General features: G+C 39.6%; 3 protein-coding genes across 8 annotated transcripts; 1 reads left to right on the forward strand and 2 right to left on the reverse strand.

Annotated features, from left to right (window-relative positions):
* The first annotated feature begins 5,026 nt into the window (after positions 1 to 5,026).
* TMEM252 (transmembrane protein 252) lies at positions 5,027 to 7,335 on the forward strand. The gene is made up of 2 exons (XM_040539902.1): positions 5,027 to 5,412; positions 6,515 to 7,335. The coding sequence occupies exons 1-2, from the start codon at positions 5,063 to 5,065 to the stop codon at positions 6,768 to 6,770; spliced, it is 606 nt and encodes a 201-aa protein (XP_040395836.1). The 5' UTR covers positions 5,027 to 5,062; the 3' UTR covers positions 6,771 to 7,335.
* Positions 7,336 to 12,359: 5,024 nt separating this feature from the next.
* PGM5 (phosphoglucomutase 5) lies at positions 12,360 to 103,253 on the reverse strand. 2 transcript variants are annotated; one of them, XM_040539904.1, is made up of 14 exons: positions 102,743 to 103,253; positions 99,778 to 99,916; positions 96,775 to 96,906; positions 95,877 to 96,017; positions 87,747 to 87,909; positions 85,028 to 85,174; positions 82,477 to 82,602; positions 79,891 to 80,081; positions 78,831 to 78,985; positions 46,328 to 46,443; positions 36,260 to 36,395; positions 35,168 to 35,351; positions 29,284 to 29,418; positions 12,360 to 13,866 (listed from the first exon to the last, which is right to left on the reverse strand). In XM_040539904.1, exons 3-14 carry the CDS (start codon positions 96,838 to 96,840, stop codon positions 13,777 to 13,779), a joined length of 1,650 nt encoding a protein of 549 aa, XP_040395838.1. In that variant the 5' UTR covers positions 96,841 to 96,906; positions 99,778 to 99,916; positions 102,743 to 103,253; the 3' UTR covers positions 12,360 to 13,776. The 2 variants fall into 2 exon arrangements, with proteins under 2 accessions (XP_040395838.1, XP_040395837.1); XM_040539903.1 differs by lacking the exons at positions 96,775 to 96,906; positions 99,778 to 99,916; positions 102,743 to 103,253 and having other exon boundaries at positions 95,877 to 96,231.
* Positions 103,254 to 112,880: 9,627 nt separating this feature from the next.
* On the reverse strand, positions 112,881 to 139,524 carry LOC121061295 (COBW domain-containing protein 1-like). 5 transcript variants are annotated; one of them, XM_040539905.1, is made up of 15 exons: positions 139,310 to 139,524; positions 138,395 to 138,481; positions 137,450 to 137,546; positions 136,215 to 136,306; positions 133,136 to 133,195; positions 132,076 to 132,113; positions 128,749 to 128,795; positions 127,949 to 128,035; positions 127,098 to 127,142; positions 123,525 to 123,581; positions 121,363 to 121,414; positions 116,197 to 116,265; positions 116,034 to 116,099; positions 114,109 to 114,238; positions 112,881 to 113,425 (listed from the first exon to the last, which is right to left on the reverse strand). In XM_040539905.1, exons 1-15 carry the CDS (start codon positions 139,413 to 139,415, stop codon positions 113,352 to 113,354), a joined length of 1,107 nt encoding a protein of 368 aa, XP_040395839.1. In that variant the 5' UTR covers positions 139,416 to 139,524; the 3' UTR covers positions 112,881 to 113,351. The 5 variants fall into 5 exon arrangements, with proteins under 5 accessions (XP_040395839.1, XP_040395841.1, XP_040395840.1 ...); XM_040539907.1 differs by lacking the exon at positions 127,949 to 128,035 and having other exon boundaries at positions 139,310 to 139,504; XM_040539906.1 differs by lacking the exon at positions 127,098 to 127,142 and having other exon boundaries at positions 139,310 to 139,504.
* Between the last annotated feature and the right edge of the window lie 4,655 nt (positions 139,525 to 144,179).

Below are 144,179 nucleotides of genomic sequence, written 5' to 3' on the forward strand. Positions count from 1 at the left end.
CAGCAAGCAGGGTGATAGCTTCTCTCTGTGCAACTCTGCAGACAGAACAGAGTGCAGCAGGTGTTGTCTCTGAATGTCCATTTCGTCTCATGTCAAAGTCTGTATAAATATGGCATGAGTATGTCTAGATATGGATCTGTCACACACACTCTGTATCATAGAATCATAGAATGGCTTGGACTGGAAGGGTTCTTAAAGATCATTTAGTTCCAACCCCCCTGCCATAGGCAGGGACACCTCACTAGGCCAGGTTACCCAGGGCCTTGTCCAACCTAGTCTTGAATACCCCCAGGGATGGGGCATCCACAGCTTCTCTGGCAACGTGTTCCAGTGCCTCACCACCCTCTGAGTGAAGAATTTCCTCCTAACATCTAATCTAAATCTCCCCTCTTTTAGTTTAAAGCCATTCCCATGTGTCCTATCACTGTCTGCCTGAGCAAAAAGTTGCTCGCCATCTTTTTTGTAAGCTCACTTTAAGTACTGAAAAGCTGCAGTGAGGTCACGTCAGAGCCTTCACTTCTTTAGGGTGAACATCCCCAGCTCTCTCAGCCTTTCTTCACAGGAGAGGTGCTCCAGCCATCTGATCATCTTTGTGGCCCTCCTCTGGACCCATTCAAACACTCCACATCCTTCTTGTGCTGGGGACCCCATACCTGGGTGCAGCACTCTGGGTGGGTCCTCACAAGGGCAGAGCAGAGGGGCACAATCCCCTCCCTCGACCTGCTGGTCACTCCTCTTTTGATGCAGCCCAGGACGCAGTTGGCCTTCTGGGCTGCAAGCACACACTGCTGGTTCATGTCAAGATTTTCATCCACCAGAACCCCACGTCCTTCTCCGCAGGGCTGCTCTCACTGAGTTCTTCTCCCAGTCTGTCCTCATGTCTGGGACTGACCTGACCCAGGTGCAGCACCTTGCACTTGGCCTTGTTGAACTTCATTAGGTTCACGTGGGCCCATTTATGTAGCTCGTCCAGGTCCCTTTGGATGGCATCCCTTCCTTCTGTTGTACCAGCTGCACCACTCAGCTTGGTGTCATCTGCAAACTTGCTGAGGGTGCACATGATCCCACTGTCTATATTGTTGATAAAGATATTAAACAGTAACAGTCCCAGGACAGAACCCTGAGGGACACCACTTGTCACCAGCCTCCACCTGGACAGAGTCATTGACCACTACCCTTTGGGTGTGACCCCCAAGCCAATTCCTTATCCAGTTAATGGCCCACCCATCAAATCCATATCTCCCCAATTTGGAGATCAGGATGTCATGTGGGACCGCATCAAAAGCCTTGCAGAAGTCCAGGTAGATGACATTGGTTGGTCTTACCTTGACAACTGATGCAGTCACTCCATCACAGAAGGCCACCAGTTTGGTCGGGCACTGTTTACCCATGGTGAAGCCATGCTGGCTGTCTTGGATCACCTCCTTGTCCTGCATGTGCCTTGACATTGCTTCCAGAAGGATTCATTCCATGCTCTTGCCAGGCACAGAGGTGAGGCTCACTGGGTCCTCCTTTCTACACTTTTTAAAAATGGGAGTGATGTTTCCCTTTTCCCAGTGTACTCCATGTCTGTCATTACCAGTTCACCCTTCTCGTCCATCAGAGGGGGGACACTCTCCTTGGTCTTTCTTTTCTGAGCAATGTACCTACAGAAACCCTTCTTGTTATTCTTTGCATCCCTTGCCAAGCTCAGTTCTATCTGCGTATGCCTATCCTAGCTTTGAGAAAACTTTAAGATCAGGCTTGTGAGTTCATCTTCAAGGGCTGCTGGAACACAGCTTCCAGAAACTGTGCAGGTTCACAGCATGGATGGTGAGGGGCTGGGGGGAATCCCCACAGAGGTGCAGGCAGATGAACTGAGAGTATGTGGAGAATGGAATTACTATTATTATTATTATTATTACAGAAGGAATAGCTCAGCAAGGGCTAGCACACAGTGCAGAACCCCTTAGATGAATGCACAGGCACAGATCCCCTGTGTATCTATCAGCATTCTGCTAAAATGCTGCCCCAGCATGATGAAGGGCCTTGCTGTGAGCTGGAGGGTGGATCTCTGTCCTTACAGTGTTCCCAGGAACTTAGGATAAGATAGGAAAAGGACAGAATAAGATAAGGGATACGAAAAGATGCAGCTTCTACACCCAGAGGCGGGGATTTTAGCCGTGGTGGGTGCGGATCGCTAAGGGCAGGTGGAGGCTGGAGCAAGCTGGCGGTTTTGTAGCAGGATCAGAGCTCCTGACCAGCACGGTGACACAGGCTTCAATCCGGGACAGCTGGGTGAGGACAAGTGCATACCTGGAGAGGCAACAGGATCTCGGTTCGACCTTTCAGGGACATGCCAAGCATGCAGCACTGAGAATCAGGTTGCTATTGCTATCCAAAATCTGCTAACCACTTCTCCAGCTGAAAGGAATGACTAGAAACCTGCAGCAGTGGCAATGAACAAAGCACAGACATCAGAGAGGGAGCTTTACTGAGCAGTTATCATTTCTATTCATCCATGAGCAGGCAAGACAATGCATTTCCCAAAATACCAGAAGGTTTCCTGCAAGATAGCCCAAGCCAGAGAGGTAAGCAGATAAACAATATCTGATTCCCGAGTTGCATTATATGAAAATATAAGAAGGAAAGATTTGACATTGTACAGATAGAGATCAGAGGCTCAAGATACCTAGGTGGAACTGTACAACAGTTTTGTGCATCCAAGGCACTCTGGAGATTTGGTGCATTTGGGCACGTCTGTGAATTGCTACTGTATAAGCTGATCCTGAGATATTAGTCTGTGATGTCCTCACACAAGAGATTCAAAAGAGTATTATTAGCCTAATAAATCACTGGGGAAATGATTTCCTTGTCAGCATAATTAAACAGAGAAAACACAATACAAGAAACTATGTGTGACCATGAGTTTCGGGAAACTACATGCAAACGTGAGTTTTGGACATCCAGATCATAAAAAATCGATGGGCGACAGAATATGGCCAGAAGAACTTGTGAGAAGGCACTGGAGAGCGGGAAGCACTTGGCTTGCTTCGCCTGGTTTATCATATCAGCCGCAGGTTTTGTTGGCACTTGCTCGTGCCCTTATCGGCTCTTGAGGCCACACTGCTCTTCTCTGGTGCTGTGCAGGTGGCTGCAGCAGGCTGCCCAGAGGATGGGATTATTTCAGCTTTGGCACAGCGGTGCTCTGAAAGGAAGGCTGCCCCGAGTGACTTTTCATTTTTATTGTGATTTAAGAGTGGCCCACCTCAGAAAAATCCTGTCTAGTGATGATGTTTTTACAGGGTTTGTTCTTGGTGTTGACCTTTCGATAGACCCTCAAGCTAAAAAGTCTTCACAGACCCTCTGAAAACTAAATAAGCACTGATGGTAGTTGGAGCTTGAATTAATTGCACCTTATCAGAATGCATGGCAGCTTTGCACCAGCTGCTGTTCCTTGTGGTTTGTTGTAAATGACATTTGGACAAAGCTGGGGTAGAAAATTGCAGCGCTAGTAGAGCAGACACGAAATGCCACGAGATACCATAGAGCTTTTATGAGAGGTAGAGTGAGGCTGCGTGCCATGGTGAGACAAAGATGACCGGGTACTTCCAGGACTCCTGGATGGACAGAAATGTCCTCAGTGGCCGGTCTCCTCCTGGCCAGTGGAAGACAGGCGTCTTGAGTCTCCCCTGGAAGAGGCTGTGAAGAGCTCCCCCACCAGAGCTACGGGCAGTCTCGCCAGCAGCAGGAGCTGGAGCCTTTCTTGTCCTGCCAAAATTCTTGTTGTCATTTGTCATCACCCATACATAACCCACTGCATGGATTATCATGCAGCAGCTCTTGCATTAAAGTCAGTAATACCATAAAGATTTGAGTCTGAGACCATGTTTTGGAACGGTCCCCTGCTCTGATTTGCTCACTGTCTGCAATGGAGATTTTACTACACAGCTGGGCATGGTTGGAGTAATTTCTCCACTGATGAAAATATTTAAAAATATAATTGATAATGTTACAAATAAGGTAGAATTAATAGACAAGTGAAGTTCTGATTATGATGTTTGCTACCTCCTGTCAAAAATTAATGAGTATACTCTCCAGGGGAGAATCCATGGATTTGGCTAATTCCAAAAAATAATTTTTGCATTGGAGGTAGAAGTATTTAGGCCTAAAATCTGTGTTGGCATTTCTGATATATATATGTATATATACACACACATATATGTATATGTGTGTATAAATATACATATATATGTATATACACATATGTATATTTATACACACATATACATATATGTGTATATATATATCAGTAAGCATCTCTTTGAATTTTAGATGTTTAATTATAATCAGAAAATAAGTCCAGGTGTTTCTGCATAGGTTTAAGAACTGAACCTTTTGAAAATCAGTTGGAAAGTCAATGAAAATTGCTGGAAGAAAGAAGAGAATAGCAAAAAAAAAAAAAAAAAAAGGAATCATGATTTAAGTTGCATACAACGTATGAGATTTTCTGTATGCCTGTCATTTTTTTTTACATTATATAGTTTTCATTTTTGTTTTCATTTTATATGATAAATTCATTGATGATATCATGTTGCAAGCTAGAAATCTATCCTTTATTCAAAGGACTGATAAAAATATCCAGGCAGTTGAATAATCTGTCAAAGACAGAATAAGATCAAAACCCACTGAGATATGAAAATGCATGATTATGAAAGAAGTATGTTTTCCCATCAAACTTTTAAGGTGAAGTTATGAGCAGTGTTTTCTGTTGCTTTCTTTTTTATTAGGATGGACAGATATGGAGGTTGTCCTTCATGAACCAGCAAAGTGTATAAACCACTGCAAATTGTAGCATGTAATGAACGCAGCAGTCCAGTAAGCGCTCCAGAGATAACAGTGGCAAAGAACTGGTGCAGGAAGTTTCTGTTTCTTTCCTGTTAGTAGGTTTCTGATAACAAATTAATCTCAAAAGAGATTATGACTATCTTGAAGAGTTAATGAGTATCTTAAAATTGTCTGCTTCTTGTAATTGTCCAAAGGCCAATTGATCATGCATTATATAAAACACTGATGCGTGAAGATGAGAAGCAGATCTGAGACAGACAGCAAACAAACAACACACGGGAGCTCAGTGCTGTGTCTGTGTGGAAAGATGAAGAAGTTTGTTTTTTGCTTCATTCGTGTTTCTGTGCTTTTGCTCAGTTTCTCCATCATTTGTCTGGGAGTCCTTTGCATTTACACCAGTTCCTCTGTGTGCAGATGCGGGAACAACAAGCTGGTTGTTTATTTCCTGTTAGCTGTGGGGCTCTTGCTCCTTGTGGCTGGCATTTTCTGGAGCACAGTCCATGAAGCCATGAAATATAGGGGCTTCAGCAGCATCTTCATGAGAAATCTCAGCCTTAGAGAGCTCCGTGTCAGCACCATAGACAGGTATGTGTTACAGTACTGGTACCAATGAATGGGGGGGAGAGATGCTGTTTTTTAAATGTACTCTGAGAAGAAAAAAGCAATACAAGGTTTTCATCAAAAAAAAAAATCCATCTTAGTATATTGCGATGGAGGGAAATTTTACTTTTTTTTTTTTTTTTTTTTTTTTAGAACAGACATCAATCTGTGTAATACACACCGGTGCATAATGTAAGGCTTATTCTTGAAAACAGGACAGGTTGCGCAGAATGGTGCAAATCCATTCATGGGGAGAGCAGGTGCAACTGCGCTGACATCAGTGGCGATCCCAGGGGAACCTCTCTAGTTTCACCCCACCAGACAGCTCAGGATGTGCTGCTGCAGGCTGTGTTCTCATAGCGCTTGTTCTAGCCACATTGCTCAATGGTGTGTGTAACGAGCTGCAGCTTCCCATATGGCCCTAGCCAACGTTTTCTTGCATAATTGTCCCTGTTATTTCTGAGCGGTCTGGTGCTCTGAGAGGGAGAGTTTCTTAAACTGATTGGTGCAAGGCCTGACAAAGTTTTTAACAGGGTCACTGCATACAGATTACTTTCCCCAGACCGTTGAGGAAATGCTATCAGAAACACTGGCAATGGGTGCTCTGAAAGCACTCCAGGTATAACATTTAGCACATTTTGGTGAGATAAGCAGGAACATGCAATGCGTATTTTAAAAGTGTGGAAAACAATGATTATTGTAATAATAAATAAGTTACTAATTTAACGTACTTCAGACAATGACCACTCTTTTTTTTTTTTTCCAAATCAAGCTTTTCTCTGGCACTTGCTGAAATACTTACATGTATAAGAGTCTGTATGCCAGGGGTGGGAACTCCCATGGTGAAGGCTCTTGTTTCTCTGAATTTTGTGTTTTAATAAAAGATTTTGGAGACAGACACAGGTAATGACCCCAGCTATGCTGGCTCTTTTGTACTTACATATTGCACTGACCCAGCCCTGCTTAGGTTTCCACTTTCAGCTTAAGCCTCAGCTAAACTCTGGAAACACAGCAGACATCACCAAGCTCCGTGAGACAAATCATGTTTCACCTCCACATGCTTCATGTTGGCTTGCTGTGTTTTCAGGCCAGACTTCTACCCGCCATCCTACGAGGACAGCACAGATCCTGAAAAGCAGACCTTCCCATTGCCAGCAGTCTCCACACTGAAGGAGCAAGAAGTCATTGACATCCCCCCGCCGCTGTACAGCAAGCGCAGCACGGAGCCCGGCGGCGAAAATACCGAGGGAGAGCAGCCCCCACCCTATGAATTAGCTGCTGGCCAGGACTCGAGCCCAGGGGGGGAGCCAAATACTGGTGCACCCACTCAAGATGTTTGCTGACAGCATGGAGGCTGCCAAGGGACCTCCAAGAGAGTAGGGGAGACATGGACAGAGGTGTGTGTCGGTGCTGCCTGACGCTGCACCACAAGGCCGCCCCAGAAAAGCACTGACTGTCCTGGTGTTTGGGTGAAGTTGGAAGGGTGTATGTAAAAAGTTGCTCTGTGTTTCAAAGCAGCAGGAGGGTCTCCATCCTGCAGGGGTTTGCTGAGCGAGGAGGTACCTCCCATTGTGGTCACCGTGCTCGTTCAGCTGGGAACAGACACCCTAGCACCATGCTCTGTGTGGCCATTCAGCCTGCAGGGCTCGGAGCTGCCACAATGCTTACAAGAGAGCAAACGAGCTGTCCACAGCATTCAGAAAACCAGGAGGTAAGGTGCATATCAGAGGAGATGTGCTTCATTGTTACTGCACAGCCTGAGGGAAGCACCCACTGGGGATTGCTGCTCCCCTGGTGCATCAAGGACAGACCCCATCCCTCCCCCCAGGCGTGAGGGTTTGCTGCTCTGATGGTCTGTGCCTCTAAATGCTGTGTGAAATTGCAGATTCTTCGGGGAAAAATGTAACACTAAATGGGTCTGAGAGCCAGAGTCAGTCGCTGTCAAGGTCAATCAGAAATCATCTATCGGTTTAATTGGAACTATAATAATAGTGCAGTTTTAAAGCTTGATACCAAATCTATTCTACCCAAAAGGCACAATGGGCTTCGCTGGTGTCTGAGATTTTCAGCCGGATACAGAAATATGCCTGCAAGACTGCCATTCTTACAGAATCAAAGGATATACTGTGAGAATCATACTCAACAGAAAAAAAAAGATACCACTGCTTAATATTTTGTTTTTTGAAATGGCCATAAATGAAAAGCCCAACTAGCTACTTTCATTTTCATAAAACGTCTTATTGCTTTTCTGCCTCTCATACAACAGAGGTACTATTGAGATAGGAACTGACGTACTGTATCTTAGAAAAGTCAATGTCACAGGCAATAGGAGTAATTTTCTATGCTGCTAGGTGGATGCTAGTCATGGAGCTTTGTGCTGCTATCAATCTTAAAATGTCTTCTGCCTTACAAGGATTTTTGGCTGTAAATCCTCATTTGTGTTCTTTTAACATTATCTGACTTGCAAAACCTATTAATTCATGAGCTTTTGTCTGGAATTTTTAACATTTACAGTAATTGAATATTTTTGTAATATATGTCTTTGAAGCTACTTGTTTTATTTTGGGGTAATAATAGCAGGTATTTTACTATGGATTTCATTAATAAATTTTGTATTTAAAACCAATACCATGTCATGTATTTACTTACATGATACAAGATGTTCATGATTCAAGAAAAGCATACAGTAGGAAACTTTAGTACACATCCTAACTGCTAAAGGACAACCCTCTTTATGCCCACAGCTCCTCAAAGGGAATGGACAACTGTGGCAGGAAGACCTGCTCAGGCTCATTCTTCGAGCTGTCTTTAAACACAGTTGCTTCCGCTGCTACTTATTCAAGAGCTGTGAGAACTAAAAGGTGGGTCCTGTATCCTGTTTCTGATACAAGTGGCCCCATGGTTAGGGAAAGAGTACCGGAAAGAGGACAGGCTTGGACTCATCCTTCCTCTGTAACATGGTTCCTTCCTTCCGCAAAATCACAGACAAAAGTTTGCATCCAGTCCACTGTAGTCTGTAATTCCAAATAACAAGAAAATGTTATGGAGGTTCACCCATTTGGACCTTCAACAGTGACTATAACTGGAGCCTTGCTTCTGGTTGCAAAAGCAGCTAATCAGAAGAGCTTCCAGATGCCCATATGCCACAAGAGAAAAAGTTTAACATTAAGTTTGCATTTACACTAGAAATGCAAAGCATATTGTTGGTGGTGATAATGGTTAAGTCCAGAGAAGTGAGGAATTTTTTCTTCCAAAGAACTTAATCTGTTATAGGAAGGACCTTTAAACCTTCAGTTGATGTAAGGACAAAATAATGTGGAGAAACTGCAGGGAAAGGAAAATCCATGCAAGGCAAGTGGAGGAAGAGGAACGTGTTAAAAAAATCAGATATTTTTAAAAAGTCTCTGAGAAAGATAAAAACAGACAAAAGATTCTATCATTATGTAGAGATTTTCCTAAGTTACTGAGAAGCTGCACAGCACAGTAAAAGCCAGAGCACTGCACATTATTTCCAAAACATCTGGAGTGAGGATGTCATGTGTCAAGTGACCTTGATACAGTCAGTACTACATTCAGCTTACATCCTGACAAAACTCAGACACAAAAAGGAAGTGCATAAGAGGTGGAGGCAGGGACAGGTAACCCACAAGGAATAAGAGATGCTGTCTGATCATGCAGGGGTGGGATTAGGAAGGTCAAAGCCTACAAGGTGTTGAATCTGGTGAGGAACAAAAAGGACAAGAAACGTTTCTACAACTACAGTTGGTGACAAAGAAAAGGCCGAGGTACTCAGTGACTCCTTTGCCTTTCTTCACTGGTAAGACTGGCCTTCAGGAACCACAGGCCCTCCAAGACAAGAGGGAAAGCCTGGAGCAAGGAGGACTTACCCTGGGTGGAGCAAGATCAGGTTAAGGAGCACTTAAACAAAACAGACACACACACATCCATGGGATGAGATGGGATGTGTGTACTGAGCTGAAGAAGCTGGGCCATGCCTTTACAAGGCCAGTCTTTGTTATCTTTTGGAAGGTTGTGGTGGCTGGGAGAGGTTCCTGAGGACTGGAAGTGATCAAAGGTCACTCCTGCCTTCAAAAAGGGACAGGCTGGAGAACTGGGCTGACAGGAATCTCATGAACTTCCGTGAAGGGAAATTCAAAGTCCTGCCTTTAGGGAAGAATGATCCCTGGCACCAATACACACTGAGGCCAGTGGACTGCAAAGCAGCTTTACAGACAAGTACCTGTGGGTCATGATGGACAACAAGTTGACCACTCATCAGTAATTCACCCTCATAGCAAGGATGACCAATGGCACTCTGAGCAGCATTAGGAAAAGCATCACCAGCAGGTCAAGGGTGGTGATCTTCCACTCTGCTCAGCACTGATGAGACATCCTGGAGCACTAGGTCCAGATGGACTCCCCAGTGCGATAGAGACATGGGCGTACCGGAGTACATCCAGCAAAAAGGCCACAAATATCATTAAGGGATTGGAGCATTTGTCTTATGAGGAGAGGCTGAGGGAGCTGGGAGTGTTCAGCCTGGAGAAAGTTTAGGGGGATCTTGTCAATTTTTATAAGTACCTGATAGGAGACAAAGAAGAAAATGGAGCTCTTCTGAGTGGTGACCGGTGACAGCATGAAGCAATAGTCACAAATTAAAACACACAGAACTCTATCACAACAGTCAAGAAAGTTTCTGTTGGCCTGTTTTTTTTGTGGCAGTGGTCAAACACTTGAACAGGTCACCCAGAGAGGCTGTGGTGTCTCCTTCTTTGGAGACAGTCCACGCCAGACTGGACACAGCTCTGGGCAATCTGCTCTTCCTGGCCCTGCACTGAGCCAAGGGGTGGACTAGTTGATCCTAGTCCTGATGGACTGGATAGACCCTTCCACCCTCAACAGTTCTGTGATTCTAGTGAGCACTGCTGCCATCCAAGTTGTCTCTGAACACAAAGTGCTTTTCATCCTGCCACTAACTCTTTGACAGGAGGCCACCGCTCCCAAGGGAAAATGCAATAACCATTCAGCTGTGCTAGGTGGTAAATTTGCTTGTATTTTATGACTTAGCTCAAACCACATGATGCTGAAGAGCAGATGCTAGTAGTCTGTACAGTAAAAAGCTATAACCATGCTCCTCCCTTGAGACTGCTCAAAACAATTTGTTGCTTCCAGTCACATGTGCACTACAGTCTCCTATTGTTTTCAGTAATTCAGTCTTAGCTATTGTGATTTGTAAACTGATAAAGTTATGTCAGTCACCATTTTATACTGTTCCAAAGTTGGCTTTATTTCCCCCCAGTGAAGACTATTTATCTTAGATCATGACAGTAATTACTACAATCCACTGTCAATAAATAGATGAGATTACAGACAATTTTCTTTAATATTGCATATTATTATATCATTCTTAAATTATGCTCCCTTGTATCTATTTCCTTTCTCTCTCTTTCCATCTCTCAAACCCATTGTCGTGCTATTAGCATTTTTTATCATTTCTCTCTGTTTTCAGTGGAATCCAGCAATCTGTGCTTTCCTAGTCCTCTCCTCTACCTGCTGCCTCTTTCTTTATTCATGGGACCCACCCAAGCCCCATCTTGGTTAGCCCTTCTGCTAATATAACTTGAAATAGTTTTTCTCACTGGTGTCTGTGAACACCTCCCTTTTCTCCATTGTGTTGCCAGTATATCTTTCTATCAACGGGTACAGAAAAAATCGTGTTTTTGAAGACAGAATTAATGTACATGTCAATGCTAGCACAATCACAATCAAACAACGTGGGAACCTTGCAATTTCCAGACCTAATAAAACTGCTAATTCAATAATAGCAGCAGAGGGATCTAGGTCTCCATCAAAAACCTCAGACACTGTGATAAGCCAGATATTATTAATAATAGTTTTCTCTCTGCTAGATTTATATGCTGTTTTAGGAGCCTTGCATCTTTGTGTAAGCACATGTATGATGCTCCTTTCCCTCATATAAACATCCAACTATTCATCTCTTACATGAATAAGTAAAAGACCTGAGCAAACACAGCACACCTTGAGATAATGGCTACAGTCCTTCCCCAACGACATTATATTTAAAGATATACACTGTACTTCAGTCTTACAAAGGTCTATGCATCTTCTTGCCCAGAAAAGCAATTTGTTACATTTTATCAACATTGCCATTCATCATTAAAAAGGGACGGTGAGTGGATTTGGGGTTAGGCTGGTTTTGTTTGACAGTTATTCCAAGTCACGCACAGTCTTTTTCTCCATTTCAGTACTGAGGCAAAACTATTGTTTCTGAACAGTCAGTACAGAACTTTTGAAACATACCCTTTGTTTACAAAGGCTGCCTTCATGAAAGCAGACTGCCATCTACTGCAGCTAGTGCTCCGGTAACTTTCTGATAAAAGCATGAGTATGATCAGATCACCATGTGATCAAAAATGATTACATTTTCAGAGAACATGTAAGAGATTTTAGAAGTTCTTGGACTGTCCCTGTCAAAATATCCATCCATGCAGCAAAGTAATTTGAATTTGTGTCATTATCTGGAGTAAGTCTATGCTTGACCACCTGTAATACATTACAGTTAGGAACTCACTAGCCTGCACCTAGAGGAGTTTGATTTATAGGAAAACTGAAAGAATAGTTAAACAATTCTTCTCTAAAGATGATGATTCTTACATTCAAAATATGTCCAAAGTATGTGAGAACGCCATGGTCTTCCCCAAAAAAAACGTCTGTAGAAAAGAACTGAAGCCTTACAATTTCTTTTGGCTTACAGGAACGCTTAATAGTAAGGTGAGATGCTTTGTGAAAACATGAGTGCCTCATCTGTTTAGAGTCAATTAAGTAGATAGTGTATTTGTATTAAAGACAGTTTTATTAGGATGCTTGAAAGTGCAGTGTGTCTTGTTAACAATTGCATATGAAGACAGAAATACAGCATACCTCTTTATTGTGTACTCAGTGTTATAGAATTTTTTTGACAGAAGTGTTGAAAGAAATCAAAACAATTTCCTTTGCTGCAACGTTATATAAATTGCACTAAAATTTGACAACCACAATGAATTGGAACGCACTGCAAAGAGGCAAGTTGCACAAAGCCACCTTGACAAATGATACAAGTGACCACACTGTTCCCAAGGAAGCAAAGCTTTCAAACAAGTCACATGCATAAAGTGTTTGTGTTCTTATTCAGAGCACAGTACTGTAGCTAGAACCGCCATATCACTTCACAAGCAGAAAAATGCTGATGTCTGTATCCCCAATGTCCTTCTCAGATTTATGCCAGGTCATATCTTCTCTCTTTGCACTCCCCAACTTTTTATTTCATAATCTACTGTAACATAGAATCTAACAAAAGCTGAGTCCAGCTGGTGTATCAAACAAGTTACTTCTATTTAATTCATTAGTGTTTGTTTTCAGTTCCTCTTCACTACACAACTGACTTGCCACTTTGTGGTAAGCAGAACGTCACTGCTCCAAAGACTTAAAAAACTTCCATAATAACTTCTTCATGAAAAACTGCTGAACTTGCAACTTTCAAACACAGTAAGTACTAATATCATCTGCTGACATGAGGAATACTGCAAAAGACAGCCAAGATTCCACACCCAACATATTGCTGGAAGGACACAATCAGCTTCTATAGCACAAATGCCTCCCTCTGGAGGTAAAAAAAGAGTCTCAAAATTCAGGAAGATGTAAAGGCACAGGTCACACTGATATGCTTTAAAAGCAGGGGTAAAAAAAATATAGGATGACCCTTTCTTTAGGAGCATGTGCAAGTGCGTACACAACACTGCTGCCAGCGTGTATTTGTGAGCAATGGGAGAGACTGGTGAGGAGAAGTGGTGTCAGGTTACGAAACACACCCTTTGCAAAGTTTAGTATAAAGCTTTAAGCCCCAGACTTGCTTTGTATGTCTCCATAAACCAACAATAAGATAAGAATCACAAACAATATTCACCAAACATGTCTGTGTTTTGCAACCTCTCCTCCTCTCTCCTTAACTGAAATTCCCCCAACCTTTATAATAGCATTCAAAAATAAGCAGTTTGCCTTTTCTGTAACATTGCTGGCAACATTTGAGAGTTAAGGCCTTTTCTGTGGTTATATTGCTATCTGAAATAAAGATATTGCAGGTAAAACAAAGAAGTCAATACACGACTGTCTTTGGAGATTGATGCAACTGAATATGCACAATATCATATTGAATTTTTCTTCCCACCTCCCTCTATCCCCACAAAAAGTTTTAAAATCATACAAGGCACAAACAGCTAAAATGTTTCAGCAAGGTCCCGTCTCTTCCTTGCTGTTCCTCCTTTGGCCCTGGTTTAACAATCCTCTGTGGCTTCAGGTGATGACAGTGGGTCCCTTTCGCCCTGTTCTCTCATGAATCTGAGATATTTTCAGTGCGATTGCTATAAGAGGACTCAGCACAGCCTGAAGAGGAAGAAATGCAATGGATTACATAGAGCAGAAATATCAAGAGACAGCTTATATTTATCTATTCCCCTCTTTACTGTAGCATTATATAATAGTCAATTATTAAATGCAATTATAACAAAAAACCTTATGCATTTACACTGTGTTGTTGTACTTGATACACCACAATATCATGTCATTTTGTGAAGTTTTACATTATAAATACCTAAGATGCACATAAAAGAGAAACCAGTAAACACACCAAAATTGCAATGTCTCAGTGTAACAGGAATTGTGGAGCTCTTCTGAAATCTGCTGTACAAAACAGTTCAGAAATAACATATGTAGAATTATTTCTGTTCTGACGAGTGATGTATTAAACAGGATAAAGGCCACAGAAGCAGCATGAACTCTCAAGTTTCAGGCTACTGACCTTACTAAATGGTTTTATGTATGAAACCGCCCATATGGGTAAGTGCAGATAACAGCTGTGATAGTACAATACGAAAATCAAGTAAAATACGATTTTTCAAATGACAACTAAATCTTCTCTCAGTTAATTATATGATACAGAAAGTTAAACTGGCAGAGCTGAGTTTTGTACAAAAACATATTTTAAGAGAATTATATATTTTATTGCTGAACTAGGATTTTAATTTTCTGACCCTCAAAAATTATTTTTCCCCTATCTCAAATAAACTACATTCTGTCTTTAAACCTGTCAGGTTTAAAAATCAAATCAAATCTGTGACTCTGAAGAGCTTAACAGATATCTTTTTACAAGCTTAATATAATTAATTATTTAAATCAGTTTCTCACCTAACAGTTTCTGATAGTATGATTTGCTTTATTGATGTAAATGGTCAGACGGTTAAATGGTAGAGCAGGGAGACAAATTAACTGTGCAGGCAGAGTCATGATACAACACCAAGCATGCCATTATCAAGAGGGTTGATGATCAAACGTAGCTGTGTACAAGTGTGAGCGGTCTGACATTATTATTCAACAACCTCCACATTTGTAGATATCTATCAACTGAATAATAATTAAACAGAATACAAGCCCATTAAAGTCAAACTTGCTCAGAGAGATTAACACATGGAGCATGGACTCGCCTCGTGGACAAATCATGCAGAAATAAATAGTAAAATGTGCCAATTTATAGGGTCTGGACCATGTCGTTCCTTCTTTCCTGCACCATGGATTAAGGAAAACTGAAAGAAGCATCTGAACACTGTCTGGCACTCTCCTGAGAACCTTCTTCCATATCTAAGCTAAAAAGAAAATTTAACAAAAAACCCTACTGAACTAGCTTTACTTTACCCTCATTTCTCAATCAACTAATTTACTCTGAAGAAACAAGAAGAAAAACAAAGCTCTACCCAGTGCTTTGAACAAAAAACCAAAATCAAATCAGTTTATGTGACACCCATTTACATAAACATTTTAGCTGCTGTTGTTTTGCCAAGTGGTTCCAATTACCATTAAAATATTCTGCTTCTTATAATCACACTTGTCAAAAGAGAAAAGCCTATTTTAGTTCTGTCCTCTCATACTTCAATTTAACTACACTTTCTTCATCCTGCAGATGTTAAAAAAGCGCATTCTTTTTGGAATAGCAAAAGCAGAGCAGAACAAGGAACAAGAGCTGCATATGCCTTTTAAAAACTCCTTCTCTCTGCAACGAACAGTTTACATTTCAGTTGCAAAATATAAATCCCAGACAGCAGGCATTTATAGTTAACATAAACCTATAAAGACTTCTTAAAGATACTATCTTAAAGAGATATTGATTTAAAAATATTTTCCAAATGCTCATTTTACTTGAGAAGTTCTAAAACCTTTCTATTGTCAGGTCAACTTGCAATTGCAATCACTCTCTAAGTTTATAACGTATTTATTCCTTATAAACTATTTGTAAGATATAAAATGTTATCCTCTATGTAATATTTAAGAATAGAATTGTAAATTAGCAGAACTAGTGACTTTAATCAGAAAAAAAAAACAAGTTTTTTGTTTTGTAAGAACAAATAGAAGCTATACCGCTAAAAAAAAGTAACTAGGATAATTAAGGATAATTATTCACATGAGGAAATGCTTCAAACATGCAGCTATCTAATGTAAGGCAAAAAATTATTCAAAGCACTTTGCATGGGAATAATCAGTACCAGAATGGTCTGAGGTGTGTTATTCCTGGTTGGTTGATGCAGTATTTTAGTTCTCTGTGACCTTGTAAGAAAATTCTGTTCAACTACCTTTCTTCTAGTCAAGCTCTAGATAAGATTTGTCCCATGATGCAGCCAGTTTATTAAAAGCTCGGGCAGGGCTGAAGTGTACCTAATTGCATGTTAAAAGGTCAGCAGGTGCCTGGACTTTGGCTTTAGACAAACATTTTTCTCAATACAGGTGGTCAAGCATCAAGAAATACCTTGTTAAAACCTGTGTAGCACAAGCTACAACTTGCCAACTTTCATCAAAAAATCATGCAATTCTGATGCCAAAATCATAACCTGTTCAGACTTTGCCTAGAAAGCTCACGAATCTTTTCTCTCAAGTCTCTTGCCTAGTCTGTGTTGAATTTCAGTCTTGCTAGGGAAAACCAAATATAGATGAGTTTTACATAGTCTAAGCATGGACATTTTCCGTAAGGTCTTAAAATCACTTTTCTCAGTCCACTGCAAGTCTCAAAAACAAGTTGCCTGACCAGTTGCATCAGTGAAAAGAATTCTGCAGATCTTATCTGGGAGAAATAAAGCAGAAAAAGCTCAGAGAATGGTAATAACCTCAACGGGACCCAAAGCATTTTAGTGAACACAAGTAACTACAACTCTCTTTTATGGTTCTCAAATTTTTGCTCTGTCTTCTCTTCCTGTATTGATCTGCATTTTGCACACAGCATCATGTCCACCAGCATTATTTTGGGCTCTCTCAGCTTTAAATGTACCCAAGCAAATAAGCAGGGTGTAATAATAAAAACATGGGGTCAAGTTATTTGTATACATACTGGCATTTGTAAAACATGAAGCACTACCCCATTTGTTCCCTGAATTCTGGGACCACAGAGAGAGATAATGGAAAGCCATTTGAATTAGCCAGTCATTAAAAGAATGCGCTGCTGGAGGCAAAGATCCAGCATCAATAAGCTAAGCCTTGTGTGACTGTTACATGGTGTATAAGTATTTAGGCACCTGAATTACTAATAACCAAAAGGACACTCTGGACAGTAATTATTTCAGAGCAAATGCTCATGCCTTGCTACAGATTTCTAAGCAGAGCTGGCATAGTATTACATGTTCCAGAAGAATTCACTTTCCTGGAACAATTTTTAATGCCTCAAAATTAAAGAGAGATAAACAAGTCAGTTAGTACAGCATGAAGTCATCAAAGAAGGACTATAGTTTAACATTTGGAGCTCTGCCAAGATAGCAGATGTGTCAAGTGTTTTCCATCTTTGCATCCTCCCGTTCTAAAAACTGCTATCAAATCCAAAATTCTACCTCTTCAGCTGCTTGTCTATCAGATTTAATATCAATTAAAGTAGTTTTCTAATTCCTCAAAGTAGCCTTCAGAAAAACATGCTTGCAGATTGTTTTGAAGTCACCAAAAGCTGTTCTTGCTAGGTGTTGTTGTTATTGTTTTATAAATTATGATAAGCCTTGAAGCTTCATAGGAATCCTTTTCACTCATAACACTTAAATTCGTTCTAAGTCCTTCTCATCATTTACACATTATAAAGAAGGCAGCTCAGAGATCAGGGTAACTGTAATAGCTCTAAGTCCAAGAACAAGGACACAGAGGAGTTATGAAATAACTCCTTCCTTTCTTACCTGTCCCTGCTCCCATGTCATTTTCCCTTGTTTCATGTGCCTGCTTACAGCTGCTGTTACCCCTTCTTAACCTGGGGCAGCAGAATCGGTTTTACTTTAACTTAGGGAAGAGAAAAAGAAAGGCAGAAGAGAGTGGGGAATCCCCCAAACATGTTTTGATGGCCTTACTTACCAGAAGGATCTTTTCCTTTGGCTGTAATGTATTTTGAAAATCAAACGAATACGCTTACAAAGCAACACTTAAGTGATGGAAGAGACATATAGAATGGACTAAAGCAACTGCAAAGTGAGCTCAGCATTAGCAAGCACTCAGCACTAAACACACAGCCTGGCACCATATTGTATATCCTGCATATGGGGTAAACGCACAGCTCATCTCAGAGTGCCCACCTGGTGGACAGATAGCTGTTGGGTCTTGTATTCCAAAAAAGCAGAATTATTTGGAAAAGTTTATGCTACAGCCACCAGTCCTAAAAGATCTAAGCAATGTGGATAACCTGGTTAATCATGGAACAAACTGACTGGGTCTCTAACATCCACAGCACTGGTGGTGGTCACCTCATTACAATGAAGCTACACGTGATATGGGGAAAAGGGAACTGCCATCTCTATTTAACTAACTACTTCTACTGACTACTAACTACTGCTTGCTAACTCAAATGAAGCAATAAAAAGGGCCAAAAGGCCAGCTGTTCTGCCCCGAGCAGTAGAGAAGGGCATGCATGAGGCATAAAAAAGACAGGAGGAAAATGTATCCTGAGTGGTGCTTGGAAATATATATGTTTGCAACAGATCAGTTCTTTTCTAGCACATCCAAAGAGCTCAGATTGAAGCTTAGGTTTAATGAACCTGTTTCCTTGATTCAGGAAATATTTTGTAATTACTATCACATGATATATTTTTCCAAGATAACATGAAAACAAACTACCCCTTCCAGTTCCAACTTAGAGTGAAAGTTGTTCACTATAAAGCTTCAGGCAGAATTTGAGGTTAAATTATTTAAATAGCATACACACAGAAGTTTGATCAAACAGATGGAAATCTCCATGTCCCACATCCCTTCAAAGAAAATCTATGAATAGTAAAGGCAAAACTTTATATGAACTCTGTGACCCATACTGTACATTTAATAGCCAACCAGAGGCACGCTAAAAGACCCAATGCTTCAAAAATAAATGAAGAGGCAGTAACTCACTAGTAAACTGCACTTGTGCATAGATGTTGTTAAGAACATTTTGATAGAACCCTATAGAAACTTTTCATTTTATCTCTGTTAAATAATATTGGGCAAAAGGAATTCTAGGTTATTGATTCCAGTTCCGTGCTCTGAGACAAACTTATGTTTGTGAGTGATAAACAATCCCTTTATACAATCACCACATATATATAATCATATATAATCCCAATTTTTTATAGAAGTCCTTACAAAGGTCCACCTGAAAATGAGTTTCTTTTTTCCTCTGCTATTTGTTATTCAAAAATTGTTTCAGAAATTCAGTTTTTGATGGTGAAGACACTTTTTATGTCAATGACTTTTTTAGTTGGCATGTCTTTTTGGACAAAGCACAATGAAACAACTCTTGCTCCAAAATCACTGTGCGGTTGCTGTTAATCTACTGATTCTTTAGATACCTAGTACCTAATTCAACAGACTTTGGCTACAGTAATTGTAGCATTTGTGATTCACTGTATCCCAGTTAAGGAGTACTTCATATGAACTGAATGGGTCTATGACAACACCTATTTATTTCTATTGCAATTCAAGTAATGAATAATAACATATTGTAAACAGAGCTGGTTAGTTAATATGTAGAACAATCCAGATTATTCACTACACTGCTTCCAGGGTGTTTAGTCTGCAACAGCAGCAAAATCGTGTTGTTGGAGGGAACACTGCTTTCATGAATAAAACAATTCAAAACAATTCTGCATAATGAGTCATTTCATTTTTGGTGTTTGTATATGAACGTTGCTGTTTGGATCTTATCCAAGTTCGATAATGTATCCAGGTGGCTAGAAAAAGGACAAGCAGATATTAACCATCTGTTGGGATTCATAAATCGGGAACAAGTTGATCTGTAAAACAAAGCTATAAATGAATTTAAAGGTCAAAAAACTCATATTTTAGTTCTTTGTGCCCATTCATCTACTCATCTCTAGATCTTCATTTGCATTTGATTTAGCATAGCTACTAACCTTATTAAATTTATACAAAGAACTATTCCAATGCATAAAGGCCCAAGACTTTACATAGAAGTTTGTTGTTTATTATAAAGCAATAAAACTCCAGAAATTGCTAGTTGGATGCCTATTTGACTGATGAAAGCCAAAGAAATCATCTTTTTTAAGAATATGTTCAAAGGTAGCTAGAAAGCAGCCTTCTCAGTAATATACAGTGATGAGGTACATCCCAGTGATAAGAAGCAGCAACAGACTGTTATTCCATTTTAAGGTGAACATTCACATTTTAGAAAAGTGTTGGGCATTGTTTTAAATACTTTGTTTTAGCCTGCATAGAACCAGATGCCATCATAATTATAAACTGTGATTTTAAAATGCTGACAGCAAATTGTTTTTAATGTACTTTTGCACAGAACTTGACAGTCATTTACCATTAATCACTCCTGATTTTTATTCCTGTTGATACTGGCTTATAGGAGGAACTGAACTAGTCATGGAAATGGAGTAACCATTCCTTAATTCCCAGGTGATCATGACGCTGCTTCTGCCAATTTCCTTGAACTGATCATAGAGCAGGCTGTGACCACAGATATTCACATTTACCTGTGACCTTGGACTTCTAATCATTAGCATGTTTTACTACTTTCCCTTGGACTTTTCTGTTGTTGATCAAGCAGTTGGCTATGCTTTATTTGTTCCAAGGTGGAAAGTATTAACCAATTAATTGTATGAAGATGCTACTAAAATAACATTTGGGTGACCCTTACATTCATTAATAGCTACTGTTTGGCCCACATATGAATCGGAACAAAAGGCCCTTATGAGCCTTGCTTCTCTCTAGTTACAAGAATGCTCTTATAGAAGCTCTGAAGGTGGAAAGTAAACACTTACAGGCCATGAGACCTGAAAATCAGCTCTTCCTCTGAGAGTCATGGAGACATAGATAGAACTGAAGCACAATGAGGTATGAAGAAAGCCTCACTTGAGCACAACTCATTTAAGTGGCCCCATGGTGCCAAAATTGTGCCAAACAAAAGTCACAAGTTCAAGCATCCTAAACAGCACTTCAGAGTATCTCAGGTTTTCTGTTGGCTGTCAAAACAAACGCGCTGTAGCACTCTCCAAGTAGTTGAAACTTGATGATATCGAGCATAGTTATATATCTTTTTTCAAATTGTATTCTGGACAAGTGTTGCTCATACAGCACCCTTGCTTCTTATGCAGTAATGGCTGCTCCACAAGCAAATGTTAGGTACTGCAAATGAGGGAGAAAGAGTCACAGTGGAAAGAGAACAAAGACACTCAAGCAATGATAAGACTGGCTAGCTAGGTATCATGTATATATAGATACAAGGTAATGCTAAAACATCACAAGCATTTCTATTTACTGCTACTGGTTCTACACCTAGAACAGAATATTACAGTCTGTCCAAATTGCAAATTTGTCTATCCAAGAACTCAGATGAAATGGAAGGTAACAAGGTCTGGCCCTTGCCTTCATTCAGAACACATGAACAAACACACAGAGAAAAGCATATAAAACTTTTCATGCACAATCTTCTAACATTTCACACAAAGAATCATTACACTTGGCTGAATAAATAAGGCTACTGAGCTGTCCTAAAAGTTTAACAAGCTTGTTGATTTTATGTCATAAATCATATCCTACTTTCACAATAAGAAGTGACAAAAAGTTAACAGAAGAGGTTTCTTTTGGGGGGAAATTTTCCCAAATTCCCATTATTTGACTTTTAAAATTATAAAGAAAAATAAATTCAATTGGAATTGCAGCTGTACTAAATATGGGTGATTTCATTCACATTTAGAGAAACAATTTATACTAAACATGGAATGGTTTCAATCACACCCTGTGGATAGCCACCTTGCTTATGAAGGGCATCTGTGAAAATCAACTTACAAAAAAACAAGAAAAGATTTCTGCTTGAGCTTTCCAGATTATTGACTAATAATGATAAAACCAGATATACATGGTAAATTAACACTCAAACATCAGAACCACACAAGGGCAAAACTCATCAATTTCACAGAGGTTTGGTTTTAGTTCAGAGAACCACGTAACTCCTCCATCACCTGGCCAGCAGAGCTGGTCCTAAGCACAGTTACTGTGGGCAGAGCCCAGACCAGTAAGGCAAACCTGAAATTGAGTAAAAACCCTGAATCAACACAAAGCTTGATCTGTTGCTAGATTTCTACCCCATTCTTTCATTTTAAGAATCCCCTCATTCTTTAATCAGTACAGTGTTATTATAACTAAAAACAATTAAAATAATTAATTGAGAAGTACTGCTGATACAGAAAACATTTTTATTTCTTCCCAGCTGATTCAGAATCAAGACCGAGCTTATGTTTGTATTCAACATGTTTAGATTCAGGTGGAAGAAACTCAGACTTGGTAGAAGAGGCCATAAAGTGGCACTGTTATTTGAGTCAATTGGTTGAAATGCATATGTGTTGCATAGCATGAAACAGAGATTCAAGTGTCACATACCCAAAGAACTGCAAACTGTCCTAAAATGGGTTATAGTTTTAATGCATGAGTTTATTATTTTGAGAGAAGTGAGATGATACTCTCCCTGGAACAAGAAAATAAAGGTGAGATTCATCTCTCCAAAAAGTATAGCATCTGTTTTGAGTTATCTCCTTCCACCCCCTCCTAGTGTCAGTGGAGATAAAACCACTTGAAGGGAGCAATTTATCTCAGACTAACACAGGTGGCTATGTAAGGTTAGATACTGCAGGATATGTAGAACTGTCTTCTAGAGATGCTTTCACTCACTGGGGACAGCGTACTAAAGACTAAATGAGATGAATACAGTTAAGTGAGATTAATCCCACTCTAACAATACAGTATAACAATTTCACAGGAAAGCCTGCTTTTCTTTTGACACTGTCAGTCACTAAAATGTGTTAAATTCCTGATTTTAAAAAAAGCAAATGCCAAGCTGAAGAGAAACTACTAATTGATACTTTACAAAAAAATAATTGAAATTATTTTTTGGATATAAAGATTTGTGTACCTTAATTCTTAGGCATTACAAATGTACTTGTAAATGTACTAGTACCTGTAAAAAAATATATTAAATACTTTTATGTTGCTCTACCTCCCACAGCAGATTTCACCAGTTCAGGTTTTGTCAAGTATGTAGTAAGTGTCCATGTTTGAACATCAGTTTTAGCAAGATCTGAGTACCCTCAGAACAGTTTCACCTTACAGACTCACTCTAAGGATAACACGTCAGTGAAGACGGAATAAGACTTTCACGGATACTTTTTCTTACAGAAAAATACCAGCACTTGGAAGTAGTACTTTTGTGTTTATCAGTAATAGCAACCAAAACTTGAGGGGGAGCGGGCATTAGCAAGCTGGTGTCGCAGTCCTATTTTTGAAAATTTTGATTAATTTGCTGGTTTGCTGTAGTAAAATGAAAACTGAATAGTATCTCAGGAGTTATGATTACCCAGAGAAGTAGAATCAACCGGAATTTTCAACAGGCAGAAACACAGGGCAATGAAAATCATTCATCTTCAAACTCTCTATAAAAATAATCCAAAAAAAAAAAAAAAAGGTACCGAAAGAAGGCGATCCAATAAGCAGAAGCAACAGTGTGTTTACTTAAGCATTTAAGCAACAAATATATATTTTTTTTGTTTTATAATATATAATGTATGGAACTAACAGTGTTATTCCTGATCAGCTGTTACAGGCACAGTGTAATTATACAGAATTTACATGTCATCACCTAGCCAATTACAAAGATCAGATATACTTAGACTAAAATAAGCATTTATCCCAAATGTAACAAAATCTTGCTACTCACTCTCTTCCACATACTCCACTGAAGATTATCAAATGCTCTTCTGAAAAAAAATATTGTTATTTTTGTACTACTATGAGAATCTCCTAAAATCAAATGTACGTATTCCCTCAAAACCTGTCATATGGGGCAACCTAGCGATCAGGCCCAGTCAGAATGATTTTATGAAAGGCAGGTCCTGCTTGATGAACCTGATCTCCTTCTGCAACAGCATGACACTCTCAGTGGATGAGGGAAAGGCTGTGGATGTTGTTTTTCTAGACTTCAGAAAGGCTTTTGACACCATTTCCCACAGCATTCTCCTGGAGAAACTGGCTGCTCTTGGCTTGGATGGGTGTACGCTTTGTGGGGTTAAAAGCTGGCTGGGTGGCCAGGCCCAAAGAGTCATGAATGGAGCTAAATCCAGTTGAAGGCTGGTCCCAAGCGGAGTCCCCCAGGGCTCAGTACTGGGGCCAGTTCTCTTCATTATCTTCATCAATGATCTGGATGAGGGGATCGAGCACACCCTCAGTAAGTTTGCAGATGACACCAAGTTAGGTGCATGTGTCGATCTGCTCGAGGGTAAGAGGGCTCTGCAGGAGGATCTGGATAGGCTGGACCGATGGGCTGAGGCCAACTGTATGAAGTTCAACAAGGCCAAGTGCCAGGTCCTGCACTTGAGGCACAAAAACCCCACACAACACTATAGGCTAGGGAAAGAGTCACAGAATCACAGAATCATCTAGGTTGGAAGAGACCTCCAAGATCACCAAGTCCAACCTCTGACCTAATACTAACAAGTCCTCCACTAAACCATATCACTAAGCTCAACATCTAAACGTCTTTTAAAGACCTCCAGGGATGGTGACTCAACCACTTCCCTGGGCAGCCCATTCCAATGCCTAACAACCCTTTCAGTAAAGAAGTTCTTCCTAATATCCAACCTAAACCTCCCCTGGCACTACTTTAGCCCATTCCCCCTTGTCCTGTCACCAGGCACATGGGAGAATAGACCAACCCCCACCTCGCTACAACCCCCTTTAAGGTACCCGTAGAGTGCGATAAGGTCGCCCCTGAGCCTCCTCTTCTCCAGGCTGAACAATCTCAGCTCCCTCAGCTGCTCCTCATAAGCCTTGCTCTCCAGACCCCTCACCAGCTTCGTTGCCCTTCTCTGGATTCACTCGAGCACCTCGATGTCCTTCTTGTAGTGAGGGGCCCAAAAGTGAACACAGTACTCAAGGAGAGCTGCCTGGCAGAAAGGGACACAGGGGTATTTGTTGATAGCCATCTGATCATGAGCCAGCTGTGTGCCCAGGTGGCAAAGAAGGCCAACAGCATCCTGGCTTGTATCAGAAATAGCATGGCTAGCAGGACTAGAGAAGTGATTGTCCCTCTGTACTTGGCTCTGGTGAGGCCACACCTTGAGCACTGTGCTCAGCGTTGCGCCCCTCACTACAAGAAGGACATCGAGGTGCTGGAGTATGTCCAAAGAAGAGCAACAAGGCTGGTAAGGCGTCTAGAGAACAAGTCTTATGAGGAGCAGCTGAGGAAGCTGGGATTGCTTAGCCTGAAGAAAAAGAGGCTCAGGGGAGACCTTATCATGCTCTACAATTATCTGAAAGGAGGCTATAGCAAGGTGGGGATCAGTCTCTTCTCCCAAGCACCAAATGATAAGACCAGAGGAAATGGCCTTAAGTTGCACCAGTGGAAGTTTAGGTTGGATATTAGGAAATACTTCTTCACTGAAAGGGTTGTGAAGTATTGGAACAGGCTGCTCAGAAAAGTATTTGAGTCACCAATCCTGGAAGTCTTCAAAAAACGTGTAGATGTAGTAGATGACTTTCAGAGGTCCCTTCCAACCTCAGCTGTTCTGTGATTCTGTGATAATTCCTTTTAATCTTATGACAGGATGAGATGTAGAGCTTAGTGACATGGTTTAATGATGGACTTGGCAGTGTTAGGTTAAAGGTTGGACTAGATCATCTTAGATGTCTTTTCCAACCTTAATGGTTCTACAGTTCTGTAATTCCATGATTCCATATGCCTGTGGGATACAATCTATGACCCTGAAGTTCATAATGCCCCATTGCTGGCGGCAATGTAACCAGCCAGGGCAAGGAAAGAGGAGCAGTGGGAACTGTGCTATATACAATGAGAAACTAGATGAAGAATTCATTGCATTAATCAAGCTGAAATGACTATTTGTCCCAGCGTTTTGCACATGGTAAGAGATAAGAAGGATGTCTACAAGACTAGGTATTTTCTAAGGCTGTCTGAATGTTAAAACATCTACCTGTCTTCACTGTGCAGTAAAGCTCCTGCAGCAAGTTTCAAGGTAATGCCATTTCTTCCCCTGGAATTACCAGTTCACTAGTGAGTATCTTGGATAAACAGACAGAAATGTAACAATCAGAAAAGCTCTGGCACATGTATAGAAAAAGATGTACAGGCTTTTTTTCTGTCTCTAGGAGTAACAGACGCTTTTGGTGTTTTGAAAAAAAGACCAGACTCTAAAATCCCTGAGGACACTGAGAAGGCTTACTAGTCCTGACCATCTCCCCTGAGGACTTCCCCTGTACCCTGTCCAAGGGCACACAGGGCCAATTTCAGCCCCCCTCAGTGGTGCTAGTTCCTGCCTGAGCAACTCCATGGGTGTGCCCATCTCCAGACCCACCTCTGGATCTGCAAAATTTCTGGAGAAATTGAAGCACTTTTACACTTCTGATAGACAATTGTTTAATAACATAAAAAGAAACTCACTAATTTTATGGTAGGAATCTGATAAAGAAACGATGGCAAACATTCCCCTAGGGTTCAAAAGGATTTCATAACACTTATCGTAGAATCACAGAATGGCTTGGGTTGGAAGGGACCTTAAAGATCATCTAACTCCAATCTCCCTGCCATTGGCAGGGGTGTACTTATGTTTGGGGAAATTTGCATTTGCATTCTAGTCATGAATACAAAACTACATGGGACTTCAAACACAGGGTTTTCATTTATTATGAGCTAAAACTTATCCATTCTTCCATAGCACATCCTTAGTCCTCTCTTGTTTTACTTCATAACATGTGGTTGAGATGGAAAAATCTGAGAGGTGGATATATAATTTATATTACTAATTGGTTTAGCTGTCTTCTGGATTGTAATGAAACTTACTCTCAACCTTCTGTCTTCCTAGGAAAGAGTCTGGTTGTGATGTAAGATAATTCTTGGACAGCTGCAAGTCTTTCCCTTACAAGGAATCACTGCACTGTTTAGACTCAGGCATCCATACTTCCTAAGTGTACTCTCCTTGCAAGGAATGCCTGGGATACCCTAAGTAAGTGATCCCCAGACAACCTGCCTGAAAATTAATTAAATTTTTAAAATATAATTACTCAGAATACAACACTTACTTACAAAAACTGAGTGAAAAAATAAAAAATCTCTTGAAGGACTAAAACTCATTCCTCAGCTCTTATCACTCAGACATCTCAGCCCTTGACATTCCTGTTGTGTTAGCTATTACATAAACGTACTAAAACTGCTAGTCCTGCCTCAGAATGTCGTCACACAATTAGGAAAATTATCCACAAGCACAGAAAACAGAGGTTGGAGTGTTGAGTGTTCCTTGTGATTCCGGATGAAAATCTGTGGTGATTGCTGTAACTGGGAAGTGTGTTACATATACACTCACTTCAAATGAATTAAATATAAAAAAACATTCTGTCAATGTGATGTGTGAAGAAGTTTCTTCTTCCCCATTCCAGCAGTTACGAGCAGAGGGGGACTGTCCTCTCCAAAAGTCTGTCAGAAAGTCATCAGTTTGCTCTGACAGCACCCATGATAAAACTAACCTTCAGCCCCTACTGCAAAGAAGTATCCCTAATGTCCCAATGGATTCAGAGAGCTGCACCTAGGGCAGAATCGGGCATAGATTAGTTACCTACATGGCAGGTCTGAAGGAAGACTTATGGAAGAGTCAAGCTGGGGGTGACAGAAGGAGATGGAAGCATCACGAACAAGACACATACTGTCAGGAGGCTGCAAAGGCTGGCTGCTTCCTCAGTGCCAGGGACAGCAACATAGGCTGGCAGGGCAGGGCTCAGGTCCACATTACCCAAGTCAGGCAAGCATGACAGACACAGAAATTGTGCCAAGGTTCAACTGACAGTCCAGATCAACAGACAAGCTGATGGCAATGAGACAAGTCCAAGGTCAAACTGGGAATTCAATCCACAAGTCAGGTCCACTGATTGCCAGCAGGACCACAGTGACAAGTTCTAGGTCAAGCCAAGAGACACTTGGATAGAAACTTTTCTTGGATAGAAAACCTGTAACTGCTGGATTAATGCTCCTTAATCTGGAAGATGGACCTCACGCCAGAGGAGCTACAAAGGAAGCAAGGCACATCTGATTCTACCGGCTGAGGTGATGCATGAAATTGTTTGGAATTGTATGAAAACAAGTAGCTGTCAAGGAAAAAGCTGAGATGTAGAACACATGCCCTCTCCTCTCCAAGAGCCCTGAAACCGTACTCAAGGCACCTAAAGCTTCACTACTATTCCCACCAGCATAAAATGGGTCCATCTAAACCAGTATCCTGTCTGAGAGTGGCACACTGGATACTTAGAGAAAGAGTACAAGAACAGAACAAGTATAAAGCAACCCTTCCACAGCACATATTCAAGTATCCAACAATCACTTGCTAGGAACTGACTTGGCAGTTACATCTGCAGCTCTGCTTCATGTCCCAGTAAATCAGTTTTAAGCAGCTCCGTTTTCATCACCCCAACCTGCTTATTCTTTTTCCAAACCATCTCCAGATGCGAGCAGCCTATCAGTGGTTGCAATGCAACTAAGCAGGTCTGCAAAACCTTTCAGAGCAAAAAGGACACCCTCTATGCTTCTTCCACAGGCCGTGAATGAGAGTCTAGTCATGCTAGCACAAGTGACAGTACATAGTAAAATCCAGGACTAATCCAGGACTTCTATGATTATGAGTTTAGTAAATTCCATAGATGTGAAAAGATAGCATTAAAAGACTTGAATAAAGCCAATATACCCTTCAAAGTTAAGTCAATATTTGGTGCTTTAGATGTCACTGTCTTTCCGGCATTCCACTTAAACCACTAACACATGCATTTTAAACAAAAAATGGGCTTTCTCTGGGTGTGATATTTTCTAGAGTTGTCTGGACTGACTGACTGAATGCATGAATATTCACATAGCACTTCTTTCCTTTTTACTCTTCGGCTCTCTGCTTCAATGATCCTCACTGAATTGATGATTTCCAAAATATCTTCTTTCCAAATTATCCTATTTTCAAAATATCCTTTTACACTTTCAATCTGTATCATTATAACTAATGTAAATTCTTCAGTCTCTCATTGTATCCCTGATATTTCTTTTCCAAGATCAAGAAGCAGCGTTCCCAAATGAAACACAGATCTAGTGATGCTTCCTGAGCAGTTTTAGCAGTTTTGGCACAATGCTCAGGTATTCTACATTTAGAACTTCACAAAACAATAGTGATAGTGTATTTCAGGCTCCTAAGGGCATCTGCTGGACTTCCAGACAATTACAAATGGCTGAGTTTTACAGGTCTTATTACAGTGTTATTACATTACCTGTGGTTCCTTATTGTGTTGGCTAGGATCCTTCTCATAACTCTCTGCATAGATCCGGAGAGTAGCTCTCACATGGCTAGAAGCACTCATTCTGAAGATGAGCCTGGAAGCATCTGAAAAAATAATCCGCAAGCCCTATGGGAGAAGAATAAGTGGCACATATGTAAGTTGGCAATACCTTTTACAGATGTACTGTGTTTACATGGCAAGGTTTCAGTAGTGGGGGACTTCTGTGAGAAGAGTCCAGAAGCTGCCCCATGTTAGATAAGGGCCAGTTTCATCCGGCTCCAAAGGGACCCACTGCTGGCCAGAACTGAGCCAATAAGTGATGTTGTTTATGCCTCTGTGAGAGCAGATTTAAGAAAGGAAAAAAAAAAAAAAAAAAAAGAAAACGCTGGGCAACAGCAGCTGGGAGAGAGAGAGGAGTGAGACCCAGCCCTGCAGCCCCCAAGGTGAGAGCAGAAGGAGGGCAGGAGGTGCTCCAGGCACGCAGCAGCAGTTCCCCTGCGGCCTGTGGAGAGGCCCCTGGTGGAGCAGGCTGTCCCCCTGCAGCCCATGGGCCCCACATGGAGCAGATCTCCACGCAGCAGCCCCTGGAGGAGCCCCCGGTGGAGCAGGTGGATGTGGCCACTGTGGAGCAGCGGAGACAAAGCATTAGGGACACAGCCACCATTCCCCTGCCATACTTGGCAGGAGGACATAGGAGAGGGTGGATGGGGGGAAGGTGTTTCAAGTTTTTCTTTGTTTCTCACTTCTCTAGCTTGTTAATAATAGGCAATACATTTCCCTAATCTCCCTGTGCTGAGTCTGTTTCGCCCGTGACGATAACTGTTGAGCGACCTACCCTTGAGCCCTTTGTATTGTATTTTCTCCCCCTTTCCCTTTGAGAAGGGAAAGTGAGAGAGTGGCTGTGGTGGAACTTGGCTGCCCACCTGAGTAAAACCACCACAACAAATCACAGTTTACTGCCCTAAAATAAAACATGAAAGGAAGAGTCATTTGGATGCAATTCCACTTTCTCTATAACTTTGGACAACTCATTTATTACTTTCTTCCCTTCTCAAGAGCAGAAATGATCTTGTCTTTTCCCTCCCACTCCTCGTAACAAGGTTTTTTTTACTGTTGTTTTTAATTTCTTTCAATGATTTGTTCTTGTTCTGTTTGCTAGAGCAAAAAATCAATGGTCTGAGAAATATTTATAAGATCAGCAAAGTGTTAGAAGCAGCTACAGGAGCAAAAAAACATTGGTAGTGAAAACAAAAGACAGCGTCAGTTCCCTTATAGACCACGCATCTAGATTTGATTACAAGGATTTCAACAAAAGTCTGTGAAACAATTCAGGAACTTAACCTATGGTGTTAATTTCAAGTATACTAATTAACACACAATAACTGCATGTAGAATAAAAATGATTTATTATCAATTAAACAGGAATTTGCTTTTTGCTTCCATCTTCATCTCTTTTTCTTTACTCCTTCCTGCTTTCATACTGTATGTATGAACACATTCTTCCACAGACTACAGACAATGTACCTGGTTCCACAGTCAACAGATTTTCTGTACAGGAAGGCCATAAAGTAAGCAAGAAGGTCAGACAGATAAACTTGCTCGCACTAAAACTAAAGGACTAAATTGAACAGTTAAATAGTTGCAGTGTTTTAATACTCTACTAATTCTGCACTAACACACATCCTAGTTCCCTTTCTGTAAATAGTACCCCTAGGCCAAATGCCACGTCTGTTCTACTACTGAACTTTATTTCCAGTTTTAGTCCTGCTGTTGGCAAATGCCTAGTGCATAAATTGAGATCCTTGATAATTTTAAGGGGCAGCAAACCACTCAAAAATGAGAGAAGAGAATTAAAGAGAGAAGTATTTTATTCTTCCATTTTTATCAGCAGCTTGAGAAGACTCTGATGTTATCAACACAGTGCTTCAGCATTCTAAAATACAGGTGGAAAACCTTTGTTTTCTCAGATATACATCAAAATATCTTCAGCCCTGTATAAAGTACTTTCTGGTTGATAGTACCCATTAACACTAGGGAATATGAAAATATCACACGTGGATAAAGGGTTGGCTCAGATGGCCTAAGAGATATTATCCATCTCTAAGTTTGGTGATAACATGAACCTCTTTTTCACTGGTAGGAGAGTAATATAAATTAATTTTAACATGCACCAGCACTTTGAATGGTAATTAAACATAGGACCAGCATCTCAAAGTATGTAACATTAATGTCAAATAGCTTTAAGAAGAAAGGGAGTGTAACGCATGCACAAACTGAAACCGTAACTATCACGAGCATGTGAACGTCTTCCTATTCAATTACTAAGTGGACTTTCTGTATGTTCCTGGCAGACCAAGCCACCCCCACAACGACATGACTAGCAACACCAACTTGAATACTCTTCCGCATACTCCCTGTTTATCTGTCAATAATAACAATAACACATTGTTACTTCTCTTAGAACATGAGATTCTGAAGTCTCACCACTCACTAACTTAAGGTCTTTTGGAACAAAAAAGGTTTATAAACACTCCCCATAACTCTGCCTTTAACTTTACGATGCCAAAATATTCCACCAAACTACAGCATCTGTAGCCACTTTGATGGTTTTATGGTACTTGGGATTTTTGTGTAACATACACACACACACACGACCAGCATTCAGACAGTTCATTGTACTATTTCTGAGCTTATTACTTTCTCCATTTCACATTTCTCAGGGAAACATGACCAACAGTACTGATTTTTACACAGGAGTGATGACAGCTGATATTTGTCTATAAGACTACAATTCCTGCCGTACAACTTAAAATAGTCTGGCAAAAGGGAATTATAGAAACACAGAGGCTGTGTTAAAAACAATAATCTCCTAAGTGCCAGGCAGAAATTATATGGTAGGGAAAAATGAAAGAGTAGCACACTGAAAAGTACACAGGACAGAAACTTGCACTTTTAATAAGATAGGGCACACTATTTGTCACAAACATATTTTCTTGTGGAAACTGATAAGTTTTTTTTTCCGGGAGAAAGCATGTGAAAATGTTCAGTACAGCTCCCACACTGGACATCTGCAGATATTTATTCTAGGCAAATTAGGCCTGCTAATGGATATTAATGAGCTGTGTGGAAACTCTGAAACAAAATTATGTTCCATGGTTAACTCACTGGCTTGGAAGGTAGTATGACAGACAGAGCTTTACAGGGATTTCTCCCTTCTGCATTATAATCTGGTTAAGCACCAAATTTATTAGGATCTGTGAAGCACCCATAAAACTAAACTTAATGCATATTGTACTATGTAAATTTGGTTTTTAGCAGTCTGGTTGTGCGCTTTTTATTGTGGGTTTTTTTTTTTTTTTTCAGTTAGCATTTTCACATTTAAGTAAGTATGAATTAACTAGGATAGTAAGTTAGGATGAACAAGACTAAGTAGCAAACTTAAAGCAAAATGGCTTAGGATTTTGAAAACCATTATTAAAGTATAACAGAAGAATATGCAACACCAGTGGAAAATATAGCATATCAGTAATATATTAAACAGAGACACGTACATAAATTAAGTGCATGTAAAATAGCTACATCTTTCCTCAAAATACTGTGGTTATCATAATTTCTATTCATCCCTCTATGGACCCTTGAGTGTTTCCAAGGCATAGCAGACCACTATTCTGACAGGAAATACCTTATTGCTGGTACAGGATTGAAATAATCATTCTGAACAGAAAAGAATTTTTGCTTTATCTGCAGAGTTACATGAAACAACTTTCTTCCAGCTTTTCCAATGCCTTTTTCCTGACTCTTGCTTAAACTAAAAAATAAATTAAAAAAAAAATAATAATAATAATAAAAAAAAAAACAGAAAGACCATATGCAGAGCCTTTTGAATCCTAAATCTAACAAAGGAGCAAGAAAACATTAAAATTTAAATGATAAAGCTCAGGAGTTTTATTATGTGAATCTCAGAATATGATAGGTCTCTAAAAAGAGCCCAAAGTTAATCATTATAATGGGCAACTTCTACTTCTGGTCCTTCTAATTCAAATTTCACAGACAAGTGCAACTGGTCCTGTTTCTGGATTGCAGGATCCTCAGGAGCATCGCTGTTATGTGCTAATGTTTGTGCAAAGGCTCGCACAATAAGACTTCAAAAATGAAAACAGTCTTCAAGAACAGCAGAATGTTTAGTTTTATACCTTATTGCATTGTGATAAACAATATTCATGGGTTTCAATAGTCAGAATAAATTAGAACTTACAGTCTGCGTGTATTGTTATCTGCCTATTTTGTTGTTGCTGTTTGTTTTCTGTTGCTGTGTCTGTTTTTGCTGTTTATTAACACTGATTTATTAGTATGAGGCCAGTTTCTCATTCATGAGAAGTTGCATAGTTACACTGAATATAGATGTCTCTTCACATACTGCTGGGGAACAAAATTTTGAACGGGCTCCTGAAGACATAGCTTGAAAATCTACATGAAACTCATAACAGTCACAATGAGGCATCTGTATTTACATAAGAGAAAGCTACCTGAGGAACATGGCAGCAGGAACTGTTGTTTCATTTGTACAGATTAATGGCGTTTCTTATTTTATTGTGCTTGGAGAATCCCACCAAGGCTGCAGACACACAGAGCTAGAAATGTAACCTTGTATGAAGATGATCTGGTTGAACTGTACTCTCAATAACTGAGTGCTTTTGCCTATGAAAACATATGCTTTCTGGTTTTATGGACTCAGAGTCCATCTAAAAACATGCCAAGTCATGCTTCTCTATTTGTGTTACATTGTGATTTGATTAGCAATTACATTCCAATTTAGGACAGGGCTTTGGATGCAAAGTAAGGGAAAGAAAAATATGCTAAACATTTACTAGCTATTTTTTTAAAAGAACAAGGGCCACAAGCCTGCTGTGCCCGTAATTTTCCCGTGGACTTGGATATGACAATATCCTCGTGTATTGTTTCAGCAGCAAAAAGCGCAAAGAGAATAGCTCACTGGCAGGTGGGCTGCTTATATTATCTGAATGCAATGATGAATGGAAACTATAAAGATGCTGAGCAGAATGGCATGACAATAGCTTTAATGGCTTGTAATATCATTTATAAGGGTCCAGTCAGGTCAAGTAATTTACAAACCACAGAAACTAGGACAATAAAAATAAACAGCATAAAGTCAGAACACATTTAAATATGAGCCACAGTTCATATTCAAGATGTTTTAATAAACATTTAACCAGGCAACAGTACATCGTTAGTTTTTAGTACGTCATGAAACACTGAAGGTTCAGTTTGAGTTGCAAAACTCGATAGCCAAGGAATCTTACAGATTACAGTCAGCCCAGAAAGACCAAAGAAGCAGTCATTTTGGCTAGAGAAGTCAAACATGCCCGCATATGGTACAATCTACTTAAGTCTTCTGCATGCTGTTGGCCACAAGAGAATAATGTGCCTTAATAATGCAAATACTGTGTGACACTGAGAGCAAGAAAATTTGACCTTTTTTTAAAAAAAATTATAGATTTCAGATAGAAAATAGAAAAAGCAAAGACTGTCTTTCTACAGGACACTTTCCATTGTTCAGGAAAGGGAACCCTCACTATACTTGCATTGCTGTCAACAGGGACTCAATGCCTTGCTACATTCCCAGCGACACTACAGCTGGCCTCCATCTATGCACAGCAAGGGCAAGCTAAACCAGAGGTATATTATCTTATCCTGTCTGAGCTAATCTTAAGTAGGGAATATGGTATCTATCAGAGCAAAGAAATCACCATCCTATAAATAAATGGTGAGGCTTGTCACCTGAATGCTAGAAACAACATTTTAAGAGACATGTTGAAAGCTCCAAAACTTTGCTATTCCATCACTACGGCCATACCTGTCTTTTGGTCACAGTGCCATCCACAGGATCTATGTACTCAAAGCTGTCTGTTCTTTCCACACTGTAGATACTGTTGCCCACAGCAAACTGCTGATGGCTGAATGATTTGTCAGTGATCAAAGCTTCGAGGTCTCTCATTATGAAATACGCTGTTCTGGGCTCCAATGCTTCATAATCAAACCTTTCATATATATAAGAAAAGTAGAAGTAAAAAGTAAGTCCTGAACAGCTTAGGGAAAAAAAAAGAAAAAAAAAAAAAAAAAAAAAAAAGCTCAGTATGTGCACAGTTAGCAATTTACTGCTTACTTCAAAAATTAGAGGTGGACCGTTGAAGTACTTCATTGCAAATCAAACTAGCACATGCATGCAGTTCTGTGCAACCTGCCCATGATGTGCGTGTACCACAGTTCTACACTGGCCACTTAACTCTGAGGCAAAAGAAACCATTTAGAAAATGCGTGGTCGCTAAAGTAACACAGAAAACATAATCAATACACAGACAGCCTTCTGAAATTAAGGACACAATCAGCCCAGTGTTCAAAAGAAACTGAAATAGATTAAATTTTGCTAAAATTTTTGAGGAACAGCTGTGGGCAGAAGATGTTACAGATATGTTAACTCCCCTGGATTAACTATATTCTGAAAAAAAAAAAAGAGGCAGAGACTAAGATAAAATAAGTATCACGTAAACACCAGTTAGAATTCGCCTTTCCAAGACCTTAATAAAAATGAGTAAACATCTGGATCTTTGGAAGAGTTCTCCTCTCTGGGACAACAGTCCAAGTTCTCACAAAAACATTTTCAAGTGGAAGCACAGACAGAAACAAATACATGAGCAAATTGTGCTGAGATTTTGATTTTTTTCAATACCATGTAGCAAACTACTCCCATGGATTCCACATGTAAGTAATTCGAATATTTCAGCATTTGATGTCAGAAAAATCAATTATCCATACACTGTAAGGGACATATACACACTGCTCCTCCAGTAAGTAATTAAGTTCTCCTTTCTCAACAGAAAAAAAACTGCATACAGAACAATGGCAATCTGTGGCAGATTTTCATCGTGCAGACATAGCAAACACCCACCTGCAGTAGTAGTGCCGGCCAAATTTTGCCCAATGATCCCTGACAATCTCCTCGACACTTTGCTTTCGAGCTGCTAGGATTGAAAGCCAGACTAGCACAGCCCATAGTCCATCTTTCTCTCGAAGGTGATCAGACCCTAAGGAGAGAGATGTAAAGCACATTATTTGCTATCACTGCATATCAGAAAACAAGGTAAGGAGGCTGGGCAAATGTCTCATTCAACTTGTACGTCACCTAACAGTAATCTGTAAGGTAGTAATCTCCACAACTATGGTAGCTCCCAGACGGACAAGCAGAACTAATGTTTAAAATGTGATCCATTTACATACAACAAAGTCTGTACTTCTAAGGTTAAATAAAAAAGATACTCAAGTACTTGGATAAAAGTAGTAGTAGCAGTAAAACATTTTTAATCATTGCTCCCGCTCACAGCCATGCAGGGTATTTTCACACCTCTAGTACCCTTTCCTAGAACTGGGCCAGATACGCAAACTCTTGGCCATGAAGCAGAATGTTCTGAGTTATATGAGTCAAGTTCAACTGCATCTCCTTATTTGCACAGACGTTCATCATCAAGCTGTGGAGAAAGAATTTTCCCATTTCATAAAAAATGAAGATTTCCAAAATGTTCATGACCTCCCATCAGGAAAAAAAAAAAAAAAGGATCATGATGAGCATGACAAAATAAGTCTGGGGAAAAAAAAAAAAAAAAGTAGAAAATAACACTTTTTCTCCTTTCTGCATTTCTCTATACCTCTCAGTGATAAAACTGTTTGAATGCTCAGACCTAACTCCTTTCCTAGCTTTTTATTTATGAAGACAGAAATTGATACAACAGTGGAGACTGAGAACAATTTTGGACTACCCCCAAAGGATTTAGCACATACTCTGAGACACGGGAGGCACAAGTTCAAGTCTACTGTCTGAATTCAAACAAGCATGGACTTGAACTTGCACTTCCCATGTCCAAAACCAAAATGCCAACTTGGAATAATGGCCTGCTCCGCAATAGACACGTAACATATCTCATACCTTGACTAGAAACATTTCTATGAAGCTAAACTCTACCTGTTAAAACGAGAATGCAAAAGGTTTCAATAATCAGCGCAATAATCAGCGTTTTCTAACAAAGGAGTATTTCATAGGAAAGGTCTTGGCCACTTCAGCTAGTGCCCTCTACTTTTGGATAATTTAAAGCAAATTTTTGAGGCAATCTGTACCTAATCCAGATTACAAAACTTCATAACAAAGCATGCATTACTGATAATTAATATAAAGTAAGATCTCAGACACCTGATGCTCAGTAGATGTGGAAGATGACGACTTAAGTTAATGAACTCAAAAAGCTTGACTAGACAGGTTAAATCTGTGGCCATTACTCTAGCATAATAATGCTAGGTTTGGCTGAAGTTTGTTAGCTGTACTGTTATCATTTTTTATCTAGTCACACAATACAGAAACCCTGGGTACAAAGTAAATACATTAAATCACAAGTTTTGTTTCCTCCATCAATTACTGACAAATCAGTGGCAACCAGTTGGACTATCCATGTCCCTTGAAATTACTTAGCAAAAATCCTTCACAGAGAAATCTAAACAGGTTTAGTTTCAAAACCTGCTGCATGACGTATCCTCCTTCATCAAACACAAAAACCTTGTTGCAAGACTGCTTTTCAGTTTTACAGAATAGCCTGAAAGTTCTGTACACTCATTTGTTAAAATGGCTGTGTTTTCCTACTGGCAGCAAACATGGATCCCATAATATAAATTGATACACTGAAGCTATTAATCCTGTGAAAAGTCAAGAGAAAATTAAAGACATATAAGGAAAACAGTAAGACCTGCATGGAGCCACCGTGATTCCTGAGCTTCACTCTTGACATCTATCTTCCAGTCACTGCTGCTGCCTTCAACTTGCAGTCCCTCTTCTTGAGAGACAGCAGCAGTCAGGCTAACAGAGGCTATTCATACGAATTTGCTAAGAGCCCACCATTCTGGGCTTGCCACAGCTCTGCCTGCCACTTAGGCTCATTTGCTTTCATTCACCCCTGGGGTGTAGACCCTCAGCCCCCCGAATCTAACAAAAAAAAAAAAAAAAAGAAAAAAAATGGCCACAAAGTTAACTACATGAAGATTATGCTTGTGTCTGTGAGTGTGGTAACACAGAAAACAGGGACATTGAATAGCACAGATGGATTTAAAAACTGAGACAGACAGTAATGTTCCTTCATGTTTGCAAAGTAGCTGTCACGATACTGAAAATACTTCTTTTCTCCTCTTTTTATCTGCCTTGGTCTGTAGCCTGTGAGCTCTCTGCAACAAGAACAGTCTCCTAATACAATGCCTAGAGCAATCGGCTAGTCCTCTAGCAGCTGCTATAAAAACAGCAAGAGCTTACTGTGTTCCCTGGTTCAGAGCCTCCGGGCGCTATCAAAGCATGGAGTGCCGACTAATCAGAAGAAAAAGGGCAGGGTTATTTATGAGCTCTCAGAGCTTTGCAAATAGCTTCAGATAAAAAAGGAAAACAAATGTCCCTCCACAGGAAGTCAGCCCTTCAGATAATCAGGTCCTCAGCTCTTCTACTCCCTTGTCATGATAACACGCTAGGTCAGCTGAAGGATGCCTTCCACAGAAACACCAACATTAAGACCTACAGATAATAAAGTCATCTTTGCTCATACGCAAAGCAGATGGCATGGTTATGATCAGTTTTACTTTAGCCAAGAGTCTGTCCCCGATAATGCTGCCAGTGCAGGTTTCTGCCACTAAGGGAGATCCCAAAAGGGAGATCTGGAAGAGAGCTGTCACTTCCCCCCATTGTCTGCATTCCTTGTCATGTCACCAGTTGTCGGGTCACCACAGGGTCTGGGGGCTCCATGGGGACCAGAAGCAGCTTGGCAGGGCCCATGTCTGGGCAGGACTGCAGCGTGGGGAGCTGGAGCCCAACTGTGGTGTTGCTGGGGCAGGGGCTGATATGGGGTCCTAGGCCCTGAACAGGGCCGGGGAGCCCTGAGAAGCTGGGCATGGCCCTGGTAACTGTGAGCCTGCCCCACCATGGCTGTTCCTTTCCTTCTTAACCTTCCTTGCTCTTCTTTTAGTCATTCATCCTTAGCACAGGAAAAGTCAATTTTGCCTAAAAAGTCATCTCTATTGCTGATATTACCAGTAACTTAAATTGCTTACGTATCTCCACAGATACTAGCAACAAGTGGAGACATGGTATTGAGCCAAACACCTGGACAATTTGTTCTAATGTAAGCAATCATTTATTCTCCTATTGTATAATGCCCTGCAGACTACAAGACTACAAGATCATGTAGTGAAAAATAGATTATGCAGTCAGCAAAATGATCAATATATCAAGACTTCTGTGCAAAGGTCTGAACTAAACGCCAAAGAAGAGATGCATTTTGATTTAACAAACAGTTTGAGCATGTTTCATTGAACCAAAATGGTCCAATGAAACATAGAGAGAAGAATTTTTGGAAGGGTCTCTGTCATGCTCCAAGCCTTGTTCTGGCATGGCTTAAGCTTATAAATCTCTACGACGAAGGATGAGTGTACACATGTATCATCCTTCTGATCCATTTAGCAGCTTTGGCATGTACTGTGTCCTTGTGTGTCCTTCAGGACAACAGACAGACTGATGTTTCTCTGGAAAGAGAAAGCATTGAACAAAAGCAATCCAGAGGCAAAAGTCTCGATGGAGAAACCTGGAAACCACACAACAGTTCCAGAATTAAAAATCACTGATTAAAAATGCTAGCCTAATGTGGATAGAGCAACAATAATCCTGTGTGCCCGAGAAATGTCTCAGTTCATTATTCTTACTAGAAGGAAAATTGGCAACTGGGATTTCTCAGAATTCTTTTATTCCACCTCTTTTATTGTACCAGTATATCCATCAGTTGAGTTACTATTTGCACCTATGTGTGAATGTATTGCCTTTATTTCTTTTAGCAGATTAAAATTCACTACCACAACTCAGACAACTCTGGTTTTCACCTGCTGCACCTTTGTTTGTAGATGTCTTTGGTTTTCTTCCTCTTTTATTCCTACCTCTCAACTTGTTAGAACATGTTAGAAAGATTAGGGAGGAAGCTAGTTCTGCCTCAGCTTAGATAAGTATTTCGTTTATATACCCAGTATCTCTTGTGGATTTGCAGAGGCAGAGCTGGTCTGTACAAAGTGATCAAGATGCCACACAACTATGTATTCCTGAAATTACAATACTAACAGCTGTCCTGTCTTGCTGAGGGAATTTATCAATCTCAGGATAATTCTGAGCTATACGTTTTATTGAAAAACCAACACATTAATGAATTCCAGGCCCTGTAAGGAGCTGTAAGTATTTTTCCAATTATCCCATTATATTTATTTTGACATTGGTAAGGAAAATTATAAGAACAAGTACTTTCACAACTTATTTTTGAGTTAATTTGTCACGTATTTCTCCATATAATAGTAGCAAAAGGTTTTTTTTACTACTGTAACAGTCAATTGCTAAGGCCAGACTCAGAGTAAACAATCTGGGAAAAACTGTCAGAGCATGTTCCCATTCAGAAATAAGTACTCAGCTTAGACAGGCTTAAACTGAAGTAAAGACTTGAGAGTCAGTAACCTGAGAAACAAAGTAAGATCATACAAAATATGTTCATATTATGATTTTTCTGATGCTGTAAAGCTGTTGGGCATGCAAGCTTTTATATGTCTCATTTGTTCTTTATCTGAAATGACTTGCAATTTTGATTGAGAGAGTGAGCCCTGAGGGTCATATGCATGAAGACAATACATTTGCTTTTCCCTAAACTAGCTAACTCTGTCTAGTGTATTGTATTCTGTAAATACAATTTTAAAGCAAAAATGAGATTGAAGCAAATACACAAACTCACAGTACAACATTTTTGTTTGCACGCAGTTCTTACAAATTTAGTCTTACAAATTTATCATTCAGGAATCTGAATCCTGGTGATATTTTAGGCAAATGGAGATTTAGGGACATTCTGATCTGTTCTTTTACTCAAGTTAACAGGATTATTTCAGATTTGTGTTACTGTAATAGATACCACCATATGGGTTTTTAAAGGCTTTCATTATTTTCAGCACCAGACCATCTTTATATTCTCCACTAGTTCTTCTTCCACATAATCTTGCAGGAGAAGACAGCTGATGTTAATGGCATCTGGAAATTTGGAGATGAAACATGCAAGTTTATGAAAGATGCAGCAATTACTGAAGAGGCTTAAATTGCAGAAAGATAAATCAACCACACAGCTCTCCTAATCCTGATTAATAGTTTGCTGATGAAATGTAGAAACTAATTGCTGCTGCTGACGCCCTTCTCTGAACTGTGTCCTGGGCATTAGTCACAGAACCAGAAAGCTACTAACCTCATCTGACAAGCTCCCCACACTGCTACAAAAATGGAAGAAGTTTTTAAAGCATTGGTTGAGCTCCAAGATCAGCTGCCAAAAAACAAGTCTGGGAAACACAGCCATATGGGATGTTTTCAAAATCTTTTTTCCTTTTATAGCAGAAATTTTGCTTTTATTTACTTGCCAGTGCAAAATCCCTTATATTATAAAACTAGGGCTCTGTATTGTTTGGAAATTCCAGCTGGGCTGGATTACCTGGGTACACAACCAATCAGTCTCCAATGCTGTTCAGTTAGTTTGACAATAGAACATGGATCTGTAAAACTCCATTCTCTTGCACAGAACAACAATGCTACCACTCTGTGGTGTAATGTGCTGTATGGCACATTTCTTGAAAAATCCCACACTGAAAGCTAAAAAAGTACTAAGTTTCAGTTCCCTAAATAGCTACAATGGAGGGGAAAGATGTAAAATTGATTCAAATGCCCAATAGTGGCAGAAACTTGTGAAGGTCATGCAGCTTAGGACATTACCAAAAGGTTCGCAATAAGGTAAATATTTATTGCTAAAAACAGCTCACATCGCTAACGTGTTGGTCATCTACAGACCAGCCTGTGTTTTACAAATAAACCTCCTGGCATATGAGATATTTTGAGACAGCTGCACTGAACTGAAAGATGATAAGAAAACTGAGGCAGGGAGAAAAACAAACTTTAGACATCACTGTAATTGCCCTGCAGGCACTGTCACAATCCATTTACACAGCAACTACCTACACACTGATCCAGTGCTCCAAGTTGTCTGAATGCCCATGGGCTTCAATCCTGATAATTTATACCATCATTTAGATGGAATTGTCAAAAATGGAAGGCCTTCCAACACTTCCAATGAAGTGCTGCAGGTACTAGGAAGCCCATCTGAGCAGAATGGACTGAGATGCACAGGTTAAGTGCTGCTGTAGAGCAGCTCTCCGTGCTGGCCAGCAATGTTTTGGTCAAGGAATCTTAAAACTCACAAGACACAGAATTTATTAGAAATGTGAAGAATTAATGACAGGATAGGAGAAAACAGATTCAGACAGGAACACAGAGAGTGCTAGGAATATAGAGACTGGTGTGAGGTCAGGAGATGCAAGCTTCAAAATTAGAAGAGAGGCTATTGTACAAAATACAATTGTTTTAGTGCCCTACAGCAAGATCCTAGTGAAGCAAAAAAAGTCAAGGGCAAGGAGAGAGAGGAATTGTAATTATGTTGCCCACCTTGAAGAACAGGCAAAACTCAAAAGCCCTTTACCTCTGTTAGACACCTGCCCCTGTTTCCCAACCCCAATAAGCATCTGCTACTCTCGGTAATAAAGAAGTTAGGCCAAAACAAAGCATAATGCCCTTAGCGTTTCAGTAGATCAAGCCCTGAAACCACTTCTTTTGATTTCTATAAAAGTGGTCTGCAGGCTTGAAGTCCACCAACGCTTGGGAGAACCTACTTAGGAAGACCTGAACATGGATATAGGTCATACCTTTTCAAGGTGCCAGGGAAATTTGGTGTTTGGTCTTTTTCATAACTGCATGTAGTGGGTTTACGTGGCAAGGTTTTGGTAGCGGGGGGCCACAGGGGTGTTTTCTGAGAGAAGAATCAAGAAGCTGCCCCATGTTAAGATAAGGGCCCCACCACTGGCAAGAGCGAGGCCAATAAGCGATGTTGTTTGCACCTCTGTGAGAGCATATTTAAGAAAGGAAGAAAAAACTTCTGGGGAACAGAAGCTGGGAGTGTGGAGTGAGAACCAGCCCAGCAGACACCAAGGTCAATGCAGAAGGAAGGCAGGAGGTGCTCCAGGCATGCAGCAGCAGTTCCCTTGCAGCCTGTGGAGAGGCAGAGCAGACTGTCCCCCTGCAGCCCATGGGTCCCACATGGAGCAGATCTCCACGCTGCAGCCCCTGGAGGAGCCCCCCATGGAGCAGGTGGATGTGGCCTGGAGGAGGCTGCGGCCCATGGAGAGCCCCCACAGGAGCAGGCCCTGGGCCGGAGCTACAGCCCGTGGAGAGGAGCCCTCGCAGGAGCAGGGGGTCTGAGGGGAGCTGCCGCCCGTGGGGGACCCGTGCTGGAGCAGTTTGCTCCTGGGGGATGGACCCCGTGGTATGGAGCCATGTGGGAGCAGTTCTTGGAGAGCTGCTGCCTGTAGGCAGCTCCCTCAGGCTCAGTTCGGGAAGGATGGCATCCCGTGAGAGGGACCCCATGTGGAGCAGGGGCAGAGAGGGACCATGAGGGAGCGGCAGGGACAAAGCGTCAGGGACTGACCGCAGCCCCGATTCCTCATCCCCCTGCTCCACTCTGGGGGAGGAGGTAGAAGAGGGTGGATGGGGGAAGGTGTTTTTGGTTTCTTTCCTTTGTTTCCCACTTCTCTAGATTATTAGTAATAGGCAATAAATTTCTCTAATCTCCCTATGCTGAGACTGTTTCGCCCATCATGATAATTGTTGAGCGATCTCCCCGTCCTTATCTCAGCCCCTGCGCCCTTTGCATTGTATTTTCTTCCCCTTTCCTTTTGAGGAGGGGCAGTGAGAGAGAGCATGTGGTGGAGCTCAGCTTCCCACCTGAGTAAAACCACCACACTGAACCATAAATTTTTCCTGACAATTGTCCTTTGAAGCCAGTCACTATTAAGCAAGCAAAGATTCCTCTCTTCTTCCTGAGAAAGGAAACATCTACAAGAATCATAATCAACACCACCAGATGAAGCTGGTCTAGGTGCCTTACTTCCCAACCAGAAACAGGCCTGAAGTAGCGGTTTGTCATGGCATATGGCCCGTACAGGCTACTACTGCTTGCTTTGCATTACCTCTGCAGACAAAACTGCATGCAGTAAGACATGATACACTTAGCTGGCTAGGGTGTGCAGACATACTTCAGTACCTGTACGGGAGCTCACCACCAAACTCCTACAGGTCACAATTCCTAGTCCTTCCAGTCACAATCCACATTTCTCTTCCTTCAGCATGACAATGAAAGTAGGTTGGCTTTGTTTCTGTTTTTGTTTTTTCCCAAAATAATTTGGGTGCTACTGAGGTCCTATTGATGTCTCAAGAGGCACCCAACTTTCATGATAATATCTGTCTTCAGATATGCAAGAGGGACTTTAATATTTAGAGAGAAGGGGTACAGAACTGGCCTGGTGAAAAAGCGTCAAAGCACAGTAAAAGGTGAAAGATGCCCATTAAAGACCTCTCATGGGCAAATGGAGATGTGGTCTAAAAGCATATGGCAGCAAAAGACAGTACATTCTGAAAAGAACAAGACCTTCCTACTTCTAGAAACACCCTTCTCTCCAAACTAGAACTGTCACTCAATGACCCTGCAAAAGACCATTAAAAATATCCATTCAAAAGATACACCCAAGGCAACACAAATCTCTGCTCCTCACAGCAGCTAAGGCAAGGCAACTAGGTTTCCTATCTTTGGACAGTCATTCACATTCAGAACAGAAAGCAAAATACACATTCATCATTCATTTAATTTCTTTTACTTCCTACAGACAGGCACCCAAAGAAATCTAACATATTTTTGTTTTTTCCATCATAATCCAGATACTTACAGGAAAGTATATGACAGGCTGCTGTATAAAGTGGCATGTGTACGGCTTAAAGAAGTCTTCATTTTTAAACAAGCAGCATTCTGCTCTAACCTCAACTAATACTAAATACTAGAGAAAGCAACATGAAATTTGTAAACCAAACTTCACTGCATGATACATAACTTTCTGTGAAAAGCTGTAGGCAATGAATTACACACCAAAAAATCAAACTCCATGGAACTCGCATCAAAATACAGAATAAATTAGCCAGGAAATAGGTCAAGTAATTCTGATATATGATTATTCAAAAACATTTATAACATAACACTACTAAAAAAAAAAAAGTAGAAATAATTTATGTGGCAGAATCTGGAAAAGGAAAACCAAACACTGTAAAATTTATTTGGTTTCTCTCATAATCCAAAACTATGTTCGTGTAGATTTACAGAGTAAAGTCTCTTCTGGTTTGCTCTGACTGAATAGCATCAGTACTGAATTCTTGAGGACTGCTCAGATTTGTCTTTAGTTCTGCACTCTGTTGTTGACTGGTCTTGGGACAGATGAGGGACAAATACTTAGTGAAAATAGGTGCTGACATGCAGCTGAATTTATTCTAGCGATGATTTTATCTTTATCTGACTGTCCAGTAATTGTGATGTTCTAAACATGGGATGTTTGGAACAGGTTTGACTAGACATGTCATTAGACATACCAGTCTTCATGCTTTGTAGACTCATCCACAAGTCCACAAGAACCATGTGTATGCAGGCAACATTCCTCAAAAGGCTGTTGCAGTCTGTGAAAAATACTATTATAGTGTGACCAGTGAGATCCTTCTGCATAATGTCCAAGTCAGAAGAGAGTGGCAGACATCTCTGAAAGCTGTCTGGGCAGTGATAGGATTGCCTATGGTTTCACAATGTCCATCTTTCACATTTTTTTTACTCCAAAAGTATATGAACAACAGAGATTGCAAGAAGATGTTCAAGATACAACCAACTGACAGTCCTCTGTTCAAGCACAAGATCAAGTTAATTTGATGATTTTTTTTGGCTTTGACTTGTTTAACTTTGAAAAAATATTGTCATTAAAAGTCTGTGGAAATCTGTGATTATGTATTACTTACCAGTGCCAAAGCTTTCCTCCCCACAGAGTGAACAACGTCCGGAATCCATGAGATTGGAAAAATATCTCCATCCTGTTGGTGTTTCATACACAGGAACCTTCATTACTTTTGCCACTCTACAGAAGACAGAATAAAACACCAACAAGTAAAACTGTGTTTTTATATATATATGGCTTGAGATCACAGTATCACAGAATGGTTTAGATTGGAATGGACCTCTGAAGACGATCTGGTTCAACCCCGCTGCCAAGCAGGATCACCCAGAGCACATTGCGCAGTATAGCATCGAGGTGGGTTTTGAATATCTCCAGAGAAGGAGACTCTACAACCTCTCTGGGCAGCCTGTGCCAGTGCTCTGTCACCCTTACAATAAAGAAGTGCCCTCTCATATTCAGCCGGAACCTCCTGTGCTTCAGTCTGTGCCCATTGCCTCTCGTCCTGTTGCTGGGCACAACTGAAAAGAAACTGGCTCCATCCTCTTGACACCCTCCCCTCAGATATTTACACACATTGATGAGGTCTCCCCTCATTCTTCTCTTTTCCAGGCTAAACAGGCACAGCTCTCTCAGCCTGTCCTCATATGACCGGTGCTCCAGTTCCCTAATCATCTTTGTAGCCCTCTGAACTCACTCCAGTAGCTCCATGTCCCTCTTTTACGGGGGAGCCCAGAACTGGACACAATATTCCAGGTGTGGCCTCACCAGGGCTGAGCAGAGCGGGGGGGATCACCTCCTTGACCTGCTGGCAACTTCTTCAGTTGAGGAATATTGTAGGTTTTGCTCTGTCTCCTGACAGCTAGACTATGAAGTAAAACACAACATGGCAGACCAACAGCACCATTCAAAACTGATCCTTGTCTCAGAAACCAATGTCAGTCAGAACCCAGGTATGTTTACACACTGTGGTATTTTCATATATTCTAGGAATAGGTGTTCATTTTTGTATCTATATGTTACACCTTAAAAAGGGTGTTTATAAATGAGATCAAGTAAGAGTTGCTAATACTTATTTGAAAAGAGCTAGAGAGGTACTTGGAGTAAAAAGAATTATCAGAATGTTTAATCTTAAACTCAGCTTTCATGTCTGTGTAGAGGTAGACGCAAGTGTACCTCTTGTGTTTATACAGCACTAGCTGTATTACTGACCCTTAGATATATCACTGCATAATAGATGTTATATAGTGCAGAGCTGAAAAGAGCTCTAGCAGACTCTGCAGAAAATAAAAAACATAAAAGTATTTAATCTCTGTGTGACAATAATTGCAGGCTGGGAACGGGACAATCCTGCCAAAAGGTAGAAAACAATCAAACAGAAAACAATGACTAACATGCTTGAAGAGCAAAACTAATTCTCTTGAGGTAGCCTAATAATACACCAGGAATCTCTCTGTTTGCAGAAATGTTCCAATATCCTGGTACTGTTAATAGAGAAGGAAATCTCTTCCCTTTCACTTTTCTGTATTCCTCTAGTTTGGGGACAAACAGCCTCAGATGGACCTATCTTGATGAGCATGAGAGTCTCCCAGAGACTGTTATACTTGTTGAAAGTTTTCTGTTTACTACGCCAGCTCTAAAAATACAGATAATGATTTGTTGGTATTGGGTTTAACTTAGACTATGTCTTTCAAACAAACGTAATATAAATATAAATACGTATGTATAAAGTTTATAGTGAAATACGAGAGCGTTTCTAGCAATTATTTTTTGTTTGTTCTTGATTCTCACAGACTTCAACAGAGTAAATAGTTAGACTTTAACAGAGTAAATAGTTAGAAGCAGCAAATTCAGGCCAACTTTAGCTACTACTGTTCAGCAGTGCTGGAGGGAAGATAGTTACATTATATTACACAACAAGCAAAAGATCTAGTAAATAAGGTACTCAACAATACACCATATTCTAAACCAGAACGATTTCTGCTATAATTTGCGTCCAGAGGAGATTCACTTTCCTCTCTCTGCCTGTTTTCCCCATTTACTGTCACTTTTTGAGCAAGGACTAGTACTGTTTTCAAAGCTCTGTAAAAACAAAAGGCTTCAGTCCCAGCTGAGTAACGCAAACCACAATAACCTTCATAATAATCTTTCTTTGCCTCAAAGCTACAGAAAAGCAATAGTATTAATAAACCAACAGTCTGTCTGAATTAACATGCAATTATTATAATATCTGACAAGACTGGCATCTCATCAAAGCAGCACTGCAAAGAGCCCCACCCTCAGTGTAGGGGTGTTACAATGACTAGGGGGTGCAAATTGGAAAAATATAAGGCTACTCTTACTGTCCCCAGCCCAAGATTATCCCTGCCTTGCCCATAAATCTGTGCCTATGGTCAGTAATCTGAGGAGAATGTACACTTTAAATATGACAACTTTAAAGAATCAGTATCTACCAGTCACAATTATTGGCAGCAGAGCATAAATATCAGTGAGCAAAGGATGGACAGATCAATTCAATAAAGTCTTCTGCATTTATAAATTCTACACAAAATGCTTAAATTTCCCATACTAAATTTGACATCACTAAACACTGAAGATGAGAGCTATTAAAAGCACACTAAAAAATAAGCACCATCTTTTTTATTGTCATTTTGCTGAAATAAAGTGGAAGGCCCAATAAATACAGCATGTGCCTTTGTGCAACTTGGAGACATTTACAGCCGATGACCACCCTGGAAAATATGGATTTCCACAGGAAGATGAACAAAATACTCAAAACTGCAGATTAAGAGCAATAATGTGTTGTGTCAGATCAAACTAATAATAACACAAGCTACAGGACAATAACTCTCAGAAGATGGAAACAAATATTTTGTAACTGGGAAATTACTAAATCTTCAAAGCCATGGAAAGTAGAGATTGAGCGGTGGTGGAGGAAGGGGGATTTTCAGTACATCTACGTCTTTTGAAACAAGAAGCAAGACAGGCATGACACCAATGTTAAAAAAAAAAAAAAAAAAAAAAAAAAAAGTATCTTCAGTTACCCAAACATTTTTTTTCAGCCAAACTGCTTTCTTGTAGACATGACAAAATCATAGCTTTCAGTCACTGAAAAGCCAGATACATAAAAAGAAGTGCCATCTGAAACATAAGCATTGCATTTCTTGTGGTCCAAAATTTGGTAGTTAGTTTCTATGTACTAATGAAGATTCCAGCACTCTTTCATGCAGCATAAGACTTCATGACAAGTTTAAAAAACACTAAGACATTTATTCCACTAGGCAAAGAAAAGCTTATGATGAGGATTCCTGGAACATGTAATTCTGCAAGAACAATTGGTCATGGTAACTGTACTCGATCACAGATCCAAAATAACAATCTATCTATGATGTTTTTAGCAATGTACTTTTACAGGATAGTTCAAACAAGTCTACGTATATGCAGCTTTTAAAGTTTTTCTTCTTCTTTCTGCATGTTTAAACTGGAGTCTGAGTTCTTGAATCCCTAAATTTTGGGGAGTTAGACAGGTGGTTACCATAAAGTTTTTGCTGTCTACATAAGATCTCATGGTCAGACAGGATACTATTTCTCTCAGAAAATGAGTTTTGGAACTGCTGCTGCAAAGAGATTATAACTTGTAGAAGTCACGGACACACTGTCCCATTCTTCTGAGGAAATTTTGTATGTTATTATATACATTTGAATGATGAATCATCACCGAGATACTGATGCAGCAGTGCTTCTGTAAGGACAGTACCTAACCCTCTGAGTTCTCTGTGTGTAAGTGTCAACTGTCAAGAGTTCTGACTCAATGGTTGGAATGTACCTCCAGAGCAATTCAAAAGAAAAACTGGAAGAAAACTTGCCATATGAATAGGTTTATTTTCCTAGTCTGTTTGAAGCAAAGGCATTCTATTTATGTCTAACCACACAGTTGATATACCTGTGTTTATATGTTCTGTGAGTATGAACTATGTGGAAGGAATACAGAAAACCCCGGGCATTCTGGTTCTTCTCACCTCAGACATTTAATGGGACTGACTTCAAACAGTATTCTTTCTTGCTTTCTCTCAGCATAAGTGCTCACTACATCAATGAGATTATGCAGTAAAGTTTCTTGTGTCTGTGTGTAGCACTAAGAAGCTCTTGCTAGACTGGGACATAGGGCATTTACACTTCCACCTAAACTGTAGGGCAGTCACTTCAGTTATTCTGTCCATATCAGAGCTAAAGGTATTTAGGTTCCCAGTATGCTGAAGTACAAAGAAAAAATAATCAAGAAATAGTAGACTGTACTTTCTACAGTTACACATATTATTTAAAACTATGTATGCTTTGTGAATTAAAAAAAAAAAAAAAAAAAAAAGCACATGTTTTTACAAGGGGAGATAATAAAGTAGTAAAAATAGGAACATAATTACTGTAAGGATATGTAGTAACATTTACCCTTCTACCGCACAACTCAATTCTCATTTTTATTTTCAGGATCTATTCCCACACTACCTATACTTGCTGTCCATTTTTTATTAAAACATAAAAACACACACAATGCAACTATGAGAAGTAGCTTGAGTTATTTCATCAATGAAAAGCAGAATTACTGGAGAGTTTAGTACCAACCAAGAATTGTTAAGCCAATTCTTGAGCTCTACAGTACAGCTCACCAAAGAATGAGCTGGCTAGTTCATAAAGAAGGTAATAATGAACATAGTAACAGGCTTCATAAGGAAGACTAGGACTTTTGAAAATTTCCTGTCAGGAGAAAAGAATTAATAGCTAATTCTGAAATTGCTTCTGAAAGCCTTGAGAAACAAATGTGGAAAATTTACCTGTTCTGCACCAGGCAAGTGGATAAATTATCTTACAGTTGAACATCTGAACATCCCAGATCTTCCTTGTACTTCATTAACCATATGCAGATCATCTAACTATGAAAACAGAGGATAGAGGACTCTCCATAGTCCAAATCATTTTCCTTGGCACAGCAGTAAAAATGTTATCCTGCTTAAACTGTGTAAAAAGGTAACTCTCCATTGTGAAGAAAAAAAAAAAAAAAAGAAAAGAAAAAAAAAAAAAAACACATTCTTTTATTTCAAAGAGTTAAAGGAATAACCTTGTGAGACTGTTCTTTCAGTTTTCCATCCAGTGAAAACAACGAACTACTTTTCACAAATGGCCAAACAAGGCAAAGTGATCCTTGAGGGTATCTCTCAGTCACTGTGGTTCTGCACTAACTAAACACCACTGGTTTAAGCAGAATTATCCATACGTTCACAAAAGTTAGAGGAGGGTTTACTCCAACCTATTCTCTACAATGCCACAGAAAAACCTGATGAATACACATCATTCAGATACAACAAATGGCCTGGGGCAAGCTGACTTTCTTGTGCGCAGTGAAACTTTTATAACTTCTGAGAATAGATCAGTCAATCAAACAAAATTATCCTTCCAGAGTCATAATGCCTGTTCACTGCAAAGATAAAGGTCACAACACTGAGGGAAGGGCTTTCTTTGACAGGCCTCATGAACTGGTCTAAATAACTGGCTAGAGTTTTGCATTGTAGATTTAATGCTTGCTAGGGTAAACTGCGGTGTTGCATTCATTCTGTAGTCTTAACCTGGAGGAAAAAAAAAATCAATAAAATAATTACTAAAGAAGTAACTATTACATGTCTTCCTCTCATCTTCCACCACCTACAGGTGTCAGCTGCACATCTGAAGCATGCTCACAGACACTTGGGTGAGCAGACGTGAAAATACAGACTTGCATTTCATGGACATATTTTCTTCAAGCCTACTCCACTCTGTGGAGCCAGTGCTGAGGTAGACAAGGTGCTGTAACTTAGGCAGCAAAGAGCCCCATTCCGCAGGAGGGTAAGCACCCTCAAAGCCCAAACAAAGTCAACAGCAATTGAAAGAATTTGAGAGGCAGACATATGGGTCATTGCAGGAAAGCATGTGGTAGTGGCATTTCTCAAAAGATACCTGTAAGATCTTCTTTCAGAGTTAATGGCTAAAAAAGAAAAAGGGTTCACGCTGGGTCTTCTAAACCTCTACTTTAGCCACTGAAATATACTCTGTGTTATCTGATCTCCAGCTCATTTTTTTAAGGCCTAAAGCGTATTTTATTTTGACGTAAAGACTATGGTTTAACTGAAGCTAAGAAAGCCAGTTTTTCTTCCCACTTCTGTAGTCTTTCTTCACACAAAGGACAGAAAATATCTCAAGTAAGGATCTGCATATGATTTATCAAGAAAATCATTTCTCTAGCTGCAATATAGTCTTCTGGCACAGTCAAACCTTGCTGCACAAATGCTGCGTTTTATTTGATATTTTATTTCCTCAGATGCTTCAAAATGTTTGTAACTCCCTGGACACTTCTGAGATCATAATAACTGACTTATGTTTGCCTACATCAATTTTTCTGATCCTTTATTAGAGATCCTGCTTTTACTGTTCTCTAGCCACATCGTACAGCTTTTGCCTTCACAGGCTTACTTAAGTTTCCTTCAACCAGACCTAAAATTTCATTCTTTCAGAGTACTGAGATAACATCCAGGATTGAACTCCTAACATGCTGCCACACTTTCTTCTTCATCCAGTGTTTGCTCACTCCGTCTCCAACTTTCTAAATCCCTTTGTTAAGGATTTTTTTTTTTAAACTTCCTTGAAAATTTAGACAAAATATTGTCTTTTCAGCCACAGAGTCCCTATCCCATTCTCACTGCATGATGTTTCCACTCCTGTGTTCTCTTCTCATTGATGCTGCAGAACTCCTTGCTACTTTGTTTCTCGACTCTGGAAGTCTAATTCTGCTCACCTCTGGTCAGTTTCCTCTTCATTATTATTTCTTAAGGTGCAGGAGCCACGAACTAAACAGTTTTAAATTTCTTCTGTGGTATCTTCTGCAACTTTCCCCTTTTTCTTTTCAGCTCTGAAACTCTTAACAGCCTGTGAGAAATTCACAGCAGTAGCAATGACAGCACTAGCACTGGCACCAAGTATAATGTGAAATAGATGTTCTGCTTCTGGATGTTTTCACTCTGTCTGCACCACCTTCCCTTAAAAGGCTTCAACTGCATATTGTGCAAGGAGCAGAACTAAAACAACAGTCACCTCCCTTATACGGTCAAGTATTACAGTGTAACTCCCTCCCAGTCTCTAATTTATTAAGCAAAAAGCAGTGGAATGCTAAGTGCTCGCACACAACACAGATAACCAGGACATGTCACTAAGATAAGATATAAACCGCTATGGTTGGCAGAGAGGCTGTCAGGAGCACAAGGCAGGAAAAAAAAAAAAAAAAAAAAAAAAAGTACTTACAAGACAGCAAGTTAATTTCCTTTCTGCTTTCAAGTATGCTGCATCTCACAGAGAAAGATTATGGTAACAGAAACTGATAAACAAAAAGCATCCGAAGACACTTTAGCTACAAAGGATCTAAAACTGTTTGGCTTTTTTTTGGTTTTGCCACCTCCCCACCCCCTTCAAAGTTTTAACTCTAAGGTACTTCTGTGGGTAGACTGAAAGTGCACTAAATCAATATCTGGTGTTCAAGGTAGTTTCTGTCTTGAAAATTGGTAACTTCAGGTGAATTTTTTCACCTGGCTACAGTTCTGGGTATGGTCACAAATTGCTAATAACTGCAGAAATCCTATTACTGCTAAATTATATTCAAGACAGTTTGAATTCCCTTTCCATCAATGGAGCCTCTTGGCACTCATGCAGCATTAAGCATGGTGCCAACTCAATGTTCCAATAATCTCTTCTGTTTCTTAGACTCACATTGGCCTTTCCCTGTGTTTAAATGCTTTCAATAACACAAACTAAAAATTATCCCAGCAGAAATGGAAAGTCATATAAACACTACCTACCTTTCATAGAATCATAGTATCATAGAATCATTAAGGTTGGAAAAGACCTCCAAGATCATCTGGTCCAACCATCATCCTACCACCAATGTCACCCGCTAAGCCATGTCCCTAAGCACCACATCCAACCTTTCCTTGAACACCCCCAGGGACGGTGACTCCACCACCTCCCTGGGCAACCCGTTCCAACGCCTGACTGCTCTTTCTGAGAAGAAATGTCTCCTCATTTCCAACCTGAACCTTCCCTGGTGCAACTTGGGGGCATTCCCTCTAGGCCTATCACTAGTTACCTGTGAGAAGAGGCCGACCCCCAGCTCCCCACAGCTTGCTTTCACATAGTTGTAGAGAGCAATAAAGTCTCCCCTGAGCCTCCTCTTCTCCAGACTAAACAACCCCAGTGCTCTCAGCCGCTCCTCACAGGATTTGTGTTCCAGGCCCTTCACCAGCTTCGTAGCCCTTCTGTGGACATGCTCCAGGGCCTCAATGGCCTTCTTGTAGTGGGGGGCGCAAAGCTGAACACAGTACTCGAGGTGTGGCTTCACCAGAGCTGAGTACAGGGGAACAATCACCTCCCTGGTCCTGCTGGTTACACTATTCCTGACACAAGCCAGGATGCTGCTGACCTACTTGGCCACCTGGGCACACTGCTGGCTCATGTTCAGGTGAGCATCAATCAGCACCGCCAGATCCTTTTCCTCTGCACAGCTTTCCAGACACTCTCCGCCAAGCCTGTATTGTTGCATGGGGTTGTTGTGACCAAAGTGCAGGACCCAGCACTTAGCCATGTTGAACCTCATCCCATTGGCCTCTGCCCATTGACCCAACCTGTCCCGGTCCCTCTGCAGGGCCTTCCTACCCTTTGGCAGATTGACACTTCCCCCCAGCTTGGTGTCATCTGCAGACTTACTGGGAGTGCACTCAATTCCCTCATCCAAGTCATCAATAAAGATATTAAACAGGATGGGCCCCAACATCGACCCCTGGGGAAGACCACTGGTGACCGGTCGCCAGCTGGATTTAACTACATTCACCACCACTCTTTGGGCCTGACCGTCCAGCCAGTTTTTAACCCAGTAAAGAGTGTACCTGTCCAAGCCATGGGCTGCCAGCTTCTCCAGGAGAATACTGTGGGAGACATGCCTTGTAACACACACCAACCGTACATACCAGAAACTTATTTGAGCTACATGGAACACTTTCATTTTCAGCACAATCACCACTATACCGCATGGACATGAAGTATTGCGTGGACGATAAGCATTAAATTCCTAAAACAAATGAATTAAAAATTTAGTATCTCCCTTGGGCCTTTGAAGTTCATTGGATTTTTTTTTATTATTATTATTTATTTTTTTTTGATAGGAGAAAGACTCTTTGTCAGGGAGCACAGTGACAGCACAAGGAGTAATGGCTTTAATCTAAAAAAAGGTAGATTTAGGATAGATATTAGGAAGAAATTCTTCGTTCAGAGGGTGGTGAGGCACTGGCACAGGTTGCCCAGAGAAGCTGTGGATTCCCCATTCCTGGAAGTGTTCAAGGCCAGGCTGGATAGGGCTTTGGGCAACTTGGTCTGGTGGGAGGTGTCCCTGCCCATGGCAGGGGGTTTGGTGAGCAACCATCACTGGCTGATCTTTAAGGTCCCTTCCAACCCAAACTGTTCTGTGATTCTATGATTCCATGACTCCTGTAGGAGCAGACTTGAGGAGACTTGAGAAGAGAACTCTGGCTCCAAAATATGCACACAGTGGGGCCTTGGCGTAATTAACATTCCTTGTTGCCACCTGTAGGTCATCGAGTCCATCGTGGCCATCGTCGTGAACACACAGTTCAATGTTTCACACCACCCCGTTTTCTTGCACACATTCTGTAACACCTCAGTCAAATTTTACAAACCCCTTGTGGGGAAAAAAAAAAAAAAAGAGAAAAAAAAAAAAAAGATAGCACTTTCTGAAGTACACCAGACACTTTACAAAACAGTGTTAAACTAATTTGTGTCCCAAGACCAAAAGGCAACTTTGTGATTCAATCACAGGTGGTAGAAGTAAATTGATGTGTCAGCTTCATAGCCAGCTGGGAAGCACTGCCGAACTGAAACACATTTCTAAGCAGCACAGCAGATGCAGAGATGCAGCACAGCTCTACTTGCAAACTCTGCCAAAAGGTTGCAGAAAGCCTCTGCCTCTTCCTTGCTTTTCAGGGAGTAAGTGGTCAAAGTAAAAACAGCCAGCACAGCTCCTTGTGCAGTCTGCGTTTGCCTTCAGAACTGACGTGATAATCCTGTCCACTGTGTAAGGATACTTTTTTATGGATACTGTACTTCAGACCAGTCTCCCTAATTTGCTCTAGAATGAAATGTCATTGATGTAGGATTAACTGGTGACTAGGCACAGTAAATGCACCTTTAATGAATAAAATAGAGAGCATTCAAAGATGAAATTTTTCACCCAACGTTTGCATGCACTGCAACTTCATTATTGTTGTAGCTATTGAGGTATGAAATTACTGTCAATGTTAAAACTACCAATAACAGTAGCTGCATGCATATTATCACAGTGAGATTGTTACCATCCCAATTTGTGGCTAAGGGGATTATGAGGCATTAAAGTATATCTTTCTGAGAAGTTAAACCACTTTTAAGAAGTTGCACTGAGGGAGACCTAATAGGCTTGGGTTTTATGGCCTTTAAGTACAGCTTTGGTTAATAACTTCCCCTGTAAAGTTTGAATGATATCAAAGCATCCTAGCAATGAGATTCTATGGGAGACAAAAGTTCTCTGAAGAGCTACGTATTTAATTCAATTTAACTGAAGTTTGTGCATACGTTATCTACCTAAGTTTCCTTCTTTTCAAGGAAATACAGCATTAAAGAAATCTTACCAAGTAAAACTGGACTTTATTAGAAACGCCCCCCTTCAGACAGGAAACTGGCCAATGAACCTACAACATCTGTTTCTGCTCGTCCAGGCTATCATGGTATGGACAGTGCTGTCAGCAACAAATCAGTGTAGCTCAGAGTACAAAACACACAATTCTTTGCAGTCTCCAGAAACCCTCCCCAAATCTCCTCCCTCAGACTTTTAAAAAAAATTCTCAGCACTTTGACAAATTTTAGCATGTTCAGAAAAGAATCATAAACAGATACAACTGCTAGATGCTAGACTTTTGCATGATAATAATAAAATAGAACCAGATAAATACTGTCTTGGTGGTGTTTGCTACAAGCAGAGTAACTAAGAAGCACTTTCTGGAAACTTCATTTAAAATTAGATTACTCCAATAATAAGCACGTTCAAAGGTCAAGAGAAAAAAAAAATCATCCAATTGTTTAAAAGAAAAATTAATTTAATTATAATGAGAAATGATTCACTACAAAAGAAGTATTTTTGCTGTTATTACAGGTAGGGGAACCAGACCTTATGTGAATTCACATCTAGCTGCTAGAAATGATTCTCAGATACTTTTTGTTAGGAATTAGATAAATGGAAAATCCTGTTTCCAAACTGCTAAGAATTTTACCTGTGTTGGGTTCCTCACATGGCCAACATCTCTTTCATTTCTCTCCCATTGAATGTTACAAGTCAGAATGAATCCACTGTGTTTAAATCCAGATTGACTGTCAGCCCTAATGTCTATATCTGCACTGAGTTTGCTAATAGAAAGAGTTCATTCTTACAATTTATACTAGTGTTCTTTTCTGCTGTGTATGACAGTAAACATAGTCATGACTGGACAAGAAACAAGAAAAAAGACAAGAAATAAGTCTACAGCACTTCTCAGGTTCAGCTCCACAAAGCTGTCCTGCTCTGAAGGTGCAAGTGATAGTAAAGCATGTCATACTGTGCAACACAGCATGGTTCAGGGATTACTAACCTCACTGTGAAGAAGCTTATCTGTTAAGCAGGAAGCAGTCTGGTCTCATCAGTGGGGCACTGTTCTTCTGCTGGTTGGTCTCCTGGTTGGTGCCTTGCTAGCACAAACACACATGCAGTGGGTCTCCAGCTAGTGTCTCTGCACTGCTCTGTATTATACCATGCAGACATATGGGCTTACTTAGGCTTCCAGAAAAAACACTGCGCTGAGTGATGTAGGCATGATACAGGCATTGAATCTTCCCTGAGGTGGAGCACTCTCCAGAAACTTCACAGATTTTATATGCTTTCAAACTAGAGTACTGTTTGTGGACAAGCAACCCAGCTTTCTGAGTTGTGTTCCACACCATTTCCATGTCTTCTTATGTCTTCTCAGCCCTGCTTGAGTGTGCCACCCATGCTGAGATTTATGAAGAGAAGCAATCTGGGAGGCTTATGCTAAGAGAATGCTGACCCGGTCACGGTACAACTGCAATTTCTACTATACAGAACAACAAGTGTTTTATAGAAAGGCTCAGAGCCAAAAAGTAACAAGGATAGCGCATAATAAAAAGGGGGAAAAGATAAAAACATTGAAGTCATGGAAAAACGAGTGCTTTGTGATTTTTTTTTTTATTCTCTATTCTTTTTTTTTTTTAATAAACTATTAAAAAGGTCTTTCATATTTCCATTCAAATCTCTGGGGTTTCTCACAAGCCTGAAAGTTAAGTGCATGCTTAAGTATTTTGCTGAACTGGTGCCAAAAGGCAAAAGTCAACTATTTTCCTTTATTGAGTATTAAGCACCCATTAAAAAATCAAGACTAGTTACTTGCACTGTAAAGCCTGCTTCCAAGAAATCTGCTAACAAATCCAGCACCTTGCAGACAGAAATACTGTTCCTTATGAAGAGAAAAAAAAACTGATGCCAAGGTGGATAATTCTGTGTAAATAAAGATAAGTTCAAAGGTTTATTATTTTAAGGGGAGGGAAGAAGTACTTCTAATGCACAAAAATGGTTGTGTTCATCCTCTTGCTCCTGATTTCTCCTCATTGTGTACATCTGTATAGAAAAACAGGATGCTGTGAACACACACCCTATAACGAACCCCAGCAATTCTTTAGTGTTACTAAAAAGAGTTGAGATACTTGTCTGTGCTGAGACTAGATATTGCATGTGTTCCTCCTGCCTAGACCCTGCAGGTCCCTCATTTTCTTTAACCAGAAGTACCAATCAGACATGAACAGACTCCGAAGTTTGAGGGAGGAAGGGCATCTCATCACAACCACATGGGGAAAGAAAACATTCTAGAATGAACATTTAATGAATGTTAATAAGTTATTTTTGTCCTCTCAGTCTCTGCCCACATGGATTTGCCTCACTTATTGTAACTTGGAGCAGTCTCCCAAGTTAAAGGGTGATGTTTAAAAGATCCTAAAGATAGCAGGTTAAATAAAGGGTGTGTAAATAAGGGGCACAAGCAATGGGCACACAAGGAATTAAGTAGACCACTTGCCTATTTTATCTCAGGTACGGAAATACTCTGAGGCATACTGAAGTGTTACAGGGACTCTCAGCCATTCATGATTAACAAACCGTAATGTGCTGAATGATCCTTCTGAAGAATTTCTAAGAAGATACTGCAAGGCTTTCCACAACGTTCTTCAGTACCACAAAGAATGGACTCATCTGGTACAAATAACAAAGTATTACTCTGAAAACATACAACATGTGGAGCTTGATTCTTCCTGCATTTGATGGTGGCTATAAGAATAGAAAAGGAAGGGTCTGATGGGTTAGTCTAAGCTACAGTTAAACATTATTATGGTAAACTCAGCATGACATTCTACCAACACTTCAAGCCAGTGAGTTATAGAAACCTCAGTTCAGTCTCTCTAATTATACTGTCTGAGTGATACCCACTGCAAAGCCAATTTTTGCAAAGCAGAGAAGTCAGATGCAAACTGTAGGATGAGCACGCAGCTCAGAATGGTAACAAACTCAGTAAGATCCTAGAGTTGGCAAAGGCAAGCATGAATCAGGCCTTAAGCATTGCTAAATTATGGGAGAAAGAACAAAACAAATTACGTTTGTACAGAAGTTTGACAAAAAGAAATTGAGATCTTTTGATGTACCTGACTCATTTGAACAAGAAGTAATCTTACTGTTGCATCAGATCACAGCACGCTTGCTGTGAACTCATAGACTCATATGGTTTTAGACCAAAATTTCTTGTGCTTCTGTAGAACTATCTAAACAAGATTCAAATAGCAAGGAGGGGTATAGAATTAGCTCTCCATTCCAGAAGACTTAAGAACCAACAGTTGGTGTGGACAACCGATGCTGTCTGGCCCACAGAAGAGCAATCCTTAAGATTGCATCATGCCCAGTCTTCCCTACAAAGTCAATCTTCACATAGGAAAAAAAGACTGAAAAAATGTGACACGGAATTACTGCAGAGGTAAAACAATTCAGCAGACTACCCCAGCAATAAGTGATCAGTCAGTTTGGAACATCTGCAAAAGAACATTAATTCTCCAATTTACAAATAGATCTATGACCAAGCTCATTTCCTAACACAATCCAGCAGTAAATGTCCAGAGACACCAGCTACATATGTACTTTGTCACTCTCCAGAATCACAGAAAGATTCTGCAGACCAGACAATCCACGTGTGATGTCTGGACATTGACTTCAAGCAAGGAGACTCTCTGGCATACTACAGGAGACACATAGCATGCTGTGAGTCTACATCTCTAAAAAACATGACGAGTTACTGGGGAAAAAAGGTATGGAGTGGTACCTTTAGTATGCCACCTTGCACCTTGGAGTGTATCCATAGACAGCATTCTGTCAGTCTCAAGGCGGGAGAGGAGAGACTAAATTTGCTATCTAGGGTCACAGTATTTGTAGTGGCATTTGTGGCAGAAAACAGCCAAAGTGTGGGGTTACTCTCTCATTCTTCCTAGACAAAAAGTACACAGTAGAAGTATATAGTAAAAAGAAAATGTGAAAAATGTGAAGAAAATTGAAACATGGAGCAAACAACAATTCCTGAAAATCCCACAAAGAATGTGAATTACAATGATTACAGATGTACCTATACCTAACTTATATTAGCTATAAAGATTAATTATGTTTATGGAATTTGAGTAAAAGGATATAGTAGCAGGAAGGTACTGATGAACTTTGCTAGTTGGAAAGGGAAATAAATGCTGATTTGACATAAATGCCTTCTAGAGCACACAGATGCAGAACAGGCTCACATGGTACTGTAGTTGTATGCATGCCACATCCGAGATCCACAGTACCAAGCAAAAGAAAGAGAATGAAGCAATCCTTAAAGGAAATCTACAGACTGTGATTCAGTTCACACTGTAACATCTTGGCAACTTCATGATGTTGTTTTAGTGGCAACAAACACTACTGGTACACCGAAACTTTAATAAAAACCCAGGTATTAGTGCAGGTTCATCAACAACAAAGCCCATACTTCTCAGAACATCAAATGAGTAATACAAGCGATGTAATAATGAAAACACAAAAACTCTTACTGGTCTCATGGGCAAATCAGCTAGGGTAAAAATTATTTATGCATTACTGTGGTCAGCTACATATATAGGAAACTATTCCTCTTTATAGATGCATATATATGTATAATGGACAGACGCCAATGGGATGAGGTTCAACATGGCTAAGTGCTGGGTCCTGCACTTTGGTCACAACAACCCCATGCAGCGCTAAAGGCTTGGGGCAGAATGGCTGGAAAGCTGTGCAGAGGAAAAGGATCTGGCGGTGCTGATTGATGCTCACCTGAACATGAGCAGGTAGTGTGCCCAGGTGGCCAAGAAGGCCAGCAGCATCCTGGCTTGTGTCAGGAATAGTGTAGCCAGCAGGACCAGGGAAGTGATTGTCCCCCTGTACTCAGCTCTGGTAAGGCCGCTCCTCGAGTGCTGTGTTCAGCTTTGGGCCCCTCGCTACAAGGACATCGAGGCCCTGGAGCATGTCCAGAGAAGGGCTACGAAGCTGGTGAAGGGCCTGGAACACAAGTCCTGTGAGGAGCGGCTGAGGGCACTGGGGTTGTTTAGTCTGGAGAAGAGGAGGCTCAGGGGAGACCTTATTGCTCTCTACAACTATGTGAAAGCAAGCTGTGGGGAGCTGGGGGTCGGCCTCTTCTCACAGGTAACTAGTGATAGGCCTAGAGGGAATGCCCCCAAGTTGCACCAGGGAAGGTTCAGGTTGGAAATGAGGAGACATTTCTTCTCAGAAAGAGCAGTCAGGCGTTGGAACGGGTTGCCCAGGGAGGTGGTGGAGTCACTGTCCCTGGGGGTGTTCAAGGAAAGGTTGGATGTGGTGCTTAGGGACATGGCTTAGCGGGTGACATTGGTGGTAGGATGATGGTTGGACCAGACGATCTTGGAGGCCTCTTCCAACCGTAACGATTCTGTGACTCTGTGATTCTACATGAAAATGTCATCACTCGGACATTGAACTGTGCAATATTTCCATGAACTTAAACTTTTGAGTCTGAAAACTTCTAACAAACAATATTACAGTAACTAATGTCGTTTTTATCCGTTTCTCTTGGTTACAAATGTATTGGAAAGCTTTTCACATGAAGCAGTCTGAGTAACTCTTTATTATGGATTTGTTTTCTTCATTGTGTGGGATGCTAACAGGTGTACTCACCATAATGTTCCATACCAGATGCTGTTCTCATGTTGCTTTAGTCATCAGTTTGAGATTCAAATCCAAAATGTGTAACTTTGCACCCTCTTTCATAAAAGTTTTAAGAGTCAGCTCCCAAAGGAAGTATAACCTTCAGGACAGAGAGCCTGTGACTCCCTGCCATGAGAAAACTTCATTGTCCCCTTCATACCAACTCTAATAGAATCACTAGAAACAGCTGTTCATATATACAGTATCTAAATACAGCTATGCTAAAAGCAAGGATAAAACAAGAGATGAAAGTTGCTCTGGTAAAATCAACTAGCAAATATAAGCATTTGTATGAGTATATAATGAGGGAGAGATGTGCCTTGGCAGCAACATAAGCTAACAGAATTTTGTCTTTCACATAATAAAACCAGTTGGCACATTGCTCAGAGTCCCTGTGAGGTGAAATTGCTCACACATGTACTGTAGATCCACACAGAATCTGAGGTTTGATTGCAGAGAGTTCATAGTAACGATGACTGAAAAGTCCAACCATCTGGTAAGCACGTGACCACGTTCTCCAGATGTATTGCAATAATCCTTAATGTTATTCATGCCCTTCCTGGCTGAGACACAAAAAATCACTTTTCATCACTATTTCCGCATTCATATGCACATATATGGTTAACATCTATATATGTACATATATAGTTAAGACATGGAGAAGGCTGAGGTACTCAACTCAAGTTCTTTGCCTGTCTTCACTGCCAGTCAGACTTCCCATGTCTCTCGAGTCCCTGACCCTCTAGGCGAGGGCTGGGGGGAGCAAAGTCCCTCCCACTATAAGCAAAGAGCAGGTTTGAGACCACCTAATGAAAGTGAACAGGTACAAGTCTATGGGACCCGATGCCATGTATCCCAGGGTCCTCAGCGAGCTGGCTCATGGAGTTGCCAGCATATTTCTCTTCATTATCATATTATTTCTCTTCATTATCATATTATCTCTCCAGCATATTTGAAAAGTCCTGGCAGTCAGGTGAAGTCCCCTGTGACTAGAAAAGGGGAAACATCACTCCCATTTTTAAAAAGGGTAGAAAGGAAGTCCCAGGGAACTACAGACCAGTGAACCTCACCTCTGTGCCTGGCAAGAGCATGGAACAGATCCTCCTGCAAGCAATGTCAAGGCACATGCAGGACAAGGAGGTGATCCAAGACAGCCAGCATGGTTTAATCAAGAGCAAACAGTGCCTGACCAAGCTGGTGGCCTTCTATGCTAGAGTGACTGCATCAGTTGTCAAAGCAAGACTGACCAACGTCATCTACCTGGACTTCTGCAAGGCCTTTGACACAGTCCCACATGATATCCTGATCTCCAAATTGGAGAAAACCAGATTTGAAGGGTGGGCCATTAACTGGATTGAAGGATTGGCTTGAAGGTCACACCCAGACAGTGGTGGTCAATGACTGGCCAGGTGGAGGCTGGTGATGACTGGTGTCCCTTAGGGGTCTGTCTTGGGACTAGTGCTGTTTAATATCTTCAACAGTGATGCAGACAGTGGGACTGAGTGTGCCCTCAGCAAGTTTGCAGATGACACATAGCTGAGTGGTGCCATAAATAGACCAGAAGGAAGGGATGCCTTCAAAAGAGGCCTGGACAAGCTTGAGAAGTGGGCCCATGTGCATCGAATGAGGTTCAACAAGTCTAACAGCAAGGTGCTGCACTTGGGTCGGGGCAATTCCAGACATGAGGACAGACCAAGAGAAGAACTCACTGAGAGCAGCCCTGCAGAGAAGGTTCTGGTGGACAAAAAGCTTGACATGGGCCAGCAGTGCGTGCTTGCAGCCCAGAAGGCCAACTGCATCCTGGGTTGCATCAACAGAGGGGTGGCCAGCAGGTGGAGGGAGGGGATTGTGCCCCTCTGCTCTGCCCTTGTGAGGCCCCACCTGGAGTGCTGCATCCTGGGCTGGGGCCCCCAGTACAAGAAGGATATGGGGCTGTTAGAGCGGGTCCAGAGGAGGGTTAAGAAATTGATCTGAGGGCTGGAGCACCTCTCCTATGAAGAAAGGCTGAGAGAGATGGGGATATTCAGCCTGAAGAGAAGGCTCCAAGGTGACCTCATTGCAGCTTTTCAGTATTTAAAGGGGGCTTATAAAAAAGACGGAGAGCAACTTTTTACTCGGATAGATAATGATAGAACAAAGGAGAATGCTTTAAACTAAAAGATGGGAGATTTAGATTAGATGTGAGGAGGAAATTCGTCACTCAGAGGGTGGTGAGGCACTGGCACAGGTTGCCCAGAGAAGCTGTTGATGCCCCATCCCTGGAGGTGTTCAAGGCCAAGTTGGATGGGGCTTTGAGCAACCTGGCCTAGTGGCCTAGTCCCTGCCCATGGCAGCGGGTTGGAACTGGGTGGTCTTTAAGGTCAGTACTGGACTTTGCCTGATTAAGGATTTGGCAAGAATTTCATAAAGAGTGCAAAAATGAAATGTCAAAAGGACCCTTAAGATATGAATAGTACAGGGAAAGAGAACGAAGTTTCATAGCCTACAGCTTCCTCATGAGAGGCGTGGAGGGCACACGTCTCACATTATTCTGCAAATCCTTACTGAGATTGTTGTCCGTACGTTCATGCCCATAGGTGAGTCTCAGTAAGCACATCATTAACAATTGGCAAGACCTGTGACCTTTTACCAAAAAAAATCAAGAATCCCATGAACCAACTACAGGGAAAAGACTCTCCAGTAATTTGGAGTACACACGTGACCAATGATATTTAGCCTGTTTAGGCCTATTACAGTGAGGTCAGCTGGTTCAAAAGGCACTGTGCCTATGCTCATTAATAAAGACACAAAACAGATATTAATATAACTACAACCTGTGGCACCAAAATGTGTTTTGACAGCAATTCAAGCTGGAGTTTCAGTACTCTGAATTGTCCAAGTAACAGAGAAACAACAGTCTTAGGTACTTGTCAGAAGTTACTGGCTGGTTCCACTGCATTTTCTTCCCCACCTCCCAAGTACTGTAATACTGCACACATCCTCTCACTCACAGTCAGCAGGATAGCTTAGAAAATGATCAGGAAAAAAAAAAAAAAAAAAGTGTAGTTTCTCCAGCTGATTAATCTCTTGCATTTAAAAGAGAACAAAAAATGAAAGAACTGAAACTAAGATAGAGGTTTTCTATACATCACTTTGCTGATAATCATGGTAACTACAGGACTCCAAGAATGCTGGCAACCTTAGCAATCTTGCAGCACCAGGAAGTTCCAGCAATGGTCTCTTCATAGGGCCACAACACAATAAAAAAAAGTTCAGATTGTAAGGTACTATGGGAGATCCCTAGTCCAACCTCCTGACCAAGGCAGGGCCAACTATGAGATAAAACAAGGTTGCTCATTACTTAATCCAGATGGGTTTGGAACAACCCCCTTGTTCCAAACTATGTGTTGTCTCTTGTCCTCTCATCATACATAGCTGTGATGTGCCTGGCTCCATCCTGACATTTATATAGGTGGATACTACAGGTGGCTGCAATTATGTCTTGACAAAGACATCCCTTCTCCAGGCTGAACAAACCCACAGCTCCCAAGACTTCTTTTAGGGCCTGTGCTCCAGCCCCCAGCTGTCTTGGCGACCCTTCACTGAACTCATTCCAACTTGAGATCTTTCCTGTGTTGAGAATCCCTGGTCCAAACACAGTATGTGGAAGTGTTTTCAAAAGTGCTGAGAATAATCAATTCCCACAGGCTCTGGGCCATGCTCTCATTCATACAGCCAAGACTGCTGCTGATTCTGGGACACACAGATGGCCCTCATCCAGCTCACTGCACACCAGGACCCAAGAGCAGGTTTCCATAGAGCTGCTGTCCAGCTCCTCTGCCTGCAGCCTGCATCACTGCAGGGCTCTGCCATTTTAGGGACAGGATTCACCATCTGTCCTTGCAGAATTTCATCAGGTCCCTGTCTGTCTGTTCTTCCCAGCTGTCCAGGTCTCTCTGATACCTTCCAGCATACCAACAGGCCACCTTCCAATTTGGTATCATGTGCAAACTTGGTTATAGTGCCCTCCATCCCCTTCCCCTGATCATTCATAAAGATTTATATAGGACAGGTCACAGGTGGACTCCTGTACAATCCCTCTATTTTTATTTTTCTTACGAGCTCATTAACAACTGGCTCATAAGCCTGACTACCAAACCATGTATGCTGACTTTTACCTGTATAGTTGTCCACCCATCCAGATCATAAAGTCCTGAGTTGAATAAAAGAGTATTGCAAAATACATTGTCGAAAATCTTGTTATGTCTGCTGCCCTACCCTTATCAACAGATTCAATTATTGTATGACCTAGGCAATTAGCTTGGTCAGACATGATTTATTCTAGTTGCTCCCTAATGATGCCATCTAGATTTGGACTTTCTTCCTTAAAATTCTTCTGCTTTTTCTCTTATGCAAACTCCTCTGTGGATTTTAGAGATTGAGAGTTACTAAATATTCTGTGTGGTAGTGATGTTTGGCTGAGAAGGGAAAGGAAGAAAGCAGTTTTAGAACTTTACGATAGCGTTCACAGCAACAGAGAAAAAGAAAAATTAAAATGAAGAAGAAACTACAATATGCCACAGAAACAGACTGTTATTCCAGAATGGCTGAGATTGGCAAGGACCTCTGGAGATCATCCAGTCTAATCCCTCTGCTCAAGCAGGGTCACCCAGAGCAGGTTGCCCAGGATCATGTCCAGGTGGCTTTTAAACATCTGCAAGGAGGAAGACTCCACAACCACTCTCAGCAACCTGTGCCAGTGCTCACTTACCCTATAAAGTTGTGTGTTCATTTGTTTGTTTTTTTTTTTTTTTTTTAAAAAAAGCATTTCCTTTCAGATACAACCTTCTGTGTTTCAGTCTGTACCCACTGCCTCTTGTCCTGTCACTAGGCACCACTGGAAAGAACCCGGCTCTGTCTTCTTTATACTTGGAACACTGGATTTGGATACTGGATATTCTTTATATCTGGAATCTGGAATATTCTTATAGTAGAAATTACCAGAGTATTCCAGCACTTTTCATATATTCTGTTTATAGAAAGAATTTCATTCTGTTTTGACTGCAGTGTACTACGTGAAATTAAAAGTGATTTCTCAGACTCACACTAAAAACAGAGCTTCAATGGTAATTTATAATACTATTAAGAAAGGAAACCTCCATTCTCCTTTAATACTAGGTTCTAAGAGCACTCTCTCTCACACACACACACACACACCACCCTTTTCACCTCCTTATTCTGATTCTGGAAAGATCTTAGGCCCCTTTCATTACTCCACAAAAGGAAGCAGAAGACAATGTTTCTGCTCCTTCAAAATTAATCTGACAATTCAAGTGACTAAGTCTTAAAGTAAGATCTGTTCTTACAGGACTCCCATATTTCTCTGAAGGGTGTTAAGTACCGTGGCTCTATCACAGTTCTACAGAGAACTTCTTCAAAGCCACCAGAATGTAAAGAACAATTTCCTGTCTTCTTAATTTGTAAACGATCTGATCTATTAACTTAGCAGAAGATCACACTTCAAAAAATACACATAAGAAATAGAATTTTAAACATACAGTTCTGAAATTCTGTGCCAGAAAGGTTTTCTTTGAAATCAGCAGGAAGCCTTCTCCATGAAGGTCACCAATTTACAAAAATCCTTTGATGGGAGAGGTCGCTCTTGGGCTGACACCAGCTGTGCTGTCTGACACAGATGAAACTTGTTCAGACATGCTAATCCACGTGGGAGTCTTTCGAGGTTAAAGCCGAAAATAAGACTGCATAAATCCTTGAAAGTAAAAGGGGACTTTATTTTAAACTCTCTTTTAGTAGTCACAGTCTTCTTTAACTGACTTGCTGAGCAATGCCTCAGATTGTTTTAATTAGAATGCTTTTGGTCTTTTTTATCAAGACATTTGTAGAAATTCTTGTTGCTTATTCATATTCACATACATTTTCAGATATAAGACAGATGTGTCACTAAGAAGACTGTGGACTTTACTGTGGACTTTACTAAGGAGACTGTGGACTGTTGCCCAACATCTGTCCATTGCACAGTGCAAGGCCTGCCCAGAATGACTTGCAAAAAAATTGTTCTTTTCCTTCAGGTAGTTTTCACATGTGGCAGAGTAAGTCCAGACAAAAGTTTGTTTGTTAAGACTCCAAATAAACTTATTTCTTAATAAATCAGTCACGGTTACAGAATACGTTTATGTCCCACCAAGCACAAAATCTTGTTCTCTCTAACTTTGGCATACAAACTGTACAAGCAGACCTCATTTACAGTCATAACTTAAGCTGGAAACAGAGCACAGTAAAGCTTTCAACTCTTCTTTTCATTGATAAATGTCAAGAGTTTTCAATACAACTTTCTGCACTCAGTCCTGAAAACTGTTCACTGTACAACCAATCAACCTGTTCATTCCAGGCTCAGGGCCATAGCTGCCCACTTCAACCACAGGCCAGAAGGCAACTAACTGCATAACTGCAACCCACCATTCTTAGTAGGGTCGGTTGCCTCAGGGTCAGAATTGGCCAGTGAATCACTTTCAGGCCCAAAAACTAAGCTGCGTGCGAAGTAAAGATGTAAGCCACGGGACCTTTCAGCCACAGAGGACAACACAGGGTTTCCTACTGATATTTCCTAGTACACAGACATGCTTTCTGTACTTTTCTTTCCAAGAAATTAAATGGAGCCACTGAAAAACACAAAAACACAATTCATTCTCTCCCGGAAAGTTCAAAAATACACAATACATTGAGGATAACAGCTAGATTAGAAGCACATTGTAGAAATGAAACTAAGGCAGAGCTAATGAAAGGATTGCAATGCCTTGTAACAATAATTGCGGTTTTTTTCTCCACAAAGCTTTTGAAACATGGCATATTTATATAAATAAAATGTTTAGCTGCATAACATATTTGAAAGTTGGAAGGGAAAAAACAGTATTCTTTATCAGATATACAAGCACACAAAGGACATACACAGCCATTTTTATTGCAGTATTGTTTAAAAAGTTGCAAATCCTGAACAAATTTCCCATAACACAGCGCTCAACAAATCTGTATTATACTTCTAACATTTTAAGCTTGCTTGACTAGACATCCTTCAACTGACTCAGTTAGATTCAGGACAAGCGGCAGCACAGAGAGACCCTCCTCACTCCAGCCTGGTTAAGACTTGTGCATTAGGCACTAGTTGAAGGCCTGAGTCCCTTACTCCTTCAAAATAATTCTTACAGCGTAGTGTCTATTTTCACCTGTTCAGTCTGTGATCTGCTGCAAATGATGTCTCAGTTGATTATGCTCTGTACATAAATCCACTCATTCATATGTACACTGTTCTGTAAATACACATACTTAGTGGCCACGCTACTAGACACTATTCAGCCAACACTGAATGTACCCACAGAGCTATTACCAAAAGCAATCCCACTATCTGGTCAAAAGTCAACTTCTTAATTTTTTCAAGTTTACCAGTTTATTTATGTAACTATTTAGAGTTGTCCAGAGATGAAATAACATCTATTTTCAGCAGGCTCCGTGATCTCCTGTATTCCTACTTGCTTTCAGGATTCAGGAACTAACAATGCATGCACTCTGTTGCACACATACATTAATTGCCCTCAGGAACACTAAATCCTACATATAATGGAATGATTATAGTCCAGCAGGAAAGCATATATATGCAGCACAGATTTCTGAGGAAGACACTATTTAAACTTTTATTTGTTTCCCTGACAGTCTCCTGCTGTGTCAGGGAACTGGGGAATGGGAAGCAGGGGACAAGAAGAAGCAGCACAGGCACTTCACACTGGACAATACCCTCCAAATGTACAGAGAGGGTCCAACATTTCAAGGGGAAAGAGGTCTGCGTGGGGCTGTATCCCCCAGTTGAGACTTGGGTTTAGAGCACTGCCTCCCCGTAGCTCTGTCCTTGCTGGTACCAGGCCCTGGGAATCACGTTCAGGGGAACATTCAGTCCTTCTTTCTTTGCCATCTCATCAGCCTGTATTAATTTTTGTGCATAGTTTGACTCTGACATAACACAGTAAGCACTAAGTCATCATTCAAACTTCATTATGCCCTTGTGGTTTCTTTCTATTGCAACTGTTTTCAATGCCAAAGAAAGATGTTCAATATTTGTTAGTGGAAGCAATGTTTGCTTCTCTAGTGTTTCCAGGTAGAAGTCAGAGACAAAAGCAAACTGACAAAAGCTAAGAATGGAGAGGACATCTTCTCGGGCAATTCCTACAAGCCAATTCTTTTGGTTTTTTTCCTAATTCTTACAATGAGATAAAAACTCCTGGAGCACTGTTGCTCCTCTCTAAGCAATAATTGAGAGGAATTTGGCTGGTAATAATGAGTAAGCAAAAACACAGCCTTTGCCATTCAACTGGGCAAAATAATACTAAGATGACAGTTAGTTGGATTAATATTTTTCATCCCATCCTTTGTGCCATTCATTGCTGTTCATAATGTTGGGGGCTTCTGTCCTACAGGAACAAAACAGGCAGAGCCATTTCAGTGAACCCTTCTGCTGTGCTTTGGACAAAACCGATCCCCCTCCAAATCCTCATCAGCACTATGAATTTAAGAGTTTCTTGCTAACAAAGATTGCCGCCTCCTGCACCCAACATAGTTTATTCAGAGCCATCACGTCTTTACCCTTTGCTGCATGAAGATATTTAAGTCAGAACAGTCACTATCACTGTAGGCCCCCTCAAAACCTGCCTCTAGCCAACCAGACAGTAAATGGACAGTCAGCATACAGAAAACTGACGTGTCAGAACTGCATAAAAAGATGGGCTATCAGATGTAAAGCAGATACTGAGTGGTGAGGTGACTAGTTCTGCTCAGGATAAATATAATCAGAGCAACTAAATGTTGTTATACTGACCTGGCCATAGAAACAAGGTATTAGATAATGTTAGCCATAAATGAATTATCTAAACAATCCTCTTTTCCTGTACCAACTTGACTATTATTTTCCACATCCACCCTACTTCATAATTCCTACAGAAACAACCTTTGCTCACTCTTGTGATTCTCATTTTGTAGACCATTAGCTAACATCTCAGTATTCCATTTCCTTTTCTGTTAAGCAGACATCAGATAAACCAGAATACAAGGATATGAAAAAGAATAGTTTGTTCAACAGTGTACACAGCTCCACATTCCCCAAAAGAAAAAGAATACCAGCCTAAGGTTATGTATTGCCAGAGAATTGATGTCTGGAGACTTACTGCCACAATCCTGTTGATGTTGGAGCATATTAAAGCAGATGTTTCCTGTCAACTGCTATACTCTTCCTACAGTACATACAAGTATACTCCAGCAGTCACTTCAAGCAAACACATGTAAATGTTAAAAATCTCAAGTGAATTATCTTGTAATCCACTGCTCCATCTGCTATTGGTGTATTCCTAAGCAACATTTAAATCCTCTAGATTATTGCTTCCCTCTATTAAACTCACGCTGAAAAACTATTAAACACATCATCATGCATAAAAGTGAACAAACTACTAGATTTTCTATATCTTTTCTTTCACGTACTGTGCGTGGTATTTTTAATAGCTGGAGGAAAAGCTCTAATATAATGATTTAGTCTAAACTATGGCCACATAGTATGGATGCACCATAAGAAGACGTTTTTTGTTTTCTTTACAGATAAGATTCCTGGTAAGAGAGGTCCCACGACCTCAGAAGACAGTAGTTCCATTGAGCCAATTCTCTCCTGTGAAAGCTATGTTATCACTGAGACACAGAAGCAGGCCCAAAAAGAGAGTTGGGTACACAACAATAAACAAATTCATTTTGTAAACACAGATCAAATTATACCTTTCAGTCATTAGTGGGGCTCTGAAAATATAAGTGCTTTTCCAGAGACATGGTTACACCATCAAATACAATGAAGCATACCTAGCAGAATCCATCATTGTCTCATGAAAAAAAGATAAGGAATGTTCACATCCTTCTGACCATCATTAGCTCCATTTTCTTACTTGTAACATCAACTGGGAAAATATTTCCATGTGTTTTAATTTTTTATGGAGTAGTGACTGCATTATTAAATCCCAGATAGATATGCTTGAAATTAGCATTTCCTAACTTCTTCAGGAAGACTGAGACATAGCAAGTACAACACAAGTTTTGCTTCTATTCTAGGTACTATTTCTTCTAACCTACTGTATATAGCATTACAAATATTGCCATTTCCTTTTCAATCATCATTTTTTTAACATGGTTTCTCATTTTTTAGTATTAGAATGTCAAAATATAAAAAATAAGGAATATCAGCATTCAACAGCACAGTAGAAATGTTTTCTAAGTACTCAGTTTATTAAGTGTGCTTTTCCCCCCTTGTTAATGAAGTGATATTCTTATTCTCCTCAAGGAAATGAAATTGGTAACTTCACAACTTTTTCAGGCATAGCCTGCTGTCCATACTATCACATGCTGTAGATCTCAGTTGGCTCTGATTGTCCTTTTCCTTTATTTGTATCTTTATTTGTATATGTAAAAAGACTTTTCAAAGTGTTTTCAAACAACTATTCCAATGGAATTGAATAGTTCTAGACATGCATTCAAAGCCAAATTATGACTAATTCAAGTTACCATACTTCAAGATTAAATCTAGCAAGGTGAGACATCTAAGCAACTTATTAAAGTAAACTGGTATGAATTTGAACAAAATTCACCACTTAATCTTGCCTATAAGATCTGCTCTGAGTTTACTATCTCACATGGAATACATGCAAACTTGAACAAATGACAGACTAGATGTGAGTGAAATATTTAATCATTTAAAGGATTTGTTTTAGTTGTTACACTGGGTGTAGCCATGCAGGTGTTGGCAGCAAGGGCATGGGTCCTCACGCTGGACCCAGATAGTTTCAAACAGCTCCAAAAAGGACAAAGCACAGGGCACAGCTAAGACCAGCAGACAAGATGGTGGCAACTCAGAGAAAACAAACTTTTGAAAGGGTAAAATGCTGCCCAGCAATGAGGGCTTGGGAATATAAAGCCCAAGAAACAACCCTACAAACACCAAGGTCTGTGAAGAAGGAGTAGGAGGAGGTTCCCCCACAGACCACAGAGAAAACAACAGTGGAGGAGATATCCACCGTGCATGCTGTGGGTGACCCCATGCTGTAAACTGGTGGATATTTCCTGACAAGAACTGCCATCTGTGGAGAGCCCACACAGGACAAACATTTTCCTGAAGGACTGCAGCCCACGTGGAGACCCCATGCTACTTTAGGGGAGAAGTGTAAGGATAAAGGAGTCAGAAATGAGCTGCTATGAACTGACTGCAACCTCTACTCCCCAACCTCTTGTGCAGCTTGAGGGAAAAAGGTTGGGAACAAAGGAGTAAAGTTAAGCCTGCAAAAAAAAGCGGGACATAGGAGGAAGGTATTGTTTTAATTTTTGTGGGTTTTTTGTTTCTCACTGCCCAAATCTGTTTTGATTGGCAATAAATTTCCCCAAGTCAAGTGTGTTTTGCCCATAATTGGTAAGAGATCTCCCTGTCTTTAGCTTGACCCATGAGCTCTTTCATCCTATTTTCTCTCCCCGTTCTGTTGAGGATAGGGAGAAAGCAGCTGGATGAGCATTTATTAGCTGCCAAGGTCAAGACCCACCATAAATACTTTGCTGCATATTTTGATGTCCATTTTAGAAACAAACAAGATCTTCAGTACTGGCATAACAGCAAATAGTTAATAGTTGCAAGGAAGGCAAAAACCAAGCAGCTTTGGAAAGTTAGGCAAACAGGACAGATTTCAGCTAACATCAGATGATGAACTGTGATATTTCATTCAAAACTTTTTACAGTTTTCATTAAAATCATTATTTGCAAGTTCATTAGGATTTAATTCAGCAAGTCCATTTTAACCAATATTTTGATTAAAGCTTTATCTGTCAGACATTTCACTCACCTTAACAATTCACACTTTCTACTGTGACCATAACTATGTAACACAAGAGCCTTTTCCTAAGGACAAATGTAAGATGAGGGATGAGTGAAAAATTCTTAAGCAAGGAATACTTTCCTTCAGTAAAGGAGAAACACAACAGGGAATGTTTAAACAAACAAGACATGCACAAGTACATGAGACCTCAGGTCCTGAGAGAGCTGGACAATGTCATTGCCAGGATACTCTCAGTTATATTCAAAAGATCATGGTAACTGAGGGAGCCTTTGGTGGACAGAAAGCAAGCAAATATCAATCCTAGCTTCAAGAGGGGCAACAGAGAGGATCTAGAGAATTACAGACCAGTCAGCCTCACCTTAATCTCTGGCAGGTAGTTGGAGTGCCTAGTCTGGAAATCACTTCCAAACCTATGAAGGACAAGAAGGTGACTGCAAGTAATCAACACAGATTTATAAAGAGGAAGTCATGCCTAAACAATCTGTTAGCCTTCTACTGTGAGGCGGCTAGCTCACTGGATGAGGGAAGAATAGCAGATATTGTCTATATAGACTTTAGCGAGGCTTTCAACTCTCTCTCCCATAATATCTTCATAGACAAAATGATGAAACATACACCAGATAACTTGACAGTGAGGTAGATTGAAAACTGGCAAAAAAAAGCTCAAGCAGATGTGATCAGCAGCACAAATTCCAGCTGGAGACCAATCACTACGGATGTCCCCCAGGGGTCTATAACATGGCTTTATTTACAACCTGGACAACTGGGTAGATTGTATCCTCCACAAGTCTGCAGATGATACAGCACTCGAAGGAGTGGATTAATATACCGGGTGGTCACACAGCCACACCAAGGAACCTTAACAGGCTTGAGAAACTGGCAAACAGGAACCCCATAAGGGTCAACACAGGGCAATGCCAAGCCCTGCACAAGGGCAGGAATAATCCCAGGCACACCAGTACATACTGGGGGCCAATGAGCTGGAAAGCAACTCTGCAGAAAAGGCCCTGGGGTCCTAGTGGACGATGACTTGACCACATACCAGCAATAAGCCTTTGTGGCAAAGAAGACAAACAACATGCTGGGCAGCATTAGGAAAAGCACTGCCAGCAGATCAAGTGAGTCTTCCTCACTACTTAGTACTGGTGCAGCAGGATTTGTGATCCTGTCTCCACTTCTGGGCTCTCCAGAACAAGAAAAATACGGACCTACTAGAGTAGTTCTAGCAAAGGGCCACAAAGAAGTCTATGGGATTGGAGCTTTTGTCATACTAGGAGAGGCTGAGAGAGACAGAATTTTTAAACCTTGAGGAGAGAAGGTTCAGGGGGGAATCTTACCAATGTGCATAAACACCTGATGGAAGGGAGGAATGAAGATGGAGACAGACTCTTCTAGTGGCGCCCAGTGACAGGCAAGGAGTCAATGGGCACAAACTAAAATACAGGAAATTTTGCTTCACCACAAAAAATAAATGTTTAATGTGAGAGTAGTGAGACACAGGCAGAGGTTGCCCAGAAAGGTTGTGGAGTCTCCATTCTTGGGGACACTCAAAGCCCAGTGGACATGGCCCTTAGCAACACACTCTGGTTGACCCCGCTTTGAACAGGGTTATTAAACTAAAGGATGTCCAGGCATGCTTTCCAGCCTCAACTATGCCATGATTACTTCCTTCTTTTCTGCCAGGATTAATATTCACAGTAGACTTCTAATTTAATTTTCAATCCTTTCTTTCCAGTGCATGAGCTTGCAGCATGAGCTGTATGGGCAGATATAGAATGGGCTTCTACGACAATTGTCCCTGGAGCACAGAAGACAGCCCATCAAAAAGGAAAAAAAAGGATCAAGAAACAAAAAAGACAATAGATTAAAAGCATACACAAGTAAGCAGCAACTTGAAACCTACTCCAGAATTTAAAGAAGGAGTGTTATATTTTCTTTTCTGAATGTTCTACTGAGAACAAAAATATTTTCCACACTGACTTAATTATATTGGAGATGATATATGCAGCAGAAAACAGAGATGGTACTGTCACACTAAACGACATGCTGTCTATTATCAGCCATCATAATCTTGAAGAGAAAGGATTTCCCTTCCCTTTGTGGAGAGTTCAGGTTTCTAATCCTAAACATTATACTAGTACACTAATTCTACACAGAACTGCTCAGTCTTGCTTTTTTCTTTTTGCTTCAATGCACTGGCAACATATTCTAGTCCTTCAAAAGTACAACTCACAAAATACACAATTATTTATTTTTTCTTGTAAGTTAACTTTTTAGTCCATGGGAATGGAATCATGAATGCTTTAAGTATTTTATTTTATATCCAGTGTCCCATAGAAAGATTTCACTGACACTAGTACAACTGTCCCTTATGTATAGAGATATATGAGATTGGAATCCAACTCAACATGAAACTCCTTCAGGCAGTATATTGGATTTCAGACAATGACATTCTACAATTTTCTGGAAAAATAGCTCTTATAGAAAACAATCTTTCCTGGATGTTAAGCGGTTCCTTAAGGTAGGCTCCAACAGGAATCCTGGAAGGCATGATGGTTCAATAATTCTTCTAGTTGATCTTTGAGGAAGGTGTTTATGATATTGCTTACTGTATGTCAATGCATGTAGCCAGCCCATATATAGAAAAAGTGACTTGCTTAAGAGGAACTACTGTGTGCGATTTCATGACTAAGCTGGGCTCTTCAAGGGCTGAATTCAGCACTGGCACATGGAAGTTAAGCAACTTATAGAATTTTGGCCACCAAAGCATGTGAATATCTGGATATCATTATGGCATTATTACAGAAACTTCAGAATTCAGGTATTTTGGATTGTCATTAATCTAAATGAAGAGTCACAAAACAAAAGTAACCATCTTTGAAAAGATGTAACTTTTAAATCTTCAGGAAAACACAGACAACCTCAAAACAAAAGAGAAAAAAAACAAGTGTCCTGGGTACAAGCAGCAAACATCATTATAATAAATATTTCTAAGAATGGCTAGGAAAATATTTACATCCTCCCATCATTATCAATTGCTCAGTTTTATTTAATAATAAGACTTAGCTCCACCGAACTAAATAAGGCAGTAATGACTATGAGACAATCTGTGCTCCAGAAGGTCAAATAAACATTGTCAAGAACATATGTCAAGTAGTCACAGTGTTATTGAAGGGGACTTCGGTACATTCATACTTTCTGACGTACTTACCCAGCTTTAAGAAGAGAGACAAACATACTTTAAAGTCGCAGAGTCTTCAAGTCTTACAAGAACGTACATACTTCAAGTTGTATAACAAAAATGAACCTCTATTTATTTCATGTAGTATCTTAATATAATAGTAGCTTTCACTTAAACAATGAGATTTTCAGATTGCTAAATGGATTAGGTAAAATACAGCAAACCCCATCCCAACAGTATTTTCTTAAAACAGACCATCCACCTACAAGTAAGGAATATTTCCTTGAAGATTCAGTCAATCATTAAATGAAGCTGCTAGCTTTGAATTTAGTAAATTTTTGGAATTTTCCAAATACAGAAGCACCCTAATATTCTTGCTTTTCAAATAGTGATCAATCTCTTCATGTAAGCTACACTTCATTTTAAAATGACTGTTTCCTGATTAGACAAATTTAATAGGAGCAGCAGATCATTCTTCTGTTAGTAAAGCTATGCAGCCAGATTAATACTGAGATACAATTATCACTGCGAACACTCTTTCCACACGGAAAATCTAAGGCAACAACATTTAGCTTAATCCTCTTAGGAGGAGATTTATAGAAAATATAGGCCTGGATGAGACTTGTTTAAAATCCAGCTGCTAACAGAGGATGCACCTTAAGCAGGGTTTTTTTGGAGCAGATTGGCCTTGTCAGAAATAGCTTAAGTATACTTTCAACTGGCCTTGATTAGGCTGTAAACCACTATTGATTAAGAAAAACAGTGAAGTTATTTGGAAAAGGAATAACTCAGTGTTCATACTTGCAGAAAGATTTTACCGATTTAGTTCCTTTTCATACTGTATTGAACTTTTTTCATCCAAGTAAAGGTTGGTAATATTAATCTAGGTAAGATCAAAACATCCTTGAAACTAGTTAAAACAATCAAGCACATAAAGGTTGTGAAAATTAGAAGCTCTAATCAAAAGACTTAATAATTTTGGTATTGCTATATAATACAAAACAGAGAGAGAACTAATGAAATGATCAAGGTGATAGAGATATATGTTTTGTCTTACTTGTCCAGGGCTGTGCTGGTGGGCATGCTCCTACCAAATCCTCGGACACCCATCTGACAGAAGTATGGAATGCAAGACAGATTGGCAGCAATAATTGCCAACGAATCAGATGCGTTAACAAAGAAACCATTTTGGCCAAGGATCATGTAGCGGTCCTGAAGAAGACGAGATACAAAAAAGCGTCTTAAATCTTACATTTTGGGGAAAGGTAATCTCTTTTCTTAGATCCACTGTAGATACAGTAAAAAAGGAACGGCTTTGGGTTACCTGGATCCCTGTTTGGGCAGAATAATTTATTGGCATTGTCCTGACAGCTTTACAGTTTCACTATCACACCATAATTCCCTCAAGCCCTACAAACAAAAGTTCCAAATCAGTCCCTAGCATCAGCCTCCTACATGATACTTTAGTAGGTCTGTTCCTGCCAGGGAATGCTTGTGTAGGAGAATCTTTCTGCCAATGTCACGCACTATACAGGGAGTAGGAGGGTATTTTGTGTATAAGGACAACAAAAAACAGCTTCTGTTCTTCACAGCCTTTTCATCATTCCCACATCCTGTCGGGTCAGAAAGCCATTTCTGTAATACTTTGTTGGTAGGCTGATAATATGACATAAAAAAAAAAATAAAACAAACAAGATTAGGATTAAGTGCTTTATTTAGCTAAAAAACCTTCAGTTTGTGATGTTAACCAAAACTGACTTCACTTAGTTACTTAGTTACTACGTAACTGTGACAAGTCAATATTATCTGTATATGCTGCCTTTTCCCACCTGGGGAAGTTTTAAACCAATACAGAAAAGAAAAAAAAAAAAGCCTAATATTTAAAGAATTCTCATTCCGGACTCACATCCTGTTCAATTTGCAAACATCTGCAGGGCCAAATTACCCCATATGTGTCTGATTTATGAGTACAAATACTATAACCTTTGCTTGAAGGTATCATCACCCCATTTTGAGGTCTTACTGAAAAGCAAATAAATTATACCTACATGTCCCATATCTAACCCCAGATAAAACAACAACTACGTTGAAAACTCCAAATGAATTAAAATACTTACTCCATCAGCATCAAAAGCAGCTCCAAATCCATACTCTCCACCTCTCATAGCCTCCAGCAAGGCAGTTGCATATGTTAAATTGGGATCAGGACGCTGTCCACCGAAATCCTCTAGAGGAACACAGTTTATGGCAGAATTTGCAGGAGCTCCTAATTCATCACACAGGATTCTTCTCACATAAGGTCCCATAACTGTAAAAACAGAAATCTGCCATGCAATCACAAGAGCATATGCTTGACATTTAAATTTTTCACAGTACCGTGGAGACTTGATACAGAACATACTTTCAGCAACTCTATACATCTGTCTTACCAACAGAAGACAGACTATTATTTCGTATAAAAGTATGTGATCATCCCCATAGTAAATGATCAATTGGCAAGTCAGCATCAAAAACACACTGCCCCACTAGTGGAAGTGAGAAAGTAATCACTGAAGGGTGAAAGATCAAAGTTTTATTTAGCTATTATTAGGGAAAGAAACTATCATATACATTTAGGGGTATTCCTTACTAAAATAAAAATGAGATGCTATTTTGGGTGTCCCAGAATGCAAGTAACAGTTTAACAAACATACTAGCAAAGAAAGTAAACAATAGGTGAATACAAATGGGGAATAAACTCCTCAAAGGTTTCTAATTCTTGTTGAAATTACAACAGATTTGTCCACCAATGAATTTTACCACATTTTTTCTACTCTCATGTAGATAATAAATAAAAGTTTTCTTTCAACTAACTCCAAAATAACTCCTTTATTTTTTACGATATAGCCAAATAAGACCCCAGTTCATGCTATTATATCATAATTAGTCTATGCTGTGGACTATCCAAAAGCAACACCAAGTTTCATTTTGGAGCAGCTTTTTATTTCACCTAGATTCCACGTTAAAATCTCATGTCTTTTCTTAATTCCCTAGTAGGACTTACCTGATATTACCTACTGAAAAAAAATATAAATTTATATTCTTCAACCCATGAGTCTTCATCTTAAATAACTACAAGGAATATTTTATAACCTTTAATAGTAAATGTCTATCATTTCAGCCCAGAAATAAAAGGAACCTAAACACACATGCACCTCGAAATGCAGTCATTATCAAACTATATGAAACATTAGTCCACCCCACAATTAAATCTTTTGTTTCTAAGGAGAAACTGTAACGTTAGTCATGCCTGAAATCTACACTAGAGCATTCGATGGCTGAACAGACACTAACAACTGACTGAGCTCTCTGCATTCCTGGTGCAAGTGTGAACAGGTCACACAGATGTAAAAAAACACAACCGACTGCTTGCTCACTTGCTCTTGCTTCCTCTCTCTCCACACATTACACACATTACACATTATTGCAAGAAACTTGTGTTCAAGCAAATTTAGATGCCAGTTCCATAAATATACTATAAATGATGATTGAGGTTCTTATCAAGAGTAGACTCATGATAAATTATTCTTTTATATGCCAATGTTAAACTACCCGTGTCTACATGCACAAAAGCATATTCCAGAGTTGAAGAGCTAGTTTGTAACTAGCTCTTAGTTAGTTTGTAACTAAGTCTCCTATAGTTTGTAACTCTATTATGGTTGGTGGTTCACTTCTGGCTAATGCACTTTATCCAGAAAGGCATTTTGGTGAGTTGCCACCAAAATATGACAAATCCCAACTCCTTTGATAGATTGTTCCAGTGATTAACCACCACAACCCATAAACATGTGTGCTACATTTCAAATTGAATTTGTCTGGCCTCAGATTTCTACTGTTGATTCTTCTTGGTATTTTGGAAAGAGATAACTGGGTCATGATTTTGCTGAACAAAAATGAGAAAAAAAAACCTCTCTGTTGCACAAAGTTCTTGTATATGCTACCGCATGTGTACAGTGTATTTATAGTACGGCTACTTCTCCATCACGATAAAAAGTCATAATGTCCTTATTACCTTACCACCTTGTAAACAAAGTGAACGAACCTGGTCCTTTAAATTTCTTATGATTAATCAGTTTTTCTAACCCTTAGCCAGACCATGCATCTTTTTGGACACCATTAGGATTTTTCAGTACTCTGTAACAGATGTGGGCATCAGAGCTCTACACACTATTTCAATAACATTCTCTCCAAAACTGTATGTGACACAAAGCATTCCCTTCCTTATTGCTCAGCCAACTCTTTGAGGAGTCTTGGGTGGAATTTATTCGTGTTTAAATAATTTTATACCATTTACCCTTAGTAGAGACTGTCCTGCAACATCCTTGGTAACTACACACTGCAAATACTTCATCATCCTTTCATGGCAAGATTAACTCATCCTGCTTGCTTCCAAATGCAGAAAAATAAAAAAAAAATAAAAATAAAAAATTTAAGAAAGTATTGGATACATATGCCTTCGATTCTTATTGAGAAATATCTATCTCCTCACCTAGTAAGGGGCCTAACCCATTGTTAAGATTGCCTTTGTTACTAGCCTAATGCTCAAATCCTGTCTTATTGCCCCAAGTTTTTCTAAAAAGTCTGACTATTATACACCGTACCTTTATTGGTAAACCACTGCAGTGTACTCACAGTTTTGTCCTGACAGTAACTTAAATTCATACCTCCATTCATGGCATCAATCCTTATTTTAATCTGGTTGGGTCCAGTCAGCAAATTTCTGATTGCATTGAAGTCAAATATATTTCGAAGGAGATTGAGGTAGATATCCACAGAATCAACAATTTCCACTGTAAAAAATAAGGTTAAAAAAAATTTGTACAGTTCTCATATGGGAACATGTCTCCCAGAACAGTTTCACAACCCATGCACCTGAACAATAATCGGAGCGTGCAACCCCTATATAATATGGATTTGCTCTGAAGTCCACAGAGGGAAAGTAAAAGATTTCTACTGATTTCAGTGTGGCTTCCATTAGGCTTTAAGCCTGGCACAGGTTAGCAGCTTTACCTGCTAAAGGACTGCAGAAGATGGAAGATGTCTGTGTGGATATAAAGTCACAGTTTCTATTATCTGACAGCAGTATCTGTATCACCCCATCAGGAGAGACATACAGCCTATTCTCATTTTTTTGGCACCTAGAAAATCTGTCTCCAGTTTGTTGTCAATTCACTACTATACTTTTGCATTTTATATTTTACTGACTCAGGAAAGTTAGGTTCAAACACAACATCTGTTTTTTTGCTAAGGTCTTGCTAATCTGAATTGTGAATTCATAAAGGCACAGAGATACAATTTTTCTAGTTCTTTCAGATGTAAAACAGATCAAACTAAAATGAATTAATGAAAGTAAGTCTGTCATAATCAAAGCAGTTATCAAGCACCTGCCAAAAGCCATGCTTTTCAATCATCTTGGAACATATTACTTTTCCTAATTAAATTAAAAAGCATATGTTATACAAATGCCTTTTTATCTGGTTAAATGAATATCTTGAAATAATTTAGTTACAAGTTAAATTATTACTTAGAATATCAGCCAGTTTTCCTCAGAAACACTGACCTCACCCCACTGCTCTTCTTCAGCGTAACATGAAAATGACACAGATATTTTTGTGCCTAAGAAAAAAGCTTAGAATAGATTAGCAAAATACACTTGAACTGAGAAACAAACCCAAAAAAAAAAAAAAAAAAAAGAAAAAAGTTCCCAAGGCTGAAAAGTAATCTGTAAAGCCTATTTGAAAAAGAGTCAATTCTGTGGTATAAAGTGACATTCTCAAAAATTCACTAAAAGACAGTTTTGTATATTAGGAGCAGGGCTAAGAAGATACAGTATATGCAGGATCCAAGCTTCACACAAATGAACGAATGCCTCAACTTCAGTGGAACTGCTCACACATGTTAAGGTAAAGTGCATGCAAGATTAAAATCTAAAAATTATTTTAGTTCCTGCCAAATCCAACTGGCTTATTCTCAGTTGTTTCAACACCTCTATAGTCTTGATTTGCAGGAGTTAGTTCATACAACTGAGTAATGAGAAGTTTGAAATACATCAGATAAAATCTTAAAATACTTTTTAAATTATTTTCATTCTTTCTGCAACTTGATTTTGCATTCAGACCTGTGTAAATTGTATTTATTCATGTACCTGTAGGCCAATTGCAGGAGGGTTCTCTGGCAGCTATATTGTCCCAGAATGATGCATTCTGGGGAGAGATGATTGGGAAACAATTTTTCCTCAGAAGAAAATTCAATAAAATTGAAGTTATTTTTAATCTATTTTTATGCTACTTGTCAGGTATTTTGTTTTGGTGTGTTTTTTTTTTCAATTTTCATTTTGAAAAATACAATTTGGAGAGATTAAAATGCTGAAAAATCAAAATTCAGCTATCAAGTATGATTCTGGAGTGGTGTTAAGAGCTGAATTTTCTTTGCTTTTTGTTTGCAATAGAAGCCAAAAAGAACATGTTATTTTAAATGACAACAGAAACAAAACAAAACAAAAAAACATAATTTAAGATTTGTATTTAAATCACAAACTTCATCTATCAAAATGTACTTTCCCTCAGAAAATGTGTTGTGGAAAACCAGGTGGCTTTAATTCTAGACCGTCAAGAATGAGGAATAGTTCCCAAGGCCACACAGAAGTTTTACACTATTTGGAATATTCCTCTTCTGGAGTCCTTCCTTTGCTTTTAACTCCTTCAGGACAAAATGGCAGTGTTATCTCATTTTAAGTCAAGTGTAGCCATAAAACTGTTGACATGCTTAAAATTAAACATGTGCTTCGTGTTACTTCACATTTTAAGTTACTCCTTCTGTATCTCACAACTTTTCAGAAAGGAAGTATGAGCAAAGAATGAGTAAAGCAAGATTCTCACTAACTGTTCTGCCAATAAGACTTACATGAGCAACTTATACCTAGCCCAAAAATGTTTGTGTTTTCTGTTTAACCACTAGCAGGCCTAAGCACATCTATTCTACAAAGGTATTTGACTAAATGATAAGGCCCAATGCGCTTGCAGTCCATGCCTTAGCTCCCTTGTGTGCAAGACAAATGGAACACTTACCTGTACTGCTTAATATTTTAAGAACTGGTAGTAGTATAGCATTACGAAGAAATTAAATTTTGTTTAAATAGTTACCAACTATCATTCTGCAGCAACTCTAGTATCTAGAATAAACAAATGTAGCATGCATAAAAGCCTATGTCTATACCTCGGAAAGGTTTGAATTTGTTCTCCAGATCAAACTCTTGTCTTCCTAAGCGAGATAAATCAACTCTGAGATCAGGACAAATTGCATATTCCTCCAAGGTTTTGCTGATTTGATAAATTTTATCTGAAACTGCATCTGGAGCAGGTCCTATAAGAAAAGAGAGCATGTTGTTTCATTTTTTATATTTTTTTTTCAATTTTTAAGATTTACCAAAAAAGTTTGGTACTTTAAAAAAAAAAAAAAAGTTTAAGAATGTATCAGCACTATTGAAGAATAAGCCCCAAAAAAGAACACTGTAGTAAAATATGGTCTTTTCTTACATTGTAACACATTTAACATATTTTTGGAAAAATAAAATACAACATGGAAATACAGTGTAATCTCACTCAATGCATTCATAATTTAAGTCAATCATTACCCAGGGAAAAACAATTACAGCCAACTTTCCTTGGGTTTATTGCTCAAAGACTTTGACATTTTTATTTCTAAAACAAATCTCAACATATATATTAATGGAAAAACTGTCAGAAACAGTTTCTGGTATTTTGTAGGGTTTTTGCAAATGCATACCTGTGAAGCTGAGATAGTTTGGTGTTTCACTTAATTTCATTCAGCATAGATTATCATTAATAAATACTTTACCAGATTAACAGTGTTATTTTCTTTCAGCTTCCCTCCAATGGCTTAATGAAATATATCTTTGTTAGAATTCAAAATAACTTTATCGCTTGACAAGCAATTCTGACCTGGAACAGTTAGGTCATTGAAAAACAGAAATCACATCTTACTCATGCATTACTTTTATTACCAAATCCTGACGATTGACTATATTTTACAAAATTTACTGACAATCTGATAAAAATTGCAGGCTTGATGTAGAAATTACCACCTAAGCTATGCTGTATGTAATACAAGATTTCAAAGTTACAACAGAAGACTATTCTGGCTTATCTGACTCTTCTTCTCCTACACTTCCACTCTGAAAAATGACTTCCTATATTCTCTTTTATGTTCACTCTCTCCTGATCCAATGTCTCAATCTTTTCACCACTAAATCCCCACCTCCTCTAGCAATGCTGCTGTATTCAATGCAGTTTTGCCACATGAATCACCTTGCCACATCTCAGATCCAGTACCTCAGATAGTCCAAGGCAATACAACAAGTAACAGTCACTTAACTCTTTACTTGGCTTAGAAAATGACTTCTTACTGGTCTATTCCAAAACTACTTGTAGGGTGAGGACAGGTTTAATTAGCTCTAGATCATCCTCGATGAATGGATATTTCATCTAGAAATATTTCCAGCTAAGGCAATCCCATAGTGTCAACTCTGCATTCTCTCCTACAACTACAGAAATAAGCCTGTTTGCCTAGCCAGGATCTGCAAAATAGACTGCATGAGAACACTGAGCAACAGTAGCCTCCCCTAGGAGCTTGTTGTGGTGCTCAACTATTCTTTGAGACAAAAAGTCTTGCCTGGCGCTTAACCCACATTTTCTCAATGACAAGTTAAACCAACTATTTTACATTTTGTCCTTGCAGATTATCATAAATAATTGAACCCTGTGACCTGTGCTTGAGCACAGGTATATATATTTATAAAGGTTTAAATTTAAAGTTTAATAGCCTGTTTGAATTTTCTTTAAAAAGGCAAAATACACCACAAAAAAAATGCTCCACCAACTGCTACCTACTTATCAAACAGATTTTAGGTGGTACATGGTATTTTGAAGTTTACAGAGTGCTAAAGCATCTAACAGTTTGGTTCTGGTGTGTTTGTGCTCTACCCCTGGCTTTCTCACTGTCTGCCCTTACATAGTCCCTTTAATCTCTCTAGGATTCAAGCCTGTTCTGTTTATAAAATCCCACTGGTTTAACTATGCATGTTTTTCAGTCAAACAATAGACAAGGGAGAAGCATCCCCTTGTCAAGTCTTGCCAGCTTCAAAATAGGCAAGAAAACATTATTTTAAGGGCACTTTGAGATTTTCAAAAGGAACGCACTCTACATTTATGAATTATACAAGGTGTCGGCAATTGTCGCTGTGATGTTTTATGGGTGTGCACAGATCTACAACATAAAACATACACAATGTGTAACACAATTACGTGTGAACTTGCAGATTTCAGAAAATGAGACATCAGCTGTATACACAAATTACATTATTCAAGAGTGAAATTTTAACTATTTAACAATAGTGTTTAACAATAGTTAACTAAAGTGGTACAACTCTCCTTTGATAAATGCAGTTATTTTCTGGGTAAACATGAGAAGTTCTTTCTTCTATATAAGACATGTAAGTTATGCTGCTTACAGCACTTCTGAAATTAAACACTTTAAAGTAAATGCCAAGACAAGCAACACAGAAATACAAGCAAAACAAAGTTCCTTCATCAGCATCTTTATAAAAGGAAGAAAATTGTTACAATGATCTGGCAGACTAAGTAAAATACAATAAAAATGGGATAGTAAATCTCCATTGTAGAAATCTTACCGATCTCACAAGGACTTTAATGAACGCTTAATATTTATTGTACATATGCATGCAAACAAAGGCACTCCTACCCCTGAGAACAAAAAAAAAAAAAAAAAAAAAAAAAAAAGTGTTCTTTCTAGTTCTAACAAAATAACCAAAACCACTAACAGTTAAAATCAGTTGGACTGTATTTTCATCAAACTGAGATGCAATGTGGTAACGCATTAATAAAAAAGGACCCACCTCCATTAGCAACCTCAAACTTGACTCCAAACTCTCCTCCAGGTCCCCCAGGACTGTGGCTAGCTGTTAGAATAATACCTCCAGCTGCTTTGATTTTTCGAATAATACATGAAACAGCAGGTGTGGATAAGATACCATTCTGCCCAATAACCAATCTGCCAATCTAGGTGAAAAAAGAGGTTAAAATATTCTGAATGGTACTAAATTCTTGAACATGAATAAGCAAACACACACACACGCTATACACACACACAGTATAGATGTATACAGTGGCTAAGATGGAAATATAAATTCCTGCTATGGAACCTATTCACTTGCAGAAAAAAAACACGTACACAGGTTGGTTGGATGCTACTCTGGAGTGTGAACAAATATTGTATCTTGTAGCCCTGGTGCAGCAAGCACGAGCATAGGCCCAACAGTGATTTGCAAAGCTTCCAAGCACAGTACCGGGGCATGATCCTGTTATCAGACTTTTCAAGCTATCCCTATGAATCAGCAAAGACCCTCAAATATCAGTATAGTTTACAGCTGACTGTGTGGATACAGTGTGTGCAGGGCTGGAGCTTCAACAAGCTAAGAGAGAACAGCAAGCAACTTGCCTTCATGGAGGAGCCTTTCAGTGCAATCACGAGTACTGAACATACTAAAACTTGTAATCTCTAAGTCACAACTCTGTAACCCAAATATCCTTGGATGTCCTGCACCATAGAAAATACTATTTCTCCTTCAGTCATTGTTTACTCTTTGGCTATTCCAGATGAACAGGCCGCATTTCCCAGGGCAGAGCTGAGCAGAAGTTCTCACCATTCTTAAACTAAAAAAAAAAATGCTTTCAGGTGGTGTTATTAAACACTGACTCAATGTGTTTGGTATTATGTGCAGCTCTGCTGTGTGGTTCCAATTTCAAAACCTTCCCTTCATCACCTACACATACTACAGTTTCAACTCAACATAAATAAACTAGGAGCCAACTAGAAATTTACTTACAAAGAAATAAAAAAAGTTCTAGTTCCTGTGAAACAGGCAAGTAAAAAAGCATTGATGAGAGGGGAAGGTTAATATTACAGATGAGAACTGAGGCAGCTCTATATAGAGCTTCAGAAGATACTGCAAAATATTTTTAATAGCCCCACCAAGACAAAGCAAACCAAACCAAAAAAAAAAAAACCATAAAACCACCTATTCTGTAACAGTTCAGAACGGTTAAAAACAGAAAGGGGGGGGGAAGGAGGGAAAGAGAGGGAGAATACCAAATCCTTCACATTCCCTACCAAAAAATAGAGAGTTCAACCTCAGATTTTTTTTTCTACTTTAAGGGAGATTTTATGGCTTTACAGTCTGTGTGGAAAAGCAACAGCACATGAGATGTCACTACCTGCCTCCTCTGTAGAAATACTTGTTCCTTATATAGATGATCTTCTGGGTCCAGCACTTGTGTGAGGCCTTTAACAGTTATTTAGAGGTGGGATTCCAAATAGTTTCAGAAAAGCAAAGGATAGACAATTTATTAAGCCTGTTACGGTCAACCATTTTAACAATAACGAAAGACTTCCAAATCGAAACAATCAACTTCTAAATGAAAAACTAGTTGTTGTTTTTTCTAACTCTCACAAAACACAGAACTACGGTTAGCTATTTCTCTTTCACTGACAATGACAAGACCTGTTTTCAAATTAAAAATATATATATATATATATTCAGAACAACATAGTCTATTAACTGAGGTTTCTATCTCAAGATCTTGTGCTAGGATGACGTGTTTATCCACCCTGATCTCTTTTCACAGTTTTTGCAGATAATTTTGATTCCTTGGGATCTTTTTGCTAGAAAACAGGAAAGCTATCTAAATCATAAGTAAAGTTCATTGAAAACTTTCAGGGTTCATTTGATTTACTGTTGCTACTACTAGGAAAATGTTTTGTCTCACTGCCTTTTTTTCTCCATGGTAGGGGCAATTATGAAGGAAATGATAAGAAATAAATATAAGAAACCAAAAATTGCAGTTTCTCATTATTCTACCTTAATTAAAATATTTTCCAGGGAAATGTATATGCTTTGGGGGAAAAATTATGCAAATAACGAAATCGACATTTTGTTTCAACAGATGTTTTTTTCTAAGTCATTCCATTGGCATGGTCGATTGGTCAAGGTGGGGCATACGCATGGTTAACACATGTACCAGATGGCTGAACCTCATTTCTGCTCAGTTCAGTGGTATTGAACAATTTTATTTCTTATTCAAGACTAATAATATGGTTTCATTAGCCTAAGATTGAATGATTAAGAACAATACCGTCTTCCTATTTGCAAAACCTGAGAACAACGTTTGATTATTTGTAGAAGAACAAAACACAGTAGTGATTAGTTCTCCCTGAAGAACAGATTAAATGTTGTGCTAGTGCCCTGTGACAGCATTTGCTCTTGGCAGACTCTGTATCGCTTTCTGGCTCTCTGGCTCTCCGGCCTTCCCACTCCTGCTTCTCCCTGAAGGTAAAACTAAGCAGTAATTTACAGTACATGTGTTTGTCAATCTCTCAATTTATCACAATTTACAAATCTTAGGAGCAACAATAAAGGCATCTTTCTTCCGCTTCTATCCCCAAGCTTAGTGAAGTGGCTGATTAAATGTTATTTCACTGATTACAGAACAAAATTAGTATCTCTCTTAGTGACTAGACAACTTAGCATGCATGTAATGTTATTACCATCTTTTACAACTACTTTAAATCTCCTAGTGTTACATTTGCACTTCCTTTATTCAACTGTTTTGAATACTAAACTACTTCAAAAATAGTTTATATACAACGCTACTTGTTACTGCAGAAATGTAATTCCTACATTGTGGAACAAGGAAGACTTTTTTTCATAAAGCAGAAGTGTTTCCAGTTGTTGTGGGCTGACTTTTGACAAGACACACTTTTGCCTCAGAAAACACATACGGTAAAACACCTTCAAAACTCCTCCAGGAGGGGCACTGAAATCACTAGCTGTTCAAGCACATGCCTTGAGACACTTTCAGAATCAAGTTCAAGAAAGAAAACTTTCAATTAGCCGCATTACTTACTGTTTTATTTATACCAGTGCCATGTAAGTAATTTGATAGAGAAATACAGATTTTTTTCAAATTATTTTGAATTTGAATGTGTCCTTTTATGGGTTCTTTTCAGTCCATGAAGAAGTTTTTGGACAAGATGCCATTTCTTGCAAGACTGTTGTGTTAGTAGTGTCATTTAACCATTATTGCCAATTGTACCAAAGCTTTAGAAAAAACACAGAACATTAGTTAACAGGCTTTAACAAACATTCTTCCAGCCTATACCATGTTCATTTATTATGAGAAGGAAAGCATAATGAAAATAAATATTGAAAAAAAAAAAATGTTTTGAACATTTTCTCTCCCTTTTTTAAACTATGAAGCATGTAGAACACTAGAGCAATGACTCAATCTTCCAAATACAGCTGTCAGAAATGGGTGCCAACTCTTAGAACAGAATTGTATATGGGTAAGCAAAAGGACAAGAATTATATTTTGCAAAATGCTTGAAAACAACAGAGCTGAATCTATCTTGATGTATTCAAGTACAAATACATTTATATTTGAAAACAGGGTATATCATGAATTCTTCTGTACTTCTAAGCAAGGCTTAGATTTGTACTTTCAAGCCCACAGAAAATACTGTTTGAAGTAAGCAAAATATGTAGAGTATTCAGAATACACAAATTACCTGGCATTCTCTCTTCACTGTACCTCCATTTTTTCCTGTTCAACACAAACCATCTTTCTCATTTTTCTGGATGCCCCAAATTAATATGAACAGGACTACTTTGTTTTCCCTTCAACATTTGTCACAAGGTTATTGTGTGTATTCTAATTAGAAATGTTATTCATTACACTAATTTCCACACTGTAAAAATACTGCAATATTTAGTATTCCAAATTAAGGATGAAAGTGAAATTGTATGTTATAGTACACAGATATTTTGTTTGTGGTGACCGTTGCAAAGAGCTTTGCTCTATGTGAAGGTCTTCAGTGTTTCTGTGAAAATCCCTGAAGACACTCCTTATAAGTGTACACATCTTCCTCTCTTCTCTTCATTTTGGTGGCAGGAATGCACAGCCTCATCCACTCTTGGCCCAGTTGCTGTTCATTTTGTCTCTGAATCAAATATTAAACTGACATCTAATTAATTTTAAGTAATGAACTCTCAGATTTACAGACTTCACACAATCTGGGCTAGAACAGAAATGAACTAGGGTCTGTATACTGACTCACAATTAAAGTTCCAGTAATATCCTTCTGAAAATCTTGGACAGTTTCATAGCATGGAAAGACTATCTTTGGAATTCAAAAACTTGCATGGCTACAAGATCACAGGCATGTAATAGCTCTTCTAATACTGTGCCCCATGCCACATTCTATTTTGTCACTCTGCTTTTAGTAGCAACAGCAGCAACAAAGACCATGATCCTCAGCAAACTCAAATGGCCAAAAGAATAGTCGTCCTAGCAAGTACTTTAAAAGAACATTTTTATGCAATATCACCACGTGCAGCTGTGCATTTGCAGACAATTCAGTAGATCAACATGGAGTCACTTAATGCTTTTTTATTATTATTCTTTCCAGTAATCTCTCCCTCACATGCCGCAGTCAATTAAACTTGAAAGAATATAAGAGAGTAGATTATATCCTGAACAGCATGGGGCAATGCCGTCCGATCTTTCACTACAGTATCTTAATGATAACTGACTGTCAGGCTCAACAAAGAAGCAAATATGTCAGTCATACAGGTGCAGGAATGAAAGGCGAGATTTTCACGGAAGACCATGGGAAATAAAAACAACATGATATTATAAAGACAACTGGAAAATTCTTTGCCATCTCAAACCTTTACAGCATTATTAGCAGTGATTCCTCTGGGATGTTGCTATGACTTTCCATAGACAAAGCATGATCATCAATTCATGCTTCTGATCAGACCCTGACATAATTGTTTCTCATTTAAATTTATCCTAAATTATGCATCAAAAATAAAGTGCCACATCCAGTTGATGGGTCTAATGGAATACTTGCATTGAATTTATAGTGGAACTGTGTTACATGTCATGGAGTTTTCTGCCTCAGTTCTTTCTGATAAGATACACGGACACTGCTACTGACAGGACACAGGTGAAAAGGAAGATAGAGCCTCAGATATTCTCCTACCATCTCATTTTGCAAAAGTGGCTACTGCAAACTGGAATAGGACAGGACCTGTCTGGCTTTCTTTACACTCCCTCACGCTCCCGTGTGCAGTCCCTTAGCTAAATGAGTTTGCTGCAAACCCATCCATGCGCTCCATCAAAGGGTGACCACTTCCAGCTAGCCTATACCCATTTTTCTGAACAGAAAGATGCGGTGAACCATGTGCAGACTACAGTTGCATGTCATGGACCACCCTGTAGCTGTTGCCAACAGCAGAAGCCTCCACAAGCTGCAGCTGTGGAGTGTATACCTGCAACCCCAACTTGGAGGGTGAGAGCAGGAGGGACCGCTGATGACAGGAAGGCAGGGCAAGCAGTGGCAGCTGACTGGGCAGGGGGCCTCAGCTCATTCCTTGTCCTGGGGCCGATGCCAACTGTGCTCGGCTGCTAACACAGGGAGAATGCGGGGTGAGTCACCGAATTAGAACAAGGGGAACCTAGTGACTCTAAAGGGCAATACTTTTACACTTGATAATAGAAAATCCCCTTTATTTTTATTCTCAGCAGGCACAATTAACCATACGGATCAGTACATGTCTTGCAGGACAGAGAATCAGGTTCAGTTTCTGAGCACTATTTGGCCATCACCCTGCTGGAATTCTGCTGCATGGAAAGGTTTTAAGTGCAGCTTCAAGGCTTCCACACTTTTCATATCATCCTGTCTATGCCAGCTCACTTTTTTTCCCCTTGTGATATTGGCCACGCTCCTTTTAGTGACATTCACCTTGCCCAGAGGGAAAGATATTTGCCCTCAGGAGTATTCCCTTTCTCCCTCCCCCGCCTCCCCCCCCCCCCCCCCCCCCCCCCGGCCAAGTTATACAGCACAGCACTGAACAATGGCTTCAGGGATGTTCAGATAATTTCCCAGCTGTCACATTTTAACAGTCACAGAATAAAATGTGCAATTAGTACTCACTGGGGAAAAGAAAAAAAAAGTGAGGCTTATGGACTTACAGTGTGCTGTAGAGAGATGAGGAAGAGGGTGCACAAGGTGGGGATGGTAGAGAAGGGATGGAGCACATGGAAACAGGAAGACTTTTCAATGTCAGTGTCACCCCACCAACCAGCCTCCTGAATCTCTAAAACTGTATCATTAGTAAGAGTATCGTGCTTTAATTCACATATTTGTGGGAACTGTTGAGCACAGAAACTTTGTTTATTGGCTTCAGAAAACAGTCAGGAGAAACTGTTTCCAAGAAAGTTGCAGTAACTTAAGAAAAGAGGAAGCACTGTTACAGCAAAGTGCCAGCGATCTGTCAAATTGGAAACCTCCTGAGGTCAAAAAGGCTTAATCTGCAGGGGAATGGGGAATGTGACAGGAGAAGTTGGAAGGAGGCAAGCTGACAGGAAAATTAGCCAGGAAGGAGTCCGGAATACAGCACAGTCTGGCTGAGAACCCCCTGCTCTCCTAAGCCCTCAACTTCTTGCCTCCCTCAGCACTTCAGTCCTTGTGGTCACCTTGCAGCCCTAACTCACACTGTCCACACAAGGGACACGCATGACCTCAGGAGAGGCAAAGCAGCTCTCACTGCAGGGCTGCCGCTTTAGCTTTCACTGTGCTTTATCCTGCCCTGTCAGCAGACAGTTCCAGCGGCTTCCCTCACCAAGCCAGCTGGAAGAGGGGCCAGGGGAAAGGGCTCCTCTGGGCCTCCCATGGGGCTCCCATCAGCAAGTTGTGGCACCCTGCTGCTCCCCACAGCCGGTGCTCGCTCCCCGTGCTGCATATCCTGGCGGGTGCCCCGAGAGCCTTCCTCGCACCCGGTGCCACTGAGACTCCGTCCCGTGCCAAGCCCTGCGTGAACAGCGAGTTTACAAAGGCACCTGGTACACAAGGCAGCCAGGCTCCCTGAAACCTCAGGTGCTGCTCAGCGTGTGTTTGGTAGCATCGGACTGGCGCGACCACAATTTAGGGATAAATTAAAACTGCTCGTTGTTTGCAACGGGCTGGCTAAACCACACAGCTCGTACTTGACAGTAATGAGAAGGAAAGATTCAGACACATGGAAATTTGCTTTGAAGTTGAATGACATTCTGGTTATGAAATTGGACTGAATGTAAAGAACTTTGGGGAAATTAAAAAAAAAAAAGATCAAGTCAATTCACTAATAAAAATGTGATAAAATTGTATTGCTTCTTTTGCAAGACCTGAAGAATCAAATTAGCCACGAAGAGAAAGCAGTTTCAACTCTGATTTAAAGTGAAAACTTTGAGCCTACGTTAGCTGATATTTCCAACTAGAAAGCTGGAAATACGTACAAATAGACACATAAGTGTGTACTATCAGAAGATATAGGTTCTCTTACTATTTTTTATTTTCAAAATTGAACAAAAGAAACCTGTAAACCATCTGATTAGAGTTATCTGTCACTGTTGTCTTCTTGTATTTCATAATTTGTTCGTTTGGTGAACAGGGAAGAACAATTTTTCCTAAGGTGCAGCCAAGGTGCTGTATTTCTCCTGTTTCGACAATATTTTCCCGTTACGTCTTTAAAGGATCATGAGTACACGCTTGACACCTTCGTTTCCCACACACTTATTTCTAATTCCGCCACATTTCTCTGCCGCGGGGTCAAACGCGTTTTCCAGCTCCCGCGCCTGCCCCAGGAGGGGCGAGGCGTGAAGCGAGGCGGCGGGGCCGGCAGCCCCCCGGGGCTCTCAGGGACACCTCGGCTACACCCTGGGGCACCACAGCCTAAGGGGCGGCGGGGCCGGCACAGCCCGCGGGCGAACCGCGCCGAGCCGCCTGAGGGGCGAGCCCGAGCCCTGAGGGGCGCCGAGGCGTGAGGCGGCGGGCGGCCGTTGGCGGGGCGGGAAGGGCCGCGGGCGGGCAGCCGTCGCCCTGAGGGGGGGCCCCGAGGGCGGCGGGGAGGGCTCGCTGGTCTTACCCCGTTGGCCGCTGCCATCTGGACGACGATCTCGATGGCCGCTCGGCTGAAGTACCTGCCGTCGCTGCCCACCACCATGGTGCAGCCCTGGCGGTCGCGGAGGTCGACGGAGGAGAGGAGGCTCTGCACGAAGTTGGGCAGGTAGTTGCGCTGGCTCTCGAAAAGCCCCGTGGGGCGCCGCAGCCCCCCGCCGCCCGTCGGCCGCTGGTCCTCGTAGGGCGCCGTCTGCACGGTCAGCACCGGGATGGGGGTCCTCTCCATGGCGGCGCCCCGCCGCCGCCCGCCCGGCTGTGGCTCGGCTGGCGAGCGGCAGCCTCTGGCGGCCGGGCTGGCTGGCGGGGCGGCGGCGGGCGGTGCCGCCCCCCCCCGCGGCCGCCGCGGGGTCGGGCTCCCTCACGGCCGGCCCCCCGGGACGGAGGCGGGCTCGGGGCCCCCGCGGCACCTCTGCCGTCGGCCAAAAATAGCCCTGCAAGGCGAAGCCGAGCGCCGCCGCCTCCTGCCAGGGCTGTAACTGGAGGCTGAGGGCAGAGGGGCGGACAGCGCGGCACACTTGCGCGGGGGGATCACGCTCTGTCAGCGCCGCAGCCGGCCCCGGCAGTCATGTATAGTCCCGGGAGGCACTATCGGCAGCCGGCCGTGCCGTCCCGAGGGAGCACAGCCCCTCTCCGGGCGCCAGGAACACCTGCATCTGACCCCGAGTCCGCTCCCTCGCTGGAGGTGGTGGTGCCCCGTTTTGCGGGCGAGAAAAGAGAGGAGCAAGGAGTTAATGCATAAACACCTTCTTTCACTACAGAGCCTGAAGTGAGGCGAAGGGATTTTTTTCCCGTGTTGCTCACAAGCAAGTTTCTTGGATAATAAGCGAGCTCACAGAGGGGTTTTCTTTTGTTTGTTTTCACAGCAGGAGTTGAGTACCACAGGAAGGGTCTAGTCTGACAGAAGGATAACCGAACATGCAAGTTTCCATCCAGGCGTCTTTCCCGTGAGGCTAAGCATCCCTCTGAAACAGTCTTTCACTTTGAAAAAATGTCAGGTATTATGTATTTCCTAGGGATGTTCATTGACTCAGTCCATTCACGTGAGTGTTCATTCTGCTTAAAATAAACACAGAGATGCTAGCAGTATTGCAGGGATGTCTGACATTTCCCAGTATAAAAGCAGTGTTTACAGATGCTTATGGCTGTCAAACATCAGCTGAAATTTTCCATCCAAATGCTTGCTTCACACTAGGTCCACACAACAGTGTTGTGTGTGTGTGTGTGTTTTGTTTTGTTTTGTTTTTTTCTTGCCAGGGCAGCTCTGTTGGCTGGAGAACTGGAAAAAAAAAAAAAAAAAAAAAAAAAAAAAAAAAAAAAGTCATGCAACCTAAATGTCATTCTTGTGCTTATGAAATCCCTGGATAAGTGTACCTGAGCAGATAAAAAAGTTTGTAGTTCACTGGGTTCACTTTCGTGGAAGCATTCTCAAGGTCTCCGCTAAAGAGGCTGCTCAGAAACTGCTCAGAAACTTGATGGAGTGTCAAGGCTCAACAAGACATGTTAGCAGCATTACAAGAGGTAACCAGGCAACCAAGGAGTAAAATGCTTCTGTCTATTACATAGTCTAAGTGCTCATGAAGCGAGACTCATGAGAGTAAGACTCTCAGTGAGACTCATCTGATGAATGGTAACCACAGTAACTCAGTCATGCTTTTGAGCTGTCTCTGCAGACCTCTTGGTGGTTCGGGCAGACTGTGTATGGCATTTTTAAAATATGATTGTCTACTACTCATCCACCCCGTTGTGAGTGACCACCACCTTCACAGCAGAATGCTATCCATGCCACAGTAGGCAAGGCCTAACAGTTTAAATAAACTTGCCCACTGAAGCAGGTAGGAATTTTAGCTCTCTTGAAGGGTCACTTACATTCTGGCAGAGGGCCAGTACTGCAGAACAGATGGAAGGAAGCAGTAATCTGTTCTCTGTTAGATCTCCTAGAGCTTATGTACTATGGTCTATAGTAGAGCTATGTCAGCAAAGCCATTATTGCAGGGATCTCTCTGTTTAGATGAGCCCACATGCTGGCCTTTTTGTGACAGTGGATGATTTAATAGATAAATCATTTCTGAAAAAGAAGAAGGAGAAAATGTTTTTCCTTAAGAAAAGTCCTAAACTTACCAGTGTTTGAGAAATTCTAGTGCTCCTATGCTCTGGAACAACAGTAGAAGTGGGGTAATAATATAATATTTCCAGAGGGTCATCTATGTGTTTAAGCCTGTGAACTAGGTTGATGTTTGGTTGGTTGTTTTTTTGTTTGTGTGTTTGTTTGTTTGTTTGAATTCAGAAATCAATGGAAGAAAAACTAAAGGAAAAGTAAATCTATCCAGTATTTCTTAGAAATATTAATTCTGCAGAAATTAGTGACATTTATGGCTGTCTGTTCCAATCAGAATGCATGTTAAATAGCAAAAGGAAAGTATAGAAATGCCAGTTCTCACACTCCTAATGTAAACAAGGCACAGTTATAGATGAGGTGGTTACACCTTAAATAATTTTGGGCATTACCAGTAATGCAGCCACAATATATAGGCTGCAATAGTGAAAACTGAAATTGAATCAGGTAACTGACATTAACTACAGCAACAATTCAAAGAGGAAACAGCAACAAAGCTAGAAAGCCTTAGAAACAATGGATGATAAGTTCCAAATACCAAATAAAGGAATACACAGGATCAAAGTAAGAAGCAAAGTACTAGTCTTCGAAACAGGGAAATGACTGCACATTTTGTGCTTGTAGGAGAAATGCATCCAGCGTTTGGAAAAAAAATACATCAGTTTGAAGAATGCCACAAACACTGAAATTCCCAGAATATACATGTTTTAGAGGCACTGCTAGTGACAGTTTTCCAGAAGTTTTTATCTTCAGCCATTTCCTCTACATAAACAATGTTGAAAAGTAAAGAAAAATAGTGTTTTGGAGTTTTTTTTCAGGTATCACCTTGACATTGGCTCTACCAGGAGTATACTGGATTATAAAGAGCACTGTAAATTTTTTAATTCATAGTCAATCTTTCCTAGAAAAGTATCTCCAGGCAAAAGTCTTCATGATCCCTCTTTTACTGTGATTCCTTTAATAATTTTTAGAACTCAAGTTCCCAAAGTCGTACTATTTCCTGAGAAGCTCAGTTGTTGTTGTTGTTGTTTTTTCAATTAAAAAACTCACCAGCCTAGAGAACTAGAGAATGTATAGAACTAGAGAACATTCTAGTACAAGAACTGAGTAAAAGGAACCTTTTTTTTTTTTTTTTAATAAGTTCCTAATTTTTCAAGCACCTGGATTAGCATTACGTATGTATTTATACCTGGGAAAGCTCTTCAAATTCTCTTTTATAGCAATGTGAGTCCCACAAGTGGCTCTGCTCTCAGCAAATTTCATTCAAAAGTGGAAGTCTCTGTAAATGACCTCTATTGCAGTACATTAAGTGGTTACTGCTATGTATCTCTTAACAAAGGAACAACTATCAATATGGGATGATATTAAAACCTTGGAATGCCTTCAAGGAAAACAACAGCTAAATATATTCTTAGAATTACCATAGTGTGTTGCGATTTAGTCTTTAAATGGTGGTAAAATGAAAAACAACTTAATGGAGTGATAGAATACATGCTCAGTTTGCTCCGTTTCCAAGTAAAACAATTACCTTTCTGACTGCCAACTTTGCAGGCTAGCTTTGGCATACATTATCCAGCTCAGGAGTATTTCAACCTTTACTTTGATTAACGCTTGTTAATTTCTGGGCCTTATAATGTTTACAATAACTCACTTGTGTTCTGCAATTGAATGAGTCAATGTTGTAAGAGACATAATTTTTACATTTCATTATTTTTTTCCAGCATTGTACTGATGTCTGTTCTTGTGCCTTCAGCTCCAATTTTTTCATCCACTGAGCTGGACACTGGGTTCTTGTCTGGTTTACTCACAGGAAAGAAATCACTCCCACAGAAGTCCTCTGTAGCCATGTAATTACTTCTGCCTCAGTGGCCTAGTGACCATAAGTGTCCCCTCTGCAAGACAACAGAAACTGCAAAGGGATCTGCTTAAAGGTTGGTTAGAGAAGCCCAGCCCAGATGTGATTTGATGCAAATATACAAAAAATTGCTGTGGACCTGAAGCTTATTTCCTGTTAAAGCAAAATATTCTTTTTTCTTGCCTTGCAAACGCTGCCTCAGCAGCAGAACTGTGTTAGTACCATCAGCTAACAAATTTTGCTCCTTCATTTGCATTACTAGTCGTAATTCAGTGCTAGGATACCTGAGTGTTGGATAGAAACGTACTTTTACAACAGTTCCATGCAGTACATGCTTGTGATAGAAATGCAGATGGATACTCAAAATTAAGCCATGCACCAAGGTGCCATATTTGCATTTCAAATTCTCATTCTGGCATGCAACTGGATTTTCCAATTACTGTTAAAGTGCAGTGATCATTTGAAGAACAGCATACAGTTTCCTCATTATCAAATGAAAATTGCTAATCTGACCTATAAAAAAAAAAAAAAGCATTTTGCAGAAAAGTCATCATAAAATGTTGGCACATCAAAATCAAAACATAGAAAGAAAATAGCTAATTCCAATCTATGTACTGTTTTGCAAATAAAAGCAAAAACAGTTTTTAAAACACACTGCTTCCAGATGAGGTATTTTCTACTTGTGAGTACTTCATTTTCTCTGGCTTTAATGAGCTTGTTTCAAAATGTAAATCACTTTGGAGTTAAAAAAAAAAATAAAAGAGAAAATCAAAATGAAAGATTTTTAAGTAGCTTGAGCTGTCCCTTCTTTCACAACAAAAGATGAAAATGAGTTCACAAATGAAAGATTTTCTATGTAAGCCCTGCTATAAACTGTTTAGAAAAGGTCAAAAAGTGTATTTTTATACATTTGTAGGAAAATGAGTTCCCTTGTAGCAGAGCTTTATTGAGAAATAGTATTTATAATAGTGTGGATATCACAACTCAGTGAGGTTGTTTTCTGGAAATTACTCTTAATCACCGGAAAAGGCTGTATTTCACCACAGCTGTAAGCTTCTAATTATTATGAAACAGGGCTATTGTTCTAAGGGACATTTTCACACAAACTCACATGCAAATTGATTTACAGAGTCCACACAGCAAAAGTTCCCTAAAAAAATAATTCTCATAATTGGCAACTAGTTTACTGCTACGTCAGCAACTCACAATGTTGTATAGATTAGGAATGACTTAAAAAATTGCCCATCACTAAGCATCAAATTAAGAAAAACAAGGAAGGAAGGGAGTGAGGAAGGAAGATCACTGATCATTAACCTAACAGAGAAAGCAACTTTTGTAAAAATAACATCCCCTCAAATGTGGAAAGTTTATTTAAATATTTTTGTGCATAACTGAGAAAATCGGGATAAGTATCCATTTCAAAACTATAACAATATGCCTACTCAAATTAGTGCTTTCAGTTCTCTGGGTATCTTGGCATCACTAGCAATTTTTCTTTTTCCAGTGCTATGAACAGACCAATCAGTTATTCTTATTTTCAATAAGTAAATCCATAAACACTCAGGCATGCACACTGAATTCTAGTCCACGAGGCATGGAAAGGTAAGGGCATTTACCCATTCAGCCCTTGCTACTCTGGGGAAGAGGCAGAAGCTGAATGTGGGCCCAAGCAACTGTCTTTGTCCCCACTCTAGTCCTGCCACAGCTCACCAGCTCCATTGCTGCCAGGACTGGAGCAAGCAGGGGAAGCAGCTGAAACTAATTCTCCTATCGCCTTAACAGGGACTTGGAATGTGACTCACTAGCATGGAAAAGGAAACAAAATACAATGCCTGGGAGTCGAAGTAAGCCCTCTCCAGTCCTGCAAGGGGATATGCAAGGCTTCTATGTATGTATTGCCATTCTATGCACGTATTGCAAGAACACCATTATACTTACTTACACAGCCTTCTTAGGTCATCAACTATTATGCACTCCCTGTACATTAAAAGAATTAAAATGTATTCAAGTCTTGGTCTGCATGCTAGGTTTGCTGTCTAGTCCAAAACAAGTGCTGCCATACAGCGGCTTTGGCTGGATGTCTGAAATCAGGATGTAGTGGATACGTTTCTGCACAAATTACAGCTTCTCATTAGGCAGCCTGGCTGGGTTCATACACCCTGGAAAAAGGGGTGGAATAAATGCTGTGTTGATAATAAGACTGTAAGTAATGTACGATTCAAGTTTTTCTCAGTATTGTTCAATAACTCCTGTTTAACAGCTGCTAGATTCAATCATTTAAGTAAGCTCTAAAATATGTATAACTCTGTGCACACACTAGCTACCAACATTAGGAGTCTGGACATCTGCAGAGGACATCTTCTGGGAACATTTCAGTATTCTTAACTTGAGTTCATGCTGGGGTTTATGTAGAGATGTGAGATTATTCTTCTCTGTGTGGGAATTAAAAATGAATGAATACCAAAAAACTCAGCATGGAATGATGAACCATCAACATATACAATGTTAGTTCCTGTCCTTTAATTAAATACAGATTGGGAAGTCACTTGATTCAAGGGTAGAGAGAGCTGGGATGGGGATGGGGAAGGGAAAGGCTAGGGACAAGAGAGATCTGTGCAGAACAGTTGTCTCCTTCTTACCAGCAGGAGAAGGCACCTGGGAGAGGGCGCTGTGCAGTACGAGTCCCTCCTGCTACCCCATAAAAATGCTTCGGGGCAGTCAGTGCCCAGAATGAACAAAGCACACATGCAAAACAAAAAAGGACTTCCAACCTGGATCTTCTGGAAGTTATTCACAGAATCTGGAAATGTATTTAAGCCATCTAAAACACTAATATTATCAAATGTTAACGTTTTGTAATTACCTAATTAAATTCTTGTTCAGGAAGTGACAGATTCTCTGAGTTCAGCAGAAACTCTTCCTATATTTGTTTCTGTAGTAATATGTCTTTTCCTTCTGGAAGTGCTTAATATGGAGCAATGCTTCATATTCTTAGTTTTGCCCACTCTTAAGAGATTTGTAGTCTTTCTAAAAATAAGTAAATTAATCCTTCTACATGTAAGATTACATGTGCAATCACCACAATCTTGTTAGCCTGTGTGGTAAAGATCGTTATATTCTGTTTAAGAAACTGTTTGTGTTGCCAAGTAAGCAACATGCCATCAAGTCCTGATTTAGCAAGAGCTTACTCCGTATACGCTGTGGAAGCCTTCCACTTCCATTTATGGCTATTTACCATTTGTGTCACAAGTTAAGAGTGAAAACTTCATGCGTATGATTGATATTCTGGCAGTTGACATTCAAAGAATAAAGCACAACCTGCAAACTGCTCCGACTGCAAAAGACCTGCAGATTTCAGGTCTGATGTTCCGAGGCACAAGAAATAGGTACTACCACTGCAGCCAATGAGAATGACACGAGACAGGCTGTTATGCTATGACACCATGTTCTATAACTGTTACCGAATAATCCTCACAGATACTGCCAGCTGAATGGCCTCTTCACCATCGTTTCCCACTTTTGCACTTCAGAAACCTGGCAGATAAATTGCTTCATGGCCCAGAGTTTGCTCCTTACAAGCTAGCATATCCGCTATGTATGTTGATGCTTTCCAATGGAATTGCTGAGTAAAATGAAACAAAACTAACCAAAATCTCACCTGAGGACCAGCAGTTTGATACTGGGAGCTGGGCAGTGATAGCAGAGAAGTGAAATGTACATTCTGATATATATTCTGGCTATCTTTTTGAGCCATCAGCACCAGGGATGCTAATTAGTAATGGTAACAGAGAAAACACTGGTTTTCTCACTGTACCAGCAGATTGGCACACAAAGCTGAGACACTGGTTATTGTACAGATCTGCTGCCCAGACAATTAAAAAGTCCTGGAATTTTTAACTTGTAATCAAAGCATATATAAAGCTGAAAAATGCACAGCAGGAAACACTCTTCCCCAGCCATTCTGAAAGCAAACACCTTTGAAGGGAGATACACAATATTATGATTGTTTGGTTCAGGGACTCCTTGTTGTATATATGCTCGCTTCCACAACAAGGTATCAAGGTAGGAAAAGCAAAGAAGGGGTTGTCATCTCTGCTCCAAGTCACAGTCTCTCTGACAAGGACTCAAGACTTGAAAACTATTCAGGAATGCAACAGAGATGGAAGGAGAAAGCGACATGGAAAACCAGCTCCTTGGAATGAGGGGGGGAAAAATAATACCAAGTTTACTTTCTGAGTTTTGGGTAAAGTCACATTTATTTAAGTCCCTCGGTTCACATGCTTTAGAAAGCTCTTTAAGACCTTGGGATTAGAAAGCCACCCTAGGTACATTTTCAGGAAGGGTCCCAGGCAGAATTCCATCAATTCCTTAAAAAGTATCAATATCATGGTTCAGATCACTTTGTATAGTTGATTAAAGAATTTCTCTGCTCCTCTTTGCACCTAGTGAAAAAGACATTGTTAACTTCAGTCTTCACTGTCTGCTGTTTCTGGCCCTGCCATTTCAGGGAATATTACTGGTTAAAGCATGGGAGATTTTTCTCTTTTTAAGAATTTCCCTCTCTTTCATCTCAAGGATCAAGAAAGTTTTCAGCATTAATAGTCTAAATTCTAGCTGACAGACAGATTTTCCCAGCAAACTTATTTTATCATCTGACTATAACTGGTGGCAAGAGAAATGTCTTATGGTAATGTACTGTGTCTGTTACACAGCTTCTCTGAATTCAGGTGGCTCTGACTATTTCTTTGACCACTAACAAGCTTGGATAGACATAAAAGCAGTACCTTAAAGGGATTAAAATAATCCAGAAAAAAATACTGACTTTAAGTTCTGAACCAACCTTATACTCCAGAAAAATCAGACAGAACCGAATCAAAGGTGTAATTTCGAGGTTCTTCACGACATAGCCGCTCGAGTCCTGAGAACCCCAGCCAGCTTTCAGCAGTGATGTGCAAACTGATCGGGCAGCGCCTCCTTCTGCAGTCGTTCCCTGTGTCTGCTCCTCGACAGTCCGTTTTTCCGCAGGAAAAGCTGCTTTATTTTTCCCTATCTTAGCCTGCCACGTCCTGCTGCTCGTCCGTGAGACACCTGCAAGCCCGGCAGGGTGTTTCGCTGGGCATCCCCGCTTGGAGGAGCACCTCTGAGCGCTTGCAGTCAGAAAAGCTAGCTTTTCCATTCTGGTGCCTCTTCCCTCCTGGTCTTCCCTGCCCCTTCATCTGGCTTTGGATGAATCCATTGTCACTTCAGATTTTCTTATCTAGATGCTTTGCAAGCACAAGTGGAATCAATATTTGATGTACTTTTGAAAACGAGTCTAGCTGTGCTTGGCAATTGCAACACAAAGTTAACTAAATTACTAATATAAGCAAAGTATCAATTGCAGGTATTTAATAGGTGGTTTCCCTGCAGATTTCCAAGGCACTGAGTTAATGTACCTAGTATCTCTGTGATTGTAAAGGCATACAGAGAATAAAATAATAAAATTTCTCTTTCCGAAGAACTGCAAGGCTGAATTGCTATTTTTATTGGGCTGTAAACTACTCAGCTGTTCTGTTTCCTGTTTGAGGATCTCTGAGCACTTACAAGAAAGGAAATGAACATGTCTCCACATAATAGAGCAATAGACACTAAATTATCAGCGTAAATCACAAGCAGGGTGATACAGGTGACCTTTGTGCAACCATGGGGGATAATTCCTTTAATTCCTGCTATATATAAAACAATTCATTTTATACCAGCAGTCCAGGTCTGGATTGAGGTCTTCAGAGCCCAATGCTTCAGAAATGAATCTGTCTTGAGCAAGTTTGTCTTATTTAGTCCACAAAGCTTTTTAAAGAAGTAACATGCTGCTTAATTTCTTCACTCTAGAGCTACAAGTTCGTTTTCCTGGGAGACTCCCCTTGCACAGAAGTGAAGGCCTGTGTGTGCATACCAAGCTGTTTTGACTTGCTCGCATCAGGCTTTGAATCCTATTGTCTTTGATGCCACTTCCCTTCCAGCTTCTCTTGCAGATAAGTAACAAGCAAATGTCCTACCAAAGTGGTGGTCTCCTGGGGTTTGTGGCTTTGAATATTTTAGCTTTTCTTCAGCCAGTCTTGACCTAATAGAAAAATATTCAACCATAGTTCACAAGCATTTCTCTTTCAGCCTCAGCCCCATGGCAATGATATTTTTTATTCACAAAATCACATTTGAGTGAAAAGGACTGGAAGCATACATGAAAACATATGACAAATTAGCCTTCTCCTTCATAACAGACAATGTTAAAATACAGATAGTTAAAAAGAAGTTAGGACAAACTTGAAAGTGCTGTCTGTGGACACTGCATCCCTTTTTCTTAGTGGTGCCTCTTAACAAAGAGTGTGTTACAGAATAGTCTCGTTTGTCTTCCATCCTGCCCTTTCCCAGCAGTGCTGTGTACATCATTTCCTGCACGCTTAAACATGGACAAAATGCAGCTTCACACATTTAACGTCCATGATTTTCCTGTTTTTCTGCTGCGTTATTGGACTGCCTCATCCAGAGCATGTGTTGTCTAGCAGCCTTCAGCATAAATGTCTGTCAGTGATGTGAAGCAGGACTGCCTGATTTGGCAATTCCTCAAAGAGTACAAATTGCTATTGATTGGTACCTACAGAGCTAAAGCAAGGAAGAGCAGCTGTAACTCAGCACGCCATGCATGATAGATAGTAATAGATGCAACTGATCCCTCAGGAATTCACACACTGGCGTCCACCCAGTAGCAGCAAGAATATCACCTAGAAGCCTCCTTAGGAATTATATATTCAGAAAGTCCTAATCTTTTCATGGTATTATATAAACATCACCCATGCAATTGCTTGGTTTTAGATAGAGGGTTTTGTTTTGTTTTGGATAGATCTCCCTTTTTTCCTTCTTTTCTTTCTCTTTCTTTCTTTCTTTCTTTCTCTTTCGTTCTCTCTCTCTCTCTTTCTCTCTTTCTTTCTCTCTTTCTTTCTCTCTTTCTTTCTTTCTTTCTCTATTCATCACTTTCTTTCTCTCTTTCCGTCTTCCTTCCTTCCTTCCTTCCTTCCTTCCTTCCTTCCTTCCTTCCTTCCTTCCTTCCTTCCTTCTTTCCTTCCTTCCTTTCCTTCCTTTCAGGAGGAGGGGGTAATTAGTTCAATTGTACTGAGAAAATACTGCTTTTATATTCTTCACAATAATGAAGAGTTCTTTTCAGTTGTGATTAAAGTTATCCCTCCTCTGTTGGTGCTCGTGTCAGTAAGCTAAAGTTTAGCTTCTCAGGCACCTTTGGTGCCATCATTGGTTCTTGCAATAATGTCAGTAAAGTTGTTCATCAAAAAACTGGTCAGAATTCTCATAGTTTTACAAGACAGAGGTGTCCTGTATTTGGCTAGGATAGAGTTAGTTTTCCTCCTAGTAGTGGTATGGTGCTGTGTTTTGGATTTAAACCACAAGAAGAGGAAAGCATTTAGTAAGAAAAAATAAAATAGAATTACCACTAAAAAGACGTAGGCTTTCTCTCCCTCACCTTTACTGCCTGAAAAAGAGAGTAAATCCAAGATCAGCTTTAGAACCCTGTATGAGAAAACAGAAGAACATTTCCGCAGCTAAGCTCAAATAGTTGCTAAAATCAGTGTTACCAGTAGATGACAGCAAATACTAGTTTTCTGCAACATTTTCTTTTCTTTGGTCTGCATAATCTTCGAAAGTGCTCCCCTCCCCCACCCTTCCCTAACCCCCCACACGGAGAAAGTTTTTTTCAATTATGTAAATCGTAGTGAATGACATTAAAAAGCACGGTTTCACAAACACACTTGATTTCTTAGCTCTGTGCTGCTCCTCTTGCGCACAAGGTTCCCAAACCAGTTTCCAAATGCAGGAGCGGACCTCACAACGAGAGGTTCCCTGCCATGCAGTGGCATTTTGGCCTTCACAGGAAAATGTTTGACTGCCGCTGCATTGCACAGTAACTGGTGCTGCTCCCCAGTCATAAACGTTGATTTGTGATGGACAAAGGTTCATCTGACTCCTCAGCTAACGGTGAGTGAGGCAGTAGGGGCAGTCTCTTTCCTCCCCCAGAGAAGAAGGAGCAAGTTGCTTCACTAAGAAAAGTAGTGCCACTGCAAGGCACAGGTCTTACAGCTTGGCTGAAGGTCTGCGAGTGGAAAAGGCTCAGTTTTTGGGAGACAGCCCAAGGCACGGATGGGGCTCAGTCCTACCCAGGCCCAGCACACTTGGTGGGGCACACTTGGAACAAGGACAGTAATGCCAATCGGTGGCAGTAAGAAGCACAGGCCCTGGTAGCCCGGTGCCACAGCCAGTGCCCACCCATGTGAGCATGGTGTGTTTTGGCAGCAGGTGTTAAGGCTGCAGGTAGCACCCCTCCAGCTGGGGGGGGGGGGTGGGCACATGGATATTCCCCAGCAGGTGGACTGTATGCCCTTTTTATCGAGCTAAATAACAAAGTTCTGGGAATGGGTGTTCTGACATATTCTGACGTGCTATTCTGATGAGACAGCTGGGGTAAGTGGGAAACTGGTAGTCCTCCCTTATGGGGAAAAAAAAAAATATCCCCCAAATAGCCGGCACCCCTGCCTAATAGCAGACTGGTTAACTGGGCATAAGCCACTTGCTCCAGCTATAAAACCTGTGACTGGATTAATGAAGCCACCAGATCAATGGGGAAATAGGAAATATTAGGAAAATAGGAAATAGGAAATGCAGCAACAACAAATAGGAAAATACAGCTGCCCATGCTATGTTAGCAAAAGAGCTGGAATCCGTCCTCCTCCCACCCCTCATCCCATCCATCACACTCTGCATCATGTGTTTTGTAACATACACGCGGTGTATCTCAGTGTGAGGATCAGGTAAGGAAACAGTTCACCAGGCAATGTTTAGGTACCCGACAGACAGGAGGGTGGGAAGCTGCCAGGATCAGCTTCAGCAGAAATGCAAAGTGATGCGGCACCTTCTGCTTAAAATGGGGTGGTGGGCTTCCTTACTGACCCGAGCGGGGCACAGGAGCACCCCTCAGCAAACTTGGCTCCCACCACTCCTGGGGAACACAGGGATGGAAAGATATGGAGTTCTGGTTAGTAATATTGCAGTACTTACTCTGAATTGTCTGCTGTGAATTACATTGTGTATTTTTTTAAATAAAACCAGTCTTTTTTTTTTTTTCCCTTTAGCTTAAGGGATTGGCTTTCTGCAACACTCATAATAGATGCAACATGGAACACTGATGTCAGACACCCCATGAACCTGTCAGTATTTGTTTTTCAGACAACTGTAATTTATGTAATTTACAGTCAAAATTATAGAATTCAATTTTTAAAAAATATTGATAGGTAATGGGAAAAAAAAAAAAAAAAGCTTATATGTTTTTATGGTCAAAAAAGACAGCTATATGATTGCCTGTTCTGACTTTCCTGCATGTTAAAGTAAAATAACCTATGATATTTCTTAGAATGACAGAATTTGGAAGGGACCCACAGGGATCAAGTCTAGCTCCTTGCTCCACACAGGCCCACCCCAAAATCAAACCATAGAATCACAGAATATCCAGAAACTCCAGGAATACGATGTCAAGGAATGTGAACTACAATGCATACTCCGGAAGGATGTCCTTCTTTGATTTAGGGAGCCTAGGTAACTGAGACTCCAGGTTGCTTCAAATAGTTAAATATCTGACAAAGAACATCTTTCCACTACTCGATGTTTGTATAGATCCAGTCCTAGGCATCAGCTCTGGTTGTGACCTTGTCTGCTAAACTGAGAACACTTCGGTCTGTAAAAAGCCTCTCACAGCAATGATAAAAATAACTGACAAAAGGTGGAGTGAAAAAATAAAAACATGGTGTTAAAAAGGAAAGTAAATATTGAAAGCATAAGCCTTCAGGTGATTATGACAACTAAAGGTTACTTCTAGAGCTGTGAATTCCTTGTAGCTCCTGGCAGAAACAGACAGCAGCACACTCCACTTTGGCAGGGTGTGAAAGTTCTAATTTCTTCACCAAGTTGTGCAATTTCCCAAGGGATATTTTAGTATGAGCAACAGAAAGAATTCTAAGAAACTAAAGCACGCTACCTTCCAAAAGTCTGATCTTTGTTTTATGCTCTCTTCTGACAAAGAGAGGTTCCAGAAGACATGCTGTTTTTAAAAATTGCATCTGCTAACAACACAAAGAGAACTGTGCAGTTTCAGTGAATTAACCTATTGGAAGGTAGACTCTGTGCTCTGCAGCTAGCACAGCTGAAGACATCAAGATATCCAGGTGCTTGTTTCTGTTCAATAGCAGGAGGGATTGTATTTTTATTATATTTTAAAAGGAAAACAAACAAACAAAAAACACAGCAAAACTTTCTCCATAAGGAAAGATTTAATGCTGTAAATCCAAGCAGCCTATTAGGAAATAAAATAAAATCACACGTCCTGAGTAACTCCTGAAAACAGAACACAATAGGTGACACAATCCGATGGTGCTTTGGCTAGTCCAAGGAAAGAGATCGTTTTTCTCGGTTATTTTTGGGTTACCTAAAAAAATATGTGGGAAGTAAAATGCAGTAGAGAAAATGCTGCTTTGGAAAGGTGATTCCATGTAAGAAATATTTGTGATGGTGCAGAGGGTACCAAACTGTTGGGATTTTACAGTGGGATTTACAATGTATTGTAAAATGCCTCCTCCACCTCTGCTAGGGAAATAAGTGTGATTTTATTGGTAAGACCGATGCCAAGTGCGTACCTAGTATCTTTCATGGTTTAGTGTGGTTTAGCAGAGGCAGAAGCGTGGGGAGACCCTGCGCCCGAGGAGGTGCAACCCTGCTGGAGCAGGTGGGGCCACGAGGCGTGCCAGGCTGTGGGTGGCTCCTGTCCCACAATAGGCACAACTTCCTAACGAGCAAGGCAGGGCCGCTCACTGCTGCGCCCCTCCTAGGACCCCCACAGGGAGAATCATAGAAGCGAACCATTAAGGTTGGAAAAGACCTCCAAGATCATCTGGTCCAACCACCCCCCTACCACCAGTATCACCCACTAAACCATGTCCCTAAGCACCACGTTCAGAAATGCTAATGCTATTACTCACAGGCCCTTCTCTGCCCCACAGGTGGACCTGCCCCTGCACTCACGCCCTCTCCATGCAGTCTCTGGCATGAACTTACAGATAACACCTCACTGTAACACAGGTTCCATGCCAGGATGAGGGCATCCTTGATGTTACTGCCACTAACACAAAACAAATAGCAGAAGTGTTCAACCATCAGTTCATAAAGCGTAGTTTTTATTGGAGCTCAGACATATACCTTCCTTCTTCTTTTCATTCTGGTGTGCTGCAAGAACAAGCACCCCAAGCTGGACATATGAGACAAGAAGAAAGTCCCTCCAACAAATATCCAACAAAAAAGAATACAATAATCTTGGGAGGAGAGAATAAAGAGCAGGCCCTTGATAGTACTACTACTGTGTCAACAGAGTAGACAATGACATGACATGGCAGGCAAACTGATGGCCAGCAAGGATAAAGAGGTGCACCATCTCACCCTGCCTATCTTTCTCTGGGCCAGTGGCTCCCTGCAGACCTATGGGAAGAAACATGCAAATAGTTTATAGGAGACAGGAGGAGAGAAGAGCTGCTCACGGTGACTGAAGTTCTTCTAGAGCTACCTTTGCAAAAGGTTAGTGCCTGCAGAGGAATAGTAATAGCAAGATGAGCTATACAGAAGTAGATTGCTAGCTGCAGAGATGCCCCATTAACAACATCAACACAAACCAGGATATTGACCGTACTTGTGGGATCTCTGGAATACGTGATTGGTAAGCAAATGCAAAAAGAATGCATTTAAAATGTGATGATGTCAGGTATCCATGGCTTGCCCTCTTATGATTCATGGTTGAAGTTCTTATTAAATCTCTGGACACTTTTTTCAAGTTGAAAATGAACAATCAGTTGGGCACTTCAGAGAATATCAATTCATGTTTCTAAAAGTAACAGACTTCTTGAAGTACATAAGGTATTTATATGATAAAAGGTATTTGATTGCTTTCTCTACCCAAAAAAAGAAAAAATCTTTTTATAAATGGTTACTTCTCTACCAAAAAAAAAATCTTTCTTTTTATAAACTTCAGTTTATAGTTTATGGAAACTTCTTCAAGCTACCTAAAACTACTTACAAATCAATTCATGTCTGCTTGTCTATCCACTGGTAGACTGAAGGCTTCTATCTTAATCGACACATGACTTCTTATATTAATCAAATGAGACAACAGCATCTGGCAGTGAAAGATTAACCATGTCTCCTTCCTCAGTTGGTTGGAAACTCTGATTGTTTCCCTAAGGTCATTTATAATAGTAGAAGCAAAAGAAATTTTTAAGGCTGCTATTCAGGAAATGGCCATTTATTTTTACTTTGATGCACGTTTTCTCCTAAAGTATACATTATGTACATGACACGTGACACACCCTAGTGAAAACTAACTTCTGTTTACCCTATTCTTCTACCCTGTTCACCGCATATGCTATAATTATATTTTGAAATATTTTTAATTTCACCTTATTTTCTTCCATCCACTCTCTTTGCATTCACCCAGCTGTGGTGAACTTACCCTTCTAAAGCTAGGAGGTGTACAATGACTGTTGGAGAAGTCAGAAAGCAAGAAATTCAGCTTTATCTTCTATGAGCAAGGAGCACAGAAGGTTCAAACTAGGTTTACAAGGTAGCAATTGCAGTGTCAGAGAACCCCATAACAAATTGTGCAGGGCAGTCTAGATAACACAGTGAAAATGTCCTGTCCCCAGCCCCCCAGAATCCTGAACTGGCAAGGTCAAGGCCTAGACCTATGAGGCCAGTTACATCTTTCAACACTTTGACTACATGACTGAATGCTGCATAATTATGTGGACTATATATTCCAAGTGGTCTTGATCCTCTGCTATTTACATATTTTCAGTTTCATTTAATACAACAGATTTAGTGTTACCTAGGATAGATGGATGCATTCAAAAATCAAGGAACAAGTAGAAAGTTATACAAGAGAGTTTAATAGTAAACATTAAATACTTTTTACTGTAATTACATGGCTGGTAAAAATCAATACTACTTAATTTCCAGTACTAAAAGAGAATTAGCAGGAGAAAGGACCAGGTTTGAAACAAGTTTACTACATGCCTATTGGAATTTATGGCTTCTTTTCACATACGGCATAATAAAGGCTTTTGCATATCTGTATTTCTGCAATCTAAATGATGTTAGTGATGTAACTTAAGCCAAATCCAAAATGCTAGAATTCTTTGTGTTTGATTCTAGACCATAACAGCTAATCTTTAAGCAGTAGGTGAGCTGGATTTCTCAGGAGAACTTCAGAGTTTAACTGTTCTGTAAACTGCAAAATGAAAACGAAACAACTACACTGCATGTCATTCAGTCTTTTTTATTATAAAAGGCTCGCAAGGTTAAGCAGAGACTTTTCAACTTGTTTTTGTAGTCTGATGTCAACTGTTTCCATGTTTCTCTGTCACAGTGGCTATGAATACTTCTTTGATGATCTCCTTATCCAAGTGCCTACCTGTAAAGAGAAAAAAAGCTTAGCTATTTGTATTTCACAAAAAGCCATGCATGAACCTACAAGTCTTCTCAACAAAGAAAATATTTATTATATCAATGAGTGAAAATAGAACTTTGTTAAAATTAAGCTGCTGGTAACAAGCTTAACTTTACATTTTACATGCAACAACACATTTCAAGCTGTACATGGAAAAGAGGAAAATTAGGAGGTTTTTTTGGTCATAAAAACACTTCGCAAAGCACAGTATCATGCCGGAAATAAGAAACATGCAACCCCAGTGTTAAAAGCTTTTCAGAAACAAATCATATTTTGTACACTTTGATGACTATAATCACCTTCCTCACCACTACTGAATGTGCTCAAATAATCAAACTATTCCCAACAACGTGTTTACATTTAAGTATTTTCAAAATAATCTTAAATATGCCTATATAATTTATGAATACTTATTATGTTATTTTATTTCACTAAAAAGGATAGCACAGATTCTCCTCAGCTGCAATAAAAAAACCAGGAGGTCTTCAGGTATAAACCTTGGAGTGAAGGTTATACTGAACATCCTCTCACTGCTGTTACTCTGGCTAGTTTAGGCTGGTTGCTTTTTACTGGACAGGTCCCAGGACCGCCTGCGAAAAAAACTAGCTCCTTAAACTTACATAAAGAGATGCATAATTTATTTTTACCTATTAAAACCAGTCTATTTGTTCTCTTTTCATCTTCCTTCCATTCTACTGCAGTCTCCTCCAGATCGTAGAGCTCGTGGACACCTTGGACTATCACTTGATGAGATTTGCCTTGAATAGATACCAGTCCCTTATCAGAAAAATAACTGTTAGGGTATATAAACAAACCTTTAAAGAGGAAACACTTAAGGGAGGGAAAAACAACTTTGAAAGTAGGCAAACAGGGAAAAGTATTTCTGTAAACTATGCACCAGTTAATCCAAATGACAATGCAGTATGGTCACCTCTTGTAACATCCATTTTCATATCTTTTTCAGTTTGTTGAAGACTAACAATTACGCTCTGACATACTCTACCTTCATTTGGACAGTTACCTACTATGTTTGAGTAAAATAAAACATCATCTGCTACCATGCCAGTTTAAATGTATGCATGAAGTATGTTCCTACAAAAGACTGATTGCAAGCCAAAGATGATGTAAAATGAGCAAAAATGTTGAGATAATTCTGATTAAGCTCTCATGCTCAGCATTAACGCTATTCTGAAAAAGAACCTCTGGATACTGGAGAAAGAGCTAACATTTGTGAGGTAAAATGGATTTAGCAGTGGAATTAGAATGGACTCCTGTCAGACTGAGCTCATTAACCCACATTCTAGAAGTTGCATTAAAGAGTTTTCATCACTTTGTGTAAAACTTTGTAGAAGATTCTAGTGGCATGCATTCTGTCAAACACTTCTACACTTCCCTAAGGAAGTAAAAAAAAATATTGAGCTAAGAATATTTCATGAAAAAAAGATCTGCATTTGACAAACTAGTTGGAATTCTACAACTATCACTGCCAAAAGGATTATCACTGCAGGCAAAATATAAAAGCAATAAACTTTGGAACCCATTCTATAATTAACTGGGGTTCGTTTGCTTTGGTGTGTTTGTCCATGACTGAGACTCAGCACACAGTATGTTATTTGCCTCAGATCTCCTCAAGAATTACTTTCATTCCAATGCTCAGTACAACAAAAGCATACTTGTGCACAGCACTACTGTTTTCAGACAGCTTAAAATGCATCAGTGGCTAGTTTCTTCTATTTTTTAGGAGGGGGAAGACAAGAATCTTGTTTTGATGCTGAAAGATCAAAGAATACAACCTTTCTTCCAATGAAGTAAAAATAATTATGTTGCTATCCATAACACACAAGTATTCTCAGAAAACAAACCAGAGAATATTTTCTTGTATTTCTCAAACCTTACTAACTGACAGACTTGGTTTTTAGTTTTTAATGATAGTCGTTTGGTGTAAGGAAAATGAAAATATATCCTAAAATGTCACCTACGTTCACCTCAAAACCATGCAACAGAATCACACATGAAGTGTTCATGAAGACGAATACACGTATGTATGGGTCTCATCTTTAAAACTGTGGTTTGACATATTAGAAAAAGTTTTTAAGTGTAGACCACAACTATTATTGTGTTGCTTTGTTATGCTGAATTCAACTTCTGCATATTATGTCAATAACTGTAACTACACATAGCAACCTATAGTTACAACCGTAGATAAGGAGACACGTGAGATGGATGAAACCTTTCAGAGCAAAGCAGGTGAAAAATGAAGGACTGACTTTCTTATGTCCTGCTCATTAATCCTGCCACATTTTGTGTTGGGGATGTTTGGGACTGCAAGTCTTCCCCCTGAGTTCACAACAAGTAGGATCAATGTTTGCTTCTCTGTCAGCTATCTCCTTTTGAGTTGCTCCACTGGCCAGCAAAGAACAAGCTGTCTCTACATGGAACAATGACAAATTGCTATTCTCCCTTTTGTCTGCTCTGCTCCAGCAGTGCCTTTCATAGCTCTGTAACTGACAGTACATTTTAAATGTAAAAAAGGGAAAGGACAAAACAAATAAGTTGGTCATTTCAGACTAACCTTCAGTCTTATAACATCCATGGCATGTCCAGTCTTATCTTTCACATTCTTCTCCCACAGAAGATTCTATAAAGAGGAAAAATGTTTTCATAAACAGAATAGCGTGGGATGACTTTCTATACAAAGCCACAATGACCTCAGTTGCCAGTGATGTATTGTTTACCTGTATAAAGAGATTCAGGTTTTCCTCTTTTATATCTCCTAGAACTTCAAATGTTACTGTCATTATACCCTGCAAATGAAAAGACCAAGTTATTATTACTGAATGGCATAAACATTTCAATACATTAATTTTAAAAGTTAGCATTCTTTATAACTTGGCGTTATAGAAAAGAAAGTAACTATCTACAACTCCATCCCAAATTACAACAAAATAAAATAAAGTCTCCATTTCTCTTTTGCCCTAACATGCTGGATTTTTTGGTTCTGTTTGGGTGTGCACTTAGGGGGCATAACCAATACTCTGGACAGGCTAATACCATCGTATTCTATGGCAAAAGTCTTTGGTGCAGGTGATGTTAGTTCTCAAAGAAAGCCTAACAATTCCAATGCTTAAAGGCCAGTAAGCTCAATCATATAACTAAGTTTAAAAATGCTATTTTCTTGGCCTACTAATCTTTGTCATTTCTGCTTCTCATCACAGTTCTATCAAATGAAAAATCATAAACGTACTTTTAATCTATGAGTACTTTCCTTTCATAAAAAAGCTTTTTACAAATAAATGATGTAGGAATAGATTCCGGAAATAAAGATGTCTGAAGTTTCATTCCAAAACAACCACCAGCTACCACTCAGATGCAGCCATTGTAACAGAAGATGACAGTACGAATGCAGTTTGGGATTTATATTTTGTTCAAAAATAAAGGAAATCATATGTCTTCTTAATGTATTTTTGCAAGTACAACCTCTCAATGGCATACAAGCACACAGAGAATGTTTTCTGTACAACCTAAAAATCTTTCAGATTAGTACTTTCAGAAGATCGCTAATTCAATTTAACAAAAATAAATAAAAGCAATAAGCAGCAAATCTACATGTTTATCCAATGCCCAAGAAATCTCACCAAAACATCCAAGCACTAACACGCTTCAAGCAATTTCAAAACAAGAGATAGCAGTGCACTTCTTTGTGCACATTGCAGTATTTTTTCCGTTGACCTTCCACATGAAGTCAATAAACACACTTTATCATCCAACAGGGACTTGCAGCCTACTGTGAGAGAAGTGTTCTGCTCTCATTTATGCCTCATTTGTCTCACCAGCTATCTTAAAACTGTGCTTGTTGAACTAAACAGGGATAATAACAATGAATTCTGTTTCCTGCTGGTTGAATGGCTCCACACTACAAAACCAGCAAGAAATCTCCATAATGACACAAGTATACTATGAAAATTGCAACTTTCAGGAAAGCTTCTACTTTACTTCAGACTATTATTACAATAACTGAACCCTGTTAAGACGAACATAAGTTTTTATTAAACAAAAACCTATGAATTTAAGATTCAGATCACAATTATAGTTAAGCAAGAAACTGTTTCTATATTTAATCTTTAGTTCCAAGAGAAAACTATAACCATCTTTCATGTTTCTGAGACTATCAATTTCACAGTCAAGACTTGCAGTTCAAAAGGAAAACTACAGGTATCATATGTATTGCATTTTAACTTGAAAATTAAATTCAATCATAACAACTTTCTCCCACGTGCCTGGTGACAGGACAAGAGGGAATGGGTAAAGTTGTGCCAGGGGAGGTTTAGGTTGGATATTAGGAAGAACTTTTTTACCGAAAGGGTTGTTAGGCATTGGAATGGGCTGCCCAGGGAAGTGGTTGAGTCACCATCCCTGGAGGTCTTTAAAAGACGTCTAGATGTAGAGCTTAGTGATATGGTTTAGTGGAGGACTTGTTAGTGTTAGGTCAGAGGTTGGACTCTGTGATCTTGGAGGTCTCTTCCAACCTAGACGATTCTGTGATTCTGTGAACTTTCTAAAAAGACAGCACACTTTTCTAGTCTACTGCATAAAAATAAGTGTTTTTTTTTTCCAGCCCCTTAGAGAGCTCTTGTAAGTGGGTGAAGTGCACCAGACTGGGGATACCTTGAAGATGTTGGTGGCCCATCACTGATCCATAGAGCAGGGTACCTGTACATAGACTGGGGTCATGGGTGACCCATGGAGCAGGCATACCAAGGAACTGAGCAGTGAAAAAAAACATTACGCAAAAAACAGCAGAAAGCTACAGTGCCGTAACTCCATTCCTCCATGGAGAAATGTTGATGGACTCAAAAACCTACTAGGAAGGTAAGAAAATTTCACACTTGTGAACAGAGAGGATAGGTGTTTAATCATCCATGTATTTCTTTTGCTCCAAACAAGGTATCAGTAACTTTTTACTGACTAACACAATATCAAGTAAAAGTCCCCAGTGATAGTTGGGGAACAGGTTCCCCGGAGAAGCTGTGGATGCCCCACCCCTGAAGACATTCAAAGCTGGATGTCCAGGCTGGATGGGGCTTTGGGCAACCTGGTCTGGTGGGAGGTGTCCCTGCTTACGGCAGGGGATTTGGAACTAGGCCATCTTTAAGGTCCCTTCCAACCCAAACCATTGTGTGATTCTCTAACTGATGGGAAGGGTATGTTGAGCTCAATCCTTCCAAACACACAAACATGACCTCTGTCAAGGGGCTGGACAGAAGTGGCAATTTGTCCGCGGTTGCTTGGACTACCACTTGACTTTACAGGAGAGGGGTAAAGGACCCTGAAAAGGTGTTATCACTGAAGCCATGGCCCCAAAGCTCTGACAACTGGATGCTGTCACTCTTGACCCTCTAGTGTTACCTACCACCTGATAAAATAGTGGGACATCCTATAGGCACTTGAGTGACCTACAGCACCATACTATGGGTAGCATGCAGGTGTGAGATCAGCCTCACAGCAAAGCATGACGAAACTGCAGTAGCGAAAGCGACAGCAGGGGATGAAAAACATCCCTGCTCCCACCCTACAAACTGTGACTTAGAGGTGGCAGAAAGTCCTTCAAAGATCTATATATTTCAGTTAAGTAATTGCAAGCTGAGGAGAAAGATCTGAGCTCAGCTAGAATGGTTACAGGATGTGGAGCAAACTCTGGGAAATTTAAGTCATCGGATATATCATTTTACTCCTCAACTGGGGAAATGCCCGTGCTGTATCAAATGAACATTGTTCACCACACATTTTGGGTCCTGAATGAACTACAGCTGCTAGACTCAGATATATTGGATATCCAGTAGCGATGTTACTCTTTGTACCTTTTAATGGTTTTGTTTGAGTATTTGCTCATATACTAAGGGATAGTGAATAAACTAAACAGTTGAGTGTCTTGGTTTGGTGTTTTACAAAAATAGGGCCTAAACCTTGCAGTAAGCACTACTAATCTCTGTAACATACAGCAAAGGGGAAAAGGGTAAAGTCTACAAAGGAAATATGCAAACTGTTACACTGCTAACCCCCACAATCCAGTTGAAGGAGTATGCAATGGAATTTTTCAAGTGTATATTCAGACTGCTACATTTTTATACCTACGCTCTGATTCTTAGAGGCAACAGGTGAAATACGATGTAGGTATAAACTCAGTTTCTGATGATATAAGGGGTGGAGCATATAATCCATGTATGTTCACAGAGTTCTTAAACAAGCGTTTCTAATACGTGTAAGCTTACAAGATTTGTGTAGCAGGAGGCTGCACTGGTGAGGTATGTGGGAGGAGGCCATCAGCTGCCTGGTGTCTCTCAGGACCTGTTCCAGTCAGCTTTGAAACTGTACAACAGTAAAAAATAATTAAAAAAAAATAATCCCACTAAATCTTCAGCCATTCAGAGAAGTATATGGCACCCTGTTAAAATAGAGAGAGACAACTCCAGTCATGTGGGACAGCAGATTCTTTGGAGGAGGCACAGCATGCCAAAGGGGTTACGCATACCCCTAAGAGACTGCAGCCTGTGCTTTATCCACAGCACGGGAGAACTCCACAGGGACTGCGGCACTTGGGTGAACCTGAGGGCAGCAGCACCACAGAAAAGTCATTGAACAAATATCCCCAACCTCTTATGCCAGTCATTGCCTTGCTGGATGAACTTGGATTGACTAAGTGTAACCCACTGAAAAAAAATAGGGTAAGCTGAGGGAAAGAAGGGCAGAGAAAGCGGTATTCACTTAAGCATTTGTGTAACTGTTTTGAAGTTTTTTGTTGTTGCTGTTTTTGTTTGTTTTTTCCCAGTACTAAATCAGTAGGCTTTTGTTGCCTGGAAATAAACTCAATAGTTCCCTTTTTTTAAAAAAAATGTTTTGCTTTTGGCAAGGTTCTAAGCAAAACAAAACAAAACAAAAAAGACTGATTACAGCAGTTGGAAAACCAAAAAGAAACCAAAAAAAGAAAATGAAAAGGGAGCTTTACTAGTAAAACCTGTATATCAAGGATAAGACAGATGCTTGAAAGCAGCATTTAGCCCAAAACTGTTTGTATTCTGTAGGGATGACAGACCAGATCCTTTTTCCTTGAGCCTGTGTTAGAAATTCGATTTGCAAACCACAAAGAATACTTTATTTGCTCTGTATATAAACAAAAGCCATGAAGGCAGAAATGCGTTTTACAGCTGCATTATGCAAGCGTCATTTTATTACACACAGGGATAGAAGATTTCTGCATTGACATAAATACACATTGGGTTGCAGATCTGGAAAAACAGAACATTTTAGAGTTCGACAAACTAAAAATAGTATCAACATAACTGTTCCTAATTTCTACCGTACACATACTTGTAAAATTTACAACTAGTTTAGGGTAAAATCTACTTGACTGTTGCAAGTCAAACTGTTGCTATTCCTTGTGAAAGCAATGGGTAGCACTCAGAACAGGAATATACACCTCCTTAACCTCCTAGTTAAGTTTTAATAAAGCTTCAAAAAATGCGAAGTACGTACATAGACTATTTGGACACAAAACCTACAGGACAGAGATCAGCTATAAATTCATGACTCAGTTCTGCAAATATTGAAGAGTAGTGTTGTTTGTCTGTTTCAATAACAGTCTCCAATATACATGAATAAATGATGTGACTGCCTGCAAGAGTGTAACTCTAAGCTATGTTTGGTAGTGTAATTTACTATATACATTGGAGCGTATCTACAAAGTACGCTGCAGTAGACATTCAACGTAATCTTCCAGAGGTATTAAGGCATTCTACTACCTAACTGAAACTTTCTGAAAAAGTAAGATGATGAGCCTGCAATGGTTGCAATTATCCTGAACAATTCTCTTACAAACAGACTGAAGCAGTGTCTTTGGTAGTTACCTTATCTAAATGCGCTTGTGTTGTCTTCACATGCTCAAGTTTTTTCTGCAAACTGAAAATAAGTAAAATTAAATGTCGCATTTGAATAGCATGGATGTAATGTCATTATTTTGAAGTTTATACAAACTCTTCAGTATTGCAGAGCAAAACTAAAATACCAAATATCACACTCAGAATAACCTTAAACTGTTAGTTCCGTATTAACCTCAAAATAGTTGCATTTAATTACATGGTTTGATCTTGTTAATGGTTTGTGTTAGAATGGTTTGTGTTAGAAAGTTTGTCATAGTTTACCTGTTAGATTTCCACTCAACACATTACTGACAATCATATAATCTTATTTTTATAATGTACAAAACAATAACAGATTTTTTTTTCTACATGAGAAAAAATTTTAAAAGTGTGTGATAGAGGAAGGAGTGATTGATGTCCCAGCCTATCTGGTCAACATATTCTTGTTTGAAGTTGTAGGATTAAAGCTGTGCATCAGCTAAAGAGCTAACAAAGTGTCTCTAATCACAACAGACTAACTCAACTGTCAGACTGACTTAAAAGATTTGGAGATCCGTTTTTATAAACAGGCTAACAGTATGGCCCTCTAATTCATTTTTAACAATTGTGTCACTATGTAACTTCCATTGAGAAGACAATGAAATAGGTAATAGTTTGAATTAAAAATACTGTTGTGAAACAGCAAATCACATTAAACACATGGAAGCTTATAAACATTTTTCTGACAAGAACAGTTGCAACACTAGACAGTACTTGCTCAAAAATAAATTCATTATAACTATGGATTCAACATCATGGAGTCACACACCGCACAGGTGTGCTGAGGTTCAAATACAAGAAAACACAACCCCAGAAAGAAACTATTTTACATGAAAAAAGGATCACAATATTGGCGCTGTGACTTCAGTCACAGCAAGATGACGAAGATTTTTGGAAATCTGATGAAAGCGGACAGAGGAAATACGTGAAATTTACAAACTGGTAAGAATGAGCTTAAAAAGGTTCAAAAAGTTCACGTGCAAATACGCTGTTTAGCCAAGTTAATCATCAGGGTGTCTTGATAGTGATAGGGTTCAATGTAATGCTTTTCTCCTTCCTTTTTTGGTTCTTCAGAAAATAAAACTCATGAATAAACAATCAAAATACCAATTTAAAATTATGCTCACTAGCACACCATCACATTTTATACTTTTGTATTTTTATAAAAGAAAAAAAAAACTTCTGGTATCAGGGGGATGTCTTTATTACTGTCAGCGATACAGAATATTTTTAAAAAATAAATTTTAAGTATTAAATTATCACTCAAGGCATTCACCAATCTGAAACATGCCTGAATATTACAATTCCTTGTTTGTTTGTTTAAAATATAAACACAGATTATAGTAAGAATTAACAGTATACTTATTTTAAGTATTTATACTTCAAATAAGAACAATGTTGATACTCCTTTGTGTATGAGCAAAAGTAGGAGCTTGCATCATTAGTGCAAGCAGGGAAAACTAACTAGAATCTGTCCATGTAGTGGACATTAGTTATTGAAAGTACTTTAGGAAAAAAAAAAGTACAAAACTATTGCCTGTCAGAATGAAATCAGTACTATAACACTAAGTGAAATACTGCATGCCAGCTTCTATTCAACTCCAGTGAACAGCTCACTCCTACTGCATAGCGTGTCTTCTAATTTAAAATTGGTCCTCTCTTCAACATTAAAGAACCTGGGGACTTCAGGGAACCAGGAACATATTATATAGTATTTGCAGTGGCTTAGAATGCTATGGACCTTCAGTCCGTCTTGGTTTTCTGTGAAAACTATGAAGGTCTCCAGTTCTTCGTGATGTGAAGTGAGAAAATTTTTCAAAATCCTGTAAGTTTTAAAAGAAACTTACAAGTCAGAAAAAAAAAAAATCAAAATCTGATTTATTATTAGTAGTATTAAAGCAAAACTTAAAACCTTAAAAAAACCTTTTGTTGCATGCATGTCTAGTGGAAAAAAAACTATTATTTATAAAGTGAGAATGTTAAACAACTGACTTAACTAGAATTTGTACCAGCAACTCTGATGTAGACTTTGCCAGCATATGTCTATTTCATGCCTGTATTTATACAATGAACATTATTTCTGATAAAAGACAGTGAAATTCTTGCCATACCTTATTCCAGATAGACTGTCAAAAGCATGCAGGTCCAACACATTGGAGAGATCAACTCTACACAAGGGAAGAAAAAAAAAGAAAGCTTTGTATTTTTACTGCATTTAAAAATTTTGCATAGTTCAATGAATCATCTTTGAAATAGCTGTTTATGTTTCTGTGTGTTTTTTTCTGGTCAATTATTCTAATGCCACCAAACACAAGTAGCTAGCCTTAATTTTGGACTTTGGTGGCTGGCGTTCTCTACTACAGCAAAAAGCAGCTTTTAGTTACACAGTCACACATAAGCACAAAAACAGAACTTTGAACAACATAGTTTAAAAAAATAAAGGTCAAGAAAGTATTTCCAGAAATATAAAATCCCTCATGATGGATGCCTGAATAATATAAAGTTCCCATGCAAGAAAAGGAATCTTGAAGTTCTTCCTGCAATTATTCTGCATCCTTAATATTTACTAATATAATTCTACAACACGCGTGTGCACTAAAAAAACTGGCAGATACACAAAATACTGCTGAAATACATGCAGTTATACTGACACACAGCCAAGAGAGCTGAAGTTTTTAAGTTTACAACTTGAGCCAAGTACATTCCCCTTCATCAAACCACTGACTGGCCCTTTCTGTGCTGGATTCCTGAAGCTTTATTAAAAATAACAGTCTATATCTATTTTTTAGACGTTTCAGTGCAAGTGTATCTGGCATGTACCACCGTGAGACCGAAGCAGTGACATTGGTATTTGTAGCCCTGGACATGAGCGGGCTGAGAAAAATCCACATTGCTTGGCCACTGAATTCTCCGAACTAGAAAACCATGAGTACTTACAGGCTGTCATTTTCAGAGAGTGGATTTCAGGAGAACATAAAAGCCATACACCTAGAAACAAAGTTATTTAAAAGCTACTCTATCTAGAGACCATGTTTGAGAACACAGGATGCTAAGACTTCTTTTCGGAAATGGCCATAGTTCAATTTTATTTTTCAAATACTGGTGGAACAAGGTGGAACACCAAAACTTCATTCAACTGAACAACCAAGCTGCATCTGCTCAAATAATCACTAGAAATATGCTATGATGCAAATGTTACTACGACGAATTTCAGCTCTAATATCTGAAGCTAAGACTGATGAAAAAACGTAATTTGAAATAGGCAGCACTGATCATATTTACTTTTAAGAATAGCTACCTGAACACCTGCATAAAAATATTTTGTTTTATAAAAGAAATATACTCATTTGATTTGTAACAAAGCTTTCACTGCTAATAGCAACTGACAGCTTTATAAACATATTTAACGTGGCTGAAGACAAGGAATACATTTACAGACAAGACATTAAAAAGGGACTTCTAGAGTGTAGCCAGTATTATCATGAAACTTTTATATCCAACAGTAGCTTTACAAAGCCGTATCTAAGATGAAAGGTTTATAATGTAAAATGCATAACAAACCCTCTATAAAGTTCAAGACTAGTTTCAGTGCAAACTGTTTGTTCTCAGCAGTCTTCTGAAAACTCGTATTTGGTTTATAGAAACACAATAAATTGTTTTTACATGTTGGATTTTGAGGGACAAAAACCATAATTAAAGAAAAATGTTTTCCAATAACATGATAATAAATTATTTTGGTGCCTATTTCACTTCTGAAATGTATCACTCACTAAAGAATATTTATTGGTAAAATAACAGTTATCACTGAGGATTGTACCTGAGGTCCACTTAATCTAATCTCTCTAACGTTGGTTGGCATCAAACACTCACAGAAAGTACAGATGTGAACATCACACCTCACACACAGGATTTCCCTAACCTTCCATGGACAGATACTAATTCAAGCCTCAAAGCAGTAAATTTAGTATGCTCTTCAAAATTGTCAGCCACTATAGATTTCTTTTTTTTGGCACATTACAAAAATCGGCCCCAAAGTTGTAATCATCTCCTTCAGGCAGTTAGACCGATACACATTAATAAAGTTATATCCTGCAGAAATTGTGTAAGAGCTTTCTTCCCACCCCCAAACACAAAGAATTCTGTTGATGATTTCTGTTCTCTGCCTTGCAGCAAAAGAACATGGAACTCTTGATCCGCTTTCTCAATATCACTATTTTCACTAAAACTCTCATGTTGTCCCTTCTTTGATTTCAGCTTGAACAATCTATTATAAGTCTTTTTTCATAAAGACTTCTTTCCTAAGCCCTAATTTATTTCTCCACTCTTTGCCACGCATAAAATTTCCCATTCCTCCTAAGATGAAATCCAGAATTTTAAAAATTTATATAATGTTCTGAAATGCTTACTTAACAGGAGAAAAGGGAAATGCTACAACTGCATCTCTGCAACTCCATCACTTCACAGCAATTTTACACTTGCTCTTAACCTTAAGGATGATGCTAATATCTTTCAATCTTTTAATATAGAATCACGGAAGGGACCTTAAAGATCACCCAGTTCCAACCCTCCCTGCCATGGGCAGGGACACCTCCCACCAGAGCAGGTTGCTCAAAGCCCCATACAGCCTGGTCTTGAACACCTCCAGGGATGGGGCATCCTCAGCTTCTCTGGGCAACCTGTGCCAGTGCCTCACCACCCTCTGAGTGAAGAATTTCCTCCTAACATCTAATCTAAATCTCCCCTCTTTTAGTTTAAAGCCATTCCCACTTGTCCTGTCGCTGTCTGCCTGAGCAAAAAGTTGCTCTCCATCTTTTTTGTAAGCCCATTTTAAGTACTGAAAAGCTGCAGGGAGGTGTCCCTGGAGCCTTCTCATCTGCAGGCTGAATATCCCCAGCTCTCTCAGCCTTTCGTCACAGGAGAGGTGCTCCAGCCCTCTGATCAGCTCCGTGGCCCTCCTCTGGACTCGTTCTAACACATCCATGTCCTTCTTGTGCTGGGGAGCTCAGACCTGGATGCAGCACTCCAAGTGGGGCCTCAGTGGGGAGAGCAGAGGGGCACAATCCCCTCCCTCGACCTGCTGGCCACTCCTCTTTTGATGCAGCCCAGGTGCAGTTGGCCTTCTGGGCTGCAAGCACACACTGCTGGTTCATGTCAAGCTTTTCGTCCACCAGAACCCCCACATCCTTCTCTGTAGGGCTGTTCCCAATGAGTTCTTTACCCAGATGCTACATTTATGCTATACTTAAAGTATATACATACATTAGGTGAAGAAATGTCACTGCATAGAGGTCACGTAAACAGCAATCTCAAAAATAAGATACTCAGATGTGGATATTGTAAAATTTGTGATCAACTTTTACCTCAGAAACAACTGGGCCTCACAAGTTACTCTAAATACAAGATCTGGGTCACAAGTTACGAGAAAAACTGAATTCCTGCCTGTAACACTCCCTTAAAAATCTGCTACATTTTTGGAATATACTGAAGCCAGTAAATTATGTCTGCATTAGCATTTCTCAGAAACTTTCCAAATGCTATTATTCCCTAAGTAACAGCATTACTAAAAAGCAGTTTTAATAATTAAAAGTTACATTCATATTAAACTTAGACCAAAATGCAGGTTTTGCTAAAATAACGTCCATGAAACAGGATTTGGTACCTAGTAATACTGGCCAATCTAATACCTTGATCTTTGCGTCTCTAGAATTTTAGCAAATCCATTTACTGACCTAAAATAAAACAGAAAAAAAGCAGAAGTGTAAAAGCAATTGTAATAGACAGATTGAACAATTTGACCATGTAAAGAAGCACAAGAAAGAGCACCACAACAACTCCAATGCCATTATTAACAAATCGAACAATCCCACAGATATCCCAAAAGACTTTGCTTTTGTGACTTTTTTATATCTTAAGTAAGATTGAACTTCACAAGTTCTAACAACAAAATTAGTGAATATAGCGTTTTCTTATGCAAGACTCCTCCTGATACATACTGAAACACATTTTGACTTTTTTTAGAGGAACCATTAATAAAGTAGCAAGGTATTTCTCCATTTAAATATTTTGTTTATCAGTTTATTGAGAAAGATGGCACAAGCCTTTGATCACTCATTCAGTTCAAACCACTGGTTCTTTTACACCCAAGACAATTATTTGGAATATCTTCTGTAACCCTTTGTATTTGCTAATGAACACATATCTACTAAAAGACTCTCCCCCTCCTACAAATGGTTAACTCAGAAAAATGGTAACAGCTGCCCCAAAATAAAAGAAAGTAGACACTTAAGACAAAGGCCTTCCCTTAGCAGATAATATCAGATCTTATGTAGGCAAGCTGTTAAGACTGTGGAAGCTCATAAATGTAATGGACATGTCTTTAAAAGTCTCTTTTGCAGTCTCTTTTTCACTGCTGATTAAACAATATATCAGAATAATCATGAGATCTAATTTCTGTATTAACAGTAAGAACTGTAGTTACATAGAAAAATAACATTTGAGCCAGTACAGCGTTACAGTTGCACCAGAAGTTTCATACCTGACAGATGTTCTGACTTTATTCAATTCTTCCCCTGAAACCAAATCTGTTTTATTGATGATTATAAGATCAGCTAAAGCAACCTGCCTATATATTAAGAAAAAAAATAAAAGACACTTGAACAAACAAATTATTTCTGTAAGGCAGAAGCAACATCTCTCCCACGTGAACATAAAAGTATTATATTGTTAGTAAAGAAGGGCAAGCATTAATCAAACAAGAACATCATGGAGTATAACTACAATACTATTGACTTCACCTTCCTGTAACTCCTCTCCTTTGACAGAATTGGAGACTACTAAGCTACAAAGGCTTGATGTAGAAAGGCCAAAAAAAGTCATCTACTCCAAAGTGTTTGGTGATTTATGAACCTAATTCTCTTGCATGTACTCTTCATAAAGTAATATTTGAAGTCCCTGCTTTATGAGAACTGCTATTACTACAATTACATTTACTCATTTTGGCTCCACATTTAATAAACAAAATATTTCTCTATCTCCCACTCTACTTTGACTACCTGACAGATCCTAACATGTCATTCTTTTTTGCCCCCAGTACAGGTTATTTCCCCGTATTTTATGTAAAATTCCATCTCTCTTAAAATATGTATTAGAAGAGTTAGGATGGAACATGAACTCACTTTTGTTTTCTACCTCATTAAATCAATGTAGATTGGTGTGAAAGTAAAGAAGCAAAAAGCTTTATAAAAAAATTTAATGACCTTCCATACTCTTCCATAACTCAACATACAGTTCCAGTTGCTGACAACAATAAAAAATAATGAGTCTTTATATCCATACCGAGATGCTTCATTGACAAGGCCTTCTGGTTTCTCCTCTGTCAAGTGCTAGACAAAAATTAAAACAATTGGATTAAGGATGTTCAAATAACAGTCAAATTCATTTGCACATAAAGTAAGCCAAAAACATTTCAGCCAAGGTATGATTTTCAACAAGAAATAACGAGCACTACATCTTGGTTATTTTAATTACTTTTTAAAAGTTTATATACTCATCATTACAGAAGCTTAACTTTTCTTTAATGAAAACTTTTTAAATTTTTTTTTATTAGAATGCCAAAGAGTTGGAAAATTATACTATAGTATTTATATTCAGTTAATTCACGATAAATCTGAAAACTAAAATCACCATGACGTATAGTAACCATGGAAAAAAAATATTTGAATTTTAAAAGTACAGTAATTTTCCTAACAAGTGTGATGTCATCTAACGGTTAAAGATGTACTAGGCTTGCAGTACAGGAGCGCATACTACTCCAAAAAATTTGAAAACCTATATATTTATAGTAAAAATTCACAACTCTTTCCGGGTTTGTATGAATAAACTACTCCTTGGCGAGTCTGCCCATCACCAGTGTGCACTGCCTATGCAAGCAGTAACTGGGCAAAATAATTAGTCAGCACTGACAAAAAAAGCAGTATCTGGTTATGCTGCAGGAGCTCAATGTCTTACCACCCGCAGCTTTGTCCTACACTTGTGTGCCCAACGTCTCCCACAGAATTAGTGAAAGAGAAAAAAATGCCCACATTTCAATCAGCAGTGCAAAGTGTAGCAACTTAAAACCATATTTTCACCAATAATTTAGAGCAACAGACTTCATACTCTAACAGAAGACATTCAGCTACAAGCCATTTTTTGCACACCCTGCCATTAAGGCAGTAATGCCTCAGAAGCATCACAAACACCTGGAAGAGTTGAAATTTTAAACTGACATAATATTTTTTAAGAGTGCACCTCTGACGCCTTACATACCTGGGAAGATCATCCTGTGCATTCCTTCATCAGCTCTAAATGTATCAGGAGTATTATTTTAAAATCAATTTCTTAAAGACACAGGAATACCAAATGAAAGTGGAATTAATTTTCATTTGAAATGTGTCAATTAACAAAATTTAGAAAACTATTGTTTAAGTGAAACTGTCAGAATTCTAGTATTGTATACTATCAGTGGGTTGCTTTTTTTTTTTAAAGCAAACAAAAAAAAAACCACAACAAACAAAAACTATTTCCTGATTGTGCACAACCTAAACAGATCATAACAAGATGACTGGAAGGAAACCTCTCCTCTGACCCTTCCTTTCTAACCCTCTGCGTATTGATTCTATCAAATCAAACATGGTCAGACTTGTTACCCTGAAAAAGACAGTGTCAGTATCCCAAATGTCTAGTCCTGAAAGTGGAGAATTGTCACTTCAACTTGTCCAACTGTTTGCCCTTGATTTAAAAAAAAAAAATGAATATTTCAGGTTGTTGGGTGACAATCCTATTAGGATGACAGCCCACAATACCAATTACAACTTCCGTTTCAATCTGACTGACCGGTCACAAGGTATTATTTGTCTTTTTAATGATGTGTTGGGTCTTTGAAGCATGACAACCTTAAATTTCTGCCTATTACCTCAATGTCCCTATTTGTATTGCTTTCAATCACAAGAAGCTCCTGAGGTCAAGCTAACCAGAGAAACTGCAGAAGTTAGCAAGCCCGTAATGTACAGCAAAAGTTGTTTGCTTGGCATGTAACTCGAAGTCTGAAGTGCTATCATTCTGCGCAGATGTCAGTATTGTACAGACTTAATGAAAAAAACAATATAAGAGTTTTCATTGAGCTCGCAAAGTTAATAATACATAGAAAAGCTGAATTTTTCAATTTTTGGTTTTGTTTTCTGGCATATTACATACAAGTTTAAACATCAAAAATTTGTTTTTCTTAAAAATTTAGTACAGCCCTGTACCACACAAGTCTATTTGATTCAAGCCAATAAATTAGCATTGTGCAAGGAGAAAATTAAACACAACATTTTTGCAAGAATAAAACACATCTAAACCAATACAAGGGCACCCAAATGACAAGCGGAGTGATCTAAAACATTGTGACTTGTTGTAATAGTTGATCTTATTTTAAAATTGGATCCTTTTTATGATGGCAAGCTAGCTCTCAGACCCTCCCCTTCATTCTTCCACCATTTCCTCCGCAGAAGACCATGCAGAACACGTCTTAATTCACTAAACTAGCTGCTAGGGGACTGCAAGAGTACCATACTAGTGCAACATAAATTGGTAAAACGATAGGTCTGCACCCATTTGTTAAGCCAGCTATTAGATCAGCTCAACTAAAACAAGAAACCAAATAGCATGAACCAAATAAATCCTTAGAAAGAAGGGATCACTTCCTTATTTTTAACCCTTTTTCTTCAGTTTTCTCAGTTTCTTGCAGCCATTGTTGAAATATAAAATAGAGATACCAAAAACACTAGCAGAGCATGATGGTATTTTTATATCATAGGGGCATCTTTTCTTATGACCATTTTCTTTTTGAATCCTACAAAATCAGTATCCAATCAAAGTTGTCACTGTTAAAAGTTAAAAAATTACAAATAATTATTTTTATAATCAGCTGGTAATGAAAAAGGTAAACTATTTGTATTAATCATAATTTCTGCTCTTACCCAGCCTCACTCTATAGGTCTGTAGGTTCTATGGGTCTGTTTTTCCACTACATTTTATATAGATTATTCTAATACCTAGTCTTTTCGTCTACTTCCACATAACAAAGTCATCTTTTTATCATCTGATAGGATGCCTCATCATCAGGCTCTCCAACTTCTCCTCCCCAAAGCTGCAATTATGCTAGCACCTTTCCCCAGTTTGCAGCCTTAACTCACTTGTTACCACACTAGTATCAGAGTTCTGCTCTTACCCCTCCACCTTCAGGTAACATGGACCGATGATGCTCTGGTAAGCCAAATTTCTCCCACTGCTTTCACAATAATACAAAAGTATATTTGGAATACAACCAAGATACTTGGGTGAAATGATACAACCTGTAAGGAACTAAATATCTAGCAACCTGACAACACTTAGTATACATGCTGCTGCACTCTCAGGTAAGGACCTGGGAACTACTTGTGTATTGGTACTTTCTTATTCCCATTCAAAATACAGCACTAAATATAACTGATGATTACTTATAGTAACTGAAATATATCCTCATCCATTGTAAGAATTAAAGCAATTGTTAAAAAATAATTTGTCAAAATGAACATTATTGCAATAGCTTTTTTAACGTTGCAAATTTTTTTCAAATATGTAACAAAGCCAGTACCTTACCTGCAATCCATGCTTTGCATCAACGACAGATATAATGCCTAAAAGAGAATATCAAAATGGAGTAAAACTGTTAGCCGTTTTCAGCGTAATTCAACAATTTGTTAGCTTCCTGTGCAACTAGTAAAATGATGGTATCATCACACTTAAAACTGCTCATAATACTTTCAGTGCTTCCAGCGCATCTCAACATTAGACTTGTCACTTTTTTTGTTTTTGTTTTTGTTTTTGTTTTAAAAAAAAATTCTACTGAGCCAGGTAAGAGAAATTCATACCAGATGGATGCCCCTCCTTCCAGGCCAAAGCAAATTGGCAGAGAGATACTTCCACAGATCGTTAAAATAAATTAAGGGGACTGACCAAGGTATACAGTTATTTTAAGTGACCAGGAATCTGCAATTGTCTAGCAGAAACTTAGGAAGCTGTTTCCTACATAACTGAACACTTCCTTGACTAGCTGGCTGTTTCACAGCCTAAACAAATTATTACGGGGACTTTTTTTAATCCAAAATCTAAGTTTTTTTCTAGCTAAAAACAACAACATTCAACACGCTCTTTAACTACTGACAGTTTATATTACAGTAAACTCAGATATTTAATGGAACAAGCAAATGTTAAAGCAAACGAGTACAAAAGACAAAAAAACACAGAAGACAGATGAGTCCAGATACTAACTTAAGGGTTCAGAAAAAAAAAGAAAAATGAAACATTGAATAAAAATAATAGAAACTGAATAGAAACTGTAATATTACTCCTAAATAATGTTTAATAACATCTAACTAATGAGGTGTTTTGTTTTTGATTTTTCCCCCTTGTATCAAAATCAAGATCTCTCATTATCTGATCCCTCCGCAAAACATACGCAACTTTTGCTGGGTTTAGTGAACTGAAACAGCTCATCAAGTATACAAGCGTCAGAGCAAGAAAATGGATCTCTGTTGTTAAATCTGGGGATGTGAGAACCAAGATTATGTCTTTCAAACATCTTCTGAAATCTTGCCTTAAATTATAAGACTACATTACACTAAACACAGGTACAGATAAACAAGCTTGCGCTGCTTACCGTCAAGATAAATGTCACTTCCCAGCTCAGAATCAACCCAGAACATGGAGGCCACAGCTCCTAAGAAGTACAGTAAATTTAGCTGCAAAAATAACATTAATAGTACTGTATTTAAAATTCTCCTCTTCCAAATTCAGATAGCGTCATAGAGGTCAAGTACCCAACCACATGTTTTATCTATCAGCTGCTACATCATATTTGTGTGCAGATCAACAGCTATGACCAAGAAAAGCTTTAAAAACCCCACACAGATGCACGTAAGTTGTCTGAACTAGTTTAGTAACTCAGTAGTATTAACTCAGTGCCATTACTGTACTCATTGCATGGCTCCCTCATTTTTAAAGATTTCTGCACTACCCCCTTCACCCATTGTTTCTAGGTCACTGTGCACACATTTTATATAAAAAAAAAAGGGGGGGGGCATTTAAAAGAGATAAAACAGTTGAAGAAAAATGGTATTGGGACGTTTGGGAGAAATCAGCTCCCTCCCAGGGATCTTTTTTGCTTCACTGGCTTTTCTAAACTGTCCTATGCAGCTTCTTACATCACAAATCAATAGTACGAAGAAAGTCAAGAATAACTGAAGACAGAAAAGAACGTTTTCCTTATCTCAGATCTGCACAGGAAAACTTCTGGCCTAAAATATTTTAGGATAAATCAGGTTAACACATCTCTAACATAGGTTCAAATTGCAGACAGGTATTATACTGGAGGTTTAACAGCGTAAATCATGACTGATCTATCTGTCAAGGCCATTTCTGGCCTTCTTTTCTGATGAGTAATTTATCTGTGGACCAGGGCAGTGCACCGCATGCCATTTACCTCAACTCTAGCAAAGTTTTCAACGCTGTATTCTAAGACATTCTTGTAACCACAATGCAGCATTACCACTCTAAGCAGAAACACAACTAGACGAAACTGGTTGGACAATCAAAATCTGAAGGCTGCAGTTAATGGGTCACGCCCTATTTGGAAGCCAGTATAAGCAGGGTATTGCAGGGGTCTATCCTGGCACCTGTCCTTTTCTAACCTCTTTAGCAGCAGTCCAGAGTAGGAGATAGAGGACATGCCTACCAAGCTCACATAGAACATCAAACTGGGAAATGAACAGTCGATACGCTTAAGGGTAGGGCTGCCTTTCAGAGGGGCAGTCAGGAAGGAAAGGGCAATAGGAACCTGATGAAATTCAGCAAGAAAGGTCAAGCCACACACTAAAGAAAAGCCAGCCCCTTGCAACAATACAGGCTAGGCAGCGGGTCTATGGAAATGGCCCTCGGGATCCTGGTCAGCAGAAGCTGTGCGATCAGTATGCCATGGGATTAAAGAAGGCCAACAGCATCCCAAGCTGTTGGAACAGGAGCATGGCTGAGGCAGGTCATTTTCCTCAATTCAGCACTTTTAAGACTATACCTGGATAGCACTTCCAGCATGGGGATCCCATGTACACAAAAAATGTCAATACACGTGTATGAGTTCAGCACAGGATCACAGGAACAAGGGGTTCAGACCACATATACCAGAAATACGCTTTTTCACCATGAAAAGGCAGGCACAGAACAGGCTGACTAGAGTTGTTCTATCACTCCTATTCTCTGACTGAATACCCTGCAACCTGATCTTGTATCTTACCCTGCTCTGAGCAGGAAGTTGGACTAAAGACCTCCCAGCATCCTTTCCAACCTGAAATAGTCTGTGATTATAAAGAAATATAAATGTAAAAATCACATAATGTAGAACTAAGCTGATAAGCCTAGAAGAAAAAGAATTAAAAAGTATTTGAACCACTATGGTCACATTCTATCAAGGATTTAGAAATTTGTGACCTGGAACCTGCGTAATATATACAGCCTAAGAGCACGCTACTCCTTGCTTTCTGCTAAAAAGACCCTGTGAAATAGATTCTAGGAACTGTAGGATGTGCTGCTTATTTATGAAAAAAATCACAAGTTGTCATGAAACAAACCAATTTAGCATGTATCAGTGCCACAATATGAAGGACAGAAGGAGCTAACAGCAGTGACAGTACTTGTATTTTTCAATTATCAGACCCTTCATTACTGACAGGCTGTCTAAGCAGAAAGAAGAAGAAGAAAACAATAACTGAACTTATTCTAATGCCTAGAGCTGTCCACGTGAACTGACAAGATGCAGTCCTCCAAACATCACTCTGTATCAACACCAAATACCTGTCAATTGTTTACAGGGCTTACTCACGCAGGTTATAGCAAAGGCCACAAGATCTAATGGTTTTCTGGTATCTATTGATTTTTTCCAAAAAGCTTAATAGTTTTCCAATTTGACTCAAACAGGATTTGTGAGTAACAGAGGCCAAATCAATGTCCTTCCTTTGAAAAAAAAATTACTTTACTATGACAACTATTTAGCTTTGAGCTGGAAAGTGTCAATCTATTAAATGGGAAACAACTGAATTGCCAGTAAGAATTTCCTTCACTCTCAATCAACAACACATTTTTAATTGGTATGGCTCAAAGACAACCGTTTAGATAGCTATTACTAACATGAACTCCAGTTGAAACACCTTTTTATAATAAATATCATTAAACAGCACACAAGGAATTTGTAAGATCTATTACTGCCCTCTACATACCAAACCAATGTGTCAGTCTGGTTGGCAGTACATTTTATGACTTCACAGAATACAAGGCTTATGACAACCAACGTAACACTGAACTAGATGATGCTAATCTATACTTTGAAAGGAGAAATGCAAGACAGAAAAGACTACTGAAAGCTACCAGATTTAGAATGCACTTCTCTTCTCCAAGCCTTACCAGCTGTTTTCTTGACAGACACATATTCTAACCGGACTTCTGTTAAGCTTTAGAGTCAATCTAAAGGTTAAAAGTTTAAAAACAACAACAAAAAACACCACAACCTGTTCGTGCACCAATTCCCTTAACCAGTTCAGTTTCAGTCTATACAGCAACCAAAGCATGTGACTAATGAGTCACCACTTCATAACACATTCTGAATGGTGAACTGACCGGTGAGCAAATAAACACTTCATAAAAACAGGATAATTATAATGGTTATGAAAAACATACATAATGTGAACTACCTGGATCTGCCAAACCAGTTGTTTCTAACAATATATAGTCGAATTTTCCTCTCCTTTGCATGAGGTTCTCAATAGCCTTCACACCATTGTCCCTATAAGAAGAAACAATTAAACCTGAGAACAGAGAATACAAGTAAAACATGCATAAACATGTTTTATATAAACACGTTTCTCTATCTTCTCATGCAGAACACAGTGACAGTATCATCAAAGCAAAGGTCTGAGTCAGGACTTACAGTCTACGCTTAAAATTCGGTCATCAAGATGCTGTTCTAGTATCAGGTAAACAGCAGTTTTCTGTTTTATTTTAGTCTGAAAATACTATTTGCCCACTCCCAAGGACATAACAATGGTAATTTAAATGAATATTCATTTTCAAACACTGAAATAACTGTAAAGCAGGGCTGTGTGAATGTGTAACTTTTTTTTCTTTGGAAACTGAGATTTTAAAATGAAGGGGGGTGGGGGGGTGGAGACTGATCAATGTTCTCCTGTCTTTCTCTATCACATATAGCAAAATCAAGATGCGTCACTGACTGAAATCTCAGCTGATGAAGTCAAAACATATGGTATTTTACATAAGAAACCAATGTATTTAAAAAAAAAGTAGTAATGGCGGCATTCTTTATATCCCGCCATACAACACAGTACAATAGGATCTTTGTTTTCCCCTTACTAATCCAATTGTAAGGCATAAGACCAGTTCTTCAAATTTTCTGGACAAACAAACCATCACCTTTCTTATAAATTTATCACAATCTGGCATTCGAACAAACACGGGAACAAAACATAACAAAAACAAATGCACTACTACTTTTCAACATAACCATCAGTTTACAATTCAGAATACCGCGTTTCGTTAGGTCACCAAGCTCACCCTCTACCCTTTCTGAGGAATAAAATATTCAAGTGTTAGTCAATATAGAGTGAGAAACACCAAGTAAGGATTTAAACTGTAAATTAGTTCACCTGAGTCCTAGTTCCAGCCTTCCTGTTTAACAGCATATAACAGTAACAGAAGACTGAGAGCTCCTTACCCTACAATACCCAATTGGTGTTTAGACCAACGCATTTCTAAAATACATTTCTACCTATCAAATTCCAACTCTTGTTTTAACTGACAAAAAGAGGTCACAATCAACACTACCATCAGTTTTATGAATCAAGACCTCGATCTCCTCTCCTCAATTCCCCAAAAAGCCGCTGTAAGAACTCGCGTAACAGTCCTTCCTTACTTTACTGAACAGCACAGGCAGCCATTTCTGAGCTCCAGCCATTCTTCATAGAGTTCTCCCCCTTGACTGATCGCCAGGGATTTCTCCAATGCGCTTCCTGGAAAAAGAGGAAGTACTATAATTTGAATCCAAAAATCTGTGAAAGAATGCCTGCAAAGGAGATATGAAAGATTCAGGTTGGCATACATTTTACTCTTAAATTATATTTTGTTTTCTAAGACTGTTTCTAACATATTGTTCATAAATCAGTGTTTTCCATTTTCTGAGAAATTTAAAAAACAAAGTCAAATTGGTTCCACAAACACCAAAACCCAAAGGATAAACGTGACAGCACAACTGCAACTAACTTTGCTAAAAGCAAGGGAAAAGGCTATGTTATTTTAGGCTCCATGACCAGAAGTGACATGCATATAGAAAAAACACCACCACTAAAGAAAAACAACACTACCACAGTGCAAACTGTAAGCAACACTGACCATCGTAGAGATATAAAATCCATCCTGACAGCTAAAAATCCTAGGTGCAGAAGCAAAAAGGTCGTAGGACCAGAGAGACCATGCATGTATCTCCCTGTTTTCCTGGTCTAAGATAATTTGTGATCTGTAAGTGGCTAGGGAGAAAGGAAAGAAAAGCTTATCCACCAACAGTTCATTTTAATTTCCATCTGCTTAAGAATGAGTAGACCAAATGGAGGTACAGCACTTGTAGCAGCATAATATATGCATTTACTTGACTTCAAGGAATTGAACTGATGTACAAAACTGATTAGCACATAGTAGTTTTCTATTAATACCAACCAAAAGACTTTTTGCCTTTTTAAAGGGTGAGTTATAACAATAATCTCAGCAATGAATTTAGAACTTCAAAGTTCTTGATTTCTAGAAATTTTACATATATTTTACAGGCAGAAATAAATAATAATAATGTTTCTACAGGTGTACATACCTTCTCCAAACTCATTGAGTATCACTGCGATTTTTTTACTATGTTGTTCTGTCAGTATGTAATTTAGAAGAGTTGTTTTCCCAGCACCTAGAACACAAACATCATTTCTGATATGGTTTTAAAAGTGGCTAAATTTTCAAATTAGAAGCAAATACTACTGTGGGCACGCATACATCAGACGAATCTAATCTGTTTTGAAATAAAAATTTTCAGTCTCACACCCTGCATTCTATTATAACATTGCAAAAGTTAACCTGAAGATATATTTGAAGGAGACTTCAAAGAACTATTAGCTCATTGTATCTCAGCTTAACAACAAAAAAACCAAAAACACAGTCTTCTCTACACTAAGTGCCAGGGCTCAACTAATTTACAAGTCCCTTACGAGCTGGGCACTCTTTTCCTAGAAAATTCATTTTTACTCTGTTAACAGAATAAGCATTTATTCTTCTACCTCTCATTGCTTCTTCTAAGCAGCAATTTTGTCATCAGTAGTGACTGTACACTAAGTGCCATGAGACGAGGCATCATTAAGCAACCTGCAACACCACCCTCTCGAGGAGTTTCATTCCACAAAAATCACAACTAGGGGAGCCTGGTAAAACAATTTTACTTTGCGTCCTCAGGTTTCTTTGAGGGAGGACAATGGAGTACAAAGTTTTAAAACAAGTTTTGGAATGGGGTGTGCAGTCCTAGACTTAACTAGACCTTTACTGTATATAGCTTTATGCGGTGTTCCAAACCACTGCGTTGGTTTAAGAGAGGAAGAGCAAACCTTTCGTTCGCAAAGCCGCAATTCAGCCTGTATTCAACTGCGACAAACCTAGTACATTGCTGAGACGTTAAATGGGGTCACCATTAAGTGGGGACACCCCACACGGCGACGAACCCACCGCCGGCAGCGCAGCGCCTCACCCAGGTAGCCCGTGATGATCGTCACGGGGATCCTCCTGCCGGGGTCGGGCCCCTCCGAGCCGCCGGCGGCGATGGGCACCAGGGCCGGGCACTCCTCGTCCTCCATCACAGCGCGGCTAATGGCGGCCGCGCCGCTCTCCCTCAGCCCGCCCAACGATCGCGGCGCACGCCGCCACCCCCCCCCACCCCCCTCCCGCTCCCGCTTCCCCTCCTCCCCCTCCGCCGCCGCCCGTCGCGGCCCGCTGTGGGAATGCGCCGCCCGCTTGGGCGCATGCGCGTCTGTGTGTAAAGGTTAATAGCACAGGTTTTAGTAACGCAGGTGTTAGTACGAGCTGGTAAAATACGTGTCTTAGTCTGGTTTGTGTGCTTGTTTATTTCTGTGGCGGTACACACGATTAGTGTTTGTCTTTGAATCCTCTTACATTTTTACAGGTTAAAACATCCCTGTGATATGAATGATATTTCTCTCTGGGTAAAGAGTTTAATTCCTACTTCAGTCATAAACGTGTAAAAATCTGATCTAAAAATGATCATAGTAGCTATATGATGCATTAGTTCAGCTTGTCATGCATATATAACTATTTATTCCAACAGAAATACCTGTAGCTATGTGATTGTCTAGATATTAAGGTAATAAGGAAAACTCAAAAGCAAATTATTATGCTCTTGATTTTTTAGAGAAATGTAGGTTGGTTTTTTTTTTTTTTTGGTTTGTCTGTTTGTTTTTGGTCTGCTCGTAGTTAAAATAATTCACGTTCTCCTACACTATAAATCTTCTGCCTGTTTGATGGAATTTCAGTAGAGGCCTGAGCGTGAAAGCCTAGAGTTTAACAAGCTAACAGACTTAGGTATCATCAACAAATAAGGATACCTGACAGAAATTAGTTGTGGAGTTTCTGTTGCTGTAACTGTGGAAGGCAGTAAATCTCATCCATTCCTTATATCGTATAAGCATGCAACCTGTTTATTTCTAGAGTTTTAGGACCAATACAAGATATGATACGCCTTTTTGCATTCTTGTTTAGGCCAGGTCAACATTACAGATTGTGTTTTAAGGGAAAAATCTTGATCTGCTTTTCAAGACTGTCTCTCTTTGTTTGAATTCTGAAAGCAAATTCCAATGGCATATGCTTCTGCTGTCCTGAGACTGCCCAGTTTTTCATACTTTTGCTATTAAGGGATTAATTAACAAAAGTTGTAAAGATTTCCACTGTGAGAAAGCTGTGGACAAAAGGAAGAAAATAATCAGAGAGGTGTTGGAAACTGACATGTTAGCATGACAGAGCATAAAAAAAGGCTGTAAATTGTCATCCAAAATCAGATAGTTTTAATACTGAAATTTCATTTACATGTCAGTGAGACATACTGGGGAAAAAAGAGATGATGAGACCAGTGTCCTGGCTCTTTAAGCTGTTCTGTTTTTCATTAGTTCACATGACACAGGTGGTTACGTTTCTTTGGAACAAAATTACCCAAAATAAATAATGTGGATTCTGGGTTTCCTTTCAAATTTCTTGAAAGTTTATATTCAAACATCAGAATTTTGCTGTATTAGCTGTCCTCGGATTTCTGTTGAACTTTGTAGTAAGGCCTGCTACGTGAATTTAAATGCAAAGCCTGCATATTTTCTTGTGGTAGCCACTAAAATGAACACAGCAAACTGGGTGGCACAGTCAGAGTGGTTTATTCTAAGATATTTCTCTTCCAGTCACACCATCAGAAAGCGGTGAAGTGTTGATAGGTTGCAGGAAGTCATATTTAACCGTTAGTTTAGGTGGTTTTGGCTGCAGTTTAAGTAAGTTAGTACCTTCCAAAATTCTGAAGATCTCAGTGCAAGCAAGTAGTTTGTTTCAGACTGATTTCAACAAGGGATAGAAATGTTTATTTAGGCTGTTACTCTTTTAAGAGAATTAGGAAACAAGACTGTAAGAGCCATGAAAGTAAGCAAAAGGATGTACTGAAGAATGTTGCAAGAGATTGCAAATTGCTGCTGTATCATGTATCAATAATGGGAGCATGATGCAGTTAAAACAACAGGAAAATAAAATCATTGACATTTCAGTGGTATATAGAATATAACAGTCTTAAAGCATCATGCCTTCTGGAGAAGGAGGTTTCTGTACGGTATTAATAGTGTATATTATAAAGTGTAGTTCAGCATCCCAGAGAAAGGTGTTGCTGCAAATCAATACAACAATACCAGATTTTCTGATGTCATTTAACCTGCAAAACAATGAAGGAACTGAAATTTTCAGTTTTGTGATGAGTTCAGTAGCTGCTTAACAGCCCCATGTATATCTCAAAATATAAACTGCTAAGCAGAGGCATAACCTTAGTGTGATTTGCATACTGCCCTGGGTACATTAACTTCTTTCTTGCCTGTGAATGCTGTTTAAGTATTTCTGTTAAGTTTTCTCTATGTTCTAATCTATATTTAGATTCTATTTTCTTATTTGTATGTAGATTGAGAACTTCTCATGACAATTGTTATGAATGTACTTGTGGATGTTTCTGCTACGCCCAGTGTGGACACACAGGAAATAAAGAGACAAATAAAGAGGGTTTGAAAGTCTTTTGCTTGAGCAATCTTCTGAGAAATGATGTCCAGTAATAACTGGTAAAAAAGCTACAGTAGGTAAAAGATATAATGCTGGCCCAGATCCTGCAAATACTGCGATGGATTCCTGGCGCTATGTATGTGGAAAGTCAGTGTCATCAGCACATGCTGACCTGACTCAGAGAAGCAATTCAGGTGCTGTCAGACCTCTGTAGCTGCTGCATTGTAGCGAGGTTCGATAATGAGGTAAGGTTTTGCCCATGTGGAACTCTGAAAATGACTTGAATATTGAAATATTAACTCCCTGATAAAAGGAGATAGCCGGATTTTTATATTATTTTTTTTCTTTTTTAGTGAACACATCATTAACATGCAATGTAAGACAAGGTAATGCTTTTAAAAGCAACAGTGTTACTTCAGTCAGTACACCTACTTTTTGACACTTCTGCTTTTTATGAGTGGAGTGTAATATGACGTTATACTTTAATTTGTTTTAATGAAACACAATATTTGAATAGATGCATGGCCTATAGTCAGAATTTGAATATCAACATATACAACCTAGCAAGTTCCCTAATTGTACGTAAGAGGATGGTTGTTATAATGGAATATATTATCTATCAGCGTTGCCTCCACCTAAGTGCTGTTTACTGTGAATGTGAGTGTTCTGTTGAGAGTTCTGCCTATAATATTTATATTTCTACAGAAGAATTTGTATAAATTATTGGTAAAAGAATGGAAAAAAAGAAGATTCACGTAGGCTACTGCTTTGTTTCTAGAATCAAGTGTTCTATGAAAAGGCAGCTGCAGTGTGGTCTAAGTTCCCTTTCTTATGTTTCACCAACACAGAAATGAAACTTAAAGATAGAAGTGTTTTTTTGTTGTTGTTGTTGGGTGGGTGGGTGGGTTTTTTGGTTTGTTTGTTTGTTTTGTTTTTTAAAGGATGGTTGAGAATTTCTTTGCCAATTTCTTTCACACATAAGTAGGAGTAGTAGAAAAGTACACTTTTCTTAGATTTAGCCTCCTAATTTTCATATAAGAGTTTTTGTCTTATTAAACTGGAAGTGATCTTAGACATTACTGAGATTTATGCCAAGGAGAGCACTGCAAATGACCAGATCCAGCTTCCCTTAGCTGAGTGCGTAGTGGCACTGGCTACATGAGCCAGCAGCGTTGTAGGAGGGTGTCGTGTTAGCAAACATCAGTCATTGTGTGCTGCTTGCGGTTACTGAGATCATCACAGTTTTCCCATTGATGTGAACCTCCAAATATTCTCATGCGGTGATCAGGTAACAGTTATTCTTTACTGAAATTGCATACTGCTGGTGTATTTTGCCAAGGATGCAAAGTTACCCTTTGAAAAGATACTGAGAATATTCCTGTGGACTTAATTCAGCTTCTGACAGTTCATCAAAGGCATGTCTTCGGCAAAGAGCAAGGGACGCTCAGAGCCTCAGCAGGGCTTCATCATCCCTGCCTGTCCTGGGCCATGACAAAAGTCATGTTTAGTGGTAGGCACCCTGCCATGCAATAGCATTTTTTCAGGGATATGACTGCCAGTAAACAAGTGATTCCTTATTTACACTTTTAAGGAAAAAGGGTTTTAGAAATGCGTGTCATTACAGAAAAAAGCCCCCGGTAGATGGCGCATAGACACGCTGTTTATTGTCCCTTCCAGTGCTTCCCAATCCCTTGCCAGCTCTGACAATTACACGCAGCAGTCAGGACCGTAGCTGCTCTGGCAGTACAAGCAGTCAGCAGCACCTCGCTGCCTTTGGAGGCTGGCCTTGCAGCTCCTCACCCTGCCCAGCTGCTAGTGTCCCACCTCCTGCCGGCCAGGATGCAGGAGTGAGACCAAAGCAGAGTGAGAACATTTGAAAATGCAGTGGGGTTCAGGGGATGCATGCCTTTATGATTGATTCTAGGGCTGAAATGTGGTGCTGCGTGAAGAAGCAATCGTTAGGATCACAGTTTGGGATGCTTGTGTCTGTGACAGGAGGATGGGGCTGAGGAGATGGGGAATGAAATCATGCTTTCTAGTGTATTGTATGCAAGGCTGCCCAGCATCTGCTGCCATCCAAGCAAGCCAGGTGTGGAAAATCACCATGTGTTCCAAATTGCATTATTTTCTTTGCTTTATTTTGATTTTTTTTTTCTCCCTTCACTCACACTTGGTTTGATGACTTTTTTTACCTCTTGACTGGAAAGACCTTCCTACTTCTTTTTCTAAAGACATGATTACACTTCATGACCTTGTATACAGTAGGTTTGTTAGTTGCAGGAATTCAAACAATGACAGTGTTTAATAATAAG

Source organism: Cygnus olor, chromosome Z, assembly GCF_009769625.2.
Source record: "Cygnus olor isolate bCygOlo1 chromosome Z, bCygOlo1.pri.v2, whole genome shotgun sequence".
Classification (NCBI taxonomy): domain Eukaryota; kingdom Metazoa; phylum Chordata; class Aves; order Anseriformes; family Anatidae; genus Cygnus; species Cygnus olor.

Coding starts and splice junctions, on each gene's coding strand:
- TMEM252 (XM_040539902.1), top strand. CDS start 5,063: ATGAGAAGCAGATCTGAGACAGACAGCAAACAAACAACACACGGGAGC. Junction 5,413..6,514: donor CGTGTCAGCACCATAGACAG/GTATGTGTTACA, acceptor CTGTGTTTTCAG/GCCAGACTTCTACCCGCCAT.
- PGM5 (XM_040539903.1), bottom strand. CDS start 96,137: ATGGAGAGGACCCCCATCCCGGTGCTGACCGTGCAGACGGCGCCCTAC. Junction 36,396..46,327: donor GGAGGAAAGCTTTGGCACTG/GTAAGTAATACA, acceptor CTCTCTCCTTAG/GGTCTGATCACCTTCGAGAG. Junction 29,419..35,167: donor GCACTGTGACCAAAAGACAG/GTATGGCCGTAG, acceptor CTTCTCCCATAG/GGCTTGCGGATTATTTTTTC.
- LOC121061295 (XM_040539905.1), bottom strand. CDS start 139,415: ATGGAGGACGAGGAGTGCCCGGCCCTGGTGCCCATCGCCGCCGGCGGC. Junction 116,100..116,196: donor ACCTGAATCTCTTTATACAG/GTAAACAATACA, acceptor TCCTCTTTATAG/AATCTTCTGTGGGAGAAGAA. Junction 114,239..116,033: donor TGGATGTTATAAGACTGAAG/GTTAGTCTGAAA, acceptor TTTTCTGATAAG/GGACTGGTATCTATTCAAGG.